At 52.6% G+C, this 136199-nt stretch overlaps 6 protein-coding genes across 7 annotated transcripts; 3 read left to right on the top strand and 3 right to left on the bottom strand.

The window, feature by feature from the left end:
* Positions 1–8846: 8846 nt before the first annotated feature.
* On the bottom strand, positions 8847–60972 carry LSP1 (lymphocyte specific protein 1). 2 transcript variants are annotated; one of them, XM_050898240.1, is made up of 11 exons: positions 60893–60972; positions 34360–34512; positions 30850–30939; positions 27500–27695; positions 26400–26525; positions 23134–23177; positions 22875–22956; positions 22374–22514; positions 21477–21557; positions 20463–20577; positions 8847–10540 (listed from the first exon to the last, which is right to left on the bottom strand). In XM_050898240.1, the coding sequence occupies exons 1-10, from the start codon at positions 60970–60972 to the stop codon at positions 20488–20490; spliced, it is 1083 nt and encodes a 360-aa protein (XP_050754197.1). In that variant the 3' UTR covers positions 8847–10540; positions 20463–20487. The 2 variants fall into 2 exon arrangements, with proteins under 2 accessions (XP_050754197.1, XP_050754198.1); XM_050898241.1 differs by lacking the exon at positions 60893–60972 and adding an exon at positions 47882–47959 and having other exon boundaries at positions 8848–10540.
* Positions 60973–61842: 870 nt separating this feature from the next.
* TNNI2 (troponin I2, fast skeletal type) lies at positions 61843–63649 on the bottom strand. Its single transcript, XM_050897855.1, has 5 exons — positions 63611–63649; positions 63211–63339; positions 62713–62802; positions 62402–62578; positions 61843–62088 (listed from the first exon to the last, which is right to left on the bottom strand). The coding sequence occupies exons 2-5, from the start codon at positions 63331–63333 to the stop codon at positions 61990–61992; spliced, it is 489 nt and encodes a 162-aa protein (XP_050753812.1). The 5' UTR covers positions 63334–63339; positions 63611–63649; the 3' UTR covers positions 61843–61989.
* A 14349-nt stretch (positions 63650–77998) lies between these two features.
* SYT8 (synaptotagmin 8) lies at positions 77999–84394 on the bottom strand. Its single transcript, XM_050897027.1, is given in 12 exon segments — positions 77999–78561; positions 78655–78788; positions 79224–79341; positions 79537–79704; positions 79921–80088; positions 80334–80429; positions 80575–80732; positions 81098–81232; positions 81952–82117; positions 82120–82241; positions 82910–82971; positions 84297–84394. Coding segments are annotated over 12 exon segments (1659 nt in total). The 3' UTR covers positions 77999–78327.
* An 805-nt stretch (positions 84395–85199) lies between these two features.
* Positions 85200–92729, top strand: LOC127016889 (cytosolic 5'-nucleotidase 1A-like). Its single transcript, XM_050897693.1, has 7 exons — positions 85200–85254; positions 87010–87068; positions 87800–87967; positions 88347–88476; positions 89029–89151; positions 90257–90435; positions 90989–92729. Exons 2-7 carry the CDS (start codon positions 87024–87026, stop codon positions 91289–91291), a joined length of 948 nt encoding a protein of 315 aa, XP_050753650.1. The 5' UTR covers positions 85200–85254; positions 87010–87023; the 3' UTR covers positions 91292–92729.
* A 7972-nt stretch (positions 92730–100701) lies between these two features.
* CTSD (cathepsin D) lies at positions 100702–117818 on the top strand. Its single transcript, XM_050897265.1, has 9 exons — positions 100702–100904; positions 101399–101555; positions 103894–104017; positions 105652–105770; positions 110346–110545; positions 111697–111819; positions 113018–113162; positions 114158–114256; positions 114940–117818. The coding sequence occupies exons 1-9, from the start codon at positions 100843–100845 to the stop codon at positions 115099–115101; spliced, it is 1191 nt and encodes a 396-aa protein (XP_050753222.1). The 5' UTR covers positions 100702–100842; the 3' UTR covers positions 115102–117818.
* Positions 117819–122219: 4401 nt separating this feature from the next.
* Positions 122220–132699, top strand: IFITM10 (interferon induced transmembrane protein 10). The gene is given in 4 exon segments (XM_050898342.1): positions 122220–122245; positions 123209–123297; positions 123300–123622; positions 132550–132699. Coding segments are annotated over 4 exon segments (588 nt in total).
* The last annotated feature ends 3500 nt before the right edge of the window (positions 132700–136199 follow it).

Genomic DNA, 136199 nt, shown 5'->3' on the forward strand with positions numbered 1-136199 from the left:
TCAATCAGTTAAAAAGAAGGCATGTGTTTGCAAGTGCGTGTGAAGCCTGGGCTTACACCAGGACAGTTCTCAGCAGATGTGAGGCTGAACGCTCCCATGGTCCCATCTGGCCCATTTGCTGCCAGTCGGTTGGCAGGAGCAACATGAGCATCTTGCAGGGTTGCACAGCCTCCGCCAGAGCGGTGCTGCTTGTGCACCAGCGGCAGGGAAGCGCTCCACATCACTCAAATTTCCCTCAAGCATCTTGACAAACGTGACGTTGATGCAGGTTATGGGAGGGACAGGTAACCAGATGTTTCTACCTGCTGCAGCTCTATTTTCAAATAGATGAGATGCAAGCATTGCTGCCTGCAGCATCCCCTTAGTTCCTGTACACACACGCCTGCGCTCAGCTCGGTTCCTGATCTGGACATGTTGGGCAACTGCTCCAGACAATGTCCATCTTTACATTATGCATCATGTTCATGCTCCGTCTTGCCCATCGCCACCCCCTGCGAGCATGGTCCTTCTGCTTAGTACTGTCCCAAAGGATGTCTGTGCATCCTACGGGCTGCCTCTGTCAGAACGCTCATGTCTGTGTCTTGCATCTTGTTTCCAGTCCCAGCATGACCCGGTTCCCTCTTCCCACAGGACTGAGGGGATCTGATCCATCCCTCTGGAAAGAGGGCTTATCTGATGCACACATCCTTCATTTGCTCTGCTGTCATCTGCTTCACAACCGAGGCTCATTCCCCACAGCCCATTTTATGTTTGCCCTTTTTCCCTTTCTGGGTCTCTCTATTCGCTTTGGCACATAACTATAATCCTCTCCAATATTTTTTTCATGCCTTAGCCGCATACCCTGTGCTTTTCACACATACACTATATCTAGTCCTTATTTCACCTCTTGATGCCATCGCACGGCAGTTTCATTCACAGCCTGTGACATTTTCATCATCAGCTTTGCCTCTCTTTACTGTAGATTGTCCTGCTCTAGGATACGTATTTTGTGCTGTCTTGACATCATGTCTTCTCCCTGCATCAGCAGCAAGGTGTCCTTGGACTCACCTTTGAGCTGCTGCTGCACAGCCACGCCAATCTAGAGAGCAAGCAAACCACCAACAACTACCTCATGCTCCCTACTGATCGCATGGACCAGACGAGGGAGAGATGATCCTGGCTGTGGCCGCATTTCTACCAAAAGCTATCAGATTTTGTTAGGCAAGGGTGCAGTGAGCACCTGTCTTTGGAGAAGCCCTTCTCACCAGCTGCCAGGTTAGGAGACAGGACCAAGTCCAGAGAGCGCATGTGTGCAGGTCACAGACACGAACCAGCGTCTCAAACTGCATTAAGTCCATCCACCTGCTGACCTCAAGCCAGAGCCTGGCATGCTTTTACAATGACAGCATCTCCGCCTGGGAGAGGATACAGCAAACCAGTGTTCCTCCTTGAGTAGGAACTAGAGGCTGGGGCAGAGATCTAGGGAAGCTTCCACTAGGTTACCTACCCCAATATCGCATTTCTTTTTGGTAGGTAGGAGCACCCAGACTGGTTATTTGAGATGGGCCACAGGAATATACGGCATAGCAGGGCCACTTGCAGGGGAGCTGTAATCAGCCCTTCTCATCTTTTCTGGCTGTTGGCTGACCTATTGCAGCAGCCAGTGCACTCGGGGGGAGATGCCTTTAAATACAGTGCGCACACATTAGCCCTGATAATTTTACAAATTGCATAAAGATGGGTACTTTGGCCAAATGCTTGTCTTTTTTTTTTATACCCTCACCCTGCACGCTCATTGCACACCAGTCAGTGGGCAGCATTTCCATGGATCACTGCCTCCTACGGCTGGATGACACTCAGCCAGCAAACTGAAAAAGCACTGGAAAAGTGCATCTGAAAACCTCTACAGCCCTGGAAGTCTGAAATCCTACTTGCAGCTTCACGTTCATTAAAGACTACAGAGTTTGTAAACAAAATCAGCTACATCCTTCCCATAAAACAGGTGCTCTTTCACAACCCAGGAGAGATCTAACTCCTGAAATGAAACAATATCTATCCCTTATTTACCAACTACTGACCAACACTGAGCAAACTGATCTAATACCGAAGTGGATCCTGCTTTGGCCGGCAAGTTGGGCCAGAGGACCTCCTGAGGTCCTTCCTCACTCAAACTTGCCCATGACTCTGCACTTACACCTTTGTGCTACAGCTACAGAGGAACTTTCACTAACACCTTCTGTCATCCGAAAATAGTTCAGTTATCCGAAGTGAATTTATTTGCAAGGAAAATATATTTTCAGTTGTTCTGTCATTCACAGTCTGAACGTTTCTTTTATTCCCCCCACGCCCCAAGTCATATTTGAATGCTTTCAAAACAACATCTTTTGATTTTTTTGCATGATACAGCTATTCTGGTTTTGGCGTGTTTGGCCACTTATACAGACACAGGCACTAAAACCCTTGAAGTTATCCAGGAAAACGTGTTGATTAAGCCAACTGGGGAAGGGTGGGGATGTGTTTTTCTGCTTTGTGACACACAATTACAAACGTTTTACCATGTTTCAGGGCAGGTGGGAAATGGGAATCACAAAAGCCATTTGGGAAGGAAAAGTAAATTCTTATCCAGTTCCCCCCCTTTCTTCTCTTTATCCCACCACAGAGAAAGGGATTCTGCAGTGGTGTTTAATCAGCAGTTCAAGGTTAGAGTAGATGCCCTACATTCACTCAAACACTCTTTCCAACTTAATTGAAGTAGCTGCCAATAAAAAGGCAGATCAGGTAGTGACTAAGTAAGTACGCTCAGAAAGGACAGCATAGATATATAATTAATTATTTTCTGTTCCTGGGTAAAATCCAATGACCTGTTTTATGCAGCCAGTCAAGCAGAGATCAGAATAGCTTTAAACTTTACAATCAGCTCCTCTAAGTACCAGCAGACTGCTGCCATTTTACTGGCGATGATGAGATCCTGAGGAATCTGAAACACAACTCAAATGGGCCAAGCAAAGACCATGCTTCCTCCCTGGCTGCCGCTTGGCATTTGGGCTCAGGATCTCGGTCCTCCGTTTGTCTCTCCCTTCCCCAGCTAGAAGAGACCTGGTGCAGTGCTTGCCATGCACAGCGATGCACGTCTTGCAGCAGCCGCTCAGATACAGGGGACAGCAAGTATTCGCCAGGCTGTGGGTTCACCTACCTGAATCCTGGACGGTGGCTGAGGAACCTCAGGGTGTCAACACCTTCTCCTGATGGTGGCTTCATGACATCTCAAAGGTTCAGGAGCATAAAAAGGAGAATAAAGGGCAACAAACAAGCTTTCTCTTATTAATGACCAAATTACCTACGTACACCTCCATACACCTTCCTGATACTGCTGTTCTCCTCCTTGCATCTGGAGGGAGGGAGTCAATCAACACTTTCGTGGAGGACTCCAGTGTGTCATCCCTTCTAAGAAACTCGGTCAGTAGAAGAATCTGCCCCCATCTGATCCCCTCTTAGCCTGTAAGAGCAGAAACTCTACATCTTTGCATAAGAAATAGGGAGGGATCTGAACACCTGCTTCAGCATCAGATGCAAACATAAGCCAGCCTTGTGTGTCATTCATACAGTGCATGCTGCAAATACACTCATTAGGCTGGTGTGGTTTTGGTGTTGACAGTGGCAGAACAGGGTACAATGTGTCCTTGGGCATTTTTAAATTCTGTTGAAATTTTCTTATTCATAATGGGCTTTTTTCTCCGTTTCCAGTTGGGTTGGCTCTGGCTGTTATTGTCTGTTTTTTTTCCCAGTAACATTTTCAGTGTTGGAGACACACAAAGTCACTAGCACTCCTAAAAGACAATGGCAGTTTTGAGATGCTGAAGTCATCCATCAAAGGGGAATTAATTGCATTAAGGTATTTGCATGAAGGATTGAGCACCTATCCCCCAATCCTTCCACAGGTCGGCGCTGCTCTAAGGAGCAGCTGAGAGGGAGAGAGCAAATGGAGAGCTCACCTCTGACACCAACCCAAAAATACCAGCATCTGCATCCCTTCCATGAGAACTGGCCTCATCAGATGGGCCACAACTCTCATGGATGCGAGAAATGCTTTGCTACCTTGATCCACGACAGAGTAATTCAAAATCGGATTAGAGATACATTAGTGCACAGGGTCAATGAGCAACAAGGCTTAGCAGGGTGGTACTGGAGAAGAAGCAAGAATTCGCCTTCAGAGTTGGCTTTCTGGCGTAGCTCACCAGCATTTCAAAAGCCAGATGGAACAGACCAAGCTTAACCCAGGTGTAAAGCTGCTTTGTAGACCTCCAAAGAAACTGCTCTCGCATGTCCCCATCTCCCTGTGGCCCCCATCTCCCTGTGAGCACATTTAACCTACCAGCTGCCTTGGCACCCACACTAAAAGGCTCCTGAAAGACTGTGAAAAAGCAAAGCTCAAACTGGGATGACAGCTGGAAAAGGGGATGAAACGCCCTGGGGCCAAGAGCCAGTAAATAACTGCACAGTGTTTGGGCAGCTCACATGTTCGGCCAGGGCAAAGGCACATATTGGTGCCATCCTTACCAGCTCACTTTAGCAGTCTCAGCCCTGATCTTCAAGTCAAACTGCACACAAACCCCCAACCAAAACTGACCAAACCAATCAACTCCAAACCCCCTCTGCTCCCAGCACAGCATTTTCCACGTTTGCACCCTCTGCATACAGCATGTCCCTCGCCAGGAACAAGCAGAGACAGAGACAGAATTTGAGCTCTTCCTCTCCGGGGATAGTAACAATCAAAGCACAGCTCCAAATTTGCATTCTGCAACCCTGACTTTTGCAAAACAGTAAATTTGACCAGCAAACTTGAAAAGCTTCCAACTGGTTTCATTGCCTGGAGCTACTCTGCTAGAATATCTGTCCTGGCAACATCACCATCATCTGCCCTTCACCTCTCCAGTACTTTAGATGCCGAACTTTGCAGGGCCAAAGTTGGGAGCATGCAATGGTGTTACTCGATAGCCCTTCTTCACGCTAATTTTAGCTGATGGCACTTTTCACGCTTTCAAAAAGAAAACACTTTATTTATTTTTGAGAAACCTCTTGTACTTACTGGTTACTGTAAATACTCTTTTCCATCTGATGTTTTGAACTTACCTACAGGGCTCTAAAAATCACAAGAAAACAGCACCCGAAATGATCTCAAAGGAACAATGACCTGTTAATTTTGCAAACCGAACCGAGTAACATGATGCACCCAATAAGCAAGTGATTGCAGATGGAAACAAATTACACATCAGTAAGTACTGAATTTCATCTTTCTTCAGTTAATATTGATTCCTGATTTTTGTGGTAGACTGTTGCTCCATCACTCAGCTGTTTGCTTTGGGAGATGTACTTGCTCCATCTGCTTTAGACATCTAAGGCACAATCCCTGTGGGATTCAGGAGATCCTCCTTGAACACCCTAGATCTAGGCTAGATGTCTCTCTGAAGATAAGGGATCAGGCTGGACCATTCGAGACATAGCCTGGGTCTCATCCTCAGGCTCTTTACACCTAAATGGATGAGACAGTCAGACAGTGAGGACGAAGACTGAGCAGCAGGATGGGAGCCAGGACCAATGCCTGGAGCTGCTGTTTTGGGCTGTCCCCAGAGGAGGTGAGTGAGGCAGGAGACCAGCCAAGGTGCTCACAGCAACCACCCACAGCCTCTCCACAACCTTGGGGAACGACTACCTACCCAACCAAGCACCTCTGATTCAGTAATTACACTGGCAATTTGCTGCTTTCATGCTTTAAAGTGCTTGCTCATATAAATCCCAATGATATTTTCCCCTTACTTTGCTTCAACCTCCCCCTCGTTCTTCCCATCACCCTCAAGAGCCCCAAGCCCATGACACTTTTCTCTATTTATTTGAAGGATGAAGAGTGCATGTGTTTAGCGTGGCTAAACCACTATTACTTAGAGTTATCATGAAGAGATTAAGCACCTTTCTGAAATTTGTGATCTAAATGAAATTGTTCCACTGCAACCAAAATCCTCAGGGGACCCAGTGCAAAATCACAGGGAAATCGCCTGTGGTCTGTCTCATTATCAGGATCCTTGTAACAGGTCCATTGTTTCTGAAGCAAATGCTAGCTCCAATTGCACTTCTTGTCACTGTCAGATCCGTTCGTTACCTGCTTCAAAAAAAAAAAAAAAAAAAAATATCACACACAGCATTAAGGTAAGTGTGTTGAGCTGGCAAGAGTTACCAGTAGATCAACCTCAGAGCCTTGTTCAGCAGCCTATCAGCTGCCACCTCATTATTTATAGCCACCCCGCTCTTTGAGTTTATTTATTTTCCTTCCCTAAGGTGGTGGTGGCAGGAGGGGAAGCTCTGACATTCAGGTCCAGGTGTCTTGGAGTCTGACCTTTCCTTCAAAGAGCAGAAACTGCAGACACATTTCAAGGAACAAAGTCATTTGGAAACTCTAGACTCTGGTGTCCACCACCTCACTGGAGGCCCCGTGCAGAGCTGCAAGCGAGGGTTGAGCAGAGATCTGTTAATCTTTAATCTTTAATCTGTTAAAGCCAACACATATATGTAAGGATGGTCATAAAAATGAACCTATAATTATTTTATACCTGGAAAGATAATCAGGTGAAGTCTAGCCGCAGTCTTGAGGCAGAACAAGTGCTATATAAAGACATAACATTCAAAACAGACTTCGGTTTTCCATCAGCTAAGCTTTCCCCAAGTTTAAACAATGCTGTTTTATGGCCTGCAGGAAACAGGCATTGCAATGGTCGTGGACCATGTTTTTTAATCCCATCTCGCATATGCTCATGTAGAATCATCTGTTAAAGCTTGTTCAGAAAAAAGCAGCCCTGAAGCCTACTACAGAAAGACAAGCAGCACATTCTAGTATTACTGTAGCCCCCACAGATTTATTTAAGAGTAGATGCTGCACAAAAGGACGTTCCCCTTCTGCATAATCTAAACAGACAGGATGAGGAAAGAAGAAATTGGAGAGAAGCAACACCTTGAGGTGTGCCTCAAGGTCAGAGCACTGAGAGCCCACATAGGGGTTCTGGCCCCTCTCTTTGGGCACCATTGACCTGCAAAGGGGATAGTAATTTGGGATAGCATGGCAGCATGGGGAACACAGGCAGCCAACAGATAGAGGGACCAGGAAAGCATCGCTTTTCTCCACCAGGCTTTGAGAGTAAGCTTAATCCTGTAAGAAAGACTCACTCAATGCCTCAGTTTGTCCTTGTTATGCTCAAAATGCAAGTCACAGGAAAAGATAGAGCTAAGGTCTTATAACGAAAGCCTCAGAGATGCCAATGCTGCAAAAAATACAATATTGTGAAAAATGCATGTAGGAAGGATATGGAGCAGTCAGCTACTGAATAAGACCAGACCAGTAACTGCTATAGAGAGGCACAGCCTGCTCTCCTTTACTCACGTGAGCAGGATGAGTCCCCAGGAGCACTCTTCACATCCCTAGGAGAGTGGAGGTCCCAGCGACATGCAGAGATGCACAGGAGAGCTGGAAGCAAGCTGGCTTTGCAAAGGTTGCAGCATAACTTCACCACCACACGCAGTGGTTTCTCCACTGCAAATTCACCTGCAGGAGCTTTTCATTTTAGCGAGAGATGAGCAGAAGCACTTCACAGATGCCACATTTTCTTCTGAAGTGAGCAATGAAATCAGCCACAACGCCCTGTGCTTGCTGCTGAGGGGAGAAATGAGCCTTCATCGCCTCTTAGCATTGTCCAAGATACACATCTAGAGTATCTGGGTTGCAGCATCCCTTTTCTGGGGAGGGGTCTTTCACCATTCTGGTAACCCCACTGCCACTCCCACCACCATGTGTGCACCATGTTACTTTGGGAGGAGAAATGGCACATCATAAAGTTAATTTAATTGTGGAAAAATTTCCCCTGGCAGATGTAGGTACCTCATAAAGAGCTACACGCATCTGCTCCAAGCCAGGTCTTTCCCTGGTTCCTCACCACCACTAGGGTGCTCTAGTCTCCCTGGAGAGTTTCCACGTAACCTGCTCACTTCTGTGCTGTGACCAGAACCTGAATTACAGCAGTTGTTTCTGTTGAAACCACATCTAGGTCCATGTGGGCTTTAAGTGGGGAAAATATGCCCTGCAAATTAACTCTCCTTAGAGAAGGAATCTCACATAAGCAGCCTTTGGGGTCTTTTCTGTGCTCTCCAGGCTGGCAGGGCACAGGAGCAGTAACAGGAGAAGTTTCTGGCCATCCTTTCCACCAGCCAACTGCAGAACAGAGTTGAAACAAATTGGTGCAACCAGTTTGCATGCATGCAAGGGCACAGCAGCACTGCTTTCACCTCAAGCCAGAACATCTCTATACACCCCATTGCTACTGCTCTGGCCTCACTTGAAAATCCCAGCATGACAGAGGAAGGGCTGAAGGGAGGAAGATGGGGCCAGATGGTGTCCATGCTCCCCAGTGCTCTCTGAGGAACACAGACTCCTTGAATTCCTACCTCCAGGAGGAGCTGAAGCAGAGGATGCTGAAGCACAAGGGTACCAATAAGCAGAAAGATGACAGCAAGAAGTGATATCTGAGAACTTTTCTTCCTAACACTTTAGGAAAGCATAGGTAAGGATAGCACAAACTATTTGCTGTCTCTACACCATAGAAATGTTATTACTTGGAAGGTCACCTCCATAAAAACATTTTTCATTAGATGGTTCCAGATAGGGTAGTCAGCTCATTAGAGTGCTTGGTTCCTGTACAGACAGCTAGATTGACTTCATCTAAGCCATATAAGCAGTCTATAGAGGATTTTTTTTTTTATAGCTGACATTGACAGTGATTTTGGTTGAAGCCTGTGATGTTGCTCAGATCTATTAGTTGGGGAGCTAAGCTCTGTGCTTCTCCTGACTGATCACTCCATGGGAAGTCTTCTGTATGCTGCTCCATCTCTCACCCAAACACCGCTCATTCCCATTTTACAGTCAATTACCCCCAATAACAATGAAGAATGCAGCAAGATGACAAGGATGTCCTAAATGGGGCAGGCACACAGAAAGCCCCTTTCCTGCATGCATCAAGCTCCTTTTCTTCTTGTCACTCAGCCTGATGTTTCTTCTCCTCCACTTTCTGCTCAAGCGGAGAGTTGCAAGGTCTTGGAAAACAGCTTTGCTGCAGGAACTCCTACATCAACAAAATCCTCAGAGCTGCCATCGTTACGTCTTCCTCAAATTTTATTAAATGCTTACAAAAAAAAAAATCAAGACGCAGTAAATTTAAGCAGAAAGCACACTGATGCAGCAGGAGAGAGAAGCTGTCCTCCCTTCCAGGATAGCAGAAACAGGTTGCAAAATTATGTTGACATGGGAAGAGGGTAGGAATAAGACTTTAAAGAGGGGATGGGGGACATGCTAACACCATGAAGTATGAAGATGTGGGAGAGTTCAGAAACAGCCCTGGGAGCTGATTTACAGATCTTGGGCCCAAGGCCAGAGTGCCACTTTTTAGGGGCTCAGTTTCCCATGTTCACAGCAAGACCTGACCTCCCCCAACAACTCACTAGGATGCCCTTTCACCAAGGCAGCTTCCAGCATAAGAGCAGCAGCCATTTCCCGGATATTCTGTCCACCTCCAGGAGCATAGCAGGCAGGTTATCAACATGCCCACCACCTCTGACATTCAGAAGTGTTTCAATCACTGGCACTGAAGCCCACAGGTTAGAGAACAAGCAAATCCCTTTTTCAGAGAAGGGAGATAAATACCAGTGGTCAGCACTCCTCACCTGGGAAAGGAGACCTCCAATCCATGTTAGACAGGAAGAGGAAGGCAGCAGCTATTTGAAACAAAGCTGCTATTGCCACTGTCAAAACGGAAAAGTGTCAGCAACATTTTGGCATGGGTATGTAACTGTGATTAAAGGATGATCTGGGAACTAAAGAAAAAAATGGGACTAAGTTGAATATGATTTGATGTGCACAGAGAGACCAGTAGATGGAAGTCCCTCAAAGCAGATGTTGTAGAGGGACAGAGGCTGCATTGTAAACAGGGGAAGACTTTACCCACAGCTGGCACCAATAGGGTGACAAGTGGTCCTTGCAGTCTCCTCACACTCGGGATCTGCCCATTGCCCTCCTTTCAAACACCGATTCTTTTACCAGGTTTCTCTTGAGCTCCCTCTCTCCCACCACCCAGCCACCAAGAGCCACAAAAGTAGAAATTCTTCATCACGTAGCAAAAGCCCTGCCAGCTCAGCAGGGCAGCAGATCCCTCTCTTCCAACACTTGAAAGAAGAGAGGGAGAGAGGGAGCAGAGCCACAGCCTCCCATCTCCATAGCAGAGCCAGATTAAAAAAAAAAAAGCCGAAGAGTCACATAGAAGGTTAAAACAGGGATGGGTTTTGCCAGCTGATCTAGTTCCTTTTATCCAACCGGAGGCAGCATGGGGTATTGCTCACACCCCGAGAGGAGTCAGGCTGTACCAAAGCAGACTGACATCAGGCAGAAGAGGAGAAACATCCTTCAATTATCTTCTGTGGAGCAGAGGAAATAGTGGCATTGAGGGTTGCATCGAGCCAGGACCAAGCTCAGCTGCAAGACAAGAAAACAAGTTTATGCATACTGTTTGGCCTGCCATGAGTGATATCCTGGGCTGTACAGAGGCTGCATCTTGTCTAGCAATTACAGGTGTTTTTTTTCCCCCCACCCATTTCCACAAAGCCCTGTGAATCAGCCCATAAAGCTTCAGCACTGCAGGACACTCAACCATGCTACATGCCCATGGCAGAGTAGATGCCGAGGGCTGCACACCCAGCAGAGATCATGGCTGCCTAGGCAGAGGGAAGGATGTGCTCCTGCCCAGCCATCTCCTCTCAAGAAGGAGGAGGAGATTAGCAGGTTTCCTTCCAAACCTGAGAAAGCCACTAAAGTGGAGAGCGTGTTCCTACAGCCCCTGGCAGCCGCAGCTCTCCGCTTGGGACCATCTGCAGCGGTATCAGGTTCCTGCAGCTCTCGATCTGCTCCACACGTGACAGCTGGTGCAGCCAAGGGACTCCAGTGCACAAATGACTTTTCCATCGTGTGATAAATGACTCCTCCATGCTGACACTCTCCCCATCATTCCCGGTTTGGAGTTGATTGCAGATGGAGCAGAGTTCAGGAGAACAGTTGGGGTCCAAGAGTGGATGACCTCCCCTCCACCCACGGGCACTCAACCAGCAGCAGGGAAACTTAACACTTTGAAAGCCCCTTGACAGCTTCTAGCTCAATTTCCTTCCAGCTTATCACAAACCCACCCAAGTTTCTCAGGCAGTATTTTCCCCGTTGTCCTTGGATTTTCAGCTCTGGCCTTTCAATTGGCAATAAAGCCAGTCCGTCTGTCCCTTTGCTTTTGCTTCATTATGCGGCAAGGGGGAAGACACTCACAAGTCTTGCTTGTTGCAGAATTTCTCCCGAGCACACAAAGCTCTGAAGGAGACTCAAACAAAGCCAAGCATGACAGGGAAGGCAAACAAATTAAGAGCCGATTTCCTTTTGCTGTCTCTCAGCATCTCTCTGCCTCACTAGTCAAACACACAGACTCCGGCAGTCACGTGCCATGGAAGTTATCACCCACAAGGTCTCCAAGACCCACAGCACAGCAGGTTTCAAGCCAGATGGGATGCTGAGAAAGTAGCAAGAGTGATTTTAAGAGCACAGACTATTGTAAGAGATCACAAATCTTGAGGTTATAGGGCACAAAGCAGCCTCTAACTTCGGGAACAAATGGAAAGTTTTCCTGGTGCATGCAGATTACATCTAAACTTCGCACTCCAAAACCCCCCCGGCCCTCCTCAGTAGCATCTAGCCATTTGCAGCAAATCCCAGGCAAGATGCTTCTCTGACCCCTGTGGGAAGCTGTATTTTTCTGGGGTGCAGTAGTCCATAGGACAAGGAAAACACTCAAAGAGCTGCTCAGTAGTTGGGAAGTTCACTGCCCTGCCTCTTTTGTATTCCCAACACAAGCTGAAGCAGGTCAACCTTATAATTCTGGTTTACCAGTGCTGCTAGACCACAGCTCATCTTGTAGTACAGGCTGTCCATGGGACCACATTAAACAGGAGCAGATTAAATCATTCCACAATCAATCCTAACATCAGATGCATGTACTAGCTCACCTTGCAGCAGATAAAAATCACACAAGCCATTACCAATTCCTATACAAACAGAAGCAGAGTAGTGTTGCACAAAAGCAAGTATGCACTTCTCCAACTGAGGCTTTTTGGCTTTCTGACCCAGAAGAATCTAGAATATCCACAAGGCTGGGGAAGGAGAGCAGGTATATGATGAAGGAATGGGCTCTCAGCCTTTTTTCGGGCCGGTGCAGACTTAATTCTAAGAGTAGCTCTTGGAACAGGCCAGTCCTAATCCCAGCCTTGTGCCTAAGGCATGAAGCTGATAAGCCACTGGGAATGCCCAACAGTTGTCACCCCCAGCTGGCACAAATCCCCTCTGAGCCCCCTCGCCGAAACAGCAGGAGGTTTCTCATGCCTGCAGCCAAAATAAAATCATAGAATAGTTTGGGTTGGAAGGGACCTTTAAAGGTCATCTACTCCAACCTCCTCTGCAATGAGCAGGGACATCTTCAACTAGAGCAAGTTGCTCAGAGCCCTGTCCAACCTGACCTTGAATGTTTCCAGGGGTGGGGCATCTACCACCTCTCTGGGCAACCTCTTCCAGTGTTTCACCACCCTCATGGTAAAAGATTTCTTCCTTATATCTAGTCTAAATCTACCCTCTTTTAGTTTAAAACCATTATCCCTTGTCCTATCACAACAGGTGCTCCTAAAAAGTCTGTCCCCATCTTTCTTATAAGCCCCCTTTAAGTATTGAAAGGTTGCAGTAAGGTCTCCCCAGAGCCTTTTCTTCTCCAGGCTGAACAACCCCAACTCTCTCAGCCTTTCCTCATAGGAGAGGCATTCCATCCCTCTGATCATTTTTGTGGCCCTCCTCTGGACCCACTCCAACAGGTCCATGTCTTTCCTGTACTAAGGAAATCAGCTGGTAGCAGTGCACCACTTGCTAGACACTGCCCAGACCCTGCCCACCACAGCCTCTGCTCTAGAGGACAGCTTGTCCACCGTGGTGAGGGCTTGACCTTGAAGGCTTTGTGCCCTACATGCCACCTCTTCAGTACTTTCCTTTGCTGCTGCATTTTTCTTTTAAAAAAAAAAAGTCATCCTTCTTCCCTCCATCCACAAACAGTTTTGGCAGATACACCACCTGCTTGCTCGGTACAGATCAGCTTCCCAGCCCCGTGCTGACAGCAGCAGTGCAAGCCCAAAGGCAACACCAGGCACTCAAGCACAAATAGCTGTTCTGCACTTTTGAGAGTTTTATTCAGAGTAGTTTTCCCACACAGTAGGTATCATGCTACACACCCACACTAACCAGAGCAGGTTGGGAGCCACCAGGAACCAAGCAGAGCACATGCAATAGCCCCTCTGGGCAACCCTGACATCACCCCACCTCCTCTTCCTTGTTTCAGGATGCTCAGTTGCATCCAGCACTGGGGATTAAGGGGCTCAGTGATTTATGCCTCATTTCATAGCAAAACCCAGAAACTCCATGCTGAGTGAGAGCCAGGGTAGAGTCAGATTTCTTTCTGGGGCTGCCAAAGAGTCACTGCAGGTTGGAGGCTGAGTGTTTGGTGTTCCCCAGCCTTGCTCAGGAAGAGAAAGAGGACAACTGAGACTAGTTTTGTCTTTCTATCCCCTACATAGACCCTTAGCTCCACTGTGCAGGAAATCTGACCAGTGCTCACTAGAAAGAGGAGGAGATGGTGGTGAGTTAGTGACAGAGAGCAGAAAAAGCAGCCATGCATACCCCCAGGAGCAGCACAGTGTTGGCCAAAGGGGGTCCAGCTGCAATTGCCATTGGGGATAAGACCTGACCCAGACCACAACCCATTTCTGTTTCACTGAAGAATGAGCGATACAGGCAGGACAGTGGCAATGCTCCTGAAGGGAAAGAGAAAACTAGATTATATCTTAAATTGAGTGCAGAAGGAGAAGGTTGCCACTGTGCTTGACACAGCAAGGGAAGACCAGTCAGAGTTAGTGTTGTGACAAAGCACTTTCTCACCAGATAAACGCAGCTTTTTTTAAAGTCCTGCATTTTACAGGGATGTCTTTCTGCCAGCTGAAATCAATCAAGGCCAGTGTTGACTGACTCAAATGACACATGTAGTTTATGGCTGTTCTGTTGTACATAACATTGTATCAGAGTATTAATAACTGGAATTTGGAAAGCCATGAAACATTCCCGATTTGTGCCTCTGGATATTGTTTCAAAGCTTCAAAATTTCAGACCCGCTCTGTTTCTCTTGACATTTCCTTCCAAATCCCGTTAGGACTTGCCAAGACATGAACGTCTGGGGTCCCAAGGAGCTCTCACTGGATTTTGCACTAACGCCAGGAGCAGGAGGGCTCCAGGTTTGGCAATACAGCTTCCCCCCAGTACGTCTCTTGCCCTGCCACACCACCCTCAAGACTGGCTGAGGCTACCTTAGGAGACTAAGGAAACCAAGACTGATGCTCTTCTCCTGCAATACTAACTCCATACTCATAGCTTTTGGAGAGAGGAAGAGGAGACTTTATGTATGAATATTTCAGAGTTTAGCCCAGGGCTAAGCCCACACTAACTCTAAGCTTTGTATTTTCTTACAGGAGATGACAATGCTAATAACAGTATCATCCTCCATCCAGCCCACTCCCATCCACCACCACCTTTCTCCCCCTCCCACCCTACCAAAGCCCGGGAAGGACAACCTGCGGCTCCAGCGGCTGCTGAAGAAGGCAGCCAAGAAGAACGCTGTCCTAGCTTCGGAGCAAGCCAAGTCCTTTCGGTCCAGCCTCTCACCCGTGAACGAGGCCAGCCCCGACCTAGAGCACAATGAGAGCACTCCCCCAGCAGAGACCCCCGAAACCACAGCACCCCCCTCCACCAGCCTCCCAACCCGCCTCTCCATCAAGCCCGTCATCCATCGCGTCCCCTCCCCTTTCCGAAAGAGCAAGCCTTTCACGCTGAAGGTCACCGAGCAGAGGCGCATTGCTGAACACCTCGTGCTCACAACCTCCCCAGCCATGCCCCTGCTACACAAGCCAGGAGCTCCTGAGACTCCACAGCAGCCTGAAGGCATGGACACCCACCTTCCCTCTCCACACGACCCTTCGATATCTGTTTTCCCCCAGCCTCCTCCTTCCAGTGCACCCAGTAAAGAAAGGGCACCAGAGGTTACTTATGTCACCAAGGTGCACACTTATTTCCATAGCGTCAAGCCACCTGTGGCTAAGACACCCACATCAAATCAGACCCAGGGAACCGTCAGCCATGAAGGCAAAAGGCCTTCTTCTCCAGCACCTGAAACGAGCCGCTCTGAACCATCTCCAGGGCAGACACCCACCCCGCTTGATGACAGCAAGGCCACGGCTCCTGCACTGGAGCCTCCCCTCCTTTCTGCTGCAGAGGCAGAGCCTCCTAATCAAGCTCCCAAGCCTGCTCCTACTGAAGAGTCCATCAAGGCCTCTTCACCCAAGCCCAGGCCCTCTGATGCCCACACTGATAAGCCCATGACCCATGGAAGTGACACCGAAATACCTGGATCAGAGAGAGCTCCTGAATTACCCAAGCAAGATGGCGACATCCTAAAACCATTGACACCCAGCACTCCCTGGAGGCAAGCACACTCAGCGACAGCAACCCCAGCACAAGCTGACAGTACCGGGGCCAATTCCACAGACACCAAGGCAGAACATGTCATTCAACCTCAGTTGACCCCGAGCTTACCAAGCACCAGCCCTCCCCCAAAGCTGAGCCAGCACTATCGTCAGTAGAAGAAGCAAGACCTCCTGGAGCCAATGCTGGTGGCTGGCATCGCCTCAGGAAGCACTTGATGGTGCAGCCAGAAGCACCCAGCTTCCCAGAGTCCGAGCCGGAAAAGCTGGGACAGGAGGAAGGGAGCAAGGAGAAGGACAGCTCTCAAGCAATCATCAGTCAAGACAGCAGGCCGTTTAAATCAAGGGCCACAAGGATGTGGGATGCTATTTTATACCAGATGACAGTCAACAAGGAGAGGAAGCAGCAAGCAGAAGAGAAGAAGCAGCAGAAGGAAGAAAGCTTGCTTTTTCCCCACCGCTTACCCATCCTTCTACATAAGCCACGCTTCGACGCCCGGAAACTGAAGGAACTGGCTGCCAAACCCATGACAAAGATCACCACTGTGTTCGAGGTGAGCCGGTTTAGACCTAAAGTGGCTGAGGAGCACACCAAGAGCTTTAACAGAATGGCATCAGGATGGTCAGTCAACTGAAGCCAGGCTGCTCCACCAGGCCCACATCTCTGGAGGTTCCTACAGGGCACCAAGCAAGAGAGCACCTATGACTAGGTTTACTGCCCAGAGCCAAGTGTAAGGAAAAAATAAAATTAAATAAAACCCCTCCAAGCCAGCAGCCTCATGCTGTGGGTTTAAGGGCTACTGTCCATATGTATATAAGCTTAAATGGATAACATACCACATCCACAGGTCATAAGCCAGGAAAACAAACATGCACTTGTTTTAAAAAGAGCCAACAACAAGCACTGTATGCGGTAACAGAGAAGAGAGGGGAGGCACACAGTGAAGAGGACAAATTGCCTGTAGGAAAAGCCCAGTTTAGAGGAGGATGATAGAATCTGAATTTATTTTGTTGTGTTTATTTAAGACCAAGATAAATCCTAGAAACAGAAGCAGTTGTAGATAAGACAACATGAAGGAATCTGGGTTGCTCCACATCTCCTCTAGGGAGTCTTAGAAACTGACTCAAAGAAGGTACGCATCATCTCTTTAGCTTCTCCACTGCAAGTGCACCCCACACCCATTTGCTGAGAACAAGGTGGAAACTCATCCTTTCACCCAAGGCACAGACAAGGGACAGCATAAGATATCCATCCTGCTCTCACGTAGCAGTTCCCCTGCCTAAAAAAATGGGCATCATCATTTGATGTCCTTCTAGGTCAGTCTACTAAATCGTAGTGCACAGAAGACTAACTTTGTTGCAGTAATCAAGTTCTGTTATGTATTTTACCATGCTTTTTTAAGTACAGGTGGGGGCTGGTGTTTTCACGATAACCACCAAGAGCCTGCTTCAGCATGTGGGTATCCAACTCTGTGTATTTAACAAGGTGCTGTTTTCTGAGGGGTTCTGCTAACCACACGTAGTCTCATTTTCAGGGGAAACATCATGATAGTTGCATACCTACTGGTGCCTGATGTCCTGAAAAAAGGATACTTAAAACAAAAGCCCCAACTCTGTCCATCCACAAAGACAACTGTGCTTTCCAGCATTACAGTCACCCTTTGCATCTCCATCACCACCAGGCTTATGAGCATGAAAGCTGGAGATCAGCTATTTCTGTTTCACAAGGGACTTTGTCATATGCTGGGATGTTCCTACACAGCTAATATAGGATTGCTATGTTTAGTCCAAATAGGAAACTCGATACACAGCTCTTTACATTCTCTTCATGTGCAGAGGATATGGAGCTGACCAAAATTTCCCCAAGCCAAACTGCGAACAGACTTAGAAACAAAACCAAGAGCCTCTTTTGCTTTTTTCAAGTCTTCCAGTTTTGTGATGATGCTATAAAGAAGAGCTCAGTTATCATCAAACCTTCACTGAAGTTTTCACTTTGCTGATCTTATCCTCTCTGTTTTGTAACCCCTACCCTATTCTAAGGAAAAAAAAAAAAAAAAAAAAAGAGAAGGAAGAATAACCCAAGTATCTAAATTTTGGATTTCTCCAACCCCCCAGTTTTCCAAGAAAAAGCTGAAAAGATAGGTTGGAAATGCACCAGTAATCACGAGAGGATCCCAGGTAAGCCTCTGCAGGATAATTCAACATGGTGCAAGAGAAGGCTATAGAGAAAGATCCACGCAGCAACACAAAATCAAAAATCAAAGAGTGCAGCGTAAAACATGTAGAATGCCTAATGCAGATAAAGATGACCTTACCACACAACGATGAAATGGCACTTTACTGTAGCACAGCTAGATGGATGCCTGTGCACAAGAGTCTGCATTCACAAGGTCCAAAGCATTAGCGTAAAGCAGAACAGCCAATATTGATTACACTTGGGAGACTAAGTGAGTCTGGCCAGAGAAGATGGTTTCAGAAGCAATTGTGCTTTAAACCACTTTGTCCTGCAGCGAGGACAACCACCCAGAACAAACCAGTGACTCTCACATAAGGCTTACGTTTTGCATCTGCTGGGCTTCCCACCAGGCTGCATCCACAACCCAGCCCCACTGCACAGGGACGAAGGATGGAAAATTGCCGGTGGGGAGAGCTATTCCTGCAGTGGGAAGCACAGGAAGGAAGGTCTGGCTGCATGGTTTAGCCCTTTTGCCCCAAGAATGAAGGGCAGAGGCATAGAGCAGACATGGCAAGTCCTGCAGAGACAGACCCTGGCATGAGAGCATCACAGAGGAGATATCAGGTGTGTGGAGGCAAGATTTCCACCAGCAGCTCTGCGTTGGGAGCCATTGGAGCGTGTCCCAGCCTGAGCTGCCATGCTGAGCAAGTGAAGGGGAATGCCGCTGGGCACAGAGTTTGGTTGTTTTTCCATGTCAAACAGCCTCAGGCAGTTGCCAGGAGCCCAAATGGCCACTTGCAGAAAACCTCTTGCTCCACAGCCTGCTCAGAGGTCCTGCAGCTCAGGAAGGGAGGGGAGGAGGAAAAACTGTACCTGTGCTCAAGCAACTAGAAAGCTGATAAGGTGGTGTTGAGCAAGTGACATGGGGATGAGCCAGAAGGGTTTGGGAGCAAAAAGGCAACCATGAAGGGATCCGGCAATAGGGAAAAAGGATGAACATAGTTCAGGGGGGGTGGAGAGGAGCTGGGGAGCAGGGACCTCACAGCACACAAAACAGACAGCTAAAAACCCAAGAGAAACAAGCCAAGATCCTTCAGCTATCACAGTCATTTTGCTATTCACAGTCAAAACACCTTACTTGTGAATGAGCCCATAGGGCCACAGTGTTGTGCCATGGCTATTTGGAGTACTGGGTGGATCCTAGAGGACATCTCGTGACAGTCACTGGCTTTTCAAGAAAGGATGCTGGAAAAAGACCAGAGCTGAGGGTACTTTCCTTTGAGCTGCTTGCAGAAGCTCAGGTAGGGCAAACAAAACCTGCTGACAACCTAGCAAAACCTGTTTGCTATAAAGAATTGAAGCTTAGTAGGATCCCACCTCGTGCACCAAAACAGACTTCAGAAAAAAAAGAAGAGGACTGATCAAAGAGAAGACCTTAAAATAGGTTTCTGAAAGCCACAGGCAGAGAAGCAAGTTGAGGATACAAGTCCTGTGGGCTCCTCCTCCTTTACATCTAAAAACATAGCTTTGGGCAGGCTTAGGTTTGTACTGCTGCCCATCTCAAAGTGGCATTCAAGAGAGCTTCTCTTCTAAATGGGCACCACAAAAGGAAAAAAACCCAAACAAAACAATATGGTGCACTCAGAAGCCAGCTCCTTGAGGGAAAGGAAAAAAAAAAAAAAAAAGGAACACAACCCCCAGAAGAATTCAGAAACAAAAGGTGTTTTGTAGCAGCCAGAGCTATTTATAAGCTTGGCTATGAAATAAAGCTTCTTTTTTATAGTAGGAAAAAAGAGAATGAGCTTGTTTTCACCCCCGACAGCTTCCTCTCCTCTCACTGTGCCAGATGCTGCCCAGTTGGATCCAACCAGTTATCACCTCCCTCTACGCCATTCCTCCTTCTTGTCACAACTCTCTACTATCATCCACTCAAGATAACACCAGGATATCTATTAACATAAATACAATACAAGCATGAGATCCAAAGACCGTTTCAAGAGGGCACAGAGACAGCAACCCAGCTCTACCTTCCCCCTTGCTGCGCATCAGAGGATGGTCCTTTCTGCTCTGTTGGTCTACCCAGCACAGCAGATGTTCATGTCCTCCCCACTACAGCCCTATTATGGACTGGTTCCAAGAGGTCACTGAAATCAGCAAAAGTTTTTCTCCTGATTAATTCAGTAAATCTGGGAACTAGACCCCAGAAGCATCTGAATTTCAGGAGTACATCAGCCCCTATGCTCAGCCAGAATGACCTCCAGCTATCTACTTCTTGCAACGTAAGAGAGCATAAGAAAAAACAGTAGATAGAGACTGTTCCTTTGAACTAGCAAAGGCAAATGCATCTTCACCCAAACAGCAGTAGCTAAGGGGCTTACTCTGCAGATTAAACTAACAGAGGTATCCAGCTTCCTAGCAGCATCAGAAAGTCAGAGACCAAAACAAACCCCTACTGAGTACCCACTCCCTTCCAGCTCAGACGTTTACCCAGAAGCAAGGCTCCAGCTGTTACCATACAGTACCTTCCAACTCACGCAAAGTGTGGCTGGCAGAAATAACCCCAATGTCCTGCCAGAACAGCGCCAGGAGTTTGTTACACAGTGCAAGGTCATACCCCACCTACCTGGTTAATGAGTTCTCCAGGCACGCTATTGCTCTGCAGCATCATCTATCAACACCTTCTTGTACTGGCCATGGCCTGTTGCAACAAATTTATACTTTTTGCCAGAAGGAGTGGACTGAACAGGAGAGAAAGAAGAGAGACAAAAGTCAGCATTTTTCTCCCTCAAATAGGCAGTCAAGATCAAATAACTGAAGCCAGAGGAGCATGTGATACAGTTCTCTCTAATCCCAGAGGGCGTGGAGTCACCCTACTCTGTACTCCCTTCTTGCCCCTTCCACGTAAACTCTGCACAGACCAACCACCACTTTGTATAAGCGTAAGGCAACACAGCAAGCACAGGATGTGTAATAGGAAAGGGAAGATGCAATGCCAGACATCGCGAGGGAGGGCTCATCTAAGAGCCCAGACCCCCCAAGCCAGGGTTGGTTTCACCCATGGCAAGAGCCAGTTTCATTTACCACATACTGGCAGCAGTACTGACCCAGAACAGACAAGATACTTTGATCTTCCTCTCCCAGCCTGGGCAGTTCAAGCAGCAGCTGCTTGCCGCATTTTAACAGGCATTCCCACAAACGTACCAGTACGCACAAAATCCCAGATCCATCTGCAAGTGTTGATACTGTCTTAGGTCCAGTTCCACTTAATTTTGCATGTTTTCTTTACTCTCAAGATTAAAAAGCATAACAAGAGCAAAGTAACTCACATTTGCAGTTCAATTTGAGCCTAGAAGGCTGGGGCTCCCAACTCATGGGCTGAGAACAACATGCTATTCAAGAGACCCTTCAGTATTACTGGTTATAAAATGATTTTTTGCCCCCATTTTTACTAGGGCTGAAGCAATAGCAGGTCACTGTCAGGAAGAGCTCTTAGGTAAGCAGTTGCATTGATAGATACAGGCAGCCTTTGTCCCTACAGAACATCACCATCTTCTCAATACTTCCAACCCAGCCAAGAGCTCTTTTCTTTTTCCACAGCAGAGCAAGTGCTTTCATACTCATACAGATCCTAACTCACCTTGATATTGGTCTCGGTTTTGGGATTGCCCTTCTGTTCCCAAAGGCTTCGTTTACTCACGATGTCTCCAGCCACGATATCCTGAGAAGATGAAGTTCTCATTACCCTTCACTGCTAACACTGCTGAACATGCCTTTGTTCATGTCCCTTTCAAACCCAAACATCTGACCTCCTTTTTTATTTATAATATCACATCATCTGACCTATGACAGCTGCAGCTAAAACCCATAACTATGAAAACTTCTTCCTATTTCCAGTATATCCTATGTTTTCCTCTCTCTCACTCTCTTCAACAAGAGCCTGGATCACAGATCCAAGATGTTTATTTTCTTAAGTTCATTAACTATTTAAGACATGTTAACATCAAGGCCTTTTTTATGTGGAAGGAATTTTGCTCACATAAACACAGATTTGAAACCAATGTGTTACAGAATCAGCCTCACTCACAGTGACCAGAAAGTGAAATTATTAAGAGAGCAATACATAATACTCTTTGCATTTTCCAAGTTTACAAGATTTATCATCTTGGTACTAGACGCAACTTTGTGCTCAACAACTGGAACTCAGTCCTAACCCCTGCAGGAGACATACATATTCTCCCCACCAGCTGATTTTACTCCCATTTCAAACCAGAGCCTCAACCAGCATCACAAAGGCTTTCCTAGCTGTACCACCAAGGAACAATTTGGGACCCTAGCACAGACGAAGCAAAGCTCCAAGGTACAAGGCCTTGCATCCTGATGAAGGAGGTTGGATCTCTAATAAAGATGCCTTTAGAGCCAATGGTCACCACCAATGAGCTGTACCAACAGGCTAATGCAAGCATAATGCATGTTGTGCCCAGAGGCCAGCCCCTCTCTCCCTGCACAGGCAAGGCAAGTCCTGCAAATGCCGTACCTTACAGGGTGGGGACTTCACGGCAGACTGAGCTGCAACCTCTCCAGTCTCCCAGAGGCTTTTCGTGCTGGCTACCATCATGCTCGTGGTGGGAAGGTCAAGAGAGGGCTGTCGGACAGATTTTGGAGCCTTTGTGGATGTCTGGAAAATAAATGGAGAAAGATCACCATCAGGGAGTTTGTGCTTTTTTTTCCCCTCTAATTGGAGGTCCTCAAGGATGAGGGGTTGTAAAAGGAGACTTGTAGGGTCTTGCTAGTTCCTGCCAGATGCTCTTACCCTTTAAGTAGGGAACACGAGGAAACAAGGATGGGACAGCTCGCTAAAGAAACCTACTTTATGCTGGGGAGGGAGATAGAGACAGGAGAAAGGGTTGCTCCCATCCAAGGGGAGACGATTCAGTTGTCACCTCCCAGATGGTAAGACTGAGAGGTACAGTGGGAGAGCAATGCCCGAAGAGGGCTCCCTGGAGTGTGGGGCCAGAGAGACAACACAGCAGCCCACCTCAATAGCCTGAGTGTACTGCTCCAGCCTGTCATCAATCTTCGACACAGGGAGGGGAGGCTGAGTCTTCTTTATGCTGTTACTGGAAAGCAGAGGAGAGAAGAGGATTAAGGTGATCCCCCACTGCCTCAAGCAGAAGGGAGGACTTTGAGGGCCACAGGAAGCCTGTCACTCCTGCCCCTCCCCACAGCAGGGCCCTCCAGCATCCTCCATTTGCAGGAAGGGACCTGCTTTACCCCAAGGTCAACCCTAGAAATACCTTTTCTTTATTGAGCGGTTCAGTGACTCTGTTCTGTCCGTGATCTAAAGTGGGAGAGAGAAGACAAAAATATTACTTTTGTCCATGGACCTCAGATGGATGTAGGTCACCTCAGCTGACCATAATTCAACCATTTCTCTTCCCTGATCCCTCACACAGATTTTGGTTAGAAATGCCTGCCTCACTCCCATGTTCCCACACTGGTCAGGGAGACAGCGAGCATCCCCTTTCCTTCTCCTTTCCAAGGCAGGTGAGCAGAATCCCAACCAAAAGCACCAGTGCACAGTAGCAGCCCAACCAGTTTCAGGGGCATACCAACAATGTGCAGCTTGACTAACAGCTGAAACAGCAACCAAGACCATTTTCTCTACTCCCTCTGTTCAAGGACTAGGTGTCTCTCAGACACTTGGTTTCCTAGCCAGACACAACAAAGTGGCAAGTGTGGAAAGACAAGGGGGAAAACTAAAGGCACTGCCAGCCATGTCTGCAGAAGAGGAGCCAAGCATGAGAGCAGCACAGGCATGAGTTACATGGACTTTTCCACACCAGAGTAGCACACAGACAGGGCAAGTCGGCACATGGAGCCACCTGCAAGGCAGCCCTTCAGGTCAAGCTATTAGGAAAGAGTTTTGCATAAAAGGCTCCTGTGCAAGAACTCTTTGGCCAAGACAGGAAGGCAAACAAACACTTCACAACCACTGAATAAAGGAAAGCTGAAATGTTGCTAAACCTTACAGCTCTTTTGTGCCCCAGAAAACAAGAATACAGAGAGAAAAATCACTTTCAAGTCAAAGGGGAGGCTCTTTCTTAACACCAGCTCGTACAGAGCCAAGGAGCAGCAACCAAGTAACAAGGAGCCTTCTCACCCTGTATAACTGCTGCCTGTGCCATGGGAAACATCACCTACCAAGTTAGCAGATAAAAAGCAGTGCTAAGTGCTCATTTTAAGATGCATTCAGGATGCCAGTGCTATATTTTAGCTAAGCAGAAGACAAGAAAGTGTCACAGAGAGGACACATTTAACAGCTGTGCCCAAGAGCACAAGGCCCATTAGAGAAGAGCACAACCATGAAACAGTGCAACCCTGGCTAATAGAGGTGCACTAGGGAGAGTCACTCTGCAGGGTCCCAACACAGCAGCATGACAGATATCCCATCAGCCAGCTTTTTCTGCTGGGCAGGCTGTCTGCCTGCTGCCAGCTCGCTCCTTTTCTCAGTGCTGCAGGAATTGATGCTTGCCTCTGAGCCGTGACTTAAGAGATTGGGTTGCTCATCCTTCTGGGACACTGATGGGCAGACTGGCACCTCATGGGGCATAACAGCACCTGAAAGGGGAATCTGGTAGATCCCTGCCTATGTCTCAGCTTCTCAACCACAAGTAGATAAGATATCAATAGGAAAAAACCTTGCCAACCCTGCCAGAGAGATGCTGTGCAGGTGCAAGCCACCCACAGGTGCTTCCAAAAGGTCAGAAATGAACATCAAGTTAAATACAGAGGGGCCTAGAAAAGGCTGTAGGTGACAGTAGATCTCAGCATGACAGTCTAGGTGGGAACAAACTTTCCCTAAGCTATTTGAAGACCACCTCCCCCTGCCCAGCAGGGCAGTTCCTTGCAGCGAGAGTCATGTGTTTCTCTGGTCCAAAGCACTTTCTGAAGGCCAGAAGAAACCACAGTTGCTCGCTCAGCCAACCTCAAACCTCAGAGCTCACAAGCAGCCTGGGACAAAACAGGGCTGGTACAAGGCTTCCCCCCTGCCACCACACGTCTGTTTCAGCCCCCAGGCCACACTGGCCCTCTGAACCCCAAACACCCCATCACACTGCAACCCAACATGTGCCTGCTCCAGACCTGTACCTGGCCTCCACCAGCCACAGCTGGCAGGGGAGCTCACCGCCCACTACAGATGCTCTCATCTTTCCACTACAAGCAGTGTTTCTGCTGAGCAATCCTGTGCCAAAACACCTTCTTGGTGGTCAATGTGTTCAATTCTTAGCATTCACACAAAGCCCTGCTAGCTGGGGTGTAAAGATCCTCCTTCCTTTGGAAAGATCCCAAGCTCATATTTTTCCTCAACAGCTTTACATTCTGCTTTGTGTATTGGTGAGCTCTGACATCACCATTATAAAACACAGAGACTGTATTTCTAAACCTTTCCCTGGGCTAATCCGAGCAGCAGCAGTTAAGCTCAGGTCAGGAAGCTATGTGTGTTTTGGGGTTGTAATGACAAAAGTTTCAGCACATAAAACGTGCTGGAAGCGTTTCCCACATTTCCCCACCAGTCCCACTTCAGGGATGTGCTTTGGCCGCCCCCACCCCACTTTTCAAACCTAACATTAGCACATGGCCTGCATCCAAACCCACCATTTCTCCTCTCTTTTTATTTGACTTTAAAAAGGCTTCTCCATAAAGAACAAGAATCTGATGGTTGTAGATGATGAAACCTTCCTCTTACGATCTATTTGCTCTTGCAAGAGGAAGTGCTCCTACAATCCTCCCCGTCCAGGAAATATTGACTAAGAAGCAAATAGCACAGATCTAAATGCAAAAAAGCAAAGATAATACCAACAGCAGATTAACAGGCTACCCAGGCTCCTCACCATTTCCCTCACTGCTATAATCAACAAGCTTAGGGCTTACGAAGACAATAAGCCATTCACTACAGAAATCACTTATCTGTATCTATTGTATTTAAAAGCACATGCACAAAACTGAGGATTTGTAGTAAATGCAACAGAAGTCATGAGATGCAATTCAGGTGGTGTTAAAAAAGGAAGTTTTGCAAGAGCATCAACGCAGACAGATGTGATTGGGAAGGACATGATGCTTTAGAGATCAGGAATCCCAGTTTGTTTAAAAAAACTTAAGTCACACTTTCTGATTTTATTCTACGTAAGATAGGGAAATTCCAGTGCTTCAAGTTTTTGGGGAAGGGCAATTTCATTTTCTGACTAAGTTCATGTGTAGTCTTTGACCAAATTCACTACAATATTCCCTGGAGTCCTCAATGAACTTTAGACTTTTACGGTGATTGGCAAAGTATACACAGCGACAGTTACAGCCTCCAACAGCTCAAGTAGGCAAAGCAGGAGCAGAGGAGGTTGACAACCAAGGAAGATGAGGGAAACAGATCAAGTGATTTGTCCCAGCCTGTAGCAGGATTCACACCCTACGTTACTGCAAGCCCTGGATCATCTTTCCTCATCATTAGTTAGGTGCTCTATTGCAATAGTTGCCATGCCTCCAGAGGGGCCCCAGGAACACAAACCTTCATGGAGCACACTGCAGTGTGGTCAGAGCATAGCTCCTCCTCTTCCAGGCTGGCAGGGCTTGGGGCCTTCTGGCGTTTTTCTGGTGTTTCTTCTTCTTCTTCATTTCTCCTTCTCTTCTTTTCCTGAGTGCAGAAAATGAACAAGCCAGGAAGTGAGCTGGTCAAACTGCTTGCTATGCAACAAAAGTGATTTTTCCCGTCTCCCAGGCTTCCTGCTTTACACTAAACAAACATGTGAGCACAGAAACTTTGAGTTCACATAATCTAATTTTGAAACATCCAGGAAGAAGCTCGTGTGTCATTTGCAGGGGGGGAATCAGAGAAATTTTGCAGGTTCAGGGTTCCAAAATGATATGGAAAGGGGCCCTTGCATCAGTTAATAAAGATTTCTTACCACTATTGAGATAGGAAGATGCGAATTTCTCATTTAGAGGCCACAAGGAGAGCAGCTGCCTTTAGAATAAAGGGCTAGAAAGAGTCACACACACAGTTCAAATGCAAAAAGCATACTAGTTTCAGCAAGTCAAAATCCATTTGCAGCAAAAGATATTTGAAGCTCAGCCACCCTAATGGACTTGCACACCACTCAAGTTCCAGCTTTGTCTCTCTTGTTAACCAGGAATTACGCCTCATCAGAAGAGCAAAGAAAGAAAACCTCAGCTGGGAGCAATGCAAGATTTAGAGATACATCAAGACAAAGTGCTCCAAAGGTGCGATAAAGGCTGGGGAGAGAAAAACAAGCAGTAAAATTCAGATTTGAGTTCTCCTGAAGTGCTACTCACTGCCTACAAAAATTACAGGAGAAATAGTAGCACTTTCCTTCTCACTATTACAGGGACATGACTAAACCACCACAAACTCTGGGAGCAAACACATCACCCTCACAAGAGGGCAGAGGCTGCCTGCCATGACCCCAAGAAGGCACACAGGCCAGAGTGGCACCAGCCCCAGGTTTTGCCATGAAAGCATGTCTACATGGGCTCAACACTCAGCAGTGTAAGCAGCAATGGTGAGCTGAGTTCTTGGAGAGCAGCATCCAGCCCCAGCTCTCCCACCAGCCCTGTGGAGAGGAGAAAGTCAGCTCCTCCTGATCCCACCTCTTGCTCGGCTCTCTCCTCTTCCTCCTGCTCTTGGACCTGTTCTTCCTCCTGGCACAGCCTCTCTTCCTCCCCGATAACCACATTCTGCTCCCGGATCTCCTCCGGGCTTTCCCGATTCAGCTGGATCTGCTCCAGTTTGACTTCAGCTTCGCTCACACCACCGTCCTCTTCTTCATACGACTGTTGTGGAGACCTAGAGGTGGGGGAGAGAGGTCAAAGAAGCAAAACATGTTGTTATGAGCCTACAGACACCATCAGGTGCCTCAGACCTCTAGAAATCCAATTTTATCACTCCCCCAATCTTACAACTTGCTGTGTGTTTTACGCCAGGGCTCACAGCCACTTCATGGTCCCATCCAGTTCCGGTGCCCAGATGCAACAGCAGTCACATCACACTCCCACATTTTGAATGTCCAAGACGCAGCTCAACTAAGAGTTGTGGCAGAGCTGAAGGTATCTGCACCTTTCCAGCCTCACCATGGGCAAGACCCGCAGGAAAACAGAGATCAGACCTCTGCTCAGACCCCAGGCAGAGAAGACACTACCACCATGATGTGGTGCTGGCTCAATTCTCTGCTCGGCTGCAGCCAAAATCCCAGATGAACCAGCGTGCTCTGTGGTCCTGGTGCACAAACACAGATCTGATGCTGCCCCCATGGTTCCCAGCATCAATTCAACATGAAGCACCAAACACAGCCTTCCTCTGCCTAAACTCATCTTCCATGTTAACAGAGCCTCTTGCTGGAATAGGATCCAACCAACAACACATGAACATGCTTCCCAAGATTCACCTTTTCCCTAGCTGAAGCTAAACTGCAGGGGAAAGCTGCACAGCCACTCACGTGGGGGTTTTTTTGTTTGCAAGGCACAGTGCTTCACAAGCCCACTGGAATAAATTACACCTCTACTCATGTCACTCATGTCATAGCCCAGCAAAACCAAGGAGTCCCAAAGCAGCCAGGGTCACCCCTTGGCTTAGGTTTAAAAAACCACAACAGGGTTTGTACAAGAGGATTCCTCCAGGTCTCTGAGGCTGCAGAGAGGAGACCCAGGAGTATGTTTAAGCAATCAGCTTTGCAAAAGCAGAGCAGCCCATGCCTTTGGGCACAGTCAGTGGGAGCACGTAACCCCAGAGCTCTCACTGCCTCACAGCTGTGCACCAAGATGTTATTGCCATCTTACTTTCCCTGGCCAGAGAATAGCTTTCTCCTCCCATCCATTTCTTAGAAAAATCACCCGGCTTGTGACAGCAAGGCTAGAGAGCTGGCTAGCAGGCAGCTGCCAAAGTGCAAGGCTGACTCACCACTTCTGCCTCACCAGCCAGCATCAAAACATGAAAAAAAGTTCAAGCAAGACTTTTCCACCCACCTCTCTGCTGCGGGGAAGGTAGCTCACAGGACAGCCACTGTCCAGCCCTCCTCACTGACCACATGGGGAAAAAAGCTGATACATGCATATGCTGGCTCACTTGGCTTGCTACTAATCATGCTCCCACGACAGCGCAGTTACCACAGCAAATGGGCTCTGAAGGCCCAGCTGACTAGTTTCTCTTAACCAGAATGCCAGCAATGCCTCCAGCTAAAGTGCATGCTCATATTAAAAATTAAGGCCAGCAGATATGATGCAGTCTATAGGATGCCTTTTGCACCACAGCAATTTTGTATGAGAGGCAGCTAGTCTGACACACCCTCCTGCATGTAGCTGATATAGCATAGATCTCCCCCCACAAAACGGGGAACGAGAACCAAAAAGAAAATGTGCCTTAGCACCAAGGCCCTCAGGGGATGCACAAGCTGTTTTAGCTCCATCCAATGGAGAGCAACTGTCTCCATCCCCTCATTCATAGCCGCCACCTAAGTGTCCTTCACATGAAAAAACAGGGTTTGCTCCATATTCAGTTAAGCAGGAGAGAGGGGATTGGGAAACCCCGGCCACAGCATTGCTTGTCCCAGCATGGAGCATCCCAGCGAGACACACAGCCTACCTATGCTCACACCACACTCCAAGCTTGTCCTTCGGGTGAGGCAGGTGAGCAAGGGCAAAGCTGCTGAAGGAACTTTATAGGGTACAACCACCTGCTAGGAAGCAAGCCCAGCTTTTGCAAAAAAACCACTCCCAGCAAGCCCACAGGGTCTGAGCCCCTTCAGCTGCCCCTCCCAGCCAGCCTCTAGCCAAAAGCCTCCTCACCTACAGCTGCTGCCTTTGAAGCACCACCCCTCTCTGATGGGCTTCACCTGCCATGGATGCCACCTCCCCTGCTCAGCACCCTCCTGCCCCGCTACAGAATAAACACAAGCATCACATAAAAACCCAAGGAGCAATTTCTGGAGAGGATAACGCAACCCTTCCAGCTAATTCTCTTTTGAAAGCCAAGGAGGGAACAGCAGCAGCCTTTCTCTCCAGACAAGTTCTTTGCAAGGGGGGCAGAAAAAGAGGCAGCATGCCGAAAAGCAGATGGGGCTGACTTTTGATTGCTCCCACAGATGTTATAATCAATGCCGCGGTGAGGTGCTTGAGCAATGCTTGTGGGGTCAGGGCTCCAAAGGTACAGCTTGCAGAGTGGTTTAGCTACAGTGTTTGGAAAAAAGTAAGGAAGAGGCAAGCTCTATTTATTTGTTCAGCAGTAAATATTAATCTTAGGCATTTTTTCAGTCTCAAGGGTAAAGAAGAGGCTGTGTCATCACAGGGGCAAAATTCCCTATAAAATCAAGCTGCCGAGAGAGCTGAGTCACAGAGTTCACATGCAGGTAGATGGTGTCCAAGGGAAGCGGTTAAGGCAAGAGTTTAGTTCAGCTCAGCAAGGGGAGAGTGATGGGAGATGCGGACTAAACAGCTGGCACACAAGCACCTCTCAGGGCTCTTTGCTGCCTGTTTTCCCCCGCTGAAAGAGGAGTCAAGCACAAGGTGGGCTGGGGCCATAACACCCACTATGCTGACATGAGCCAGGAAGCAGCAATAACTTAGAACAGCTTTTTAGGCTGGCCTGGATTATGTTAGAGGCCATTTCAGCCCCTGCAGCAGCTCAGGTGGCTTAAATCCGCTGTTGTCACTCCTCCAAACCCAGGCGTCCTGGCAGGCTGCCATTGCTTGGAGTGCAAAGCTCAATCCAAACATCCCCAAAGCCTGGGGCAGTCCCTGAGCCTGCTCCTCCCCACTAGCCCAGATGGCAGGCAGAGAGCATCCGTCCCAGCGGTGTGGGGCCCATCCTGCCCTGCTGATGCTCCAGCCTCTGGCCTTGTTCTTATGCATGCTAGGCTTGACCTGGGCTTGGTCACCCCTCCTCGGGGACTGTCCTTTTTCTGGACACGTTGGTTCCCCTCCCCTTGGTCCAGCTGTGTCCTACCCACCTCTGTTTGCGCTGCTCGAGCTTCTGGGACCAGTCACTGAACCCCTCATCCTCCTCCAGCTCCGAAGTCCCAGACGGCTTAAAGTCATAGCTGAAACACAGCAAGAATGAAAATTAGGATGAGAGAGATGCAAAAAAAACCAGACCTGGCCCGAAAGAGCCGCAGCCTGATACTGTCCTTCTATCCCTCCAGTTATTGCATCTTCCTTCCTCTGGCTGCTCCCAAATCCCACTTGAAGCCTTATCTTCCGTTACAGGAAAAACACCTTTGCCACGTGCTTAGGAGCGCCCTTGTACAAAGGGGGTCTCTCAGGGCACCACTGCAAGATGGAGAGGAAGAAGGAGCAGCTCTGTGTCTCCAGCAGGAGCACCCCACCGCCTGCCTGGTCTCTGGGGTCGCACACAAGCGAGCAAAAGACAAGCAGCACATCAAAACCAAAAAGTCCATGGTCGTCTTCTGTACTGGAGCTGGCCCTACCTTGTTTGAACCAGAGGTGTTTCAAACTCACTTGCTGCTTGTCCTACGCTTGTACGCAGCCCCATAGAAAAGATATCGGCAGGAGCTGGCCTAAACTGATCACTGGATGAGGAAGGCAAGAAGGCCCAAAGATGAGGACACTGGCTCAAGTTCTGGGTTGGATCCTCATGTTCCCCTACAGCTTTGAGCCAGTCACATGCACTTGCATGACTCTGGCTCCCTGCTGGTGAATACCCTAACGCTGTACAGAGCCACAGCCCTCCCGGAGCGCACAGCTGCCGGCACCAGATGCGGGCTGGCCGTGCACAGGGATTGTTGAGCTTTTCCTATTTCTTTCCTTGCGTTCGCAAGGAGACTCGTCTTCCGGCCGGGGGTTCTGGGTGAACAGCCACGTTGCAAGCATTGGCCTGAGGAGGTGGCTTCACAGATGTTTTTGGGATGCAGGGCGGTCATGTCACCTGGGAATGGGAATTAGGATGTGGGACTCGCAGATTAGTTTAAAACTCAGAGGTTCAAAGTATGTAATAAACGTGGGTGAGTCTTTTCTTTGCCTTTCTGGACTCTTAGGAGGTGTCAGGAGATGCTTACCCTCCTCCGTGACCCCGGTGGCTTGAAATATGGGGCATTTCTCTGAGATTCGGGAGTCTCACATTGAACTGACTGCAGGAGCTGAGGGTTTATGAAAAACACGTGCCCTCCCCAGGCTCACCAGGGACGGTAGCAGGGGGTGCGCACCCAAAATGGCTGCTCAGCCACAAGTTTGAGCACAGCCCAGCTTGTGCCATGCTTCAGCATCCCCTTAGACTGCCAAGCAGTGATGCCACATAGGTCTAGGACACTGCAGCCTAGGCTGGGTTATTTTCCGCTGCGTGTGTAGCAGTAGCTTGTGGATGCCCCAGGATAACACTCAGGGAATTTGATGTGGAGCCAGGACGGGACCACGGATCTGCTTGTCCCTGGTCAAGGCTTCAGGTGAGCTGCAGCATTGATGATGCCCAAGGAAGAATCGCTCTGATATTTGTGGCCCTGGCCACAAACGTGTGCTCAGGCTATCAGAAAAGCTCCCAGGGAGCAAGGGAGACCAGCCAAATGCTGTTTGAAAACTGGTCACTTCCCTGTGCCCCTCTGCAAACACAGCCCCAGGAGAAGCACCGAGCCAGCACAGCCCCATCAGCACCACATAAGCTGACATCTATCCCTCTGGCTCCCAAGGCCATGCATGTCTTTCCTGCAAACCCATCGTTTTACAGGTTATTTCTCTTTTTTTTAGTGGGGGAAAGGGAGGAGAGGAGCTTTGCTCTGTCCCTTTGGTGCAAGGAAATTCCGAGGGTAGGTTTGCACAAACAGGAGTGACATGGATGGGATGAGTCCCAGCGCAGGAAGAGCTGAGGGGAGGGGGCAGTGTTTACACAAGAGAGAGCCAAGCTTTTTGGAAGATTAATAGCCAGGGCTGACCCCAGCTGCATGAGCAAGCCCAGGTGGCTGTCAGCAGCTGCAGAAGAAACCAGGGGATGGCCAGAGAAGAAGAAACATCCTTCTGGTGAAGCCTGGTCTAGCAAGCTCAAGCATCATGGAGCAGGGAGCAAACCCCTCATTTTAGGAGTTGTTCTTGTCATTGCCCCCTTCTCAGATGCTTAAGCACTCAATTAAATTTAGGCAACACCAATGGTCCCGTGGGGTCAGCAGCGTGTCTGCCTATGCGCACGGGACTGGAACCTGCAAGCTGGGTTACTGGGGCTGCTGCATGCTGCTCTGTGCCCGAGGCTGTTCACAGCATCTCCCAGTAAAGCAGAGACCAGAGATCATGTCTGCCATTTTAAAGACCTTCATGAATTATTTTCCAGGCCCCATTTGAAGGGAGGTTTGGAAAAGCTAACGATTATTATTACTTTCCAGAGCTTCTGTTTGCTTTTAGGGCAGACTACAGTGGTTTTGTCTGCAGAATATCACCGGGTGTATTTCCACAAAAGATTTTGAAGCTTCTTTGCAAAGCTTTGAGACCAAAAAAGAAAAAAAGTTCTGAATAATTTTGAAGGTATCTAAGAAAGAACTGATCTTTGCATGGAAAAAAATAGATTTTTATAAATAGCTTTTGCTATTTTTCCAGTAAAATGAAGCTGCTGCTTCCCTCTGACTGTGATCCCAAATCCTGCCACCACTTTTCCATTGTGTTTAATATATATAGCAATAAGTTGAACACATAAATAGTGGGAAGACTGGGGTCTTTAAGACAGAGTTTGGCAACTCAGAGTGCAAACTGGTTTTTTGGCAGCCCCAATGCTGCACAGCACCTGGGCTGCTGAACCATGGACACGGTGAGGCTGTGGTGGGATGCTGGGGACATGACTGGTCATCCTATCCCTTCTCCAGGGGTTTCCTCTCTGACAGCAGATAGCTCAGCATCTCCATATATGCCTCCTGAGCTATTTCTATTTAGGACCTGCCCCATTAAAGCATCAAGTTAACTTAACCCTTAGAGCTGTGAACTGCACCAGCTCAGGAGCAGCTCCGTGCTCCCCACTGCCGGGGCCACATCCTCTGAGGGAGGAGCGGGGAGCCCACCCAGGAGAGGTGATCGCTCGCTTGGCCACCAGCACCATGATCTGCCCAGGGTTGTGCATCATATCCTCAGGGACATGTCTGTCTTCGCACGTATCAGGAACTTCCGTTAGTTTCGGCGTAGGATGATTCACAAGCTGAAATTTAACCAGGCACTGAAATCCCTGGTGATGGGGACTCCCTGCCTGAGCTCAGCCTTACCCAAGCTGTCATAGTTTAAACTCTCAGGGCAGTAAAACACCCAGCCTCCAAGCAAAAACAAGAGCAACGCAGGGATTCTGGCTTTTTCTGCCCAAACTAGAAACACACTATCTGTTAGTCTGGGCTAAATTCCCCAACCCAAACCTATTAGGGAACTTCCCCATATCCCCAAACCACCCTGAACAACAGAGACACTTGCTCAGTGGATGCTGGAGAGTTTTGCTGCAAGGAGAGAGTGTGTCGCTGAAGGATTTATCTGCGGGTATTACTTACTGGTTTTCCTGTGCTGGACCCGCGCTCTCCGAGCAGGAGACTGTGCCGTTCAAGCCCTCTTCTGCCTGGGACCTCAGCTGCTTCTCCCGCTCCCGCCGCCGCCGCTCTCTCGCTGCCTCCTCCTCGTCTTCCACACTCCACTGTGCTGTCAGCCTGCCAAGCCAGAGGGAAAACCCATCCTTAATGCCATCGGGCAGTGCCTGTGAAACCTGGCAATAACCCTCCGAGGTGCCTGGTCTCCCCCCGGCAAGCGGGGGGCTCCTGCAGAGGAGCGCTCCCACCATGAGCAGCAGTCCTCAAAGCGGCATCCCCACCTCCATCGGCACAGCTCCACAGTGGGACCAACCGATGCGCAAGGATAAGGTGGGACACATGGACTGGGAGAGGGGTGCAGGAGAGCCTTTCCCAACCCCAAGGAAGATGTTGTGCATATCCCCCTCCTCCCAGACCAGCCACCTTCCTGCGGACTGGAAGCCCACTGGGAAGCACCATTCCCTGCAAAGCAGCTTTGCACCCCAGGAAGGGTTTGTAAAGGGTCTTGCAGTGCTGCAAGAAATCCCACACCCCCATCTCAAGCTTTGGCTCAGGGAAGGCGCGATCTGCACCCTGGAAGTGAATTTCCGTAAGTGGTTGAGCTGCTCCTGCCTGACCAGGAGCAGAGGGAACAGCAGCAGAGGGCAAGCAGCTGTGTCCCGCTCTGCTCTGCCCTGCTTCCTTCCTCCCCTGCAGAGAAGAAAAGCCTGCCCTGGCTTCTCCCAGACATCTCAGCCCCTGGATAATAATGCCTCTGTCAGCAGAACGGCCTCTCACATCTCCGAGGAAGTGATAAGGCGGCTGCTGCCACATTCCTCCTCCGGTGATAAAGCCAGTCCCCGCACGGGATCAGCTCCTGCTCCACCACTGGCGGCACCAGCCAGGATGCAGGCAGAAAGGGACACACTGCCATGGCGTGGTCAGTGCTCACCCAAAGGGTGATAGCAGCTGGAGCAGGGCAGGTCTGACTTGTGGTACCTGGGGCTGATGCTGGCGCAGATGCTGGTGCAGGTGCTCCCTCACCCCACTCGCCCCTGGCTCGGCCAGGTCCAAAACAGACCATGAAGGCTGTTTCCCCTGGTGTTTGCAAGCCTATTTACAGAAATGCTCTTGTGCAAGGGACGCACACAGGAGTCAGGAGGGCGATCTCCTGCCAGCAGCAGGACCCAGCCCGACCTGCGCTTCCCCTGCTTCAGGCACACCCTGAGGACTGTAGTCCCTATAGGATGAACCTGCTCAGTAGGAGATACAGTGCAACATCAGTTCAGACTGGGGCAAAGAGCTTGTGGAAAGGAAAAGGAAAAAAAAGCAAAAATGCCTTAGTTGAGACTTGTTTCAGCCCAGTTTGAGTGAACGACGGGCAGATTTCAGCTGACCTCAGAAGTGTCACTCTGCCAGCCTGCCTGGCTTTCCCCACAGCCTGGACTATGAACCATGCAAGAGGACCTCACTTCACCAAGGGCCTCACTAAGATGCTGTTTTCATTTGAGGTTCAGGACATATTCCCCTCCTCTCCCAGCAAAGGGAAAAAAAAAAAAAAGCTGGGTTTAATTGAGACATTTTGTTCAAGAAAAATTTGGCTTTTCTAATTACACTATGAACCTTGTCAACCTTTCCAAGGGAGACTCACTTGAAGCCTATTTTACTCTGCAGCACCGGCAGGACTGTTGAGCTTAGCCCCAGCAGCATCCCTTTGTGGAGTGGTCCCACTGCCACGCTGGCAGGAAGCTGGGGGTGACCCCGCATCCCTGCCCTCCCAAACTCCCACATTCCCAAAGGCAGCAGAGCTGGGATGCAGAGCCAGAGACAGGTCGCCCATCCCTGCTGAGCCCACAGGGGAGCAGGGAATGAAGCAGATCCCGGGACTAGGCCAAGAGACTGCTCTGCCGCCGTGTAATTACTGCCTGCCTTATTTTGGGTGGGGTCTTTTTGCAGCAGCGAATTCAGCCACCCTTTCCCCTTCTCCCCCCTCATCAACCCTTGCCACCTTGCTCTCCATGGGGAACAAAGTGGACCCGGACCAGGGCCTGGGCTCCCCTCCTCCCTTCTGTACTCGTCCCACACTCCTATTTATTGTTTTCCCCCAGGTTCCCATAGAAACCCTTGTCTGTGGGCCTGGCAGGAAGCCACCGTGTTGTTGTGTTTTTTTTAATATATAAATGAAGTCATTCATTAAACTCTGCCATGATCTCCCTCCCTTGTGCGACAGCTCCAGATAGTCTCCGATTCGGAAAGGCTCTTAACCCCCTCTCGCCCATATTGCCCCAGTTACAAGAAGCAAGGTCCATGTTTATGCCAGAACAAATTAGATTTTTATTTAATTCCTTCGCCACCTCCTCCAGCTCCTTGGGAAGCTGCTGCAGAGGCAGCGCTGCACCAACCCCCTGGCTTGGCCAGGGTGCCCAGGGGAGCCCTGAGGGGGCTCCCCTCCGAACCACACGAGCTTTCTGCGGTGTGAGAGCAACATTGGTTGGCAGCCCTCTCCCTTTCCCAGTTGGATGTGAGTAACTCTCTCCCCATGACCTCACCGGCTCGCTATTCTGTCCCTGCATCATCCGAATGGGCTGAGGACAGAGCCGGGGGCGACCGTTTTGGGGAGAAGGATTTTTCTGCAAACGCAGGGAAATATCTTTCCCAGCTGCCTTTGCCACAGAGCAAGCCAGCCTCCAAGTTGCCCGCCGCTGTGCTGGGATGCAGCTCAGACACACTGAGCATCGTGGCGGGGCTGCAATGCTGGGAGCTCCTTGCCTGCTCCTCTCGGCAATAAGGGTTGTGGATAGAGCCCCCACCAAGCCCCCACTCACCCTGGGTTCAGAAATATCAGCACCCTCCAGCAAACACCTAAAACCAGTTTATTAGCCGATTCAGAGCTCGCTCTCATGCTCAAACAGGCTGGCAGCGGAGGAAGGTTTAATAAGCGATGCTGTGGGGTTCAGTAGTCACACCAACAAGCACAGGGAAAAGGACGATTCCTTTTTGACTGACCTAGCAGCACAAATATTTGTCTTCAGTGAAAAACAAACAAAAAAAAACCCCCAGACAAATAAGAAACTAAACCTTGCCAAAGTCCTTGCGTTTGGGTCAGCTACAAGGGTTTGTTGGACCGCAGACAGAATGTGCCATTTCAATTTAGACAAGCCCAAGTGTGAAGAGGGGGTCAGCTGTTAAATTGCCTTTCAAAGCAAAAAGGTGGAAAGATTTAATTTCCAAACAGTTCCATTTTCTAAGAAGGGGCCACAGTCTTCCATTTGCTCTAATTGCTCACAATCACATTCAGTAACTCAGCATGCTCAGCCCACAGTGATATTGCACAACCATCTTTCCCATTTCTAGAAATAATTACCCAGCGCTTCAGGATCAGGTTGATACTGCATACCTCTGCCTTCAGCTCCATCCAGCACTTTCTCAGGTCGGTCCCAGGCTGGGGAGGTTTTGGGAAGAAGCAGGCTTATAGCTGCCGGTGGGACTGAGAGCTCCCCATTTCATTTCACCCAACACAGGACGGGGAAATGGAAAGCAAGAAGACTTGAAGCTTGAAGACTTCCAAGATGAGCTACAGGGTGCTACATTCCTGCATCCAGTCACCTGCCTATATAGAGGAATTTTCATGCAAGGTGAAAGGAAATTCGCCCCCTCACGCAAACATTAGGGGGACTGGAGAAGGGAGGGAGGGAGGGAGGGTAGAGGGACCGCTTTGTTGCCCCAGCAGCCAGGAGCTACAGCAAGGCTTGCTCTGGCAAGACCTCATCACAGGGCCAGGTCGTTTCTCTTATGCGGTCCCGACATCTCTGCCAATAGCTTTTGGAGGTCTTGGTTTGGGGCAAAACACTCTTTGTGGAAGGGGCTTATCTCTTCCTGAGGAGGTGAGGAGATCCTGCAGGTCTAAGGACAGGCTGAAAGCACCTCAGTTTGGCTTTGGCCACGGACTCACAGCTTGCCAAGCGTCTGGGATGCTCAGACTTCTGCTCTGACTGGGGCCGGCTGCCCATTTCAGATCCAGCTCTTGACTTCACCTCCCTCCGGACCCCCAGCCAAGGGAGGGGTTTTATTTCCATTTGCCCTACAAAACACCTCCTCCTCCTGCAGAACAACGATACAGGCACCCGCGCTCTGGCTGCGCCATTCCACATGGCCACGAACACCCGCTCCAGACAATCCAGCGTTGCTGGAAAGGTCACGTTTCCTTTGGGCAATTCCTCACCGGCACTTGAGGAGATTATAATATTCAGGCGAGGCAAATTTCTGGCACCAGATGAGCTGTGTTTAAGGGAAATGCTGCAGACTCGCGGAGTGTTTTGCATGGCCGACGGCTCAAAGGAAGCTTTGCTGGCCCAAACCCAACCTTCAGCACTAAAGCTAATTCCAGAAAGCAAAATGAAATGCCTCCCGGAGGCTTTGGGCTTTGCAGACCTGCGCCAGAAAAACCCAGGAACCCTCTACCAGCATATTGGACATTCCTGTCTCCTGAGATGGCTGGGGTATCTGGCCAGGACAGTGTTGACTTTGGTCGCTGCCTCTGTGGGGTAGGCTGCCCCTGCAGACCCAGGGTTCATGAAGGAAGAGGTTTTGGGAACAGGGTTTAGGAGGAACCATGTGCAATCCCTGGCATGACAGCTGCTGTTTCCCAGAGGCCGTATTACCCCATCACCTGCGAAAGCAACAACGTCTACCACTGCTGAAAATATCACCTGCAAGAGATGGGGCTACATGAACTAGAGAAGAACTGGGAAGGGTAGCTCTGCATCCCCTGGCAGCCATCCCATTGGCCTCCCTGTTGAGGTTAGGGGAAGGGGAGATGCCAGAAGCCTATGCAAGGGATCTTCCCCTTCCCACGTAATCCATTGCAGCCTCCGTTGCCTTGTCACGGTGTCAGATACAATATCAGTACACAATACGGCCTAGGACTGTCAACAAGTTCATCCTGCTGCCAAGCAGAGCTGCCAGGCTTTATTTCATATTGCATTTATCAGCCATTTATAAAGGGCCCAGACATGATTGGCAAGAGTACGGAGATGTACAGCTCACCCTGTCACGTGAAATGGAAGAGGGCACCCTCAAAAGGCTACGATGGAGCATCTCCCTCACCCACTTGACCTTCCGCCAACAAATTAATCACTTATTAATCTCTTATAAACAGCATATAATGGATCTGTGTGACTGAGTCAAGTATGCTGAAATACCCAGATAATGCCTCCACTCATGTCATTAAGGACAACTGGTGTCAGGCCACCACAGAAGTCATGGCTGAGGACATTTGCATGCAATGTACAGTCATGCTGCCATGGCTTAGTTTCTCTCCATCCCTGCAAATCACATATGCCCTGGCTCAAAGCAGCGTCCCAGGGGATGCCTCACACCACAGGCACCAGTGTTAGGCATCCGAGTTCAGCATCTCAGCCCTTTCCAAAGATCCCTCTAAGACCCAGGTTTACCTCCACCTATCAGACACCTTCAGAAACGTGTCCCTAAGCCCAAGGGCTTGTCCAAGGTCACCATGAAGCCAGGAAGATGTAGGGAACAGAGTGGAGGTCCAGCTGGCATCCTGACCCCCTGATTAATGCTCTGCCAAGAGGCTGCTGCTGAACACCAGTGACCACAGCTGTGCTCCCTGACACCAGGGGACATGGGCTGACAAAGTGTCTATGGTATGGCCATCACTGAGTCAGACAACAAGCAACAGTTACACTTCTTGATGGACGGGCTTCTGTGGCTTAGGAGTAATGCGGCTTGATAGCAAAGACTACAACTGGGTAATCATCCCATTGGATAAGGAAGGAGGTGTGGATAGTGGTATGATACAGGGAGACTGGGAAAAAAAATAAAATCAAAAATTATTATGTCACAGCCGGGAGTTTATTTCAGCCTAGTCTCGGGGGAGATGGTTATCCTAGCTCTGAAAGATCAGCTTGTCAGTCAAAGGCAGCCAGAGATGCTGCACAAGCCTCTCCCTCCCATACATTCATGTAATTCCTTAGCTGCATTGCTGTGTTCAGAGTCCAGGCTGCAGAGTTTGAACAAGAAGGGAGGCAGGGGGGCGAGGAAAAAAATGCGTATATATGCTTCACCCTCAGCCTTTTTCTCATACCAAGCTTCCCCACCCCACCTGTAACTGCACAGTCGCAGTCACGTCTCCCTGTTTCTCCTATAAATCACAGCTCGCCTTCAAGATGCGAACAGCAGGGTAGAGCCACTTCACACCCAGGGGCGGCTGCAGAGCCTATCCCCACCAACCCGCTGGAGCTGAGGGGTGTGGAAAGGCATCACACATCGGGCGATAAGGACACACCAAGGCGTCTGAACAGAATATGATACGGCCCAAACTTTCATCAAGCAGAAATGGAACGAAAACCACATGCAGCACGGCATAGACCTACCTCCCCCTTAAAAATAAAAGCACCTCTTCTTTTTTAAATGAATCTTGGGTTTTCTCCACAAAAGCACATCTCATTTCCACCCAAAGAAGGATGTGCAGATGTGCAGCCATGCATCCATACGTGTCAGGTATAAAACTCTGCCTGGTTTAGCCTTCATTAAACTCCCTGCAAAGACTGACCTGTCACTGTGGCATGACAGGCAGGGAAAGGCTCAAGCTGGTAATTTACCACTTCCACAAGAAAAACGAGAGACATTTGAGAAAGCTGGTGGCGAATGGCAGGAGCAGACCTCGGAGGAGGGATGCGGGCAGGGCTGGTCTTTCATCACGAGCCTCGTCTGTCCCCTCCTGCCTCTCGCAGGACAGCGGCTCCAGAAAGGCACAAGGGATGGTCCACACTTCCAGATGCCATGGGTGATGCACAGCCCACTCGTAGAGGCACAAGGCAGCCCATGGGAACGACTGCTTCTTTTTATTATTATTATTGGTTTTAATCATGGCAGACAGAATCCCAACGAATCCCTTACAAGATGATGGATTGCACCCCCAGGACTGTGGGTCCTTAGCACACAGATATGCTGGTGCAGTAATGTATTAACATCACTGGTCAGGAATTTGGCAGGGGGGAGGAAAGGGCTGGAGTTCGAGCCCTCCCAGCGCTCCACAGTATTCAGTAGGTGTGAGAAATCGGTGTTGCATATGACCTCGAACTGCGGCCCTTTCTCACGGTCTCTCCATCTCAGCCCTAAGGTCCAAGAAATAGGAGTTTTTTCTAAAGAGCAGGAAGTCTGGGCTCTGTTTTTGCAAGGGAGAAGCATGCCAGAGGAGAAAATAGACTTGTCAGAGAGGTTCGGACTGCCTTACCCAGCTTTTGTATTTTATTTTTCCCCTCTCTGAGGGAAGCAAGCCTCCATAGCCTCCCTGCCTTGGCTACAATCAGCCAGCATCCTTCTTGATATACTCATGCTGGAAAACAAGTCTGAGCCTAGGGAGGTGAGCAATAGCCTTACCCCTGCTTCAAGCTGGGATTAAGAGTGAGATTCGTACCATGCGTGCTGCTTTTTATAGCACCGCTGTCTTGGCCGTGAGTCCTTCATTCTGCAGCCCTTGGGGCGACACGGTCCTCCCCAACCCCTGCAGCCCCCAGCAGCAGGAGGGAGTTTGCTACCCAAGCACTGGCAGGAGGCAGCAGGGAGGCCGTGGGAACATGCTGCTCCACTCCCTGGGAGAGTTGAGGCTCTCTTCGTTTATGGCCATCGCTGATGAGTTGCACTGCAACAGGAACTGGAGTCAGCAGCAATCCCTCAGTCACTGCTGCACTAAGGCAGCATGTCTTCATGAGAAAAAACAGTCTTTGTCCCTAAATACTGATTGCAACTCCTGTGCTTAAGGGCATGGCCACCCCAGCCATGGGACAGATGCACTTGGCAGCCCTGGTTGCCCTGTGCCTCTCTGCCTACCATAGAGCTGAGGGATGGTGCTGCTGATATTTGGTGCCCGTTTTAGCATTCTCCATCAAAAGAGTTAAGTCATACAAATGGTGGGAGAAGGGAAAAAAGAGAGTCTGGAAGCTGAAAATGTGTTCTTACACACCACCCTAGCTGCAAAGCCTCAGACATCAGCATCCCCATCCAGTGCCCTTTCCAGCTGAACCATGCTCAGATACACGTGGTCGTCCTTCTCCACCCCACCAGAGGATGCGGATAACCTGCAGCTGCAGCCCCAAGGGGCTCAGACGCTCACTACAGCTCCCCAAAATTTCCACGGGCTCAAGTTCAGGCCCTAAATATCCAATTGCTTGAGAGCAGGTAGAAGTCTGCTTTTAGCCTTACTTGTCTCAAACAAAAACCATCAGCTGGCTTCTGGGAAAAGTCAATGGTAGGTGGAGTACTTCTGAAGAAACAAGCCCCAGGGCTGGGAAAATCTGGGAATGGATCCACAGGGTACTCAGAGGGGACGGATGAGCTGCTGCAACTGGAGAGAGAAGGATGAGCTGCCCTCCTTGGAGTGAAAGCAGAGGGTGGGCATCCCACAAGGCACCCAGGGAGGGGGTACGCACCACACACTGTCTTGGCCCCTTACCCCTACCCTGCCCCATGACTCAGCTGGGCTGCAAAGCCTCCTGGCTTGCAAAATGCAGTGACATCGCTCTGCAAGCAGCTGGCACCATCAAAGCCACGCTGGGATGCGGAAAGCCCCTGGCCATGCCCCGCTGGCGCCAGGCGATCAGTCTGGCCCAAAGGACTCTCCCAGCCGCTCCTCCCCACCAGCAGCATCTGGTTGCCTCTCCCTTCCCATCCACCCTCCACTCATGGGGTTCGCAAAGGTCCCCATCAGCTCTGCCCTGGCCCCAGCAATGGGATGCAGAGGGATAAAAAAAAAGGCCACTAATAAAAACATCAAAATAGGGAGGATTCAGGAAGGGGAGCACTATGGTAGGTAAGCCCTGCAGGGACCATAGGCTCCTCGTGAAAGGCTGAGGCAGCATTGCAAAGTATGAATTGCACTGATGAAAGCCCTGTGTCTCCCACTGTCCCCATGCCAGCATCCCTCCCTCCTCTCCCCACACAGCAGCTCTGCTTCCTGAACATTCATTTTCCCCGTCGCCCCCTAAAGAGCTGCCCCACTTCTTCACAGCAAGCTTTCCTTGCTCCCCATACCTATCCACAAACCAGAGAAGTGGAGTAAAGACATGCTGCAATAGCCCCCAGAGGCAGTAGCTACCTCCCAGGCAACAAACTGTGCCCAGACCATGTCCTGGCATCAACCACCCCCCAAAAAAATGTGCTCCCCCTTCAAAGCACCATCCAGGCCTGCCAAGTGCTTCAAGTTCCTTGTTCCCAGCTCAGCACTCGGGAGGTCAAGACAGAAATACTGGAGTAGCATCTTCCCTGCTGAGACACATCCTGGCAAGCTCCAGGAAACATCACATGCAGGCGGAAAGGAAGGCACCCTGCAGAGGTGGGCAAAGCCCCCAGATCCCCATCAAACTAAATATTACACTCATGACATACACCAAAATTCAAGGATTTCAGGGAATTTTAAAGCTACCCCTAATGCTGGGGGACTGAGCATCACCAGGGCATTGCTCAACAATGCAGCAGCACATTGCAGGGAGAAAGAAGGGAGCATGCAGCTGCCTTGTGGGCACCAGGACCACGAGTGCTGGTGTCGGCTGGAGGCAGAAAGCATCTCATCATGTATGGTGGGCCAAAACACAGGGGCGTGCAAGGATGATTTCAGATCTCACGGCTTGGCTTCCCATGTTAATGACTCCACAGAAGATAAAGAAGCAAAAGTCCCATCCTATGGAGGAAATAATTAGGTTTATCACCCGATCTAATTTTCTGACTTGTTTTCTTCCCCCGAGCTTTTTCATCCTCAAGATTTAGTCCCCCTTCCCCACAGCATTATTTGCACTTCAGACTCTACAGCATTGCAAAGACATGTAATTATAGACACTCATTTATTTGTTGCCTGTGCAGCAGCCATGCTTTGGACCCCCTGTTCTGGGCCAGGTCCCCCATTGTGCTAGGAAGCATACAAGCAGTGTGCAAGAAAACTGTCCTTCCCCCCAAGAACAGATCACAGCTCACTTCCTAATGGCACCTGAGATTCACCCACATGCTGGATAAAAACCAAACCAGCTGAGACGAGAGTAGTAGTGCTTCTAATGCACATCCATCTGTATCCGTGCTTCACCCCAGGGTTGCACACCCCAGCCAGGCACCGACAGCCCAGCTGCGGGGATGCGACTGCAGCAAGCCACCGCAGCACTTAGTGGGAGCGGTGTCAACCAAGAGGCCCGATAATCCAGTTTCAAGGAGCAGCACAGCTGATTTACAGAGAGGCTGATTTGTAGGTTAATTAAACAGCCATATTCTTTTGTGAAACACTCGAGTCTCAATAAACAGAGGGAGAGTAAAATTCCAGTAGGAGCAGATAACAAACTGAATGAATCGACGTGACAGGCACTGGGTCCCTATCTTATTTATAGGAATTCATTAGAAGGATAAGGAAAAATAGACTGCGATAACAGGATAAAGCGGCTCATGTTTGGAGAGGACTTTAAAAAATACAAAGTCTTGTGGGCGTGTGAGGGATCACCGCTGTTAACGTGCTACAAAGGGAGAAATCTTTCCCCAGGAATAACCTGATAGAGAGACTATGCCTGAGGAGGGGAGTGCCTGGGCACAAGGGGCAAAGGAGGGGAGGGAGATAACCCTGCAATTGCCCATTCTTCCCCATGCCTTTCCCAGGTAATTACTCAACCACTCATGGTCTGTGGTGCAAGGCATAACCCTGGGCTCTTGTCAGCCTCCAACCTTTCAGATGTAAATGGCACGCTCCTGCCTGTACCTTCTGCAAAACCAGTGAGAAACAAGGAGGGCTAATTTTTCCAGCCCACCTCCAGGCTGGGAAGGGGTGAAGGATGTTTCCCAGTGTGCTGACTCGGCACTTCAGCCTGCGGTGCCTCCGACATGGCCCACTGCTTTCAAGCACACCAACCCACCTTGAAGTCTGGCGTGCGCTAAACCTGTCAGCACGGTCAGTGGAAAAGCCATTTCATGCAAATTTGGCTTCTGGGACTGATGTTTGGGTGATGGCAGCCAGGCACTCCTGCTCCACACACAGGCATGGGCCACTTTGTCTGAAATGCTGGGGTTTTGTCTCAAGTATAAGGCTGGATGCTTAAGCATTGGGACTCAGCTCTTCAACCCAAAATCCACAAGACTTTTACACTGGTTTCAGCTCAGGATCTCTTAACCCAGCTGTAGGACAGCCTGGCAAGCACCTCCCTTGGCTGAGCAATGCTCAGAGAAGGTAATTCCCTGGTTATCCCTGCTGACGCTCTGCAGCAGGAGCAGCCAGGTAAATCTTGGCATCACACCGAAATCTCTGGTGCTCGTGAATATGACTCTGAGCAGCCATTTTCGCTCTTGTGCTCCAGGTCACCGATGTACTCGGGCACATCAGAAGAACCTAGGACCTACGCAGTGTAACTGCTCTGCCTGCGGTCACCTTGGGACAGATAAAAGCAGAGCACGGCAGTCTTGACAGCAATATATCTTCAAGCCAGGAGCCTCAAGCCATTTACTGACTGAAGGTGCTTGTGCCTGCATCCGAGGTGGCAGGGCTTGCAGAGCCAGCCCCACAGCTGGTCTTAGGAGGAAAACTGCTCTGGGAGAAAATACAACTGCAAAACAGGCTGTGCTGTGCATGGAGCAGATCCTGCCTATTCTGCTGTTGACTCCTGTGAGCATTAGTGGGGTTATTTGGGTGTAAACCATGGATGAAATCCCTCACACATCTTCACACCCCAGCTCCCTCCTTGTCTGTAAGCAGGACTGGAAAACACAGCCACAAAGCCAAACCTCAGCCAGATTAAGCGTAATAACCCCACTCAGGACAAATGTCATCCCAGAGTTCATCTGATAAAAGCCCTATGAGTCTCTAGGGCACCAAAAGTCCCTTATCCACAGCAGGAGGAACTTGGAGACACCATTAAGGACAGGAAAACACCCCTGTCTTGGGCTCTGCCGCGGACAGCTCTTTGGACACCCCTTTTCTGTGTATGAGGCACATGTGCTTCCCCTCACTCCCCTTCATCTGCCACCCTGCAAAATAAGTTGCCACCCAGCTGTAAGCAGGTGATTCCCACCCCAGTTCATTTGCCTGGCCCTCCTCAGTACCAGCTGGCTACAAATCCAAGCCCATCCCTGACTGCTGCACACCCACGCAGAGGTTTCCATACCCCTCGCGAGCCCCTGACCAAGCCCTGTTCTGAAACAGGATGTGTAACCGAGATCCCAGTCCCTCTGGGCTGAGACCAGGGAAAGAGTGCAATGGGCCAAACAGGGGATGAACAGAGAGGAGTCAACTCCTCCTGCCCACTTTCCATCCTGGGGGCCCCTGCAACCAGTGGGAGCTTTTCTGCCGATTCCCCTGGGTCCCGAACGGGCCCCGGGAGAAGGCGGGAGGGACTGGATGGCTGTAGGAGCCAGTTTCCCTTCCAAGGCAAGAAACTCATTTGAGAGGTGAGGTTTAGAGGCTGCATTACCAGCCAGGGAAATCCCAAATTGACTGGAAAATACATGTCCAAATAACCCCCACCTTGACATCTTCCACCCCCCAGCTGGAGACCAGCAGGCACTGGTGAGCACAAGGGAGCCAAGAGGTGCCCAAGACGCAGAATGGGAGTCCAGCACTCCCTAATTCCATCTCTCACCCATCCAGCTGCTCAATTAAATATAAAGAGGCTAGGAGTGCCTCTCTTCTGCCCAGTCAGAGCCATCAGCATAGCACAACACCATCACCCAGACGAGGATCCCAGAGATCCACAGAGGAAAGCAGCATTTCCAGCCCCCAGGGAAGAGCAGAGTGACTGCATAGAAGGGAATCCCAGCGCCAGCAGACAATGTAGCTGTCCTCCCCGGCTCAGCCCCGGCTGACAAACGGGAATAAACCCAACTGAACCGTCCACCTCCCTGCCCTGGCAATTATACTCTGAGAGAAAGGTTCAAAGCACTATTGCAATTAATTAAATCAAGAGAGCAATGTCAGCTTGCAGCCCTGGGAGGATCTGGCCCTTTACAGATCTCTGAATTGAAAATGCACATCACAGCATGCACGACATACATTTCGTACCAAAAAAAAAAAAAAAAAAAATCCTTTTTCTAGGCAGAAGCCTTCAGTGCTCAGGGGACACAAAAAGACACATACTGAGACATCCCTTGCACGGGGGGGGGGGGGGGGGGGGGGGGGGGGGGGGCGGAGAATCAGCCGGCTCAGGTGAGTGTCACAGTACAGTTGTGCTCAGTTATTTCAGTTGTGTGCTCCTGGAAAACCCATCAGTAAGTTAAAATCTGCTTTTCTCATATTGCTTTTGGGGAGGAGGGGGGGTATCTATTTTCCTTCCTTCCAACGCATCGCGTCTGCTGGAGAACCGGGGTGATGAAGAAATTCAGCTGATTTAAAGGGACACGAAGATGGTCGATCCGGAATACATTTCCTTTCTTCCCCCGGTAGCCCCACCGCGACCCGCGGGCAGAGGCGCGCCCCTGCGGGCAGCAGCCAGCCGGAGCCGGGTCCCCCCGCGGGCAGGTGGGCTCTCACCTGATGAGGTTCTGCAGGCCCTGCTTGCTGGAGTTCCTCCTCAGGATCGCGCTGGTCATGGTGGCCACGGCTGAGTGGCGGGCAGGGTCCCGGCTGCCGCCCCCTTCCCCAGCGCCGCAGGCAGCTGCCCGCCCGCCTGCCCGCCCGGCGCTGCGCGCTCCCGCGTCCCCCCTCTCCGCCTTCAGGAAGTTCTGCAGCTGGTTTCCTTTTGTTTCTGCTAGCCCCCCCTGCTCCACACCCCCGGCTTGTCTCCTCCACCTCCTCCTCCTCTTCTGCCTCGTGGAAGTGTCACGGGAGAATCTCTCGGAGCGCAGCCGGCGGCGGGTCCCGCAGCACAAAGCCCGGCGCTCCGCGCTCCCCAGTCCCCAGCGAGGGGGGCTTCTCCCTCGCCGCCCTCTGCTTTAACTCTCTTTTCTCCCTCCTTCATCTTCTCCAGCCCCCTCCTCCTTCCCTTATTCAATCCCTCCCTCCCATGTTTTCCCCCCCTCTTTTTTTTTTTTTCTCCACCTTTACCACTGCTTTCCTGATTACACAAAGCAACTTGGGAGCAGAAATCCAGGTTGGCAACTTGCGCTCAGAGGGTTGTAAATCACTCCTGGTCCATTCACAGCAGGATTCTTCCGCGAAGGGCTCACCTCCAAACGGTCCCCGAATGCCCGGAGGCGAACCAAGAGCCAGATGAATGCAAGAGGGGCTTTGTGCTGGGAAACACCGCACCAGAGAAAAATGTTCTCCTGGGACGGAGATAGCAGCTGGATTTTGGGGAAGCCACTGGGCTGCAGCTCCAGGCAGGCAAGCAGCACGCACTCTGCTTCTGCTCTCAAACCACCCCTTCACCTGCTCAAGTGACCGAGTCTCCCGTGCCTCAGTTTCCCCAGCCATCAAATTGGGCAAGAGCAAAAAAATCTGGCTTGCCTCCATGAAACACTGATATTTCAGGAGATTAAAGAAGTGCGTGAGTGTTTGATGAAGGACTAACAACATTATCACCTGCTAAAACAAAATGCCCATCTGCCATGCATTCAGATGGTTGCTCTTCATGCTACCTCATCATGGGAGCAGTCTTGGAAAAAAAAAACAGTCTTTTTTTCCCTAATCTGCATCTCCTGGTCCCCGTGTGCTTTTTGGGGGGAAGAGATCTTCTGCTATACCAAACCAACAGGTGCCTGGACTTGTACCTGGCAAGTTCCAGCCCTACTTGCACGTCATGGTGCTCATGGCATGGCCTGCCCATGTTCCCCTATGGTAAGTGGGAATATTCCTCTGGCTGTCTCTGAGATGGGAGCAGTTATGATGGGACCACCCTGTTTAGGCCCTCACCTTCCTTCTGCTTTCAGTCCCTCTCATCTCATTTACATGTTTCCTTTCAATCACTTCTGCAGAAGCGTTTCTTGCTGCCTGGTAAGCTGAAATAGGGAAGTTGCCCATGAAATACACCCAGAAATCTCAATAAAAAGGAAGTGCATTAAAGCCAGATCAGAAGGAAGTGCCTGCCCTCCTTCCCACTGTCTCTTCATTTCAAAACAGCTTATTTTTTTCTGCAGGTATTTACTAAGCGTCCCCTAAGTGATCAGGAACAACAAAAACCACGAAGCACAGACATTGACGCTGGCCTCACTCTGTGGGCTGCTCAGATGCTGTCACACTGGATTTTTTTCTTTCTAAATTTGGTGAGAAGATGCAAGAGATCCACCACAAAAGGTCTCTGTTGCTGAAAAAGAGCCTGTCCCAGCCCTGCAAGTACTTACAGGAGTAATTAGGTTTAAGCATGTGAACACTCCTACTGACTTACCGCAATTGCCCACAGAGTTGAAATGAAGTATGCACCTACAGGGTTTTCTCTTTAGAGAGAATCAGCCCAAACCTGCCAGCAACTCCCATGGTCCAAGCCAGCCAAGGATGCAAGATGGAGGAGCCCTGGCAGGCAGAGATATAGCTAGCAGCCATGGGCCAGCAACAACTCGGGGCTGAATGAAATCACAGCAGCACTGTTATTTCAGGCAGAGATGCCAGGCGATCCACAGGGAGCTGAGGAGGGGCAAGGAGGAATGCAGCCACTGTCACCAGGAGAAAGCAGGAGCTTACTGGGTGTGGGGAGAGGAAGAGACGATGGCACACCACTACCTACCAGAGGCAAGATCCTCCATATAAATGGGCAGAGGGAAGAGCTGTTGATTCCCCCAGCAAGAGAGCCTTGCCTCCACACCCAGGTTTGTCTCCTGGAGGATGCCAGCGTGAGCTCCTCATCTTGCAAGCACTTGGCAGACTTCCACCCCAAGCCCAGGACTGACTGCCTCTCAGAGATGGGGGCCTTCAATGAACAGGGCTGACGAAAACCATGCTTGGATAATGAAATCCAGGACCAGAGAGAGAGATCATGACATTAGCTCTTACTCAGCTTAGGTCTAAGGTGCTAAGATCGTTTGGAAACATCAGAAGTGAAGCAGTAAGGAAAGGGGTCCCTACATTGCAACAGGCAGCAGGCTGAGCTCTGCATTGCTCCCAGGGAGAGAAATTCCCGGTACTGAACTCCGCCTAGAAAAAGCTCCTGTCTTCACAAGGTGGCTGTGCTACTTGACCCCTGGGGAAGGTTTCCTGCCCTTCTTCCTGGCTTTCATCTTTGAGAAAGATAACAGATATGACAAGAAAACTCCAGGACCACAGGGAGAGGAGAGCAGAGCAGGACCCTCTTTAAAAACTCACAGCTTGCAAGAAGGAAGGGAACTGTGCACTAAGTGACACATGGACAGAGTCACTATCCTCATCTCTGTGGGGCAGGGAGCATTTAAACCCACTATTAAAAAGCACAAAGGCTGGGCCTAAGGGACCATGGAGAAAGAGCAGTGCAGCAGAAATCCCACACCATCACCCCGCAGAACAGAGGCACCTTCTGTCCCCTCTCCTCCCTCGCTTGCTTGCTGCCGAGCCCAGGTGCATCAGTCTGAGTCATACCATGTATCCAAGAACAGTAAGGTCAGCATCAGTCCCATAGCTGCTCGTATCCTTTCACAGAAACAAACCTCCTGGTCCCACCAGGAAGTGGGTAGGAGTACAGCGGACACAGGAACAAAAACAAAGAATTAATTCATCTGTTATTTTTTGGCACAGTTTAAGCTAGGAGAACCACCATAAATCTGCAGCAAAACCGCACCACACTACAGGAGCAGGGATGCCTGGAGCACCCAGAAACACGCTGCAGGGCACCGGAGAGCTTCCCAGAGCTCTTCCCAGCAGCAGGGAAAGCAGAGAAGGTGAGAAGCCAGGAGGGAGCAAGTCTGTCTCCATTGCTGCAGGAAGGAGGGCGGGAGTCCCAGAGAGATAGGGCTGCACAAGTTCCCGTTAATTACACAATCACTCTGCTATGTAGGACTAGTTGCAAAATCAGTTGGAGGCTAACACATGGTCTAGGAAAAAGAAACAAAAAGAAAAAGACTCTAGTCCTGCTAGCAAAGAAATGCAGCCCAAACAATTTTCTCCGATATTGCTGGGATGCAAAGCACTGTCAGCATAAGACCCAACGTACAGTTGCTTCAAGGGCCAGTCCTTTATATGTGCCATCAGCTGCCAGCATGGTTTCTAGAGGTCTATGCCTGCATGTCAGTGGTGGGATCCCACCCAGAGAAGATGTTCTTACAGGAACAGCCTCACCTCTTCAGCAAGGACTAAGCAGCTCTATCTCAGCCAGAGACCCTGCACTTCCACCAGCAGCCCCCCTAGGACGGTGGAGTAGATGGGGTCTCTCTGTTTTGCCTTTTAAGCGATGCATCCTTCCCTCTGCCATCCCAAACCTCTCTCCCTATCCTGACACCTCCCCAAACTCTCTTCACCATGCACATGCAACCCCCACTTTGAAACCAGCCTGGCAGACATCAGCACTTGCCCAGCCCCCTGGGAGCCCCAGTTCAGTGAAAGGGGCACACCGGTTGGTAAGTCAGCTGTGTCGATAGCGTGGTTTACACATTAGCCTGATGGATAGGGTTTGCCCACCTCAACTTCATCCCCAATTCCCAGTTAGCTCAGTCCAGCTTACTCTGCCAGCACTCACTTTTGGGCAGCCAAATACAGAGGCCAAAACAGGCAGCCAGAGATAATCCCAAGGAAACAGGGTGTCTAGCAGCCAAAAGCAGCACATTGTCTCCTTCACACCACAACAGCTCGTTACAAGCTCCAGAAGTGTGCTGTCAGGAGGGCACGGCATCTCCTCTGTGCAATTAGCTCAGGGTGCAGAGGAAGGAGTCCAGTCCCAGTGATGCTCCCCAGCAAGCCATCCTCTGCCCTGGCCATGAGTCAGGAGAGGACGTTCCCAAGCCAATGTGTGACCCCGTGGGTGTTCAGGGAGGGGGTGCTGTAGGCAGGAGCTGTCTTGACTCAGAGCTTTTGCCTGGCCCACACACTCAGAGGAGCACCATGAAGAACATGTATAATTGTGGGCTGGGTCCAAAGAGTCAACAAACACCGTATCATACTAAGTCTTGGCTTGGGATTAATGATGACTTTCTTCCTATGACATCCAAAGAGGCAGAAATGAGAGCGAGAGGAAGCTGGGTCTAGAAGGAGCATCCCTCTTCCTCTACCCCACTGCTACCCCTCACCCTCACGCAGAATGGAGGAGGGACCCTCCCTGTGGGGCACTTTATGGGTGCATCCATAAACCTAAAATCCCAAGAGTTTGCTTCATCTGCCAGTGAGAGGGGAAGACACAAGCTTACAAGCCTTGTAAGAGAAGATGCTTTTGCTCCAGGGGTGATAAAAATGAGGACAAAGGATGAGGGGACCAAGGGAGAAGGAACCCCAAGGAACATCTAAAAGCTGGATTTAAAAAAGGGGGAGGAGGGAAGCAAAGAGAGGTGGTGTAAGCATTAACCGGGCAGCCCAGCATGGTTAAAGGAGATCAGAGCCCCTGTTGCGCTAGATGCTGTGCAAACAGGGAGAGATACCACCTGAGCCGCTACTGTGAGCTACCATCCGGGTTTTACAGACCAGGGCCAGAGCCAAGTGATTCAGCCAAGCCCTGGAGGAGTGCAGCTGGTCCAGCACGTCGAGCCAGCATGGTTACTGCAGCTGCACCATATCTATATATTAGGTTAAATCAACAAAGCCATTGGGAAAGAGACAGGAAGACAAAACAATGGCTGCAGATAAGACGCTCCCAGCCCACGCAGGAGGGTCATTACAGGACAAGAGGAGAACTATTGGAGACCAGCTCCATCTTTTTGGGATGCCTCTCCATCACAGGGCTGAGAAGCAGGACAAAGGACTCCAGCCAGGATGAATAAGCCATAGGCAACTGCTGCCAAGAGGTTGTCCCCCCACTGGCAGACAGCGTAAGAAGTGTCTAAAAAAGGCCTTCTTACAGCATCACATTGCCTGGTCACTAGTCTTTGCTCACTGAGGTTTGGAAAGCTGCTGAATGAATTTGAACTTTGAATGTCCATTTAAAATAAATAGGGTGGCCTTTGCTTTGGCTAAGTGGATTAGATGGACACTGGGCAGGTGAAGATACCTTCAGACATCTCCCATGTTTAGCGTAAGAGGGGTGCAACCTGTAATAGAGGCACCACCTTCTTTCACCAAGTGGCATCTGCATGATGTGTTTAAGCATAACCCAAAACCAAACAACACATTTTGTTGATAGTCTTGTAGGATAGTACTGCTGTGTGAGTACAGCCCTGTGCCCAAGCCATGCTGCTCAGCTGACCAGCACAGCTTTCAAGAAGTGAAATACAGCTTCTGCCCGATATAAACTTATTAGCTCATCTGCAGCTGGCTTGAGGCTCTGATGTAGCACCGCATTGTGCAACACAAGCAGTTTTAGCAACCATTAATCCCTGCCTCACATTGCCAGGCTGGTTACTCCAGCTGGGGTCAGGGTAGACTAACGGATAAGAAGGAACCCCCAAGCATCATCTGACAGTTCCTGCTTCCAAGCTATACCCTCACTTCAAGCTGCACCTTGTCCTGGGGAAAGGCATGTAATCTCAGCTTGCCAATATCCACCCATGTCTCCTTCACGAGCTAGGCAAAAGATGGGAGCTGTTAAGAAAGGGCAGTATCATTATGTATCCAAAATGCCTGAAGACCAACGTGTGCCTCCGTCAAGGGGGAGGATAGTCATTAATGCTCCAAAGTGAGGCCCAGCGAACAGTTAAGATGACCCTTTCTGCACAACAGACAGCTAAGCCTGTATGCAGGAAGATGGCAACTGGAGTGGAGAAGCAGCAGCAGAGACAAATGCCACCCCAAGGAAGGAGAAGCCCCACCAGAGCAGGGGTGCACAGCCTGTATATCACATTAGTCTGTCCTTCAAGACATCTCAACTCAGACACACTGCTGTCAGCTCCTGTTACGTGAAGCTAAGTGACAACTGCAAGGAGGCACTTATTTTAAAAGGAAATAATTATTGCCATCAATTTTATTGGGGGAGAACTTTGCCCCTCCCAAACAGCTGGCAGTCATGATTGTTTGGGGTCTGTCAATAGTTCGGGGTTTGTCGATGCTAATGGCTCCGGAGCAAGCTTTCACTGGAAAGGAAACTGCTTTTGCAGCAGAAAAGCACATGCATGCACAAGCACAGAAGAAGAGATCATATTTTCCAAACTGTCTGGCAAGGGCTTGATAAAAGGCATTGCACGTACTGTCTATTTAGCTGCAGCAAGCAACAGATACCTAGAACTGGGAGAGGGGCTTCTTGGTAATGCAGAATTAATCCCTAGCAAAGGATCTATTTTCAAAATGAGCATGTAAGCAAAAGAACCAAAGACCTCCAGCTGATGCAAACTGGCACAGCTTTATGGCAGACAGTGGGATGGTGCTGATGTACACTAGCAAAAGCATTTGGGCCTACACGTCTGTGCAATAGCAAGAGAAATCCAAATAAACTGAGCTCCAAATGAACCGAGTCTTGCACATCTCAGACCAGTTGCTCTCAGGTGGCTCCAAGTTTTTAGACCACTGGGTGCAAGTCACCAATCAAGCTAATAATAGAAGCCCACTGACTGCCATTTCCATTCATTAATAAGTCCAGCTGGGTTTGCTCATATATTTTCCTCTTTACCCATGTATTCCCTGGACAGTTATCAGACACACCAGGCTGGTATGAACCACCACTGCTCCTTTGAGATAGGGTGAACCCAAGTAGCTCCTGGGTTTAACACTCACCCCATATGACTCAAGATGGAGCTGTCAGCATCAGTTCTGCTGCTAGCCGCAGCAGCCCATCCCAGGAGTGACTTGTTTAAAGCAGCAAATAACAGAAGATATTTCATCCTGCCTTGCTGCAAATTCTCCTGCAGAGGATGGGGGCTGCTAGCCTCCCTGCTCAGGCGTTGCACGAGCAGCGGTGGAGCCCCCAGAAAGCTGCTGCAGACCTGCCCGTGAAAAAGACAACTCTGAGTGCCGAAACCTGGGATTAAGACACTCCAGCAGCTGCCTCACACATCTGGTGTGTGTTAGGATGGATACACTGGCAAGGAAAACACACACGGGCTCCAAGCAGGGCTGGTTAACCCATTCATGACTGAGCCTCTGTGGAGCACCCGGACAGGCTGAGGACTGCAAGATACCTGGCCAAGCCTCAGGAGAGCTCGGCTCAAATCTCAGCAGTGGCCTGTGCTTCCTAGGTGATATCAGGGGAAATCAGGGAGCAATTCAGGTGCCTAAACATAGGTGTCCAGTGCCACTGAGGATGCCTTAGGTTACCTAAGACACCTGCCAAGGCCTGGCAGATGTCACATGGGTCCAATAGGAAACCACCTCTTCTGGGTACCCAATCCACAGTGGGCAAGTCCTATGTTTAGGGCATCTCTTCCCCTTCCTAAACATCTCAACCTCAGCTGTCTGGCCTTGCAGTAGAGATAACCTGTCCTCTTTGTTCTGAGGCAGTAGGCCGTTGGGATAGCCACAGAGCACTCACCACGGTGACACCCTGACCTTGGTTGGGCACCAGAGGTGCTGGTCTAGTACCGATCATACTGCAGTCATGCCATGCAGGACAGCTGCCTTCCCAGCATGCGCAGCACCTCTAGGGCATATTTTTGACCCATATACCAGATGACCATGATCCAGAGCACAACCTAGGTAAAGAGGCCCCTGAGTCCCTATCATACAAATACACCCCTGTGTCTTCCTTTCATTGATGTACATCCTCAAGGTTTCTCCTTACAAAGGCCTTGAGGAGAAATGAAAACCCATTCCCCATGCATTTGGCATCAAAGGATGCCAAAGCACCTCCTCAGTGAGCCCAAAGACTCAGCCTGATGAGGAGCTTGTTGGACTCCTATTAAGGGAACAGGAACTGTAGCTACAGGGGGTTAAAGCTGCTGCACAAGCTGGGTGTTGCCTTGGGCAGAGCAGAGCCCTCCCTCACTGATGCTGGGCGAGCAGGCACTGTCCTTCCCAGACAGGTTCACGTAGCTGGACTGTACCAGGAGGGCTGCACATGGAGAATGAAGTGAGAGCAGCAAATCCTTGTGGCGTTTCCTCTGAGCCCCTGAGGACCACAGCAGGTTTGCACTGTCAGTCAGAGCCAGATTACACTCCCAGGAGCCTGGCAGCCACCAATCCCCCCTGGAGCATGGGTAACAACTTTCTTTGGGCCAGGACTCCCACCCCCGCAAAGAAAAAGCTCTTCCCAAGGAAAACGCAGCAGCACCGACAAGGCCTCGGAGCACCTCCTGGCCAGACAGTCTGCCCAGATGCAAGTCAGTGTCCCGACAGAGGCAGCAGCCAGGCTGGATGAGTGCCTAGCTGAGAGCAAGCCCAGCTCTGGGGAGAGCACTGAGGCAGCAAGGAGCTCACTCAGCTGCCATGCAGACCCCACAGCCAGGCGTGTGGGTCACAGGGGTGATGGATGCAAAGCGGGGATGCAGGCAGAGCATTGGCCAGGGCTGGGTTAGCAGGGTCAGAGCAGAGGGGCCCAGGATCCCCAGGGCATGCCGAGGTTAACCGCTTCACTGCTATGGAGCCAGCCGTGATACCTTCTACCCTTCCAGTTACTGCTAGGAAAGGGCTTTCAGATTTTGGGAAAGGCCTGAAACCCTCTGAAGAAGCAGACCATACAAAGCCCACATGTCCAGGGAGGATGCCCAGACCAGGGGGGTGGAAGAAAATCCCTCTTTCCTCCCACCTTCCCAAACCAGCCCTCCACACACCTCACACATCTCTAGGCTGAACTCAGCCATGCCCATGGAGCAGCACTCATCCTGTTTCAGCCGCAGCAAACCTGAGAAAGCCCACGCAGCTTAACCCGTGTGGGCAGCACAGCTGCAAACAGACCTGGAGCTGCCCCAAGGCCAGGACCCCATCCTGTCCCAAAGTGCCATCACATCCCCTGACAGCAGCTCTCCCTTGGGGAAATTTCCACCCTGGTGGATGCCTGCCTGCTCCATGCAAGCAGTAAAGCCCTGACATGCCCCAAAACTCTGCCTGGACATCTCCGCTTTCCTCGTTGCTGCAGGTTTATCGGTGTTGTTGGACAAATCAGGCCAAGCAGAGCTCGCCCCCTCGTGGGGTGCAGCCAAGGGATGCCTGGGACCTCCCCCCAGCCAGAGGGGTTGGGTGCCCCAGGGGTGCAGGCTGGGCCGTGCCTCTGCCCCCGCTTCCTCCAGAGGAGCAGGAGCCCCAGCATCACCTCAGCCAGCAGAAGTGCTTTTTCACCCCACCCCAGCAATGCTGGTCTGGCAAAACCTCCTCCTAGCAGTCCCCAAGATGGTCCCCGGGACAGCCAGCCCAGCCTTCCCCACAGCCAGGTCTCTCCAAAATCCAGGGGCAAGGGATTCCCACAGCTTCAGAGCCAGACTTCACCCCAAGAGTTTTAAAACAGCCAGCCCTGCAGCCAGCAGAGAGTCTTCTGTGGCTTAAAAAAAGTAAAATTCAAATAAAGGCTGCTGGGCAATCCCCTACTTTAACACACACACCTACAAACCCATAGCTTTACACTGCAAAATAAGCTCAGAGGCAAGGCAGGCCAGGCTTTTTTTTTTTTTTTTCCCAAGGAGAAAGGGGCAGTGAAGGCACCTGATACCTCCCTATAATTAGAGACAGTTCTTTATCACTAATGCAACTGCCAGAGCACCTATATCCAATTTGGAAACACTAAAGTATTGCCCAGCTTCATTAAATGATCCATCTGGCCCTCCTTTGTTCATTTCCCTACTATTTTTCCACTTTAATGAGCCCAGCTGGGTCAAACTGACCAGTTACTCCTGAGCAGGGATCAGCCATCCCTCCATCCCCCAAGGAATCCGGTGCGTCAAGGGATCCAAAGACTCTCCACATATCAGTTTTCCCAGACAACCTCCTTCCAACCATGGGTATACTTAGCAACAGCAGTCATCCTAGCAAGGACCCTCGAGACTCCTCTAAGGATCTGGAGAATTCAAGACAGCTGGGGATAGACATGGCAAAGAAAAACCTGGGGCTTGCTAGTGCAGCAGAGCCTCTCCCCAGGCGGTGACCATACATGGGCTGCCAAGGGCTCCCTGCAGCTCATGGGGTGAGAAGCCCCAGAAGGAAGGAGATGGGGGAATTTGGGAGAAGCCAATATCTCATCTCAGACCCCATAGACAAGAGAAACTTGCCTCATGAGCCATGCTGCTGCTCAGGTGCAAATATCCTGCAGAGCACAGCCCAAGCTGTAGGGATGTGCACAGCCATGGGTGTAGCAACTACGGTCACGGCTACCTGAAGCCTCCAGAGCTTTATGGAGACTGCCCTGAGTAACAGACCCAATACATATTGGGTTATCTAGCCCTGGTGTAAGGCAGGCTTCCCCCACACCTTGAGCTCCCAACATCCCACCAAGGCAGGAGGGCTGGCTCCTTCATCCTGCACCATGTTGTCCCATCAGGGCAGGACAACCCAAGCAGCCACCTCCCCAGAGCCCCCCCCAGCTTCTCACTTCTTTTGGGAAGGCTTCACATCAGGCTCACACCACAGTGATTTCCTATATAGCAATTCCAGTTCGTGGAAGAGAGCATAACACCAGTTTGGTTTAGGGGGTGTTACGCTGGCTTCAGCAAGACTTTGCAAACGTGTCCCCATTTGTATGGGGAAACAGATTAAGCTCTGTCCAAGTTAGGATTTCTAGGACATTTTCTAATGCAAGCTCCTCTTCTCTATACACTGAGCACAGTTAAATAGATAAGGTTCGTTTAAGCACACCCAGCACCTTTTTTCTCCCCATATCTCCTCACTGTGCATTTACACCAGGGAGCCTTGGGATTTACTTTCCTGGCAGCTCCATCACAAGACTGACTCCTCACACCTCCAGCACACTTTAAGCTGTCTTAGGAGCACTGTCTTGACTCCATCTATACACAGGTCAGCTTGAAGAGAGCTTTGTCCTCAAGTAGAGGAGATCAGAGAGCTGAGCTAGCCACAGGGTGAGAAAAGGTAGCCCCAAACAGCAAGTAAACACTTCCTTCCTCCATTTTGGGAGTGGAAATCACCAGAGCCTAGCAAGCGTTTAAGTAGTGCAAGTAAAAGCAGGAGAAGTTTAAAGCTGCACGTGAAACTATTACACAAATTGGGAGTGAAAGTTATTCTCCGTATTTTAAAAACAATAAGGAAGTTGGTTTTGCTCGCTACTTTTACCATCAAGTTTCATATTTCATTAAAATTCTAAAATGCAGCTAGGGAGGAAAGGGTGCGCCACCCTACCATCAGTATTCACATACACACTTTTTAAACATGTTTCTAAAGGCTGTAAGAGTTGGAGTGCTACAGAACAGACCCCACCAGACAGCCTCTTATTTAGCTGAAACTCCAGCGGGAAACAGTGAAGGGAACAAGCTGACCCTGCCTTACCAGCAGCCCCCGCCACTGGCCCTGGCTGCACCGACATACCTGCGCCTGCCGCAGCAAGAGGGGAGCGGGAAGGCTCAATTGCCTTGGGCCACCCCCAGCATCTGCTCCTTCCTCCTGCAAGGTGAGCTGAGCCTGCAGCAGAGGCATGGCCAGGCTGGAGCAATGCTGGGAATCACATAGATCACACTGAAAAACCCCCACGCTCCCCCAGCACCCAAGGCTTCCCCTTTGTTTCAGTAGAGAGTCTTGCACAGAACGTTCCAGCACCTTTTGAAGCTTCTAGTCAAGTCTTCAGCCAAGGCTAATTGCTGTCAGATGTCAGCCAAAACACTTACTGCAACCGTTAGTGACAGGAGATGACACACCTTTCTCCTCTCATTGCCACTCAAGGTGGGGGGGGGGCTTCCTATCAACATTAACTGTGCTGGCTTTCAGAAGCCTTGGGGAGAAATGCTAATGCAAGCTTTGAAGCTGGAGGCAAAAAATCAGGCAACCCCCCAAGCTCCCTGGGTGCTCAGCCTGAATGCAGTCCAAATCTGAGTACTTCTGGGTGATATACCTCGGCCAAGCTTATCTCTGTCTCCCTCTACCACAGACAGATGTGGTCTCTGCTACCGATTTTTCTTCTTTTAACCCCCATGGAAAGCTGTCTGCATTGGAGGGAACAGACCCCAAATTTTACAATCTCTGCTGATAAAGCAACAAAGCAGACCAGAGGCACAGGGAGATGTATAACCTCACAGCAACTAGCCTGAAACATTGCCAGGTTAATTCGGTTAGAGACATAGGGGACACAGCAAGAAATCAGATGTGCCCAGCGATTGCTGCAAGGAGAGGAGGCAGCTGATCTCCACCCACTGGTCATAAAGATGGGGCTGATTTCAGCTGTGGAGCAGGTCCAGGTTGCCAGACCCCTCACTGAGCTTGCCTGCTGCTGAAGCTGCGGTTCCCCACTTGATCAAGCCCCTCCCAAGGACCTTGAGGTTCGAAGGAGATGAGACCTAAAGGAAGTCTAAGTTTCTCCCTAGCTGGAGGAGCTTGTCAAAAGCCTGCCGGAGCATCTGACCCATTTCAGCCTCATGGGTCATCATTGTTTTGGCCACGCATCCTCCTTTCCCACCCTCACCTCCCCAATTTCGCAGCCTCCCAGTTTCCCGGGACTGGAAGGCAGCTGTGGTGCTGGGGTACCGCGTCCCCGGGCCTCACCTCTCGCTCTCCCCAGGGAATTCATCTCCCACTTGGTTCGCACCTTCCGCACCCTTCTGGCACCCCTCTGAGTCTGACATCTTCTCCCCTGGCCAGCACGGTGGCCCCGCAGACAGCTCTGGTGCGAGGGTGCCACCGCTGTTTCGCTTTTCCTGTGCTCAGCAGAAGTGAGCTGTGCCGGAAACTTCATGGGCTGAGGGTTTGGGGGGATGGGAGAGGGGAAGGGGAAGGCAAATTTGGGGGTTTTTTGGTTTTTTAAAACTGTTGGGACTATTTTAAGGTGCCGGCAGCTCAAAATCGGGAAGTGCTGGGCTAATCCAAAAGGAAAGTGGGGGGCACGGACATCCCCATCATGGCAGGGAGAAGAGTGACCCACCACTCCCCCAGCTGCCCATGCCACTTTGTGGACAGCCAGCATCTCTAAACCGCAGCACCCTACAGTACGCCGGTACCAGGATGCTGCTGCAGGAGCTGCTGAGGTTGTCCTGACTTTGCACCTCTCAAAGCCTACTGCAGCTGAAGGGTCTGCTTCTGCCCTGCAGCTGTCACCCCTCACCTCCCTTCCCAGCTCTGCTCCTTCCCCACAGCTTCCTGCTGTTGCCACTGTGGGTGGAGGTTCTCCAACACCTCCTGGGGCTTGGACTCTTGTCTCTTTGTCTCTTTGTCACTGGGGAAGAACATGGCCAGCAGCTGGTGGTACAGCCTGGTGGGAGGATGCCAGCAGAGCATGGTGGCACAGCCTCACTCTTTCCTCCCCGCAACAAGGGGGATGAGCATCCCCAGCTTCGGAGGGGGACCAACAGCAGAGAGGTCCCCCATCCCCATCCCTGCAGCACAGCCCCTGCCAAAGCCTCCCCATCCCCACCAGGACCCCCACGGCAGGGGCAGACCGTGCTGGCACCATGGCACAAGTCAGGGTCCAGCCCCCCCAGGCAGGCAACACCCGCCTCTCCCGCCAAAGCTTTATTTACACTGCTGCTGCCAGGACGCAGCTCTTCACAAAACCAGTGAGAAATGGCACCCAGTCAGTGCCCTTGAGCCCGAGGGGGACGGCGGGGACAGGAGGGAGCAGACAATGGGTGTGGAGAGGCAGGTACTTAGGACTCGCCAGCCTCGAACATCTTCTTCCTGCCCTCCATGCCTGACTTCTCCTCGATGTTCTTCCTCCAGTCACCGACATCGCGGAGGTCTTTCTCCTGGGGGAGAGATGGGTACGTGGGTGCGAGCAGTGTCCCCTGGGGTGAGAATCCACCTAGGCAGGGCCCTTCACCTGTCCACCCATGGAAAACCCCGTGTCAGCTAGAGGAACCCAATTCCACCCATGCTGTACATCTTTTTGGGCTGCACCCTCCTTTTTCAACATCATTGGTGCCAGAGGAGGAAATGTTGAGCAGGAAGAACATTACGGAGAAAGGCTCATGCTCAACCCTGTCTATCACACAGAGAGGTGTGAGTCCTGAAAAACGGGGGCCAGCTCCTGTATGGGCACAGGGGAGAGGGAAGGAGTACCTTCTCGGTGTCCTCCTTCTTGACTTGCTTCAGATTGGCTCGGAGGTCCATGCAGACCTTGTGCTTGGAGCCCAGCAGGGCCCGCAGCATTGCATCAGCGGACATGCGCACCCTGCGCAGGGGCGGCCTCTTGAACTTGCCCCGCAGGTCAAAGAGCTTCTGGCTCAAGTCTTCCAGCTGCGAGGGGATGAAATGAGGGGGGGCAGAGAGAGAGCGGGGCGTGGGTTTCATGAGACAGACCCAAGTGGTGCAGGGAGGCATGAAGGATGGGCTGAAGACTCCCCTGAAGGATGGCTCAGGGGGAAACTCACCTCCTTGATAGTCTTCTGTAGCTTCACCTCTGTGTCATACCTCTCCTCATCCACTGACTCTATCTTGGCATGAAGCTTTTTGCACAGCTCCTGGGAGGAAAAGCAGAGAGGGATGTTGACTGCTAGGACCCACACACATGATTCCTCTCTCCTGACCACTCTAGCTCTGAAAGACCTCAATCCAGAAGACCAGATGGGGTCAAGACCAGATGGCGAAGGGTGGCTTGCAGGCCAGCTCCTCATCTCCATGCTACTGGCTTCATGCAAATGCTGCCTCAACACATCGTTAGAAACGCAGCTTTCCTGCCAGCCAGACCAGGTTTTTTTGCAGAGAGACCCCAGCTGCCTCTCAAGTCAGTTCCACATCCAGCCAGCTCCAGGGCACTCACAGGTGAGAAGGGGGTCAAGATGGGAAGGCCAATCTAGATCCACCAGGCTGACTGATGGAGACAAATCCTTTCTGCTCCGGCACAGTGAGAGGGTTAAAGAAGTCTTTACCTGAAGTTCCTGCATGGATCCTGGGAGCGACAGAGGAGGGCAATGCTCTGCCAGGTAGTTTTGTTTTTCCACTTCTTTAGCAGCTGCTTCTCTTTCTATTTCGGTGGCAGCGAGCTGGAGCATAGCACTCTGGAAGGCAGCAGGAGGATGGTCAGCACAGGGTGGAGGCAAGGGAGGGAGAGCCCTGACGGAGAGGCAGCTTGGGGAGCTCCCCATCAATACCAGCGTCTCCAAGCAAGGGATACTGGTGGGGACCCAGTAAGGAGTGGGGTGGGGGCCCCCCACATTGTGTATATCATGGCCTCTTCCAGGAAGAGGAGAGTGCCAAGAGCTGGCTGGCTTGGGATGGGAGATGGGATGGTCGGGACACACCTTACCCAGCCCCAGCAGTGCCACGTACCTTCAGGTGCTGCCGACGGGCAGTGGCTGCCCTCCTTTTTTTCTGCAAGTGGGAGGAACAACAGAAAAGCAGGTTATCGGACGCCCATTCCCCTTTCTGTTCCCCTTCCCCATGCAACCCCGCAGTCTGCCAGGGACCTGCAGTCCTGCCAGGGAGCTGGCTCCAGCTGGGATGGATAGCTTGACACACGGTTGGTCCCCAAACCAGTGGCACTCAAAGAAGAGGCTCCCTGCTGAACCCAGCTCTGCCAACCTCAGGTAGCTAAAACCTACGAAGTGCCTCAGGAAAAGATAATGAGGGTGACAAACTTGAAGATATGCATGTAAAGTACAACTTCAAACTTGGCTTCTTGGGACTTTTAGCCTTTTCTGTAATTTCCTCTTCACTCAGACATGTGTTTTGCTTTGCACTCAAGCTAACGGCCCCGATGCCCCTGGGCTCTCAGGAGCTGTGGGATGTCTTTCTGAGCGGTCCATAGCACACCTGGTGAGAAGGACAACCAGGCAGGTGAAAACATGAAGGCTGTGTAATTTCTTGGAGCTGAAAAGACCCAGCGCAGGTGACACTGAAGGGGGTTTATCACAGCTGGAGGACAGACACGACTACAGGGTCTGCAGGCCTGGAGGCTGCTCTGGCCAGGAGAGGTGGGGGGCCACGAGGCTGCGGCTGCAAGACGCAAGCCAGCTCCCTCTTCCCTGGAATGCCAGGTGAGAAATAATTTGGGGAGCCTGGAAGACCAAGCCTGCCCTTCTGTACCCGTGATGTGCTGGAACAGCAGCAACAGGTCTCCTATTTATAAAAGAAGCTACAACTTTGATGTGCCGCTGCATTGCAGCTGTTTCCTCAGCATTTTGCCCAGAAGGCTGAGCAAGGCTGAGTGTGGCTGGTGCAGGGGAAATGCACCCTGACATCTGATATGCTGTGGTGGGGGAGCAGAAAGCAGCATTTGGGTGTGAGTCTGTGCTGCATAGAGGAGGAAGTGGATAAGGATCTGCAGAGCAAAATGTAACAAAATCTGACATGTTTTGCATATGCAAATGGTGCTAACGCCCTCCTGACAGGGCTGGAGGGCTCTGCCGAGAAAAGGCATCCAGCTCAGAGATGCAGTGCACCATTAACCGGCAGGATTTTGCTCATATGAATCCAGGCAGGGGCCACAACAGAGCAGATCCCTTGAGCACTGTTAGCCCAGGGCTTGTTCTCCATCTGAAAACTGGTACCTTGGCAAAGAGTGCTCTCCCAGCCTTTTCTGGGGGCACTGGGTTTGATGGGGAATAAAAGCACCTGTTGGACATCAGCACCATATTGTGGAGTTTCTATGTGTCCCTGAAATCCTCTTTTCTCTCAGTGAGGACAAGGTTGAACTTGTGGTGTTTTGGACATATGGGGAGATGCCAAGCAGAGATGAAGGATGGAGCAACTTGCTAAGAGGAGACACGGAGTGACAAAGCCACACACAACCCTCCCACACTTTCCCCTGCGTTTCCCCAGTCACCCCCAGGCTTCAAGCCCAGCCCTGCTCTGGCTCTGCCAGAAGCCAGGGAGAACTTGCTAAGGATGCAACCTCCACCCTGCTCACACTCCCCTGGATCCAGGTCTCCCTGGATTGCCTTTGAGAAGCGATTTGGGCAGTGGGCAAAAAATGAGGGGCTAGGTGTGGGGAAGGACGAGACGATGCTAGGCCAAGGGCTGGGTGGTGGATTGGTGATGGAGGAGAGGCAGCTCTGGACCACTGCCTTCCCAGCACCATCTCGTGGCCGAACTGGGGAAGCAGGAAAGGAGGGAAAAAAGCACATAATTCCAAGCCAGGAGACAGAAATGACCTTCAAAAGGTATTTTTCTTCTCCTTCCCATCTTTACCAGGAGGAGTCAGCAAGAAAGCCTTGCCATGAACCATTCTTCCCCTCCCACCCAGCAGCTGCTTTTCCTAAGGAGGAACGGTGAAGCCAGGACTGATGCCACGAGCATCACTAAAGAAAAAACCCCAGCAAGACACACTTACCTCGTCACTGTTCAGGAAGAGCAGATGGACAAGGAAGGGAACAAAGAGAAAGTGGAAAGGGGAGAAAAAGGTAGTTAGCATCCTAATTGGAAACAAGCAGAGGAATCTTAACAAGCATAAAAAGTTGGTGGTTGAACAAAAGTTTTAAATGCCAACAACATATTAGAGACAGAAAAATGGGAACTTACTCAGCCATCTTGCTTTAGATGGTTGTGAGCCTGCAATGAAAACCAAGAAAAAAGGTTCACAATTATTCGTGCTGGTGGTGACTTTCTTGGGTTTAAAAACAAAGCAAGATTCCACTAGAAAAAAAAAAAGAGGAACAGGTTTGCTCTTATTTCCCAACTTCTCCAAATTTTCATCATATAGGGAACTAGGCTGCAGTTTGTGTACAAGAGCCAAACACGTGCCTACTCACAGCCACACAAACCTCAGCATCAGGGAACTTCTGGACCAGAACAAATGGTGCTGGGCCAGAACAAGGGAGATTTGTGACAGTAATTCCTGCAGGTATGTCTCTTGTTTGACCCCCAGGAAACCATTTTATGCAATGAAGGAAGAAGAGGAAAAAGCTATTTTCAGTTTACTACTTCATTTTGCCATGCCGTCTTGCCCCACTTCATGAACAAGAAATACCGCAAAGCCTGCGGAGGGTTGGCAGTGACCCCGGGTGGCAAGGAAGGACTTCAGAGGATGCTGCTGCCAGTATATACACCCATTGCATGGCACAGGGGAGCCTGTTGCAACAACCTCAGCACAGATGATGTAGAACGGGGTTGAAAGTTGAGTTGGTAAAGGCACAAAGAGTTTCCCCAGACAAATCCTTGCATTTCCTTTAAGTGGAAGTTTTACAGGTACAACGCAGCATATTAGGGAAGAGCTGGAAGAGCACCTTTGTTTTGCTCTAAATTATTTCCCCATAAATACAATTTTACTTTTCTAGCAGAGCAATATCTCCTGCTTGTATCTCCTAATGGAAGGATGCAGGAGTGTCAGCCAAGCTCAAACTAAGCTAGTCCTTTGCAGAGCAGGCAAGCCCCCGAAACACAGCCATCTGCAGACCTGGGAGGCTCTGTCAGGAGGTGAAGTGTTAACGGGGGCTCATGCCTGAGGGAGGAGGCACAGCTTGCAGGGCCAAGGAAACTTTATCCTGGAAAATGTGCAGGCCCATCACATTACTTTAGGGAGGAGGGGGGAAAAGTGCTTCTAAAAATGGTCAGGGAGCTGCAGAAGGAGCTGCAGCTGTCTCCTCGGACGGCAGCCTTTCCCCAGTGCCAGCCCCCGTGACTGAGGGAGGTCGGGGCGATGCAAAGCAAAAGCCACCGCAGGTGGCTGGGCTACAGCTGAGGGACAGGGCGGCTGAGGAACGCCAGCTATTTTTACTTACATCCCTGCCCCATGCACGCACGCACCCACTTCAGCAGCAGCGATACTGAAGAAGCGAGGGGACAACGCCAGGCTGTGGCTCGCTGCCTGCAACATGGGCTTTAAATCACCTGTTCGGGGGAAGGCGGGGGGGCATAGTAAATTTGGATGTCAGTCCCTGTCCGAGGGTGTTTTTGGGGAAGAAGGCACTGCAAGGACCGGGTTGGGAGCTGGAGGAAGGGGTGTAAGTAGGGAGCATCACCGAGTTACCGCAGGCAAGCATCCTGCATCCTATGGCCCTGGGGAGGTCAGCGTTAGGGAGCCTGCGGCTCCGCTTGCCCTCACCACTCAAGCCAGAGAGCAGAACCAACAAAGGGAGGGGAAGGCATGAAACCAAAGAGAAAGAAGGTCACTGGAATAGACAGAGGGAGACTTTCCGATGCACAGAACCCCTCCTACAGGCAAAGGATGGAGAAGGTTTTATTAGCACCCCCGTTTCTCCCAGCAGGTTACCCCCACCTGGTATTTATCTCCCCAAAACTCAGGTGAGTGAATCTGCTCCCCCGTCACCCCCTAAGAGCAAGCTGGGTCATTAAAAGACATGCAAAATGGCTCACCCAAGTCTGGAGGAGAAAATCAGAGAGTCCCACTGGCCGGACAGGACAGACTGGCGAGCTGCAGGCAGCTGGCTGAGTAAGGAGGTATAAAAGGGCTTCTCGGGTGGCTCAGCAGAAAATCCACCTTCTCTTTAAGGGCATGGAGACCTTCTCAGACCAATGATGTGCAAGAGCCCCTTGTGCACCTCCCTTGGCTGGGGCAGGCCAGGCAGGCAGCCCGGGAGGAAAGGGCAGCCACCAGGGACAGAGGGGTGGGGAGGGGGAGGACATCTTCTACCCATGGGATGGGCAAGCAGAGCCACCCCAGAGAAGCCAGGGAGGTGCTTTTCCTTGGGAGTGCCGAGGAGGGAGCCTTCCTCTCCCTCTTCCTCCCACCAACCAGCCACACCAGATATGCTTCAAGGTTGTGGGGGCCCTGGGCTCCCTGCACACAGCCATCCATCTGCAAGGCCTCTAATAAAATTTCCCCTTGGAGACACGGAGTGGCTTATCCATGGACAAGGGCATGGCTCCATTTGCCTCCAAGGGCTTTGGTGCAGCTCTGCCCTTCAGGAGTGAAGAGGGGAAAAAGGCTGCACCCCACAATCCACTGCTGATAGCATATGCGAGAGCAATCCCTGAGTGAGCCATCCGTCACTAGCATGCTCTTTTAACCTCATTTACCATAAGGAAAACATTTGCAGCTCCTCCCCGTGTGAAATATTTCAATACAACTAAGGTTTTTTAAAAAACAAACCTGTGGAGCTGCTGCGGGCAGCCCCAAGGCTCACTGCAGCACAGGGGCGGGGGAGATGCAACAGAGTATGGGGGAGCAGCCCCACGCTACCAGCAAGAAAGGTAATCCCCCCTGTGGGATGACCCAGACCCGTATCTCCGTGGGTCGAAGGAGAGGCAGGTGGAAATGTAGCTGGAAATATTCACCAGCCCCGGGTCACAGCACATGTAGTGCGTGTGTGTAGGGGATCCCATGGAGACAGGAGCCCAAACAGCTCCTGCCCTCCTCCCCAAGCCCAGGCACTCCCTCCCCTTTTAGCCAGGGTTTTTTAGGCTGATTCAGACACGGCCCTGACAATATTTTCCAGGCACCTCTCAGACATTACATAGATAGCGGCAAATCCACTGCTGCAGGCTTCCTGTTTCACCACCTTCAGTATCGTGCAAGTAATGCTGCAGATGCCGGTGAAGGAAGAGCAAATTCTTGAGACAGGGCTGGTGTCTTGCAGGGGTTTGCCCCCGTAGCAGGTGGAGGAGGGAGAAACCCCTAGTATGGGCAAGGCTGGATCCACTCAGGATTTGTCCCTCTGAAATGTCAAGAGGTAGATGGTTTGGGTAGTGAACATCTCGGTGTCAATGTATGCTGGCCTGTAGATCTGAGCTACCCCCGTACACATCCACCGTGAGACTCTCAAAGTGCACAGCGAAGATGCAGTTCAGCAGAGGTTTTGGCTGGTTTTGCCTCATCTGGGCTCCCATGCAACAGCTGTGGGTCAGCACCTAGTGAAGGAGCTGGGCTTGGGAAGACCTGTAACAAGGATCAGCCCAATCCAGCCCTCCTCCCCACCCACCTCCTGCACATCCATGTCCCCCAGATGGTGAGCTCTAATGGAGACAGGGGTCTTCCTCTCCAGACAGACCTAGAAAACACAGAGATTCCTCCAGGGAACCACCATGTGTTGGAAGGACTAGGCTGATGGATCCAGGCAAGCTGTTCCTCATGGCCATCTCCTACACCCTTACACCTTGCCTCCTCTTCAATATCCTACAAGCATCAAATGGACAGGCACTATGGAGTGACATGACACCATACGACATTATGTGTTATTTCCAAGGATGACACTGTTAGCAAAAAAACAAGCCTTCTGCTCAGCAGCAGTTGTGCTCATGGTAAAAGCTCAGGCGGGACTGCTGAGCAAACCAGTGTCTGACTGCCCTTTTGCTTTCCCAAAATCACATCAAGCCAAAGCAAAGCACATGGCTCCCATCCTGCCCAGGACATTCGCTCTCCCTCCAGTGTATGCCTAAAGGAGCTCCCCATGCTCTACTTCTGCCAACACCAGCCTCTAGGAACTGCTACAAAGGAAGGCCATCGCCTTTGCATCTTGTGCCAGTGCTGTCCTACATACCCCACAGCTACAGTCATTTCATTCACCCATGAGATGGAGTTAAGGCTTTTGGCTTTTCCTCTTCAGGGCCACTGCCAAACAACACAGCCACCCTGTCCGTTTAGCTCCATGCCATCTTCCTTGACATGCTTCGTGCATCCTTCGTGCTTCAGGCACGTGATGTTGACGCCCCCAGGCTGCAAGGACATCTCCAAACCCACCAGCAGGTCCTGATGATACTCCTGGATGTTCAGCAGGCACTGTGCCCTCGTGAACTCATAGGCTGCCAGCAGCCTTGTGTTGTGCTTGACCATCAGATACTGAATGACGCAAGTAGGACCTAGAGAGTAACCATCCCTGCAGTGGATGAGGACACACTTCCCTTTCTCCAGCAAGGCTTCAATGCACTCGTTGTCCCGGAAGCAGGGGTGCCTCATTTTGTGGTGATGCCCATGGAGCAGAGCCTGGATGTCAACCTTCAGGCATGACCAGTTGTGCCTGAACCCTCCCTGTTGGCAGGTGCAGGGTATGACACTCAGGCTGTGGTCGCTGGGCAGGCTGCTCATGTCGATGATGTTATCAATGCTGTTTGTACACAGTACTCGCCCGCTGTAGGCGGCGTTGAGGTTCCCCAGGTAGATGCAGTCAGTTATCTGGGCAACGATGGGTCCTGTGAAGGAGGAACACACCGGCTCCCCTGGTTTCGGACTGGTGGGCCCCTCGGGATGTGGGTTTTTCTTCCAGTCCCCCTGAGGGATTTCTTGGAGCTGCCATGGGGCAGGGGGCTGGAATCGGGCTTGGAGCCCCATGATGGCAGCGAGAAGAGGGAGAAGCAGCTGGAGAGCTTGGCCTTGGTAGGGGAGTGCGCTGGACAAGGCAGGGGAGGAGCAGGGGTGGGACTGAATCCGTGGGCACAAGAAAGGGATGCCTGCACCAGGGTCCCCATGCTGTGAGCTGCCCCTCCGCTCTCAGCCTCTTCCATCTGCAAAAAAAAAGGAAAGGACATGGCTCTCCAGCTGCACGAGCAAGGAGACATGAGCTGGCAGCTGGCTTTGCCCACAGCAGCACTTGGAGACTCTAGAGGCCCTGAAGACCTTGCGCATAACCAGCCCAAATACCCAGCCATCCTGTTCCCCTGGGACAGGCACAAACACGCCGTAAAGGCTCACCTGGACCTGCAGACCACTCTGCCAGTCCTGGGGTGCCAGCTTGCTGGAGCAGTCATCCCCTCCTGCTGATGGCACTAAGCAGAATGACCAGTGTGTCCTGTCAGGTTGCAGGGCTACGGACACCACATCCCCACCCTCCTCTTCATGCGCTTCACTTTTACTCATCACCAAGTTTGGACAAGAGCCTGTAGGAACAGAACAACTCCATGTGGACATGCACAAGTACTCACATGCAGGTGCTTTCGATATAAACACTGGCCTTGAAAAGAAACAAGGCATTTTAATGATCCCTTCCACTCCAGAGGGACACTCTTTGGTGTGGACTGCTGGAGGAGTTTGCAACTCATTACAAGCTGGAGCCAGGAGGAAGGACGGCATTTCAAACTGAAAACTCAAAGGGGTAAGGGGTAAAGACCAGCTGCAGGGAAAGGGCAAATAACAGAACACCCCTCTGGATGAAGCCCCTTCCGACCATGGTAGCACCCGGGGGCTTCAGTCTCCAGCGATGGAAAGGCTGTGTTCATAGCCAGGGTTAGGATTGCTTGGTTCCCAGCTCAGCCCCGGGCACACACTTCACTCCTCACAGGAGCTTTTCCCAATTCCACCCAGGACACTTGGACCAGAAGGTGCCTCGGACCCTACCACAGCGTGGCCCTTTCTCCACACCCCAGGACGAGTTGGCAGGCCCTCTGGAAAGCCAACACCTCTGCCCAACGCTGGTCCATGCCCAGGCCTTCAGCAGCTGATGTGTCCAGGAGGTCATCCCTCTGGCATTCCCACCGAGCCTGCCCCTGGGTAGTATTACCACAGTGACCTGACACCTGATCACAATCCTCCATGTGTCTGTGCGTTCTCAAAGCCTGCTAAAGACCAGGACATGACCCAGAACATGTCTGGGGAACAGGCTGAGACCCCTGTGTGCTCAGATGAGTATGGTTGCAACATGTCTCTGCTCTCAAAAGGTCTTTCAGGCTCTCTGCCAAAACAAAGCAGCAGCGAGAACATTGTGTCAATTAAAAAAGAAGAGTGGCCATAGAGCTCAAGAAAAAGAGTGATAAATCACAAAGCTCTTCTCTCCCCAAGGTCAGCAACTGCCCTACAAACCAGTGGCCATGTAGGGAACAATTCTCCAGAAATTATCCATTTCAAGCTCACTGGCTTTTTGCAAGTGCTGTGTGACCCCAGACACCACATTTTATAAAAAAGCTGGCAGGTGCGAAGACCCTTGGCAGCCTCACCTACCTGCACAACACTGAGAACAAGCCATGGGAGAAGACAGCTGCAAGGAGATGGGCCTCTGGATGGTCCTCTGGAGGTGCTTCGCAATCAGGCCTGGGAAGGGAGCGGATGAGCTCAGACTAGGAGAGGGCTGAGCCAGGAAAACTCAACAGCTAACCCGACTGAGCATCTTTCAAGAACATCCCCAATGCTGCTTAATTCAGAGGGTATCTGAGACATGACTTTTCCCCTATGGAGCCAGACCTGAGTTTAGCACATGCACAAAAGTCAGGGGTGGTGTGGGATGAGCGCAACCAAAGCAGAGAGACCTTCAAGAGGAGGCCTTTGCAGACGTGAACATGTCCTTTGTCACATCCAGAGTAAAGTTCCCCACCAGCTTTTTACAACACCAAGGCCAAGTGTTTTAACTGGGCTGTCTTAAGTGATAGCCTGCATGCCAAATTCAGGCTCCTATGTCTAAACTGCTCTGACTTTTATGTAAGTTAAGAGGAAAATGCTCTCCATCCAGGGCAAACCCAGATGCCAACTGGGCAGAAGTCTCCACCTGAGCCAGCCACCTCCTCCACAGCCAATGGGCTCTTTGCTGGCTCTTCCAAGGGTGCAATTTTTCTCATCCTAACTGAACGATGACTGATTCACAACTCGAAGTGCCCATTTCCCACAGAGGGCTCGTTACCCCTAGATAACTGGCTCAGACAGGGACATCTGCAATGTCCATGTTTATGAGCAGGGTGATGAAAGACCTGTTTGCAAACCTACCATCTTCCCAGACACTGCTCACAGGACTTAAAATAAGATATGGGTTGGGTTGTTTGCAGGTCAAGGCCTCATTTCAGCTCAGTTGAACTCCTATTCCTAATTGACTTTGTGCTTGTTTCTGCTCAAATTGAGCTGTAGTAAGTGCCTGCAGGGGTTTCATCACCTCTGCGTGAAGTTAGCAAGACCAGTTGAGAAATCCCCATCTTGTTGACATGCAACAAGTCATCACTGATGAGTACCCACTCACCCATAACACTGATCTTCTTTGGGGGGCATTTTTTGCCCGGCAGCATGAAAGCTGTGAAGTCCTTGAGCTGCTTCTCCCTGGCTCCATCCTGCCGAGACTTGAAATATGGAGAAATGGGAGGTTTAGGTTTTTTAGGTCTGCCCACAAAGTTCAAATGGAAGGAGCCATTGGGGAGCATCTCCACGCACCCGTTATCAGTCCTGTTCCTCTGACCAGGCTGTTTGGGGCAGGAGGCCGCTACCCCCACGAGGAAAACACTCCTCCCTTCCTGCCCATGGCAGTGAAAGGTGCACTGGGATGTAAAGTCCTAAAAATACCTCCGTGTCACCAGACTGATCCAGAAGCAAAACAAGCCCCATCTGGGGCAGGAACAGTCCCAGATGCAAGAGCCCCAGCAGCAGTCAGGACAGGGGAAAGGAGCAGGAAAAAGGGAGCAGGAAAAAAGGGGGAAAGGGTAGGAAAAAGGGGATAGGGAAAGGAGTAGGGATAAGGGTAGGGATAGGGGCAGGGCTGCTTGCCTCTCTCTAAGAAACTGAAAGTCACATCCACAGCAGACTCGGCCAGGGCAGAGGAGGAAGCAATCACCCCAAAGGCAGCAGTGCACCATCCCACAGCCCCCCTCCCGCTCTCCTCTTCCCCATCCTGCCCTGCTCCCGGCTTCAGCACAAAGCCCCTGTCCCCTCCTTCCCATGCACCCCCACTGGAGACTCCAGTACCCAGGCACAACCTCTCCCCTCCACCCCTTTCCCACTGGCGCCTGGCAGGGGGGCTCTCCCAGCACCCCTTCCCAGCACCCCCCTTTCCCACCGGAGCTTCCCAGAGGCCACTTGGCTGACAGCAGCCGTCCCTCCCACCCCATGTCGCGCAGGACCCTTCCACAAAGTTTCCCGCTGCTGCTGCAGTGCTTTACTGTAGGTGAGGGCAGGATGCCGGGGCCAGCGGGTGCTGGGAGGCCGGCGGCTGTCGCCCGTCTCCCCCCAAGCAGCCCTCTCTGGGGAGCTGGCAGTGGGGCAGCGTGCTGGGCAGCCTGGGAGATGTAGTTTTGGTGAGAAGCATGGTCCTGGGCCCCCCGAGAGCCAGCAGCACACAGTGGGGCTCTGGGGGGGGGGGGGGGGAGGCTCGCTGCAGCCCACCCCGCCTCGCCTCCCCTCCTCTGCTCCAGCCAAGGGGTACCAGCTTTCCTCCCACCCGCCTTGCAAACCTTGGCGGCAGCCAGCGACCCTTGCACGGGGCCTCCCTCCGTCGTTGCACACCACCAGCCTCCCACAGTGAACCCCAGGTTTGCGGCATGGCCAGGCAGCTGCCAGGACCCTTGCTCCTTTGCAAGAGCCTCAATCAAAAGCTACCCATCCTCTTGCTTTGCCTCTGGGTTTTGAGCTGGGAGGCATCCTCATATATTTCCACCCTTCCCCCCTCCCCGCCCCTGCAACCACAAAGGATAAAAATGTGCTTTAAAAGAAAAAGCTGCAAACCTGCATAAGACCCCACAAATCCAGGAGCTGGAGCTTTTAAAAAAGAAACCCATGCATGGCAAAGTACACGTTTTGCCCATAAAATTGCAAGACATAATGATGCTAGCTAACGAATATTTATAAAATGGGCACGCTTGCTCCTGGTGAGAAGAGCTTAGATAATCTCCAGCTCTCAAAAACTGTGAGACTAGCCAAAAAATCTGCGGCTGGAGGACAGCCAGCCCATACCCAGGCTGAATGATGACAGCCCATAATAATTTTTGTCTCACGGCAGATGACTGGTAACAAGCACGTATAAAGCTCAACCTTCTCCTGGTGCAGCTCTCCCGTTTGATTTCCTGAAGTGCAGGGACAAATATAAAAATCACTGAACAAGGGAATAATTTGCTTTGGGAGGGACTTCTGGAGGTCAGAAGTCTTGGATCTGGATGTAAATAATTGAGATTATAAATCTTAATAGCAAACACATCAATTTTCAGTACTTCTTGTCTCCTTTAACAGACCTCTGCCTGGCCCAAGCCCTGCTTTTCGCCTTGCCATCAACCTGCAAAGCTGCTAATTAAATGCAGAGGGACTGTCCCTTGCATGAAGCAGAGGAACAAACTCCCCACCCACCACCTGGGCACCTTGCACCGTGCAGACTGGCTTTGGATACCTGCTTTTGCCCCCCTTAACCCACCAGCAAAACCCCCTTTGCCCCTGTGGTGCAGGATCAGGCAAGGGCTGGCTCTTGCCTCCTGGAAAAAGCTACCTAGACATCCCCAGTATCGCCACACGGCTGCCAGCTGGCTCTGTGGCAATGGGAACAGGCTTGCACCACAGCATCACAGCTTTCTCTCCCTCTTGCACATGCGCTCCATCTCCAGAAGAAGAAATCTTGGCTGGTGAGGCTCTAACAGGGGCCACAGACCAGATGACACAGAGACCCAGCTCAGAGCACGTACCTGCCCTGCCCTCTAGATGCAGGCGTGGGAATCCAGCACAGACACAAGCTGAGGAGGAGTTGGTTTCCCCCTCCTTTAACTTCTCTTCTTGTTGCATCTTGAACCAAAGAATCCTCCTACTCTAGGCCCTCCAAGTACACGAGGAGCATTGGTCAGACAGAAGACGCTCGGACATCTGGCCTTGGTGGATGAGGGACAAGTAGCCTTGCCAAGGCCACGGGGAGGTGAAAAGGAGATGTTCGCATGCAAGATGGGGCTGTCCACCTTCCCCTGAACAGGCTCCCAAGCAGGCCGTGTTCACTTTGGGTGAAATAAGCCATGAAACGAAGCCCAGCTCCACCTGCCCTGCTTCAAACAGCTGCCAGCAGATACTAAGAGGATCCTGCCAGAGGAGGAGAGCACTTAAAGCCTTGTTGTAAGAGCACAAGGCAGATTGAGAAGGAAAAGCAATGACAGAGGAAGAAAGCAGCCTCTGCAGTGCATTAAAAACTGGAGCTGGGTGGAGATCATCCCCACCCGCTCACCTCTCCCTCTTGAGCAAACAAATCAGTTTGCTGAGTTTTACTGCACCAAGGCTTACCCCAGGCTGCCCAGAGCCAGCCCAGCCGGGCACTTGCTCCCAAGTTCCCTGGCTTCCTCCCTAAAAGCACCACGGGCTTCCCTCACCAGCTCTGCTCACCCGGAACTGCACCGGCAATTCAGGCTCTGAGCAGGGCCAAAGCTGGAGAGAGGAGTGGCAGTCACTGGTGTTGGGGGTAATGTTTCTCAAGGAGGGGATGTCCCTGCACCTTCTTCAACCATATCCATTTTGGGACTAATATGCACGTGCTTTTATGCCCGGCCCCATAAATTATGCAGTGAACCTCAAAGGCCATAACTTCAAAAAAGGGGGCTGGAAAAAGCACACGCGCACGCACACACACACAAATAAGACATGCCTGTTCCCAACACCTCCAAAAGCCCTTCTGGGTCCTGCATGTCCCTAAATCACCACAGAGCATCACCAAAACCCAACCTGGTGATGGATTTGGGACCCCAAACCCAATTCAGAGATGTTCCTTTCTGCACAGGCTGTTCCAGCCTGATTTAAGGCTGAGACTAAAGGTTAAGGCTTTAAAGCATCCCTTTACAAGTCTTTCTCAGGTGACTGATTTCCTCCTCCATCTCATTAGTGGCTACCAGCAGATGCTGTTTCCCCAGCAGAAGCCACACTCCACTTGTTACAGCCATCTTGAAACCACCTTGTCATTTCTTCCCTCCTCACAGCCACAGCAAAGCCTGGAGAATATTTATCAAGAAGCAGATGCAGCAGCTTTTTATAGTTAAGCTCAGGTCATTAATCTCTATTGAGAGTTTTCATAATCTTCCTCAACTTCACCATGTTTGTTTAACTCTTGGATGGTCAGTCCATGGAGCTCCATGTAATTGCAGATTAACTGCTTTTCAATATTAATGGCTCTTCATTAACGAGCCGGGCTCTCTCCCCTCCAGAGCCCAGGCGATAGCTATTAGTGTTGTGCCCGCAGCTCCCTGTGGTGCAAATTACTTTTGTCTTTTGGGCCGAAATTCCATTATATGAGCCCAAATCTTCTGTGTGCTATGGCTGCTTTGTAGCAGAAGTATTTTGGAGCAAGGGCGATTCCCTCCTCCAGCCCAATGCAGTGAGCTTCCTCCTGCAGATGGCTCAGGGGAGCTGCTCTCGAGCCACCCCAAAGTGCAGCGTACTCAAGATGAGTAGCGATGGTGGCACCTCTCCAATGCCCTCATCCTTCTAGGAGGGATCTTTACTTATGTAGCCTTCACCCCAAAGCCCCACGAAGCAGGGCAGGACAGGACATGTGGCCACAAAAACCTCCCGGATTACGTAAAACCTGCCCAGTAGTGATGTGAGGGCTGCAACCCAGCCTTCTTCAGGGTAGTGTGATTATGGCATGAAAGCGAGAGCCTCAGCCTGTCCACCCTGGCAGCACCTCCATGTGCCAGAGGTGCAAACCTTGCTGCACTAGTACTGTAGGACCATGCGGGGTGGATGGAGCTGACACTGTGCATCCTCATCTGCATGGTCCATGGGGATGATCGCTGGTGAGTCCCATACCCTGAGTCACATCTTGGGGTGCACGAGTCAGCACGGGCTGGGAATGGGCTAAGAGTGAAGCCATGTGGACAACCAGGGGCTGATCTTGCTGTCTCATTTAGCCTCTAGCCAGGATGCAGAGCGTGCTTATCACAGAGGCACTAAAGAGCTAGTCCTGTATCTCCAACACCTTCCTCATCAGCCTGTCCTCTTTCTCTCCTCTCAAGCCTCTTAGGGTATTTCAAGATCTTGGTCTTGTTTAAAAGCTTTCACAGGACACATAAAGCCTTCCCAAGAACTCTCCTCTTGCCGAGTTATTCACAACCAAAGAAAGAAACTGCCCACCCCAGGCTGCTGGCACATTAATCCTCTGCTTTAAAAATATCAATGGACTCAGTGTTTTTGCATGAGCTTGAAGCTCTGTGTATTTGTCCCCTCAGCCCACAAGCGGCTGGGATGAGCTGGCTCCTGCGCCCACGCCATCATCTCTAGGATCCTCTGCTCCATGTCCAGGCTTGCCCTGGGGTGCCAAGCTGCCCTGCTCCGGGTATTACACACGGCATGAGCTGCACCAGTAGCCAAATCATCTCTTGGCCAAAAAGAGCCCTCAGTCCCCTCTTTGCTGACACTGAGCTGGGACCAACACGTCTGGATGTTGCTGAGCAGAAGCCCCTCACCCCTCTGCAAGCCCTTCATCCTGCCCCCTGAGTGGAAGAGGAGACCCCCACTATCTGGGGGGCAGGGGCAGCTTGAGGTGGGACTTCAGGGCCAGGGCTTTGTCGACCACATCCGGGGGCTGCAGGCTGTGCCACTGGGCAAGGGGCCGGCGTGGGTTGGACAGTACGTCGGACCAGTGCCGCAGCTGGTTGCCCGTGGCTCGGCAGCCCAGGAAGAGTTTGCCAATGGGCTCGTTCTTGGTCACTTTGTCGTGATCCCAGACAGAGATGACAACATCCACGTTCTGGGGGAGAGGGGACACAAGAAAGAGGGTCAGTGGGAGGGTGCTCACCACAGCGGGGACCCGCTCAGCCCTGAGCACTGCACGGAAACCCACCTGGATCTGATCGAAAGGCACCTCAAAAACAAACACCTCGTTGAAGTAAGGGCTTAAGGTGTTTTTCTTCACACTTGTCTTCTTCTTCTTCCATTTCTTCCTGTTCAGGATGAGATGCACCTTGACAAAAGGATCTGAGGAGAGAGAGGACACGGCTGGCACACATGACAATTTTTGACTGAGGAGCTCAGCCACGAGACAGCTTCCCTGGGCCATTCCCAAGCAGAGCACTGCATCCCACTTGTCACTTCTCATTGTGAGCATCCACCCCTCTTCCCCTTGCCAGCCACCCTAAAGCTCACCTCCTCCTGCCTCCTGCCACAAGTTCCCCATACAATCCAGCCATGACAACTCCTCCTGGGAGATACTGCCAGCTCTGCCCAAAGCTGGAGTGTCTGTGCTGGGGAAGGCTGGGAGGTGGCCAAGGGCTGGGTATGGTGGTGGCAGCAGGAAGCAGGTCTCGGCACCAAGAGCTTTCAAGGCTTTGCAGCTCTTGGTGCCATCATTAAGGCCCTCATTAAGGCCTGGGCAGGAGTAGGGAGATCTGAGCATGAGCAGCCCCTGCTGACCTGAGAGCCCATGGGAGTCCATCCGCTTCAGCTTCTTGGCTTCCAGGATGAGCACCGTCAGCTTGCCAGTGCTGGGGACGTAGCGCAGCGAGAAGCAGATCTCGCCCAGCTGCTCTTCCTGATGGAGAGATGCCAGCGATGAGCACCGGGCAGAGGAGCCGGCTCACCTGGGGCTGGAGCACCAGGCTGGCCCCAGGTTTCCTGGGTCTCCCCCACCCTCATACTTGCCCCTAAGGGCCTGCTTCTTGGGGTGGTGGCAAGCAAAGCAACAGCGCATCCCTTCCAGCAGAGTTTCCCACCCGCCAGAACCAACCTCCACTTTACTGGCTGCCACCAGGTCACTCCACTGCTCAATGACGTGCTGCAGGTTGACGCTGGCCAGGGGCAGCTGGACCTCGCCAATGATGTCGTGCTTGGCAAAGCGGTTGAAGTCATAGATCTGCATCACCAGTGTGGATTCAGGCACCTCCGCCTGGGGTACCTGCAGAGGAGGACCTGAAAGTCCAGACTCACTCCTCGATGGCAGCCCTGCCCCACGGAATGGGGCAGCAGATGCAGTAACAGGTCTTTCTCTCTGACGCTTCCCCATCCCGGTTGCAAAGGCATCTCCCTGCCTGGAGAGGTTTTTGCCCAGGGAGCAATGCCCATGCAACGCTCTTGGCAGGACCAAAAACCATCATCAGCTATAGTTTCCTACCTGGAAAGTGAAGCTCTCATTGAAGACAGGGTTCAGGGTCTTGCGGTAAACCTTGGTCTCGTACCTCTTCTTCCTATCAGACGTTAGGTAGATGATCACATACGGATCAGATGTGCCTCCACTGTCCATGGCCTTCAGCTCGGCTGCCTGCTTCACGCCAACTTTCAGCTTAAAAGGAGTGATGCACAAGGTCACCAGCTGGAGGAAGACGGGGCCAGACGACCGGGGTGTCGGTGGGAAGCAAGCGAGTGCAACAGGGAGGACGCCTCCACGCCATGTGGGCGTGAGAGCTGGCAGGCTGCAGGCAGGGGGAGAGGTGCAAGAGAGTATAGTCCACCTCAGTGGGCAGCAAAGAGGGACCATGCAAGAGCAAATCCTTTTCCAAGCTGTGCCGCGGCCGCGAGCATCCCCACCTCCTGCGCGCGGAAGTTGTACTCCAGGGAGTACTGCAGCCTTCCTCGCCCCGTCTGCTCCGTGCCCCGCTCCAGGTCCTCCATCTCGGGCTGGACCTGCAGCAGAGAGCAGCACTACCCTCAGGACATGCTCAGCTACATCCCCAGCCATGCCGTGCTCCCACCACCCCCAGGACCAGGCAGCGCGGCAGCAAACCTCTCAGGGAGGAGGGAGGTGGGGGAGAGGGAAAGCAGGACGCACGAGGCTGGCCATGGTGGAGCTGCTGACAGCGTGCAAGCTGACTCTCTCCTTCTTCTTGGGCTTCTTCTTGCCACAGTAGCACCTGACGATGCAGATGAGGAAGAGGAGGAGGAGAATGGCCACTGCCACAGCCACGGTGATGAGCGCCCATTTGGGTACTGGTGTGATGTTCAGGGAGCAGAGATGGACAGAAGAGTTAAAACCAAGCAAAAACATATAGAGTGCCTTTAAACCCCTCCCTGGTGCTTCAGCATTAAGGAGTTGTACTTTCAAAATTGCCCCTATAATCCTGGACAGGCCCCATGCAGGGAGGCTGTAGCTGGAGACCATTCCCCAAACAGGCAGCAAGGATGCCCTGCACTCCCGGAGCGGCGTGGTACCACTCTGCAGCATCACCACCCCAATGGACCCCGCTGGAAAAAGGGATTTGGAGGGAGGGAGAAGTGGATACACAGCCTCAGAGTCCAGGAGCCCCGACAAATAACACTGCCTGAGAGAGCAGGGCAAGCGCCACCATACTCACGTGGGATCCGGCTAAGCCAGCCACCCAGGAAGCCCGGCCGAGCTGTGGTGGTGATGGCCACGGTGCTGCCGGTGAGCAGGGAGGCCGTCACTCTGCCTTTCCTGGCTGCTACCGCCATGGCTAAGCTGGGGTGACCTGGGGACGCAAGCAAAATTAACAGGGTGGGGATTTCCTTTCCAGTAGCACGTGTGCTGACAGTGGCCCAGGGCTCTAATGAGAGCAAACACAATTAAAATATAGAGCCCAGTGTAAGCATTTAGGGCTTGGCCACTTTGGCAATGAGGTGTTAAATGGAGCAGGAGGGAGCCGTGGGCAGGGAGGGCTCTGCGCCAGCTGGCCCCTCACCTACAGCCTTCTCATTTATATCCTTGCAAGCCTGCCTTCAGAAAGGGGAGGGAGCAGGGGGATGGACTGGGGAGTTTTCCTTTGTTTTTGAGAAGAGGAATCACCTGGCTGTAGGGGAAAAAAAATCAAGACCTATTTTGCCTGGCCATCTTCCCTGGCCAGGCAGCATGAGCTGAAGGGTTTGCTCAGCCCCAGGCAAGCTCCACCATTAGCTAACACCCTTTTTTGGCTATTTTCCCCCTTCTCGCAGGGCTGAGAAGCAGGAGGGTTTGCTCCTGGGCTTGCAGCAGGGCTGGTGCCTGCCTTGCAGGTGGCAGTGGTGCCACCAGGGTGGGGTCACGCTGGCTCGGAAACTTTGCGTAAGCCCGAGCCGTGCACATGGCAACGCTGACGCAGCTTAAGGGAAGGCTTCAAATTTAAAGCAGAATGGTTTTTCACTACTGCTCTCCCCATAGCAAGGCTCTTATTCTAGCATGAATGCTTCCTCATAGCCAAAACTTCCTTCTTGCCTCCTTTTGAGTGAGGAGCAGCAGCAGGAGAGGTGCGCCAGGAGCCGGGCTGCACGGTGAGTGGGTCTGCAGCCATCACCGTGCTGGCGGCACCCGGCCCTGGTGCCGTGAGGGAGGCTGGCAGTTATGTGCCTGTTTGCCTTGGCCGCCCCAGCTGCCTGCCCCACATCGAGCAGGTCCCTGCTTAAGCAGCAAATGCCACCTCACTCTGCCTGCACTCTGCCCACATTCTGCCCAACCTGCAGGGCCATGGCTTCTTGCACAGGGATCCTCCCAGGGAGAAACCACCTCTGTGCTTCCCTCCGCCGAGCCCGCGAAGCCAGCAAGAGCCTTTAATTTTTCCAACAGTGGGCTTTGCCACGTGCGGGCATAGGGCTGGAGGGACGTGGGAATTGCTGTCATCCCTGCGGCATGATGGCTGGGGCAATGAGGTGCAGGTTAAAAGTGACTTGCCCAGGGCCACTTGGGACATCTGTGCCATTGGACACCCAAGCTCCGCTCGCAGCCTCGCCACCAGCAGCTTTAATGATGGTTTCTCCTGTGCCCGCACGTGGAAATCAGTGGCCAGTGATGTGCCTGTGATATTTAGGAGGCGCCGGAATGCAGCTTCGGGCTGTGGCAGTGGGTGGACACGACAGCATGGGCGAGCAGGCACCCACCCAGCACAGAATTAGGTGTCTCAGCACTTTTTCCCTGCCAGACCCCCATGGGCTGTGTCACATTAGTCTGACATCATTGGCCCTGGTTTAAAAAAAATGTTCATCCCAGCCCCACGGGGTGACCTGAGCCGCTGTTTTGGGGACGATGGGGACAGCCCTGCTGCAGTCTGGGAGAGGCAGCGCAGCCTTGGTGGGCTCTGCAGGGAGCATTGAGCATCCCTGCTCCTGGAAAAGGGGCTGGGGAACCCCTGCTTCTCACTCCCACCCTGTGCTGACCGGGCTTCTGAAACCAGACTTACCGATGCGTCTCCTTCCCAGCCTCAGTCTCCCTTCCCCGCCACGCAAGCTCCGGGCCCAGCCACTGCATGTGGCAGGGGCATGCTGCAGGGTGAGATGGGACCCTGCCGGCTGCAGAGCTGAGGGTGCAGCAGGGATGGTGGCTGCACTGCACGACTGAAACAGGAAAGTCTGCTTTGCCAGCCCAGGAACCGGGCGGCCCCGGCAGCTCCATCGGCCCCACCTCGCCGCTGACCCAAGCAGTGCTCATGCAGGCAAAAAGCCAGGGGGGAACTCCCTGCTGGACCAGGAAGCAAAACCTGCCCTCCTGCCCATGCGAACCCGGCGGGCATTGCTGCCCAGCTCTGTGGCCCAGCAAATTCGCTTCTCCAAGTTATCCCTGCAGTGATGCTGAGCTGGACCGTGTGACTGCAGGCACTTAGCGCAAGGGGACGGACACTTGCAAGGGGACAGGTGCATGGCTGCGTCCATCCCTGGTGAGCTCTGCACTTGGGGAGCCCAGCTCGTTGGCCCACTGGGGTACGCAGTGGTTTAATGCAAGGACCCTGGAAATGCGTGCAGCAGTGGGGATGAACGGGGATGCTCTGCTCCAAACTGGCAGGGAGGACAGACAGGGCGAGGGGATAGTGCTTGGGTGGCTCCATCCCCCAGCGCCAACAGGAGCAGCACCAGGCACATGGCCAGGAGCGATTTCACTGGCATCCCTGTCACATTAAATTTATGCTTGCACACTTCTTCCCTTGCTGCCAATTCAGCAAAGTCAGCCCAAAACCTGCCTTGTCACCACGGAAGTTTGGGCAGGTGCTGGAAGCAGGGAGTGATACTGCCAGTGGCCAATGGCTGACACGGACATGGGGGGAGAGGCCCCAGAAACCAGACCCTTCCCAGCTCTGCCTGGCCACCCTGGCTCACCGGTCCTGCCAGATTTTCACATGGCCACCAAGGCATTGCCATACGAGGCACCTGGCCATGGGAGAGGTGCCAGGGCTGCCCCTCAGCCACCCAGAACATGGCCCCGCTCGCAAGTGTCCTGCACTCCTGCTGCTGAGAGAAGCATCATCTCCAGGAGCAGGAGATGCTGCAGGAATGATGCTGCAGCAAACCTCAGGGTGGGGGGAAACATAGATGCCAAAGCACTTTTGGCTTTAAACTGGCAGTCCCAGAGGATGCATAGGAGAAATGCATAAAGGAGACAGGGGGAAAAGGGAACATGCCCAGTAAAATCAGTCAGGGAAAGGAGGTTTGCATATTCATGCTAAAAGCTGAGCATATTAGTAGCCTTTTCAACAGGCTGTTTGCTAGAGACAAGCATCTCAGTGAAGCCAAGCTGCGTAGGACCCCGGTTGCAGCCCACACTTCGGGAGGAGATTTGGTGGTGCTGGTGATAACCTGGTGCCACGCAGGGAGATGGCTCCTTGGCCGTAATGCAGGTGAGTTTGGTCTCCTTTGGCAGGAGTCAGGCTGGGGACGCTGCTGCTCAGGACCATCTTCCAGCAGCAGCACAGGAACGTACCCCAGCTGGGCAAGGGAAAAGCTGCAGGATGGCAGCCTGTGCCAGCACACCCTCCCCCCCCCCCCCCCCCCCCAATCTCACTCTTGGGCAGAAAAAGAGTATTGAAATACCCTGGCAGCATGAGCCTCGCAGGACTGGGTGCCACACAGCCCACCTGGAAAAGCAAGATCCAAGCCCAAAAATCACCCCTGCTCAGGGCAGTGTGTAAGAGGCAGCTTTCCGAAAAGAAGGGAAAAGGGATCCAAAAACATTACAGTAAAATTGCAAATGTGGTAAACCCCCACTGCAACCTGCCATGCTCTGCACCAGCCTTTCTCCCTGGCCCAGCTCCCTGCATCTGCCTGCATATGCTGCAAGCCACTCATCAACAGGTACCCCTATGTTTTCGGTCAAAACCACAACCATTATGTATTCAAGGGATAGGAAATGAGAGGTCTGGAGGCACACTATAAATACCCCAGCTACAGAAATAGACATCGCTGCAGCACTTGTAGGCAGCGAGCGACGACTGAGCGCAAGCTCCAAGGCAGCCCAAAAAGCAGGACCAGGGCTGAGCCCCTTCCCAGAGCGTGGCCGTGTCCGAGGCCAGGCCTGGGCGGCCATGAGCTGCCTGTGCGGCGCCGGCTGGGAAATGCAGTCTGGCCCGGGCACGACGCCAACCTGCCCGACTGCCTACAAATCCCAGCACGCCAGGGAGCGGAGCTGCACCCCAGCCTGGCTCCTGCCTGCTTCCTGCCAGCACGGGGAGGGGGAAATATAAACGGCAGCATCTTGGGCAAAGTTTGGATGCCGCCGCTGGACAGGCTGCACCGGGGAGCAGAGGCAGCACTCGCGGTGAGTTTGGGCTTTTCTCTCTAGCAAAATCCTGGCTGTGTGCAGTGGGGTGATAGCTGCTCCATGCTACGCAGCTGTAGGATGAGCTGCAGGGACCAGCAAGCATCCGCCTGAAATGCTTTCCTGTGTGTCTGGCATTGTGTGTATGGGGGATGCTCGCAGCGGAGATGTGTGCGTGTGCACATATGCATATCTGTAGGTAAACAATACTGCATTTATTAGAGGCAGGTAGATGGAAAGGAGAAGTCAGGCTTGGTTTGCAGCACTTGGAAGAACAGAGCAGAAATTAGATGTGTTGTTCTCCCTTCAGGAAGGGCTGCTCAGCTCTGTTGCCTCCTCTCATTTATTTTTCATTTTCAGAGAAGTACTTGGCTGAAATTCTGTCAGAGGAAAGCTTCTCCCTGCTCAGCTGGGCTGGTGGTTGCCACCCTCTGCCCTGCTCTCTGGGAGGAGACCCCTTCCCAGCATGGGGTATGGGTGGAGGAAGCAGAGGGATGCTCAGCATCTCCTGGCTTTCCAGGCACCCCCCTGGCTGGGGGAGCAGCCCTGCCGGCAGGGCTCTCCACCCTGGGGGCAGTCAGGAAGTGCACATGCAAGCATTGAGCCCCCCATGGCAAAGCTCTGGCTCTTGGGGCTGCATTCTACCAGCCATGCATTTCCTACCAGCCCAGGAAACACTTTGCAGTCCCTGAATAATAAAAATGAATTAAAGAAAACTGGGGTAAAAGAAAGGTCTCCCTGGAGACCCTGACTTGCCCTTTACACTGCATGCTGGCTTTGGTCTATGCTTGCACAGCCCCCCAGCCCAGTAATCAGGTAGGGCATGAACTGGTAAATGAGGTTTTAACCCCCTTGCCATCCCCAGCACATCTGTGTAGAGCAGTCATTGCTGCCTCTGCTCTCCAGAGAAACCCTGCCACCGTACTTGTAGGAGCCGCTGGGTGGAAGTAACTCCCATGGGATCCCCCTTGCTGGGAATGTGAACAGTTCCCGTCCCACAGGCTGAATCCTAAAAGTCCACTTCTAACACTGACTAGTGCATAGAAGTGAAGTGTATAGCATGGTGGTCACAAAAACCACAGGACCTGGGTGTACAAAAATAAATGAGATTTATGATTCAGCTGCTAGGCACAGGCAGACCATGTAACGCCCCCAAGACTTTCATCTGCCAGACCTGGCTTAGCCTGCACCAAGACCTTCAGTGTAAGGGCTGGCTGGCTCGCAGGGCTGTGGAGGGGCAGACCAGCCCCATCAAGGGGGTTCCATCCTGCACCCAAGCCCTCACCAGACATCTCTACTTAGGCCTTTTACAGCTGCAAATGAGCTGCTCATGCAATGAACTGGCTTATTTGTGGATAGAAATTTGCCATTCAAGCAAAAGTATCAAGAAAGGCTGTAAGGATGTGAACTAGAAGCCTACCCATAAGATCTGACCTATTTTAGCTTTTAAAGACAGACTTACTTTTCTGGGAAAAGAGCTCCACAACTGCTTTCAGCACTTCACCCCAGAGAAAAATACTCTTCGGGGGGGGAAAAAAAGCAGTGATCTGTGGTTGAAAAGACACTTTTCCATCATATTTAATTGGAACTATTAGACCAGGTTTTCTCAGAGCAGAGCGGTTGTCAGCAGAAGCAGGTTCGTTTGGGCTGCTCCACTTGGTGGGTAGGATGTCCCCTGTCTCTTTTCCACTCTTCCCCCTATCTAGATTGGCTACATTCTAATGTATCAGTTTAATTGTGTATTTTCTCTTTGAGGCTGAAAGTTGAAGATGGCAGAGCCTGAAAGCACAGTCATAAACACTGATGTGAACCAGGTAAAAGGTTGTTCATTGCAAAACGCACATCCTGTATTTCTAAAGCAAGTTTTGAAATGCCATCGCAGGAGAGGACACACCACAACCCAGAGCTGTGGTGGCCTGAATTGCTTGTGCCTAGGTTTCAGCAAAAGTGGCCTGTTCCAGGGCTGTTGGGCACCTGGTCCCAATGAGGTCCCTGTGATTTCCACATGGGAAGAGGTTGCGGGGCTGAACCTCCAGTTGCACGGACGGTACAGGTACATTTGCTCACACAAATTTTGGAGCGGCCAGGGAGAAGCAGCAGCTTCTGTACATATATAGAGACTTTATTAGACTCTCTAGAACAGAAACAAATGAAGGGTAAAACCACCAGTACGCGCAGAGAAACCCAGCAATGCCCAGCTCAGCACAAACAGATGACCATGGCTGTGCTGTGCCATGCCCACAAACAGCAAAATTATGAAGCAATCCCCTCTGGTGTGAGCTGTCTTCAGACCATATGGCACTTACCAGACAGGTTAGGGTTTCACAACTGCCTGCCCCATCCTCGGTGGCCTGAAGATGAAGACTGGGCTTGGTACCTCTTCTCCAAAGGCCCTCTGGCATCAGGAACCGTGATGCATGGGTGATGCCTCCAATGCCCAACCCCACCACCCTGGTCAGTGGAGCCCTGTGTCCCCCTGCTCACCCCACCTCCCCAAGCTCCTTCTCTGCTGTGCCCTAACCCCTCTTTCCTCCCTGTCCTGCAGAAAGACCCCAGCGAGGCACTGGTCATTGCGGTGACCACCAGAGCCATCTTCAACCTGGAGGAGGAGCACAAGCTCTACCTGGAGAAGGGCAAGGAGGAGTACGCAAGGCACCAGCAGGCCAACCAGGACAAGCTCCTGCCACCAGGCACGGCCTTCGCCTTCATCCAGGTGAGCCCCACGCCTGGCCAGGGGCACATGCAGACACTCGCAGGATGGGGTGAAAGCTCAGCTTTCCCAGCTTTAGGTCTCAACTCCCCTCACGGAGTGCAGATATGCCTGTCCTGGCCTCTTGGCCTCATTGCAGGGCATTGAGACCTGTGCTCCTCACCAGTCCCACATATCCACCTCCTCCCTGGTGGGGTATCGGGCTCCCTGCCCTCCTGGCAATGGCTTTTGCAGGATGGTTGCTCTGTCTGGCTCTCCATAACAGGCTAGCCTTGCCATAGCTGACAGATGCAGTACAAACCACTAACCTTAACTGCAAAAGAGCCCTGGCAAAGCCATTGCAGTCATGTCCCTCCAAAAGAGTCTCATCTTCTCCTCGCAGGCAGTGCAGTATGTGAACAAGAAGATCCTGGAGAGCAATCCAGAAGAGAAGGACCTCTTCGACATCCTGGTGCTCTCCAACAACAGCCCAGAGAGTGGTGTGCGCATCATCAACAGCGCCAAGCACTACGGTAAGGGGGACCCCATCTCCAGGGGTGCCTGCTTCCCCCCAGGAGGCTGCAAAGGAGATAAGGCACCACAGTGGAGCATCAATGGCAAATACAGAGCCACGGGATACAAGGGGAAACAAGCCCAATTCCTGCCAACCCCATGCAGCTTGCCCAGGGTGCTGGAGCACACCCAGGGTACAGGCTCCTTGGCAGAGCCCGGCTCCCTTCGGCCGTGTCCTTCGCACCAGAGGGTCTGGCAGCATTTTGCACAGCCTGGGCATCCTCAGGCAGCTACTAAAGAAACAGAGGTCTTAAAACTAAATCCCAGAGTGCTGTCAGGAAGGCTCATTTAAGGGTGGGATGAAGAGAATATTTAACTGCACTCTGCAGTTTTGTAGGAGCAACAGGGCAAGAAGATGCAGCAAGAACATGAGCAAGTTCCCCACACAGCACTGGGAAATGAATTGCCCCGAGCTCTGTAGCAAAGTACGCTGAGACCTGGGGAAGGGAGGGGGGGGCTGTGAGGAGGATGTTGCCCCATAACAGACTTTGCTCACATCTGCTGACCCGAAGGCCTGGAGATCTCCAAGTTCTGCTTCGTCAGCGACAAGGACTCCACACAGTACCTGAAGTCCCACGGGGTCAAGCTCTTCCTCTCAGCTGACAGGACAGATGTCTGCAACGCCCTCCGGAGAGGTGCGTTCTCCCCTCTGTCCCACGTCCCCAAACTCACCACACTTTTCCCAAGCAGCTCAGTACCGAGAGGCAATGCCAGAGCCCATGCTCTCACAGGGGCAAGGGGGTGAACGGCACATTGATTACCAGTACAGTCCTGAACAGTTCAATCTCCTCTTCTGTCCCCACCAGTAGCCTGCAAACAGACCAGGGTTTCTCAGATGCCTTCACAAGTCACCACATGCTTTATGCATAATTCTGGCCGTAGCTCTGCCATGGGCTGGTCATTCCCTGCCTGACATTTAAGCTTTTGTAACCAAAGATGCTGCCCATGGCTGCTCCCTGGATCAATGAGAGTGCATCAGCAATTCCCAGGTCTTTGTGAGGATGCTATAGAAATTTGCTTTCTTGGTACATGCAGAGTTACCATGTGCTCAGTGATAGATGTAAGCACACGCTTGACCTGGATTGGAGGGAGTGCAGTCTCCCCAACAGCTCTAATGGGATTAATCACCTCCTTATTGATTTGCTTGGGTGTGAGCACATCAGCTGGCCAAAGTCCTTCAAGATCATGAGCAAGCCATCTGCAGCCTGGGCTTTCCTTTGCTACACAGCACATTCCTGGAGCCTCCTTGAAAAGCATCATTGCTCTGACAAGTGTCTCTCATCCAGGGGCCTGGGTCCATGGATGAGGGCAGACAGGGAGCAGCTTGTAGGAAGAGACCTGTAATTAAGCCAATTATCCCAATCAAGTGGAGGTGCCAGTCCCTATTACTCACAGCACAGAGTGCTAAATCTGGGCAGCAAAGCCAGGCTTGGCATGGTGAGCAAGCATCAGGAGGAGGGCTGCTCGTGCCTGCACAACCACCCATCATCTCTTAGCAAACCTTAGTATCTCTCCAGACATCAGTCTCTGATCAGCAGCGCTTTCTTGTCCATCCTCATCGGGGATAACACAGCCATAGAAAGGCTGGGCTGACCCCCACAGAAAGCCCCCTGGCTTGCAGACTCCAACATTGCGGTGTGGGACGGGGCCATGGCAGATGCACGGGAAGAAGCTGGCCATGCATGAGCTGCCCCCAGGAGAGGGTGTCCCTCCTGAGCCCCACCTTGCTCTGTCTCACAGGGGTCTCTGCAGCGCTCGTCTTCCAGCAGGAGGTGCAGGCCCCCAGCACCCCACTCCGCGTGGTGTTCGACGGGGATGCCGTGCTCTTCTCCGATGAGACGGACCAGGTCTTCCGGGAGCAGGGGCTGGAGGGGGCAGTGCAGTACGAGCGGGCGATGGAGGCTGTGCCCATGGGAGAGGTGAGCAAGCCACCTCACTTTCATGGGCACCCGCAGGCTCTGCACCCACCATGAGCATCTCTCCCACTAGGGCTTTGCCATGAGTAGCCAAAAAAAGCACAAATCCTTACAGATTCCCTTTGCATCCACCACTCAGTCCCTGGTGGGGGCCTGATCTGGAATCCCACTGGAGATGGATCTGGCCTGATGTCTCCTGTAAGTGAGCATCAGCTCCCAAATATCCAGGGTTGTGGTTACCCCCAACATCACCTTTTGTAGGCTGGGACCTCTCGCTGTGCAAGTCCCTGCAGGACTCAGACCCAGAGGCACTGCTCGCTGGGATGTACCTTCCTGGTCACTTTGGGATTAGGATGAGCACCACAATGCTCACCTTCCTCCCGAGCACCCCAGTGCACACCACCAGTCCCAGCATTGCCCAATCCTGCACCCCACAGGCATCCCTGTGCTCTGCAGAGCCCTGAGAAAACCTGGAAGAGGAACAAGTGACTTGTACAGGCAGACTAGATGTCTCCTTATTTCCCACCCACTCCCAAGTGTCTTGCTGTGCTTCCAGGGTCCCCTGAAGGCTTTTGCAATGCACCTTGGGAAGATGCGCAAGAAGTTCAGCCCGGAAAAATCCCCCATCCGCACCTACCTAGTGACCGCCCGCAGCGGCCGGGACATGGGCATCCGAGCCATCAAGACGCTCCGGGAATGGGGTCTGGCCATCGACGAGGCTTTCTTCATGGACGGGGCTCCCAAGGGCCCCATCCTCGCCCAGATCCAGCCCCACATTTTCTTTGATGATGGGCTTCATAACATCCAGGGGGCTCGAAATGTGGGTGTACCCTCTGCCTGGGTCCCCTCCTGCTGCTGATGGGCTGCAGGCCAGCAGTCCTCCCTCCCAGCAGCACAGGGGACTGGGCCAGTTGAAGGCAAACCTTCTGGTGGAGAGGGAAGGATTTCCTAACCTGCAGCAAGCAAACCTCAGGGAAAGGGGGCAAGAGCATTGCATGAGAGCACAGACTACCAGGCAAGTCTTGATGCTCATTTCTGCTCCTGATATGAGGTCCTTTAGGTCTTAGGATAGAGCTAAAAGATGCAACTGCTCCAGGAAGGAAGGACACCTTTGCTGTGACACTGAGTACTACCACCTACCTGCCCTGTAGGACCTGGGGACTTTTCTCTTCTGCAAAGGAATAAATGAAGCTATTGCCCCACACATGAGCTAAAAGAAGCATGAAACCAAGCACTAAAAATGCTAGCTTTAGCTGCACTCAGACAGTCTCCAGGATTTATTCCCAGGACCTCTGACCAAAGGAAGCCCTCAAGACGCTGCCCCACCAGACACACTCAGCTTGTTTTCCTGAGGAGGCTGGTGTGCTAGCAAGTCCTTCAGGCAGCTCCAGCCAAACCCAGCAGAGGAAGAAAGACTTCAAAGCTGTAAAGGACCTACAAACTTTTTAGAAATGCGTGACCAGGTTGAAGAAAGAAAGCCCAAGGTATTCCCCCTTATAGAAGAGATTAGAACACAAGTTGCCTTTCCTTAGACATGCAGGCTGCTCACAGAGTGCCCTTAGGAGACCCAGACCTGTCGGACACTCAGCTCCTGGAGCTGCAGAAGATGGGCCAGGGACAAGGCTGCAACCCAGCCCTGAGGTCCATCCAGGAGACAGAGCTGCCACATAGCTCCAATGTCTCACCAGGAGAGGGCACTGGAGATGGGTTGCCTACAGCACAAGCCATGCAGGGGCCAGGGCTGCAGACCAGCACCACAGGGGCCAGGGCAGGACTGGGTGCCCGGGCCTGAGCTTAAATGGGTCTCCAGGACCATGGGTGGCAGTCATGGGTGGGGGTCCTAGGTGCGGCTGCTCAGGGCAGATGGGGTCCGTGGGTGTGCTCAGGACCCTGCCTGGCACCAAGCCACCCTCCCGTACAGGGATGCCTCTCCTCTGGCAATTTGGACTTTGCTCCTAATCTTCCTGGGGAGCAAGCAGCCCCCCCAAGATTCATTTGCAGGTTTCTTTTCCCCAGGGCTGGATGTGAGTGGTTGCCACTAGAGGCCACTGTGCTGCCCAGGGACACAGCACCCCAAATCCCTGGAAGCTCCCTAGAACAGCCTCGTAAAAAAATACAAACTGGATGCTCAGGGCAGTGCCTGCTGGGTGACAGCACGATTATGGACGGAGGAGACAAAGATGATGGTGGCTTAGTTTTTTTAATCTCAACATAATCAGGAGGTAATTTTTTTTTAAAGGCTTCACAAGCGTCGCTCTCACCAATGCTTTTTCCCCCCCAATAAATAAATAAATAAACGAGCATCCCCATGTGAGCACTTGTCCTTCACAGCCGTGTTCAGCAGTGTGGGAGGAGGGCTGGGGTAACTCAGTGCTTCTTTACGGACATTCAGTTCTTTTATCTGGTCTTATACATGTGCATCAAGCTGGGTTAAATACACAAGAAGCCTTCAGTGGGCTTTGGATTAGGCCCCTGAACATCTTCTTGCATCCGTGTCCCCAAGCCCACTCCCACTCCTGCTACCCCGGGCTTGGGGGGTCTGCACATCTCGCCCTAGCAAGGGGAGCTGCTGGCCCTGCCACGCCACCAGCACAGGTCCTGTCCCTGCCACCATGGCCACCATGTGGGTCCAAACGCGGGGGCTGCCAGGGCAGGGCAGGGATGCTCGTGTGCAGGGCTTTGGTGGGAAGCCACCTCCAAAGACACAAAGCCCAGCAAGGTCTTGGCACTGGCAGTCTGGCCCCTGGCCCTTTTGCTCAGTCCAGATGCTGAAATTAGATGTTTCGAGGTAGCAACATCAACAACATCAGCTACTCATTGTTTGTTCATAACGCTAAGCATCCTTCAGCCTCAATTGCTGAGCAAACGTTAATTATGGGATGCTCAAAACATGCCCGGTAAGCAGGTACGGATGTTTGTCCCACTTTTATGCAGGTCAGATACCGCTGGGCTCAGTGCGGAGATCCAAGCACCCATCTCTAGCCCCACTCACCATGCACAGCCGGCTGCTTCAGTGGCAGCTGGTGGTGGGGACATGGACCCGGTGGCGGCGGCGATGGTGCTTCTGGACACCCGCTGCTGCTCCGACCCATTGCCTTTGCTGATGCCTGCATGGCACCAGCAGGAGCTTGGTCAATGCCTCGGGCCAGGGGGAATTAGCTGAGTCAAGGGTGGTGGGGACAGGCCCACGTGAGCCGTCGCAAGGCGCGAGCTGCTGAGGCAGGGGGAAGGTGCCGCGTGCCTTCCTCCAGCACTGTCAGCACAGCAGGGGATGACAGGGTGAAACGTGCCCAAAATGGGAAAAAAGGAAGGAAACTCAGGGTTTGTGGGGTTGCATCATATGGGGCCAAGTGCAGCTACTTTGGGCCATGGCTCAAAAGTGTAGCATCAAAACTGCCCTTTATTGCCCTGCTCCGAATATGGAGCATCAAAAACACCCTCCAGCAAGGACTGTTGCAGCTTCACCTCCTGCTGCAAGGGCAAATGTTGTTTCTGTCTTAGAGGTATCTGTATTAAGTTCATTAATGCTTCGGATTCTCCTCAGGTCTTGGCTTTCTGAGGCATTTTAATCTCCTTCCTTCAAGGGGTTGCTGGTGCCCAGGGACCTCCTGCTGCTGCTACAGCCTGAATGGGGTTTAGCTGCTGGGGCTGGTCACGGGATGCTTCTCTGATATCCATCTCAGGTTTTGGGGGCCAGGACAAGGCAGGAGCAGGTCACACCACCGTGCCACCCACAGGGACAGGGTCCCTTTGAGCCCTGCTGGGTTTCACACCTTTCTACTCTGGGAAAAGAAATGAACCAGTGCAAAAGGGTGCAAAGGGGGGTCCGAGGACCTGCACTCGATTCTGGCCATTGCTTTCCAGCAACCCCGCTCCGCGCCAGCCAAAGCTGCCTGGTGCCAGGGTCCCACCCAGTGCTGACCTGCCACTGCTTGGGACACCTCCAGACACCCTCCCGGTGCGGGGAGGGAAGCGGGCAATGCCCCCACTCCACTCAACCACAGGCAGGCCAGCTGCCTCCTCCGCCGAGCCCAGCCCTGCCGGCGGTGCTGAACAAGAGGCCTTTGTTTCGGGGCGGGGGGGGGTGGGGGGCAGGCGCGTGACCTCAGGGATCAGAGGCTGCAGCTGGCTGGCCCCGAGGAGTTTGCAGGAGACCTTTGCCCAGGGGCATGCCCTTAATCCCCCACTCACTGCACTAGTCAATTTAGGGTTGCATTGCTAAAAAAAAAACAACTTAGCATTATGAGAGAGAAAGCATTTTTTATGAAATGGTGGCACTGCAGGGAGGGAAGATTGGCAGGTATTTAGTTGCTAACAGACATCTGCGTTGGCAGTGTCCGAGCAGTTTGGCTTTATTGACTCCTAGCAGCAGCAGGAGAGGATGCTGGAGGCTGCAGGACCCGCGTGCAGCTGCGGTGTCCACCAGCGATGCTCCCACACCTCCCTCCACCCATAATCTATAAGCGCCTTTGGCTGCAAGCACTAGGCAAAGCATCTTTACATTTTTGACCATAACCCTAACCCTAAGCCACCCTGGTGGCAGAGCTCCTCGGGAAACACTCAGGGCTTCACAACCAGAGAGGCTGAGATGCCAAGTCCCACGCTGCAAATAATTATTAACAGGGTGTTTTGTGTGTGGAAGCTCAGAGAAAGGGTGTGCAAAGCCACAGACTGTGTTTACCGAGGTGCTTAAACGTGGGTTCAAGATCTTAACCCCAGGCAGGCATGTTGGAAAATGCTGATTGCAGCGGGCAAGTGAACCTGCAGATTAGGAGAAAGGCGACAACAAATAGGTAGGAATTAAGAGCCCTCGTAGGCATACTCATACAGCAGCAACCACCCCAGGAGGTTGGGACTGATTCACCAAATCACCAATGGAAGCTGGGTGATTGCTCCCGCTCCAAGGAAACACATTGCAATTTTAAGCCCATCCTTGGGTCACCATGGGATGTTGACCCTCGTCTGTCTGAGCCCACCCTCCTCCCAGGACCAGAAGGCTCAATTGCTTCGGTGCTTTGTCACATGGAGGAGATGTGATTGCATAAATAATGGTCTTCTTGGGGCAGCTTCGGCTGGAAATTCAAGGAAATAAATGACATCTAGTGCTAGCAAAGAAAATGAGATGGATGGCATACTTGGATGTGGCTGGAGGCACATCTCTGCATCATGCATGGAAACCCCATTGGCAAGCTGATACCCCTCTGCCCCAAGCCAGGCTCACGCAGCCCTGGGGACCACGGCAGGGATTGCTTAAGGCGGGCAACGAGGTGAGTCGGGTCCCGGTGCTCCCCATCACATCCTGGCGTGGGAGGTGATGAATCGATGCCATCGTTGCCGCTTACCACCCCATCCCGTCAGCTGCCAGTCACGCTGCCTGCTGCCAGCACCTGCTGAGGTTGTTGTTGCCCGTCCCTGGCAATTCCAGCCTGCTGCAAAATAACTTGGGTGAGGCAAACACCACAGGATCCCTGCCCCGAGGAGCGGACAGGGCTGGCAGCCAGGGTGAGGCAGGTCCTCTCCTCCCCGAGGTGGGTGCCAGGTGTGTTCCCGGCCACGGAGGAGTAAGGGCCAGGGGATGCAGAAGGACATCCGATGCCAAGCGGGGTCAGGCGCGGGCAGGTGGCATGGGGGCGGTGGGGATTTGGGCAGGGCCATGGAGCGCATGGGACACGGGGATGGGTAATGCTAAGGTTTGGCAGCAGCCTGGCGAGGCAAGGCAGTGTACAAGTAAACCCTAGTGAAGACACCAGGGCAGCTCACAGACTTAAAGACCATAAGCATTTTGCTGCATAAAGCCTTTTTTTTTTTAAATAGCTAGGGAAAGGCTGGAAGAACAGGATCTGATGGAGAAGGTCCACTGGGGTGAAAGCACCCCATGCTCAAAGGCTCCTGCAAATGGTCCTGATGGGGATGGAGCCATGCTCAGGACTCCTGCCCATCATGACACCCAGCTGTGCCACCCGGCTGCCGGTGAGCCACCCTCGCTCACCACTGGGATCAGGGTTTGCGGCATGAGAGACACCAAGGGAACAATCACCACCCAGCCTAAGCCTTTTGCAACTCCACTTAGCATCTCCCCAAAGTCACTGCAGCCCATGTTAGCAGCCAAAAAATGTTTAAGCAGGCTGCTGGCCAGCTCCGCCTCCAAACCAGCCCCAGCCAGCCGGCACCAATGGACCGGGGATTGCCACCGCCCGTGATGCCCAGGACATCTCCCCCAGCGCCTGCAGTGCTGGGACATGGTGGCCAGGGCCTGGATGAGTCCCTTTGCCATGCTCCAGGCAACCCCTCCCCTGCTCCCACGTTTCCCATCAGCTGAAGCTGCTACTTCAGGTTTGCTTTTGCAGGTGTCACCCAGATAAAGGGCGTAATTTGGGATGTGCTGGTGCCTCTGGAAAATGCACCCTCACCTTGTGAATTGTACGTCGATTTAGGAAACGGCATTGGGAGTGGGTGAGGTCCTGGCACCATGCCGGGAAAAATTTACCACCGCTTCACTCGGGGGCTCGGGACTGGTGAATCAGGCTCTGCTAATTAGCTACATCCAGAAGCTTCACGCAGGCACTGGGACCTTGAGTCAGAGTCAGAGTGTTTGCAACCAGACCTGCCTGGGCTTGTGCGCCTGTAGGCTCTGCTCGACTCAGGCTGAGGAATAATTTTCTTTTGTCCTTTAGCAACGAGCTGCAAAACCCTGAACACATTTTTCTGAATTTGAAGATGTTTGTCCTCTAGAAATCCCACCTGCAGCTTTGCATTTGACCATCTTGGCCAAAAAACAATCAGCATTTCTGAACTGAAGCTTTCCTTGCCCTTTAGGTCATTGCAGTTCAGGGCATTGGCTACCACTGTGATAAATAAATGTAAAAAAAAAACATCAAGGAGAGGGAGAAGGCAAATGCATGGCCATATGTAAGGAGAAAGAGGCCACTGTAGCTTCCCTGCCAGAGTGCTGCCAGACTGCAGATGGGGGAGCTGCTAGAGCCCCCCCAAAATTAAAGAGTTTGAAACTAAGCAGCATCAGGTCCCTGGACATGCAGCAAAGGGCAGGTGGGACACCCGGCCATCACCTGCAGAGGGGACCCCATTCTCCCCGGGGCTGGGGCTGGGGTGCTCCTCCCTGCGGGAGCTGCTGGGGCTGAGTCATTCGACCCCCCCCCCCTTGGGAATCCTCTCCGGCAGGGATCGAGGTTGCGAAAGCGTGGCCCACTCCCAGGGGCGCGTCACCCCACGCCCACGGCCGTGGTCGCAGGGGATGGTGCTCCAGCTCACCCCCTGGAGCCGGGGGGATGCAGGGGGCTGGAGAGACAGACTAGGAAGGAAAGGGGTTCATCCACCATGCCGAAAATAGGAGCGTCTCTCACACATCTTTGCCTGCTCCAGACACCTCAGCTGCCGCCCTCCGGGTCTTGCTCTGCAAACACGCAAAAATGCGTAAAAAATCCCGAGCCCAGGCTCATGTCAGTCTATCTTTTGAAGATAACACGGTGCAACTCTCACAGTCCCAGCCTATGAATACCCAGATGTGCTCCCAGCTCCTGGTTAAATATCCCCACTGCGCCTCTCAAGGCCTTGACATCAGGGCAAACATCCCACAGAGGTGCTGAGGGAGCCCAAATGCAGAAATTCTGGCTCCTTGCTGGGGCCACTGGTCCCCCAGCACAAAGGCACAGCGGTGTCGGCTCTGAAACCACTGGTGCCAAGGGCTGGAGCCGAATTAAACACTCTGGGGATAAGCCCCCTGGTCCCTTCCCATCCTGTGAGCACCCAGGAGAGGATCAGTATCGTAACAGTCCCCAACACAGCCCCGTCGTCCCTTTTTCCTAATAAACCGTTGGGAACTGACTGGGCTCACCAGCACAATGGACACGTAATTCGCTTAGAGAAGCACATCTAAAAGCAGCGACCCTCTTGTGTTGGTATGAGAGCAGCTCTGGATGCAAACACAAGCCCTGCTACCATGAAGCCCAAGCAAAGACTCATTTGCTAACAGCAAAGCTTGCCTTCAATCCCTTGGAATTAAAAAACACAGGCACAGACTGCGTCTGGACTGCTTGACCCTGCTGAAAGACTTTGCTCTGCACTACGTGATGGTACGGGGTTAGCATGGTGTGCCATCCTCACCAGCCCATCCCTGCAGACGAGCCCACTCTGTAGCCACGGGATGCTGGGAGAGACTGGCTGGACTGGAAATGCGCGTGGAGGAGCTGCCGTAGGTGCCCCAGCCCGAGGGCCGGGTGTGTGTTGCCCGGCTGGCTACATTTTCCTGACCACTTCAAAGAGGAGGAAGGAGGGCTGGTACCTCGCCAGCTCCACCATGGGCTCCAAAAGAGCCTGAAAGGGTGTAGGGGAGCCCTGGGCCTGGCATCAAGACTATCCTTTTTGTCTGCAAAGCACATTTGCAAAGGGGTTTAGGGCCCTTGGGGAGGGTGGGTTTGCTTGGGTGAGACCACGGTCGGGTTAGTTTATGTCTGACCCACTCCCACCCACGGGCACTCAGTGCCAGGGCTGCCAGTACCCAAGGGGACAAGAGGAGGATACCCCTGAGCTGGAGCCTGTGGCAGCAACGATGCCTCTGGGGTCGGGCTACAGAGGCTGGGGACCCGCCATGCCTTGGCCCCTTGGCCGAAAAGAGCCGCGTGGGGTTTTGCTGAGTCACACAGCACTGTGGGGCCGGGAGGGTGCCGGGTTTTGCTGACTCAGGGTCAGTGGCACTCGCCTTGACCACATGCCTGCAGGGGCAGGAGGGAAGCAGGGGCTGGCCGAAATAACGGGACCTGGCGGGCTCAGCCAGTGCCTCCAGCCATCGCTCTGGAAAACCTCATCCCAAGAGGTGCTGTGTCCCACGGGGAGGCAGCAGGTTTCCTGATACCCCCAGCTTGACTGAGGCATGGCAATTTGGAGAGCTAGTGGGATGAGACACAGCCCACAGCAGAAGTACGCCCTAAAAACACTCAGCACGGACCGCATCGGGGGGCGGCAGGCAAATACCTGGGGTAGTGGGATGCTGCGTAAGGCTGCAGGAGGATGGAAGAGGCTCAGGGAGGGAGGGTGGGGAGGAGATGGCGCAAGCGAGGTGCCAGCAACATGACCCAGCGATTTTCCAGAAGTTGCATGAACACGAAGGAGGCAGGCAAGAGACAGGGATGAAGCCCCGCCATGAAGCCAGGGGTCCCTCACTCCAGCAGTGCCCAGCTTGTCCCACAGGCTGCTGCTCTCCTGTCCCCAAGGCTGGGCATAAGCAGGAGCAGAAAACAAACATGCCTAGACCTCAGGACTTGGAAGAGAAAGTGTCTGTAAATCCGATTTTATTTATATTTTTTTTCCAGCTGATCTTGTGGCTTTGTAAGAGCTCGGTCAGGGCAAACTGGGCAGAGATTAGCTCCATCTGCCACCTCCCAAGCTGGTGGGGTGGCACCTCTGAGTCCTGCCGTGACACCCCACTGGTGGTAAAGAGCCTGTCCCAGTGCTCCCTGATGGGGAGCTGCATTCTGGGGGGGAGGGTGGACCTCAGGGTCTGCTGGTGGCCAGTGCCCCCCCAGGCTCTGCCCGGCACCAGCGTCATCCTCAATGGCTGTAGGTGGTGCAGTACCGCCACAGTGGCATTTCGAGTGGAGGCACATCTGTCTTGGCACCCCCCCCGGCCCCTCTCAAACAAGCTATGGTCCAGGATATGCCCATCTCCCCCAAAAACCCCCAGCCTGGAGGGATGAGTCCCCCCAAACTGGGGGTGTCCTGGGGCCAGGGAGAAGCATGGGGCTGGGGGGCTGCCACGGCCCCCCTGGCTGGGGGGTGCAGACAACCCTGTGAGCCTGGCTGCAAAATTAAACCCCACTGGTGACAGCGGGTGGGTGGCTGAGGTCTGTGAGCGGCCGTGGGCTTCTGGCAGGCTGAGCCCTCGCCATGGCAGGCTGGGGCGGGGAGCTGCGCTCAGCAGGGTTTCGGGGGGCTGCTGGCTGGGGGGTGTCCCCCCCCCACCTCCCCAGGGAAGAGAGAAAAGCCAGAAAACCTGGAAAGAACAAAAAAAAAAAACAACAAAAAGGAAGTTAAAGACACAACAAAAGCGAGCACGCGCAGCCGGCTGGGCGCCTCGTGATTTATTTAATGGCGTTTATTCCCGTTTTCCTGGAGGCTGAGTCACGGGCTGAGGCACTGGGGGTCAGGCCTGGGGACTGGGGGGGGCGTGAGGTGGCTTCCCCGGCCCCGCACCCCATGCGGGTGCCCCCGCCCCGGCCCGCCCTCACGTGACACCGCCGGTTGCAATTTTAGACTGTCAGCTGACTTGAAAAATCCCTGGAGAGGGGCCACCGCTCCTACAAAAACAGGGAACGCAGCCGGGCACAGCGGCACGGCTTCCCAGCGGCGGGACCCTACGGCCTCTGTCTCCCCCCAGCAACCACCGCCATCGCCGCCATGGGGCCCCGCGGCCTCCTCCTGCTGCTCACCCTGGCAGGGCCCTGCACGGCCCTCATTAGGTGAGTCATGGGGCGTCCCTCGGGGTCTAGCTGAGCCCCCCAGATGGGGTGGGGATGGGGGAGGACATGGGACAGGCACCCCAGGTACTGGTGCAATGGTGGCCTCCGGGCTTCTCTCACAGGCACCCCCCCCCCACGGTGCTGCTCCCCCACCATTAAAGCGGAGGGAAGAAGGGCTGGGACCTCCCCAGATGAGGGTTCAGGGCTGATGCCCTGCCCATGGAGGGGTCTTGCCGCGGCTTCCCCTATTCCCAGTGACCTTTGGCAGCCACCTGCCGCCCTCCCCCCCCACCCCCATCCTCCAGCTTTGGGAAAAGTGCCAAGTGCAGCACGGCAAGGGAGATCCAGTATGGGGTGCTGGCGGGAGTCCAAATGTTGTCCACCCCACGCTGGCGGGTCCCCTGGTTTCAGTGGAGCTGTGCCACTCCCCTCCCTGGGGCGACCCCCCCACACACACCCCCATTAACAGGTGGGCATTCACCCTCCCCTCGCAGGATCCCCCTGACCAAGTTCCCCTCCATGCGGCGGGTCCTGAATGAGGTGGGCAGCGAGATCCCGGACATGAATGCTCTCACCCAGCTCCTCAAGTTCAAGCTGGGCTTCACTGACCTGGCTGAGCCCACTCCAGAGATCCTGAAGAACTACATGGATGTGAGTAACAGCCCCCCTGCTGACCACCCTCCCACTGCAGTGGACCTCAGTGCAATGCCAGCCGGGTGGCTGTCACTTCTGGGGGTACCCATCCCAGGGGAGTGGTGGGACATGCCAGTCTCGCCGTCCCGCCACAGCCAGGAGGGAGAAGGAGGGAGAGATTCATGCACCCCCACGGCTTGGTGGGTGGTTGCCAAAAGTTGCTTCCCATCATTGCTAAACTAAAAATACTAATATAATACTAATAATTATAATAATAATAATAAACAACCCACTGCCACTTGAGCAGGTGCTTTGCAGCTTCTGTGACCTATTTCTTTTCCCCTTTGTCACTAATTAACGATTGTAAATAGGGTCCTGCTCACTTGTGGTCCTTCCTAGCATATTCTGGCCTGTTTGGGCTCCACTTTCTGCAAGACAGGGGCATAAAAAACATGCTCCACTCCTTGGGGCGTTAGGGCATAGAAGAGCGAGCACGGGGCAGGAGAAGAGGGCTCGGACTGGGCACCAGCTTGCTATGAGACTGGGGATGCAGGACCCTTCCTCTTACTATCCTTCATCTTCTGCACAGCCTTGGGAAAAGCCGCCCTGCACCTCCACCTTCTTCTTGGCAGCTTAGGGAGCAAAGGGACCTTTGTGGTGGAAGCAGCAATAAAAGGAGAAGCCAGATAAAGGACGTGAGGTTTGCCCTTGCCCAGCTGCCAGACACGTGTGGGGTTTCCTATTTCTGGGTTCCCCACCAGGTACCCTCGTGGCTCTTGTGGGGGTGGGATGTGAGCACTGACCAGCAGAACAAAGCTGGTGTCAGATATTTGGGTGTTAATTCAGGATATTCCCCCCTGATCCCCTTCCCCAGGGGCTCTTGTCACCCAGCCAGCACCGTCCTGCCAGGGCTGTGCTGGGAAGGGCTGCCGGTGTTTTAATCAGCGGTGTCGAAAGCCAGGGCACTAGCAGTTGCGCCATGGCTTGTCTCTTACGACTGCAGCTTGGGCCGCCACTCAGGGAAGGACTCCACTCCCTTGTCGCAGGGGGACCAGGCCAGGCTGCAGTGGGAGATAAGGGACCGCTGGGTCCCTCCCGGCCCAGCTGAAAATGCTCTTGCTGCTGGAAGAGCTGTTGGGATGAAAGGCACAACTTCCCCTAGACCGCCCTGTATGGTCCCCATGAGCCCCTGGGACCCCTCATAGGTCTGTGTATGTGATGTATGGGGCCCCTATACCAGGGGTTCATTTTCAAGCCCTAGCAGTAATTACAGAATCACTGCAAGCAAGTGCTGCCTCCCCGTTATGGCTAATTGCAATGGATTATTAATTACTCAGTGAGCAACCCTTGCAAACTAAGAGCACAGAAGATGAGCAGCTTTGATAATCCTGTTTTCTCCGCACCCCCCCCCCCCCCCTTAATTAAGTATACAGGGGGGTTGGAAAGGCCACAGGCCTACTTCCCTTGCTAGCAGGCTTCTCTCTAGGGCCCTGATCCAGCTGCTCTCCAAGCATGACACAGCTCTCTGCCCCTTTGGGAGGGCTGGGGAAAATTGGGTCCCTCCAGGACCTGCTGAGCATTCCCAATTCATCCTCTCCCCTCTGGATAGAGGGATGCCCTGCAAACATCTCAGCCACTCAGGTTTCTTCCAGTCCCAGCAGAGCTGCACTCACAGGGCAGAGGGGTGTCCATCGGTTACCTGCGCTACAGGGACTTCTCCCAAACTTTCAACCCACAGCCCTAAATCCCTCTCTGGTGGTGGTGCTGATGCCCTTTTCTCCCCCCAGCTCCTCCAAAGTGTTCAGACGCCCACGACTGAGCATTTGTTTATTCCTCCCCACCCCAGGGGCTCGCCAGCACACACCAAAAGCCCCAGCAGCTGTACCTCCACACGCAGCAGGCAGAGCTGCTGCTCTGCAAGCCACGGTTCCTCTGCAAATCTGCCAGCAGAGCAGCTTCCTAGCCAGTTTCAGCTTTTCAATAACACAGGTGTTTTGCTTGGCTTCCTCCCATCTTTTTTCTCTTCCCTATAGTGAACTGCATGCTAGCCTGCAGACCTTCCCCTTTCTTTTCTGCCCTGTCTCCCTGCCCCAAAAGTCCTCCCCCACAAGCACCCGTCCCACTTCTCCTTCCTGATTTATCCTTTTCACACCCGCTGTAATGACATGTGAACACCGAAGGGGAGCCTCCCTTTCAGAGGAGGAAGGCTGGGAGCCCGTTGCTGCCAAAAACAAGAGGAGGGCAGTGTCTAGATAAGAAGCTGGTCGCTTTTTCAATCCTAAGAGATGTTTTTGGTCTTTAATCCCTGCTTTTAGCCGGCTGCCTCTGCTCATGGCTCCCTTCTCCTCCTTTGCAGGCCCAGTATTACGGCGAGATCGGCATTGGGACCCCCCCACAGAAGTTCACTGTGGTCTTCGACACTGGGTCCTCCAACCTCTGGGTGCCATCTGTGCACTGTCACCTGCTGGACATCGCCTGCTGTAAGTGTCGCTGGTGCCAGCCACTGCTCAACAGCTTCTCCTTCCCTGCAAAATGCAGATCCTGGCATTGCAAGAGGAGAAACTGAGGCAGCAGCGTGAAAGGGCTTGCCAGAGGCTGATGGGCTCTTTAGGGTCAGAGCTGGAAATAGGATCCCTACCTCCCGCATCCATCCTTCATTACTCTCTTCCTGTTTTTTCCCCTTGGCGTCACCCACGCACAGCTTCAAACCTTCCCCAACAGCCTCGGCCATGCAGCCGGGGAGCAGCATCACAGGTTGTAATGTTTCTCCCCAAATTATAGACCGACGCTGCTGTTGCCCCATTGCGAAAGGCTGGTGAAAAAAAATCAGCCTCTTGCCAGATCTGATACAAACTGTCCTAGTTTCTGGTTTATTGTCGCACGGAGCATGTGCATGCATGTTTATGGATTTATAATTAACAAGAGCCAGGTAGGCACAATGAGATGAGAACGCCTTAGGGACTACAAGTTTTTTTGCTCTGTGGCATTCCTATGCAATAAAGCTCCAGAGCTGAAGGTGTCAAACCCGGCTATGGCAAAATGCCATTTAAAAGCCAACGGCTGTGCTGCTTAAGCAGGGCAGAGAAACCTGTGGAGCCAACAAATGCAACCGTGAAAGGCGGCCCACAGTGCTCATTGGGGGTAAGGAGGAAATGTGGACTTCTTGTATGGCCCTGTAGTGCCCAGAGAGGAGACGGACCTTCTTTTTGCATACGTGAAATGAGATTTAGGACACTGGTAGGGTGGTGAGGTCCAGAGCTGGTCTCTCGGGGGTTCCTGATCTGTAGCAGGGAGCTGGTTTCTCAAGGCAGTGGCGCAGGAGGTGCTGGGAGCAAAGGGCTCGTTTTATGAGTATGCAACAAGCCTAACCTCCTGCCAGACCGGGATCCAGACAGCCCAGTGGAGGAAGTCCCCATATAGCGTGTCTTGTAGGCTGGTTTGTCCTCAGCTGCTGTCTGCCCTGCTCAGCGAGTAGCCGTGGAGCCACGCTGGCCGAGCTCACCACACGCTGCTGCCCAACTCATGACTCGGGAGGAATCTGTGGAGGAGGAATCTGCCTGGCCATAAAACCAGGGATATCTTACAGTTCCCAACACTTCCAAGGGGAAAAGCAGCTTAGACCAGGGGAAAGCCCTTCTCTGCAAATAAAAGAATATTTTGAGCCCTCTCTGTGCAAAAACAATGACCATATAAAAAAATTTCCAGCCAGTCTTAGTAAAAGAAACAGATACATCCATAAAGTGTAGATGTTCATGCTCAGAGCAGGCTATATTTAAAGCCACCCTGGTTCTCCATGGCATGGGGGGGGGTACGTTTCGCTCTGCTGTCTAATGCACCCTGACACACCAGCCACGTAGCCTCTAGGCTTTTAATACCCAGTGGCCAAATCCGATTTAACAGCCAAATTGGATCTCTCCACCTAATTCCGCAGACGTTGGAAGTGCTTTGTTAAGCAGTCTGGGCTTGGCAAATGCTGGGTCAGGCCCACCTTCACATCGTTGAGTGTCCGTTTGTCCAGATGAGCCAGGTGGTGTGGGGTTAGGTATAGGGGAGCCCTAGGTATCAAGGAGCACTAATGTTGTATGTCCCCCTGTGTCCCCCTCCCTGGCTGCAGTGCTGCACCACAAGTACGATGCCTCTAAATCCAGCACCTACGTGGAGAACGGCACCGAGTTCGCCATCCACTATGGGACAGGGAGCCTCTCCGGCTACCTCAGCCAGGACACTGTCACAGTGAGTAACAACTGCCCTTGCCCTGAGCTGCCCCAGCCTGCTTTTGGCAGAGCGCTCAAAGCTGGCTGATTTCAACAGATCACCCTTCTTTAGTGTTCTACTCGTACAGAGCATGCTTCAGCGCTGTGTTGCAAAGTGCTTTGAAACGAGGTGGTGATGATGACTGAGGAAGTGAAGTGATGATGACCAAGGCAGGCAGAGAAGGTATTAATCAGCAGGTCAGCAGGCTAGGAGCATGGACCGCACGCATGGTGCCCTGCAAACACGGTCTTTGGCCATCCCTCCAACCCTCTTCCTCCTGACCCCAGAAATTTCCCAGCCCAAGCGCATGCCAGCACCACCGCACAGGCTGCTGGTGGTGCCCAGCTTGTTTATGGCCAATATACATGCAGTAGTGGACATCCACACGGGCAGCTGCCCGAACACTGGCCAGAAATGGGCTCTTCGCCGCCCCATCCTGGTCTCATGTCGAGAACCAGTGTTTATGTTTGCAAAGGCTGTGTAACACCTGCGGGGGAGTTCCCCAGCAGCGTTCAGGGCCCAGCTTGAGGTAGCCGGGTTGCTGGTTGTTGCTTCCCATTGTTTCCTTTTCAGCGAGCAAAGGCTGAGCTTTCTGTCCTGTGAGGGGTGGGCGCCATTCACAACTGCCTCCCAGGTACAGATGCTCGTGAGAGTTTGCCAGGTGCCGAACATCAGCGGCGCACGTGCTCCCAGATTACTTGGTCTCCTGGCAGGGATAAGAGCATTTGTTTGCTTTGCGAGGGGGAGACAAAGCAAAAGTTTTGAATAAGCACATAAATCTAGGGATTTGGTGTTTTCTGTGTTAGGTTCAGCTCTAAAGTACTGGCTTACCAGTTTCATCGGGATCAAAAGAAAAATATCCAAGAGGAGCCTGAAGTTGGTGGCTCATGCAAGGAGCACTCTTTAGCTTGTCCTTATAGCAGGAAAATTTCAGGATAGCCTGGAAGCACCAGCTGTTGCCTCTGCGCTGCATCCAAAGATGCCAGCAGCTCAGGCTGGGTGCAGGACCCTCTTTGGGGGAGAGGGCTTTTGATGGGCTCGGTGAACCCTGAAAATCAGTGCAGACAAGGCTGTGGGGGAGAGCCGCAGGGCCTGGCAGCAGCTTTGCACCTCTGGTTTTGCTCTCTGCCTCCTGCAGCCCACCAAGTTTCGGGACCATTTCAATTTCGTTTCATGCCATCGATTTCCTGCATCCCTCTGTTCACTTAGAAACACCCTGCCACAAAAAAAGCCACCCATCTGAGCCTTCCCGCAGCTCTCGCCCAATGAAGGCACCATGTACGTAGCATTAATGGATTCTCTTACATTAGGTTTGCAAAATACAGACAGAGCAGACGGAGGCATCTGCGTTCATCCCAGTTCATCCTTGCAGGGCAGCAAGGCAAACAGCGAACTTTATTGTCCTGTGAAAGTGTGGGCTGGTTTAGGTGCTTTCCAGAGTCAGAAGGAAAATTGCAGCTTTTTCTTTTTTTTTTGGTTTGTAATTATCACCCTAATGCCTGCTTGCTAATTAGCTCTCCACTTCCCGGCGGCTCAGAAGAAGGATTTTGTGCCTGAGCTTGTTTGGGAAGTGGGGATGGCTCTTGGCAGCCAGCACAGCTTGTAGCATTTGGTTTGTGTCTGGGCAGAAGCAGGAGAAACCTCTTGCATGGAGCCTGAGTAGTGTCACACTTGCAGCATGCAGGAGCAGGGGCGACTCAGAGGGTCAAGGACCTTCAGCTTGGACACCAAGATGCTTCCTCTGATGCACAACATCCTGTAGGCAAGTTCCCAGTCGGGAGTAGTCTGGAAATACAGACATTGAAACAGCCCTCAGGGTAATCCTCTTGGCTCCAGCCGTCCCAATGGGTGGAAGCAGCCACAGCAGCCTGTGGTAGCACTGACATCTAACCGAAAGGCGCTGGTGGGCAGGTGGTCCAGAGTCCCTCGGCCCTCAATTGTATTTGGAGAGGGTGACAACATGTCGAACATCCTCTCTCCTTCTGTGGAGGAATGATGTCCTGTAGCACTGCACACCCCAGTGCTGCTCGCTCTCCAAAGAGCCGTGGGTTCAGCCAGCCCTCTGCTGCTGAGGCATCTCATCCCTTTATCACAGCCTGACCTTGGGATGTCCTTCAAGGACAGCAGAGGAAACATCGCTGGCAGTGGGGCATGAGGTCTCTCCCAAGGCTGCAGTGCAGATACGCCATGCAGGAGATGCCCCTCCTTGCCTCTCCCCTGTGCCTCTGCAGAGGGGAGCCCTGAGCCCTGGTGCCAAACAGTGCTGCGGAGGCCCTCACCTCTAGTCTGCCTTCACCATCCGGCACTTGCCCGCTTGGCTGAGGCTGCTAACAAGGAGGCTGGGTGAGCTGCGGGTGTCAACACCTGTCTGCAAAGCGCTGGAGGGCGGCCACCACACAGGCATCCACTGGTAATGATTTTCAGTCACTCCGTGTCTGGGCGAGACCCAGCCAAGGGACAGAGATGAAGGATCTGTCACCTGCTGCCAGTGCTCTGCTGAAGATGCGCTTGGGTTTCAGTCCTGCTGAGGACCAAGCGTGGGCAGGGTCTGCTGAGACCCCACCACTGGGCAGATATCTGCCTCCCTTTTGGGATGTGCAATCAGGGCAATATTCAAACAAACCTGGCACTCAGTTTTATCAGTCCATTGCATTTTACTTTTTTTTAAGTGGAAGCTTTATTGAACTTTCTGAGCTGCTGCAGGACCAGCTGTGCTGGGTGGTGGAGTGGCGGCTTTTGTAAACCTGTGGCATACAACTGGGGCACTCGCCACGCACCGGCGAGCGGATGCGTTGCTGTGAGCTGTTTCGTCACACATCCTGCCCTGTGGCTTTTAGCTTTTGCAAGGCTCGATCGCCCTTTCCTAGCACAAGCCTCCGATACCATTAAAGCCAGCACCACCCGTCCCAGCCTTGCACTATCTAACCCTGGGGGGATATTAGTAATTTACAGGGATCGTTATCTGCCATCAGGTAGGAGAGGCCAGCTTTTCAGTCCAGCCTGGTTCGCTACAGGGCTGCTAGCTGCAGGCTGAGAGGCTGAAATTGTCCTAGCATGGATGCTAAAATTGCCCGTGGTCAGCCAGAAGCTCGAAAACCTCCTGAACTGCTAGAGCCAGGAGCCAGCCCCGTCAGCAGAGCTATCCTGCTTTCTGCAATCTCCTTCTTTTCAGGGATCTGCCCTTGTGATGCGTTTCAGCTTTCCAGCAGGGAACGCCAGTCCTTCTCATGGCTGGCAAGAGAGGTGACCTTTGCATTCATAGTGCTCCACTTGATATTTTCATGCTCTGGGCTCAACCTTGCCTTCCTGGCTGGGTTTTCTCCCCTCCCACAGAAGGTCTCTGCAGTCTGGTGGCTCTTCTGGGAGATGCAGCAATATCCTGGGGATGTTTCCTATGTAGGGGAGATCGCAGGGGTTGTTGGGAGAGGTGAGAGGGATTTGTGCTCCCAACCGGGCATGGGTGCAGCACTCAAGGAGGTAGGACACAGAGATGACTTAGAAGATGTCCAGAAAGGATGAAGTAGGTGTCCTGGTTTCGGCTGGGACAGAGTTAACTCTCTTCTCAGTAGCTGGTACAGTGCTGTGTTTTGGATTTAGTGTGAGAATGATGTTGATAACACGCTGATGTTTTAGTTGTTGCTAAGTAGCACTTATCTTAAGCCAAGGACTTTTCAGTTTCCCATGCTCTGCCAGCAAGCAGGTGTGCAAGAAGCTGGGAGGGAGCATAGCCAGGGCAGCTGACCTGAACTAGCCAAAGGGGTGTGCCATACCATGGAACGTCATGCCCATTATATATGCAGGGGGGAGTTGGCCGGGAGGCGCGGATCACAGCTCGGGAACTAACTGGGCATCGGTCAGCGGGTGGTGAGCAATTGCATTGTGCATCACTGGTTTTTTCCTTCCCCCCCCCCTTCCTTTTTTTTGTTATATTCCTTGTCATTACTATTATTATTACTATATTTCATTATTACTATCGTTAGTATTATATTTTTCTTTAGTTATTAAACTGTTCTTATCTCAACCCACGAGTTTTACTTTTTTTTTTTTCCTTTCCTCCTCCTCACCCCACTGGGAGGGGGAAGGGGGAAGCAGCTGCGTGGTGCTTAGTTGCTGACTGGGGTTAAACCACGACAGTAGGTGATAGGGGAAGGGATGTAGTGGGGACAAAGTGATATAGGGCCCTCTGTGCAAAGAGGAGGAGCTGCAAAATGGCGTGGCCAGTGCTGGGACCCAGAAAAAGGCTGAAAAGGCTGAGTGAAGTGGGCAAAGAGCAAAGGGGAGGCTCCTGCCCTTAGGTGTACACTGGGCTTTGCAGGGACGCAGGAGATGCCACGGTGCAGCCAGAGTGGCCTGTCCCCACCCCGAGGAGAGTGGCATCAGGGTATCTGGTTTCTGCAGCTGCCTACAAATGCAAGTGTGAAGCAGGCAGGAGTGTGGCAGCACATTGAGGGATGTGCTACAGCCTGTGTTCAGTGAGATCTCGTTTCCACTCTGGTCTCCTGAGTCAGTTTTCTTTACAATCTGCTTTTCCCTTCCCTCCCCATCTCCCCTCAGCTCGGTAACTTGAAAATCAAGAACCAGATCTTCGGGGAGGCCGTGAAGCAGCCAGGCATCACATTCATCGCTGCCAAGTTCGATGGCATCCTGGGCATGGCATTCCCGAGGATCTCTGTGGACAAGGTCACCCCTTTCTTTGATAACATCATGCAACAGAAGCTGATTGAGAAAAACATCTTCTCCTTCTACCTGAACAGGTAGTGTTGGGTTTGGTGGCACACCTCTCATTGCGAGGGCAATCCCAGACAGGCATTTCTCTATGTTTCCCAGTAGCACCTCTTGCCATGTGCCAGTTCATGTCCTGGCCAGCACTATTGGGGAGGTCTCAGCAAGGTCTCCTTGCTGGAGGAGTTGGGCCAAAATCTCTTCTGTTTACTGCTTTGAAGTGAGAAGAAGGGAAGTAGAAATGCAGCCATTTTACTGATAAAAAGCTGGGTAGATCTGCTACCGGATTTCTTAACTGATTAAGAGACAGAGGATGTTTCCAGAGGAAAGAGAAATAAAAATAAACAGGGTTGTGATCATGAGATTGCACGCTGCTAGTGCCGTCCCCGTTAGGGGGGTAAACACAGCCCCAGTCTGTTGCCAAAATCCGCAAGCTACGTGGCCACCACTGTATCACCTCGCAGGGAAGCGTGCCCCGCACCAGTCATCACTAATGATGGGGCTAACGCTCCCTCACCCCCCGGGAAATCCTCCTCTTCGGCTCCCAGCACCTTCCCACCCACTGCTGCTCCCCCCAGGACACCCCATCACCCTCCTGGCACCACAGGGGGGACTCTGAACTACTTCAGCCCAAAAAGTAGCATGCCGGGAGTGGGGAGGGCAGAGAGGGTTGCTGCTGGCCATTGAAGCACCAGCCCTTCTCCATCACCATATTTCTTCCCATCTGCTCGGCAGCAAGCTTTTATCTGATGGTAACCTTGAGGATTCAGCTCCGAGGCTGCTGGCTGGCACGGCTCGAGTGCAGATAACCTAACGCTGCATCAGCCATGCCCAACCCTACATGGGTGCTTGTTACAAGCTGATTATTCCAGGAGTCCTTGTGTCAGTGCTCAGTTCCCCTTTGCCGTCCCCCTTCTCTGCAGCGAGTCTGTGAGAAAGCACCAGGTGAAAAGCTGCCGGATACTTTGGCTGGGCCAAAATATTACCATCTCCCCACCCCAGCCTATCTCACAGTATCTGTCCTTATATTGACATATTACAGCATGACCTAAGTCGTCTGTCTCCAATGCTGCTAATGCTATGCTTCACCCCCAAGCACCCTGGCACGTATTTTGGGGCCACATGGAGGGGGTTGTTCTTGCCCTGCCCCTGATGCTCACGGGTCTGGGTTTTCTTTTTTTAGAGACCCCACTGCTCAGCCTGGTGGTGAGCTGCTCCTGGGAGGGACCGACCCCAAGTACTACAGTGGTGACTTCAGCTGGGTCAACGTCACGCGCAAGGCCTACTGGCAGGTCCACATGGACGCGTAAGTTCCCCCTCCACCCAACTACATGCGTGGGGATGCGTGTGCAGACAGCTCATGCCTGGGGCTAGACTAAGACCTTCCTCGAAAAGGAATCATCTCTATCCTTGCGACACATCCACACCAAACAAAAGCAGATTAAAATCCCACTCTAAGGCTGGGTCATTTGTCGCTGGAAGGGGAGGAGAGGCAGACAACAGCAGGAGATGTTCTGCAAAAACCTTTCCTCTTGTTTACGGCTTGGCCCTTGAAAACGCCTGCTGTACCCTTGCGAAGCAGGGAAAAATGCCAGTGTCCTTTGCAGGCAGGGTGAGCCCCACGGATTAAACCCCAGTTTTGCTCAACTCTCAGCGAGGCGTGAGCTGTGTGGCTCACTTGCACACAGCTCCGGAGGAGCAGGATGAGGCCCCAGGAAGCCAGCCCTTGACTGAAGGGCATGGCGCGGCAATTAGCGCGCATTGTTGGAGGCAGAGGGGAGGAGAGCAGGCTGAGCTGCCGGCCGCCAGCCCTGCAGTCTATTCTGAGCTCTTCCACGTGATGGGAACTTAAAAGCAGCCTGTGATCAGAGTGTGTCCTTTTCCCGGGTATCGCATCCCTCCCCAGCACGGGGTTTTAGTTTTCATCTTCCCCCAGTCCTGCTGCGCTGGCAAAGCGTGGCAGACCCTTCGCTGGAAGGCTTTATCTGTCCGCGCTGCTGTGAAATGTGATGCGGGTGAGGAAGCCAAGCAGCTCCTGTCTTGCCTGTTCAATGTACACGAACTCTTCCTTTACCCATGACCCTCTCAGCTGTCACACCACCCCTTTAACCCTTTGCTTTTTGCAGTAGCACAGGTCATACAAGTCCCTAATGCATTGCCCTTAACTCGCTCACGTGCCTGTTAGCTGCGGTGCTTGCTCTGGAGTGCAGGTAGCAGGCAGCGTACACAAGCAGCAGTCCAGGCTCTTTACAGAAATGCAGTAAAACTTCAAGGCACCCGCTCGATCGGGAGCAGGTGAGAGGGAGCCAGGGGGTCTGTGCACTAAGTCGGTGCTGCATCAGTATTTCTGAGCATCTGTCCTTCCTGGGCATCTGTCGCAGCCCTCCCTTGCATGCCTACATACTGCCCAGGCTCAGACATCTTCAAATCTTTGCCCGCTGCTTCCTGCAGCCTTCGCTGGGAGGCCTCTAAGGGTTCTCTTCTGTCTGGGCGTCTCTCCGCAGGGTGGACGTTGCCAACGGGCTGACTCTGTGCAAAGGGGGCTGCGAGGCCATCGTGGACACGGGAACCTCACTCATCACCGGCCCCACCAAGGAAGTGAAGGAGCTGCAAACAGCCATTGGTGCAAAGCCACTCATCAAAGGCCAGGTGAGGCCGGGCTGGGAAAGTGGGAGTCCATGGCCATCGCAGCATCTGCCCTGATACCCTGGTTTGCATCCAGATGCTTCTAGAGACCCCAATCTTCTGCTCCCTCTGCTCTCCGTTCCCAGCCTGTGCTCCTGGAAAAGCCCCTAGCATAGCAGGGACCTTTCCATCTTCTGACCCTGGGTAGTGTTCACCGCCCTGCTCATGCTCTCAGTAGAGGGCCAGGTCCCGTGAACTTTGGGAGGCTTTGGGTCACCTCTGCCAGCCATCTCTGGGAGGTGGAGGAGAAGGGGTGTGAGTTGCAGCTGAGGCCAAGGATTCACATTAATGTGAGTCCAGAGGCACTTTAATACATATATATTTAATGCAAATGACAACCCTTCCTTGCCAAGTTTTTAACTATTGTAGCTAATCTCACAAGGTCATCTCTTCTCCCTGAAATTGTGGAGGAACAGGGATTATAACAACCATCCAGGAAGGGTGCTCTGCTCTGAAACCCCTCCCAAATCACAGAGCCATGAGCACTTGTAGGACTTTTCTGCAGTGTCAGAGACTCCATGCTGCAGCAACAACTGGCTTAGACCTGCCACCCTCCCCAAGACTTGCCAGTGTTAATTAAACTGGCTTTGTCCATTCATCACACCACGAGTCCCTGTCTATGTCTCTAGGCTGTATTGAGCCACGTCTCCCCCTCCTGCGGCAGACGAAAGACTCCCAGCCCTGCCACATCAGGTGCTATGCCCTGGGGCTCAGCAGAGCCAAAAGCTGAACCCAGCATCCTTTGGCTCCATCCCTATCCCTAAAACCCTCTGGCCCCTCAGCTTGCAGCCCTGGGCAGGGAGCAGCCCGCTTACCCCAGCTCAAGCCTCTTCTGCACCCTGAGATGAGCTGGTTTTGAGGAAAACCACAGCAAAAACATGATTGTGCCCAGGAGAGACCATACCCTTTCCTGAGGGTGTGGGAGCTGCCATCTAAAGCCTTTACTGTTGCCATTTCAGTACGTGATCCCCTGTGATAAGGTGTCATCTCTGCCTGTCGTCACGCTAACGCTAGGAGGGAAGCCCTACCAGCTCACTGGAGAGCAGTATGTCTTCAAGGTACGTCCAGGCAGCTTTTGCCAGCACTATGCTTCTCCCCGAAGGCCTAACTTTTGCCTCCTCCACTCAAACCTCAACCATGAAATCCAAAACACAAGAACAGCAAAAGCAAGGCTGGAGCTGGCACTTGGGAAAAAGTCTGAAAGGTTGGGGTGACAGGGTGGTGGCACTGCTGATGGACCCAGGCAACCTCACCAAAGTCCTGGAGGAACAAGACCCCCTGTGTGATGCTCATGAGGGATAGCAGGATGGGAGAGGAAGGGCAGGCAGGCTGTTGCATCACTTTCTACAAACATTTTGCCCTTTCCTGCTGGATCCTGGTGCCATGAGGCCAGCCTTGTCATAGCAGAGGCCACCAGCCCTGCATTTAAGCCGTCAGAGTCAACTTGCAAGGACCATCTTGTGCAGAAGTTCAACAACGGCTCTAGTTCAGAGCTGCGTGGGCTGGGAGGTTTATGGGCATGTGCGGCTTTCCTTGATGCTTTGCTGTGTAAGGGCTCTGGGAGGGGGAGCTGGGTTTGGAGCCATGGGAGTGGCGGGTTGGGAGTTGCTTTTGCAAGCTGTGGATCTCAGGCTGGGAGAGGCTGAAGTGCAGCTGGCGTTGGCAGGTGTTATTGCCAAGCCTGCAAGGTTGAGGGAAGGGGAGGACCTCCTCGGATTGAAGCTCTCACTCTTCTGTCTAGGTTTCTGTACAAGGAGAGACCATCTGCCTGAGCGGCTTTTCAGGCCTGGACGTCCCACCCCCCGGGGGCCCACTCTGGATCCTGGGAGATGTCTTCATCGGTCCCTACTACACCGTCTTTGACCGTGATAACGACTCTGTTGGCTTCGCCAAATGTGCCTAAGTGCCTGACCCCCACTGCCTCTGCCACACACACACTTACACATATGCACGGGAGCCGTAGAGAAAGATTACCAGGATTAGAAACCCAGTGAGTGGAAAGGAAAAAAAAAAAGAAGAAGAAATGGAACTAGATTTCAAATTACATCGAAAATAGTCATTAGTGCCCTGCTAGCTACTTTTCCCCCTCTGTTGAGTAAGTGGTGCTGGAAAGTTGACAACTCCAGCTGGAGTAGCCCCTTGCTTTACTGCTAGGTCTTCCAGTATTTGTTTTTAAGAATGATTCTCAGAGCTGAACAAGGCCCTCTCACGTCTCCCAGCCCTGGTCTCCTTCCTGGGGGGGCAGCTCGCTGGAGCCAGCCCCCAGCGCCTCTGTTCCTGCAGAAAGGCTGTGCGGCTGCTCTTGGGTTTGGGATTCCGTGCTGGAGGAGAAGGATGGAGAAGGCTGTCCGGCATGTTATTTGCTTCTTCTTGCTTTTTCACTGATGAAATGGGGGAGCAGGAGGCAGGGGACAGTCCATCTTCATCACCCCTCCGCAACAGGTTGAGGCAGCGACCGCTAGGTCATTTCTCAACGGGTTTGTGCTGGCTTCATCCTAGGAGAGCATGTCCCGGGCTGGAGCAATAGGGGATCACGGTAGGGTGCCCAAGGGTTGAGTTTCAGAGCCCGAGGGCTCTGGTCGTGTGTTTTTGGGTAGTGATGGCACTAGTGAGAGAGCCGGAGGCATGACATCCACGTGCCTGATCTAACAGGACAGGGATTTGTACGGGGGCTCCAGCCAGTGGGACTCTTCGGGGAGTACAAATATAAAGGGGGTCAAGATAGGATTTAATAGAGGTCACTTGAATTCATGGCCATGCAGGCTCGGCTTTCTGCTGAGCAAAGTCACTTGACACAGGTTCTCTCGAGTTTGGTGAACTTCTCCCAGGTTCCGCAAACCGCAGATCTTCCCAGCTTCATCCGCAGCCAGTGAGCTGAGAATAATGTTTCCTAAAGCAACTAAGTGATCTACAAGCTGAAATCACACTGATAAAATCCGTAAGTGTTTGTCAGCCACTTAAGACCTTTTGGAAACATTATTCGCAGCATTTTGAACTGCCCAAAACTCAAGGGACAGTTGGCAGAGCCAGCAAGTCTCCTGGGCAGGAGGGTGCTGTGGCAGCTGCTGGACTTGCGTTCGCTTTCCCTGCTGCCCCGTCCCGAAACCCAACTGCCTTTAACACCCTCCTTACCTGCTTTCCACCTTACTAACGCTGGTGAGAGCTCTGTTCATGTCCACCCTGTGTTGCAGACGGAGTGAGACACAATCCTGCTTTGGAGAGGTTGTAGCTGATTTAGCTGTGTTCGCAGATCCTCCCGGAGAGCCGAGATCTGCACATATGGAGCCTCTCACTTCACTGGGCTGGCATCAGTAGGCAAACACTGGTGGAGCTGGGAGGACAATAAAGTGAGTTTTAAGCAGTACTGGAAAGCAGAAGAGAATCTGCTGAGAATCCCAGCCCGTGCTGGGAGTAAAATACTCTCTTCACTTTCCCAGTGCACTGGATCAGGTCCTGAAGTTAGGGAGTGGTGCAGGGCAAAGCTGAGGGTGGCAAGAGGACCAGATCAGCACTGGCCGTGACCCCAGACCAGACAAAACAGATGGTAAAATCCTGGCTCCCCAAAATTCACCGATAATCCTGCCAGCAGTACTGGTGGGGCCAAGGAAGTTCCCGAGAAAGGTCTTTGGGCAGTGGGTGAATAGTTGGTTATGCCTGGTGAAATGCATATACATCATCCCCAATATTGAATTCACCACAAGCATCAGAGGCACAGGTGGGGAAGAGGTCCCGAGGTGAGCTGTGGGAGAACAGTGAGTATGTAGCCTGCGGATCCCCTGTCCCCACCCGCTGCAGCTGGTCAGTTTGGCTTTACAACCATGCCTCACGCCTTGGAGCGGTCTGGCATGGGCAGTGGGGACAGGCCTGGGCACACTTGGGACACATGCATTGTCCCCTGCAAGCCCAGATGTGACAAATGCTGCTCCCAAAGCTTGCTTCTGCCTGCTCGTAATCTTCACCTGGAACCCTGCATCTGGACGTCTAAGGACATCTGTTGCAGACTGGCTAGAGAACAGTAGTGTGTTACCAAAAAAAAAAAATCATCAATAGGTACTCCAAAATCAGCAGATATTCAGCACCTCTCCGGAAAGCCCTGGTTTCACACCAGTTAAGTGCCCAGAGCTCCTCCAAATCCTGCTACATCATTTCCCAGCTGCAGGATTACTTCAGCGCGGCGAGACAGAGACAGCCTCTTGGGTACCCGTTAATCAGACCTGATGCGGGGGGGGAAGCCTGACACGGAGCTGGCAGCAGGTTTTGAATGTCTTCAGCATCAGATTTAAGCGGGGTGTGCAGCACAGCCCCAGAACAATCCATCAGGCCGCAGTTCTGCTGGACGTGCAATGCCTTATGCCGTCTGTGTTGTAGCCTCCGCGGTAACCCAATGCTGGGCTGATGTCTGTCCTCAGGCAGGCAGGACACTGCTGCCTGGGGAAAGAGCACAGCCCAAAGCGATGCCCTGAGTCACATACCTTGGGATGGGCTGGAGGAGCAGTTCATCATAGTCTTCCCTGAATGGTCCTCCTCCCCTTGTTCTTTTATTTGCATTTTTAAACCAAACTGTGACTGCGTGACTGGTTTTTTTAATCTAATTTGCTGTCAGAATTACTGTCTCATCATAGGAAATTGAAAAGAAAATACAGTATTTCCCCCCTTAACTCTGAGAGTGGTCTTTCCTTAAGCAGTTTGAGATGCCAAACTCTGTCAGTGTCCAGAGACTGTGTCTCCCTGACCTGTTGGCTCAGTATGTCTGGTTGCCCACTCGGGTGGACTCATATGTGTTTCAGAAGGGCTCTTTCCTTTCTCTCTGATAAGGAAACATGCTGGGAGCCTGTCGGGTTTGTCTTTTTCAATGTATTAAAACATAACCCAGCCTCTGCAGGGTGACATGACAGTGTCACCTGCCTGACCCAGCGCCACCAGGGCAGCAGGCACTCCCAGCATCTCTCCTAGCCTACAGCTGCCTCCTGGGACCACATCTCCCTGGCTGAGTATTACCAAGGGTAGTCCTCCAACAGGGTACTCAGGCTGTCACCTGGTCCTCTGGGCCAGCTAGAACAAGCTCCTGCTCGGCTTGGGACATAGAGTGGCCCTGTAGCGGCCAAAGTGGGACTCCAGTTTCTAAGTCCAGCCTAAAACCCACTAGGATGTGGAGTTTATGCTCCCAGAGCCCAGTGATGAAGAATATGGGGCTTTTTCAAAATATAGGAAAAATCCATCCCTCTTGCCCGGCTGTGTGATTTTTAGTTCTAGCACTGCTGTACGGGAGCTGGAGACTCCAATGCAGAATGAAGGCCCCATGTGCCAGGTGGAAGATAAGAGCTAATCCCTACTTTGAAAAAAGCATCATCTACATAAGCAAGACGGATGCAGCCAAGTCCCATCCTGTCTTCTGAGCGCAGATCTAAGCACACAGAGAGCTTAACTGATTTCCCCACTGGCACGTCCTGAGCCTCTGTTCCCTCAGGATGCCTTAATACCCCAATCAGCTGTTCTCCTACGTTAAAGAGATGGATTTAACCCAAAAGGGCTAGCTGGGTCCTGAAAACCAGTCATGCAGCCCACCGTTCCTCACTAGCCCAAGGGGAGAACAAGTCACTCGCTGCCAAATATTTATCGACAGGAATATGAGGGCGTTGTTTCTGCTGGGGGGATTGTGCCTAAGCCTTTAATCGTGCCATGAGTACTGAGCGTTACATCTCAGCGGGGACAATCACAGGCTTGATCTTGGCCAAGAGCTGGAGAAGCCAAAAGCGAGGATTGTCCATCCATGCTTTTCCAGCAGGGAGCAGAGCACACCCCACGCCATGAGCAGCCTGCACACGGCCCCACATTATCTTGCCCAGCAAATCCTCAGGTTTACACCAGCCCCCCCATTTACTGCACCATCTCTGCAGAACTCCGTGCACATGACAATTTGATAACTCACTCTTTATTAAATGTCTCCACTGATACAAAGAAGATAAAATTTGTCATTACACGTCCCCTTCAGTAGTAGGGCGCTTGGCCCTGACCCTCAGGGCTGTCTTCATGGGCCTGATCCTTCTCCAACCAACTCTGCTCTGGGCTTTGCCAAAAGCCCATTCAGACAAGGACCTGCCCAAGGAGAGGGAGGATGAGACCCTCATTTATGGAGATGACTTGCTCATCTGGTTGGCTCAGCAATTTGTTCATTTGGGAAACTATTTTTACTCATCATGAATGACTAAGTACGTTGTTTTGGGGGCTGGTGGCTTTTTATTTTTCCGCTCTTTCTTGGATTTATTTATTTTTAGGTTCCTTTGGGAGGGAAAAGAAGCAAAGTGCAGACTGAAAGCTGAGAGGACAGGAGACAGAGATCAAGGGAGAGTGGGGAGATGGGATTTACCCCTCCAAGCCTCAGGCCACCTTACTGCTTATGGGTCTTGGCAACCGACTGAGGAATTTTATAGGGGGAATAGGAAAGAGCATTCAGGAGGTTGTGGGCTTTCTCCTTTGGAAAAAAGCAGGGGCACGTCCTGCTAATGGTTTTCCGGAGAGCTTGAGTAAGATTTGAGATGGAAGACTTTCTCACGGGTCTTACAGTGCTTGATTATGCTACAGCCCACATGTCTCTAACACTATTACAGGAGAATTGCTTTGGGGCAGGAAACATCTTTCTGTTCTGTTCTGTTTGTGCCATGCTTAGCACAACGGGATGCGGGCCTTGATGCCACAGTAATACAGGCGATTATTCATACTCACCCCAGCTTTTATTTGAAAGGAAAGTGGTCCTAGATCTTATGGTTGAGGGCTTGCACACATGACCTTTAAAGACTCCCAGAAAATCAGAGGAGTGTTAAAATAATGCAGAACATTGCGGGTTTTTATTCCTTGTGTCATTTTTTTTAAGCCAGTTCCCTAATTTTGAAGGGTCATATGAATGGTTTTTGAATCGGTGATGCTGCATATATGCCATTGTGGTCCACAGTAATAAACCTCTCACCGCTCACACTTAGCATCGAGAAAGATGATGAATTACCAACCCAAAGACCCAAAAGTGCTCTGCAAACTGTAGGGTTGACCTCATACCTGGAGAAGAGAAAAAGCAACCATCCAACCTCCCTGACCTTTCAATTCTATTCACACCAGGGAATGTGCCCACCTCTGTTGATTCCACGTTCCCCTACACCACCCTACTGCCTCCTCTTGCCTCCTCCAGACCCCCTCTTTGACCTTTTTCTCTGCTCACCCTCTATCCCTGCCTGATGTCAAGAAGAGGAGCAGCCCTACCTACACAACTTTCCCCAGACAAATGAACAGCAGGCTCATCAGTAGCTCCTATGGCAGGCAGCAATCTGCATCCAAGGGGTTTTGTTGCTCCTCCTGAGCCTGCGGGAAGGATGCTCTGCATAGCTGTGCGCTACCCGGGTTTGTCCAAGCCCTCCAGAAAAGCTGATGACAGCTGGCTGTGGCTCTGCTTCTCCTGCAAACATCTTAGTCCCACAGGAACATCACTCTCATCCCAGCGCTGCTTCTGCTTCTTAGCAGCTTTTTGGAGAGGGACCTGGGTCTCGTCACAGGCAGCTGTAGCACTAATAAAACCCTCTTTACTTTGGCACGACCCAACACCACTCCAGCAGCGATAAATCCTGAACCAGAGGGCCATTTGTCCTTTTTTAACTAGCGCAGGTGCCTTCAGAGGGATTAAACCGGCCTCATAGAAACTGGACCCCCTCCAGCCTGGGAGCGCTGTGGATGCACAAGAAGTCCCCTCACATCACACCAACCCACAGGGATGAACATGGTTTGGGTGCCCCTACACAGGAGCCAAATCTGCCTGTAAACAGCCGAGTGAATTAGCATCCTTATTTCTTAGCTCAGCACTTTGTCAGTAGGCTTAAGGCATTTCCAGAGGATTTCCCTTCCCCTGCAGGTACTGCTCGCACAAATTTTTGTTTTACCCAGCCTGTTTCCAGTACTCTGGGATTTCTCTGCTCCCCTTCCCCAGCACCCCAGCCAAACTGGCTTGCTGCCTCAAGGCCACCTGCACCAAGCTGGGCTCTGCCGCTGCGGGGTGACACGGCACATCCTCATGTTCTCACCCTCCCTGTGCCACGGCTGCGTCCTCCCAAATGACCTGCAAGCTGTCCCTGCACGGCACCAGCTGCTCTCCAGCATCATGTCCCTGGGGGGATGCTACCACAGCACCTCAGAATCAGGTTTCCACACAGCTCCCAGGGCAGTTGGAAATGCGAGGCAGCAAGCATTTCCTTGATCCTGTGCCAAGCCCAGGGACGGCCAAATCCTCTCGGGCTTGTCCATCCTTCATGACACCCCCACCTCCCTGCCCTAAAGCAGCCGCATACCCTGTGCCCTGCTGCCGGGGTGCTCCCACCCCTGCCTGCACCAGGATTTGCTCAGTGCCAGCAGGATTTATCGTCCCACATGCAGGATTTATCCTCTTTCCTTTCATCCCCCACGACCTCAGCACTTTTTTCCCCACAGCACTGCATCGCCACCACCTCCCCTTGTCACGCAGTCCCAATCGTCCCCACACACCCCTGCCATGCTTGCTTTAGGTTTTTGTCCAGGCCCATGGGAACGAATACGCAACTCAGGCTGCAGCGAGTCCCCACTGCAAAGGTCTCTGTGGGTGATACTGGGGAGAGTCGGGCCGAGCATCCCCTCCAGATGGCCTGGGAAGCCTCTCGGCCGGGGCCCGGGAGATGTCCTTCTCCAGCGGGGCGCTACCAGGATGCTCCAAGCAGGAGGTGACGTCCCTGTGGGGGGACACAAGGAGAAGGGCTGGGAGACGGAGAAGCTCTCCTGCGTGGAGCATGCTTAGGGGGAGGAGGGGGGCTGCAGGTTGACCTTCCCAGCCCCTAATTCTCCCCCCTGCCCACCCCTAGCCCATGGGTGCCCCCCCGCCCTCCCCTCCTCCCGCAACTCCAGCGCCGAGGAAGCCGAGCTGGAGGCAGTGCTGAGCCGGATATGCAGCGACTCCCCGCATCCCTCCTTGTGAGTATCCCTCGCTCCTCCTGATGCCTTCGGAGGAGACGGATGGACGGACGGACGGGCAGCCAGAGGTGGACTAGTCTCTCCTATTTACAAAGCTGGGGTGGGGGGGAACCTCTTCCCACATCCCTTTCCCCATCCTCTGTCTTCATCCCCTCTTCCCCTTCCTCTTTCTCCACTTCAGCCACGATATTCTCCCCCTCAAAAAGGGGGGGTGGGGTGGGGAGCCTGCTGGCAGGTGGAAGGAATCGGGAAATGCAATCCTATCTGGAATCTCGCAGAGACCAGGACTGAGCAAAAAAAAAAAAGCCCCCAAAAAATAAAACCCCCAGGAGGAAGGGAGGGCGAGGGGCCGGGCTGCTCTGCCGCACCGGGAGACCCGCTCCGCCCGCCGCCCCGCAGCCGAGCGACCTGCTCCCATCCCGGCATGGGACAGAAAGCAGAAGGCCCCAACAGACCGACAGACAGACCGACAGACCGACAGGCGGGCGGGGAGGGCTGCGGGGGGGATGCAGCGCGGCTAGCTGGCAACTCTCCTGGAGCCCCTCCGGCTCCTCCCTAATGTTTCTTTCTGCTTTTATTTGTTTCCTTCTTTTTTTTAAATTTATTTCCCCACTAGTGACTCGGGCGCGGGTCACGCAGGACAGCGGGCGCGGGGGGGGGGGGGGGGGGGGGCGAGGGAGAGGGAGAGGGGGAGGGGTGCTGCCCGCTCCTCTGCCCGCTCCTCTGCCCCCGCTGCGGGGCCGGGGTCGGTGGCAGCTCCGCGTCGCGGCGGCGGCTTCGTGGTCCCCGGGTGTAGCGGTCCTCCCTCCTCCCCCTCCTGCCTGCCCTCCTCTCCTCCCTCTCTCCTCTGCCCACTCCCTCACTCCTCTCCCCGCTCTCTCCTCTGTCTCCTGGTCCCTCTCTCTCTCCTGCCTTCCCCCCACGTCTCCCCTTTTCTGCTCCTTCCCCCCTTTTTCTCCCCCCCCCCCCCCCCCCCCCGCCTCTCCATCCCCTCACCCTCATTTTTCACGAGGGGGCTTTCGCTTTGCCAGGGCAGAGCGCGGTGACGCCGCGGCAGCCACCACGGAGAGGACACAGGACCCCCCCCTGGGCCCGCCGTGCCCCTTCGAAAGGGTGGCCTGGACCCCAATACCCCCCAGGGTCCCCCACAGGGCTGCTTCGCCTGCATCGCCAAGCCCCCGGCTCTCCGGCAAGCTTCGCCCGTCCTGTCTCCTTCTTCTGCCGTTTACCTCATGGAGAGCAAGAGCTGCAAAGGGGACAGCCTGCGGCCAGCAGTCCCATGCAAGCACTCAGTGGAGAAGAAGACGATGACCAACCCCACCACTGTCATCGAAATCTACCCTGACACCACCGAGGTGAATGACTACTATCTCTGGTCCATCTTCAACTTCGTATACCTCAACTTCTGCTGCCTCGGCTTCATCGCCTTGGCCTATTCATTGAAAGTGAGTACTGAGCGCGAGGTGCGGGGTAAGAGGTGACCGGAGAGGGGGGAAACGTCTGGGGGTCGTGCCTGATGTAAATCACATCTTTGCCACCCAAATGACAGGTTGCCGCCTCTGGGGATGTGGATGGGGAGAGCCGAGGTGTGTTTTGGAGCCGGGGATGTTGCTTTGGGTGGGGAAGAGATGCTTTGACTTGCTCCGGTACCCTCGGAGGCTCCTCTGTATCGCGGCAGGAGGGTGACAGGCAGGCAACACAGGCCTGGCTTGGCTCATGCTGCACCTGCAGGCACTCTGGCACTCGGTCCCTTCTTTGGGATCTTGTCAGTTAGAGACCATCAGGATAGGATCCAGCAGCACTGGATGGTCGGGCAGAAGCAGTAAGAAGCAGCTGGCCAGGATCAGCTGGTGCCTGGCAAGTTGCAGGGAGGGAGAGGCTGCCAAGGTGCAGGGCAATCCTGCCTTTTTCCTTCTTGCCCTCTCCCTAATTAAAACACCAGAGCTGGTGGCCAGCTCCCCACCCCAAGCCCTATAAATCCCAAGGCAAGCCCTGGAGACCAGCCAGCATCATGGGAACGAGCCCCGGGTAGCTGAGGAGGTGGAAGAGAGTGCAGGAGGGCTTCACACAGCGTCAGGACTGGGACAAAATAGAGCTGTGTTGATGGAGAGGGCAATGGCATGGAGCACAGCCCATGATGGGGATGGGATCAGGTTACTCCCGGTAGCTGCAGGGGAGAGCAGCCTGGCAGGGACGGCACCCGGTGAACAGGCAGCCCCTCGGCAGCTGCAGGGAGAGAGGTGCCTGGGCTGCCCTCCCCTTCCCTGCCTGCCAGACGCAAAACTAACTGAATGGATGTGCAGAGAGCCCGGGGCAGCTGGGTGGCCCCGGAGAGGAGCTAGCTGATTTGATTTGGCAGGCAGCATTTAGAGGAAGGCCAGGGCACAGATGGGCTTCGTCACAGAAGCAGATCAATTAACCCCATCCAACTCCCACGAGCTGGACTGCAAGTGCCCAGCACTGCAAGGAGGCTGCTCCCGAGCCCATCAGGGTCTCTGGCAGAAAGGCTTGGGGACAAGTCCATGGACCCGTGCCCAGGGGTCGCCTAGCACTGGCACCATGGGGCCTGCCTCAGTTTCCCCTTCCCCAAGATGGGAAGTGAGCACCCATCCACCGCCCATGCAGCAGGCTTCGCTGCTGCCTGGGCGAGGCACTTTTACTTAATAGCTTAAATCATGCCGGGGCTGAGCATCACCACAAGCAGGACTGACCCAAGGGCAAATCCAGGCAGCGGCAGCCTAACACAAGTTGGGGGAGGGAGTCCCTTAACACCCCCCACTCTTTTAGCGAGCGAGGGAAGAAACTGGCTTCCTCCTTATTTTTTATGTCTTTGCTTGTCTGAATTTGCCTTTAACGATTAGTGTCTTTCCTGTGCGAGAGGCATGGTCACAGTGGGCTAAGAAAGGGTGTCACGTCACAGGGACACGGTGGTAGCTACATCAGGTATCTGGGTAGAGGTGGTCCCTCTGCTGCAGCCAGCAGCAGGGGCAGGACAGCCTGAGAATGAGGCTGACCCATCCCCAGGGGACAGGATGGAGTAGGGTCTGCCACCTACAAGGTTTTTAAAGCCTAGACCCTTCACTATCCTTGACATGAGGTGGGAGGAATGGCAAAGCCCAGAAGTAACCCAGGACCGGAGCCTTGTGCCGGGACAGAGGCGTGGGCTCAGCATCTGGCTGCAAATGTCTAGAAGACATAAACTCCAGTGTGAAAAAAAGAAGCAGTGGTGAGGGAAGGCAAATGGGCAAATTTGCTCCAAATCAGGGAAAGGAAAATAGAAAATGGCCGTCAAAAACCAGCCTGGGCTTTTGGACTGCGGAGGCGGTAGCTGATCGGATGTAACGGCGGTATCCAAACAGACGTCGAGCTGAGTGGGTAGAAATAACCCTGCTCTGGTCTTGGAGCTCCCCAGTGGCTGTGACTCTGTGGCGGGGGAAAATAGAAACAAAATGTGCCTCAGAGGCACAGGACAGAGCTACCAAGTAGCCGAAGGGATGGCGAGTGCCCTCGCGGGCTGCTGTTGGGATGCGTGGGAGGCAACAGTGATGCTGGGGCAGTAGCAGAAAGTCTGTCCTGGGGAAGACCACTGGGATGTTAAGAAAGACGGGATCCTTCCTCACTCACAGCTACTGCAGAGACCTTCACAACATCCCGGCCAGGCTGGATGTTAGGGTCATTTCTGCAGAAGCCTGTTGTTTTCATCTCTTTTACAGTCAATAAGGCTTTTCCCAGAGGTTCAGAGAAAGCAGAAGCAAGAAATGCCCTGGGGACAGATGTCCCTTTAAACAGACTTCTCTTGTTCCTCTGCAAGTAAATGTAAGGACAACTGAGCAGCAGATACTTAAGTCCCAGCCTTTCTAGGATGTCTGTGCTCTACAGAGACCGAGTAAGGTGCTGTGGGAGGGAGAGGAGGGGGACAGCACCTTCCCCTCCCTGAGCACATTCTGGGACCTCTGACGGCAGAGCTCTCAGCCAGTGGAGCACAGGTTTCCTGGCTGAAGGGCCATCAGTGTGCTGATGGCATTAAAGGGTTCCTGGGTTACAGTTTTTACATTTCCTTTGTAAACTGAAACATCTAGCAACCTCAGGAATCATCATTTTCATTATCAGAAATAGCATTTTCAATACCCTGCCATAAACGTCATCTGCTTTTGCCAGATTCATACTGTTAATAAAGCAGTAGTTTCTTTGTGCCCCAAGTCCATGAGATGTTTCATTATATATCTTAGCACACCCTAGTATTTCCACCGGTTTCAGCAGCGTAATGCCCACACTGGAAGCCAGATGTACGCTTAGGTACAGTTGAATATTACCATAAGGCTGTCTCCTTCCCCATGCCCACTTTTATTGGTTTCAGCCACAGCTGGGAAAACAGTACCTCCATGTCTGCCTGGCCTTTTGCACATGAGCTACAGCCTTCTAGATTTCTTTCTGCAGGGAAATACTATTTCATGGTGACAACCTTTTACTAAAAAATCCCCCCAAAGCACCCCAGCACCAAAGAATTTATGCTCTTATTCAAAGAAACACATGAAGTTAGGTAAGGGCAGAGACTGTGACATCCAAGCCAAGTACTCTGTGTGACAGACATCCCAGCCAAGCACTCTGAATAAGAGTGTGACGGCACGCCTTGTCTTTATTTACACCCGTAGCAGACCAGATCGTCGGCAGACACAGCTTGCTGGGCTGCAACGGAGTCGCACCAACTCACGTATCCCTCCGGGGGTTATTTCTAGCATCTCAGGCTTCTCAAGGTCAGCCTCCTGGAGCGCAAGCAAGGCGCTCGCATGTAACTGTAAGTGTGTGTTGGTGCTGGGGAAGAAGAGATAAACAGCATGACCAGGGAAGTTAGAAACCCCAAAGTAACCTTAACCCCAGCCCAGAACAGATGCGAGGATTGCTCCAACGACAACGCTTTGGATTCAGTTGGTTTTGATCAGGAGCAAATGCCGTGGCCCGATATTCGGCAGCTCCCTCCCTCCCTCTTTCCCAGCTCCAAGCGGTAATGAATGATGCATCAGTGCCTGGTGGCAGGAGATCTCGCTTCAGTCATTAGGAGGTCCGTCTCTGGAGACCGCCGGCACGAGCCAAGTCCTTCTCAGTACCCATTGCGCCATGAGGCGGTAGATCAGAGGAGCTGGGATCTGAGATGAGCCACGGTACGGATGCCTCATTGTGACTGTATAGAGACGAAGATGGCAAGAAGCCCTGCTGGCTTTTTAAGCCCCACCAGCAGCCCACGGGGTTGCTCATAGAGTTTTACTGCCCCTCAAGGCCAGTGAAATATGCAACGTGATAGCACCACAGGAGAGCTGACCTCTCCTGCCTGCTCTCTGCCCGGCTCTTAGCACGCAGCTGCGGGCATGGCTGCCTTCCCCTCTCACCACTTGTTGATCTTCCCTGTTTCGAGTAGAAGCAGACTGGCACAAATCCGTAGCTATTTATTAACCCTGAGAAGCAGAGAGGCTGTGGCACCTGACCTCTCAGGCAGGCCCTCAGCCCACTTTTCGGGAGGAGTGATGGTTTATGGAGGCGGGTGAAACGCAGGGGTGACAGCCCCGTGACACCAGTGCCAGTGTGGTGGAGGTACGTGGGCTGGAGAGCTCTTGACCAATTCACAGAGCAAATAAATCCGAGGATCCCCTCCAGAACTCTTTATGTGTAGGGACGCAGAGCTCTGCACAGAAATGGGTTTACAGACAATCAGCTGTGGGCTGCATGCTAAAAGCCAGGCTGCCTTAAATACATCCTCATTAGGCTCGTTATCAACAAAACATTTGTCTCCTCCTGCAAGCTGAGGCAGCACTTTGTACTTGCGCAGCAAGTTCCCTGCTCCCAAAAATGAGAGGGGCCAAGCCCCAGAGCAGAGAGAGGGGAGGTGGCTGCTGGGAAAGGGACCGGGAAGGAGCAGGGTGGTAGGAGCCAAGGGGAGTACTTGGAGAGGAAGCTGAAGGGAAAACCCCAAGGGGAGGAAGGGTAGGGGACGGTGGTCAGAGGGAGGACAGAAAGAGCCCTTGGGCACTGGCATGCTGGAAGCGTTGGAGGACAAGGTGAGAAGGAGATAGTGGAGGACACATTGAGCTTTAGATAGTGGAGGACAAGCTGAGCTGGAGGTGTTGGAGGACAAGGTGAGAAGGAGATAGGGGAGGACAAGCTGAGCTGGAGATGTTGGAGGACAAGCTGAGCTGGAGATGTTGGAGGACAAGGTGAGATGGAGATGGTGGAGGACAAGGTGAGCAGCAGGGAGGTGACAGGCAAGCAGGGATGGAGGGAAAGGCCACCACCACATTCCGCTAGTGGGAGAGGGGAGGAGGAAGGTTTGCACGTTAAAGCACAAAAACGGGCTGTGTTTTGGGCATGGAAGAGGAAAGGAACCATATAAGTTGCCAAGCTGGACCAGAGGTGAGCTCTGCTTTGTCCAGGGTGGGATCTCCAAAGGGGCCACCACACAGTGCTTTGGGGTGCCTGGAGAAACCCTGCAGTCAGCAGATGTAATTATCCTTACACACCAGTCATCTCAGTGCAAAGCAGGGCCAAAAATCCCCATCTAATTTTAGGCAAGGCGAGAAGGGTCAAAGTGATGATGAGAAAAGAGTCTGTGACTGAGGAAACACCACACCTGGGTCTCGGAGGGGGGGGGGGTCAGCCTTGTGACCTTGGGGACCTGTCCCTCACGATGCTTCACCTCTTCAGCTGTAGAAGGAAGCATCTTCCAGGGTTCCCAGAAGCTCATGCACCAGCTGCCAGCATATTATGGCAATGGTGGCCACAGGAGCATGAAAATAGGAAAAGCTGAGGCTGGGTTATGAGAAAGACACCGCCATCTCCTTAAGGACAAAGTGGGAAAGGAGCTGAAACACTTATCTGCTCTCCAGGAGAGCTCCTCCTCCAGAGCCCAGCTCAGACGCAGCAACAGGACATTAAAGGGAGACGTCTGGAAGCATCTGGGGGTGCAAGGCCAGGCGGGAGGAGGCAAGGTCGCCCTGGAGAGAGGCAGGAGGCCAGGGCTGCAAGTGATTTGGAAGGAGAAACGCCTTTCCATTGTGCTTGTGTGCCACAGGGGCCCTGGCACTTGTCCGGTCCTTAGAGGCTCTATTGCAATATAAACGATAATGGACAATAAGGGATGATTTGCATGAGGGTGACCACTGAAGCCATAGGGTGTATGGGGCAATAATAAAGGAGGAGAGGAAGGGGACCAAGGACTCGGCCAGGATGAGGGATCCAGGCAGCCGAGGCCAGAACATCTGGAGGAGAGCTGGGGGAGAGCTAAGGAAGGGAAAGGGCAGGGGGCTGCTGGAGACAGGGGATGCAGGCAGAGCTCCATGTGCTGCAGGGGCTGGCAGGAGCGGGTGGGTAGAACAGGCCGGAGAGGCAGGGAGAGAAGGCAGCTGGGTGCTCTTTAGCAGGAGTTGAAGGCGGCTGTCGTACCATCATTTGGGCTCAAACAGCAGGAAAGAGAAGAGATGGGAAGGACAAAAAAAGGAACTGGGAGGAAATGGTGGCACTGGGGAGAGGGCAGCCCTGGGCGCCCCTTCCTAGAGATGCTCAGCAGCAGCAGGACTGGAGCAGGGCCAAAGGGAGAGCCACGGGAAAGTCAAGGACAGGCGCTGCTGAAGCATGCTGTGGGAAAGAGCTAAAGCACCAGTCACGAGTGTGAGCTGGTGTCAGGTAGGAGAGGCTGCTGGGAGCACAGGGAGAGGGCTGGGCACGGAAATTAGGACAGCTGTGTGCCCCGGGGACAGGAGGAGCAGGAGGCGAGGAGTGGGAGAGAGCTCCTGGGGCCAAGAGGAACTGGCTCCACAAAGGCAAAGCAAGTGGCTCAGCTGTGGGAGGGTTGCAGAGCTCGGAATGCCAGCCACACCGGTCTGCTGGAGAAACCTCTGTCTGCCTGGCAAACACTGATGGCAAACACTGACTTGCCTGCAGCAGAGAGCGACCTCTCCCAGCCACGGTTGGGTTACAGTGGAGGAAGGGGCAAAAGGCATTTGCTCTGCGCAGGGTTTGCCTCCGGCAGCCCCGTCTCTGGGAAGAGGAAAGCGCATGAGAGCTTCAAAGAGCCTGCTGGGAGCAGCGGGCAGGACTTCTGGCTCAAATCCAGCGTCCCTGGGGCTCTGGCTGCAGGGACCTCTGCGCTTCTCACTGGTGGGTGAGGAGATGCCGGCTGCCCTGTGCTGCTGTGCCCAGGTGTTTTCAGGAGGATGTTAAACCTACCGAATAATTTCAAAGGTGAATCATCCCAGACACAGCTGACACAAAAAGGCATGGGGGCTCCCAGGCTGCTGGGTTGCTGCCTTCCCAGAGGTCATCTCTGCTGCTGGGAGCACCAGCCAAGCATGCCACAGAGCCACGTGCCGTTTGTGACTGTCCCCTGTCCCCACTCCCAGAAGGATGCCCTGTAGCTGCTGAGTGCTCAGAAGTGGGGTGATGAGCGGATGGCCCCGGCTCCAGCTGCAGGCTGCCAGGAGCGGGGTGCAACAGAGGCCGAGGACATGGCACCGCAGGATTTAATACGAGGAGGAAAACAGAGCTGTCACTCTTGCCTATGTGCCTGCCGGCACCGGCTCCTGTGGGCCTCATGTCAGCAGCAGCCTCCCTACCCACGGTCCAGCATTAATGAAGAGCAGGGGGTGCTTGTGCACCCCCTCACCTTGAGGTCCTCACTGGTGTAACAGAGGAGGGGACATCATTGCTTGAGGGTCTGAGATGTGGTTTTAGAGGCCCCGTGAACCAGCATGGCTCAGTGGGAACGAGGGGTTCAGCAACCCTTCCCCATATCCAGCAAGCCGCAGAAGGCTTTCAGGACAGCCTCGTGGGTAAGCACTGCAGGAGGGAGAGAGACAAAGTCACTAAGACGTGGTCTGAATCCGTTGTTGCAGAATCCTTTCGGAAAGCTCCTGGTTGATAAGCGCCTTTTAATCCTTCTAGGTAGGACTCCGGGGCTGGTTTTCGCAGCCTGCCACCGACATCTAGCGTTCAGCCGGCAGCGCCCCGGCGGGGCTCACGCTGCCGGCAGCAAAGGCAGGCCGCGAAGGACCCGCGGCCCCGCGGCCTGCAACCCTCCAGCCGCAAAGTGGGCAGCGAAGCAAGCGCTGCCACGCCGTGTCGGCCCCTGGATACCCCGCTCGGATACGGGAAAGGGAAGAGGGGTAAAGTCTCCTGGTCCTTTCATCCCACATCCTCGTGGCTCCAGCTGCCTGGGTCTGCTGCTGGGTCTGGCTGAAGGGGCAGTTTGGGCACAGGGACACATCCCTGCTAGGAAGGGATGGAGCCCAACCCCTCATCTGCTGGGCTCGAACTGCAGAGCTGCTGCTGGCGGGCAGTGCCATCAGCTGCCTGATGATGCCGTTGCTGCCTGGCAGTGCCATTGCTGCCTGCTAGTGGTATTTGCTGCCTGGTCGTGCCATGCACTGCCTGGCTGTGCCATCCTCTGCCTCGTAGTGCCATCTCTGCCTGCTAGTGGCATTGCTGCCTGGCTGTGCCATCTGCTGCTTGGCAGTGCCAACCGCTGGCTGGTAATGCCACCCCTGCCTACTAGTGGCATTGCTGCCTTGCAGTGCCATGCACTGCCTGGCAGCCTGAAGGAGGTGGGGACAGGCCAGTGACAAGGACATGCACAATCCTTACCCACTGCAGAGCTGTCCCAAAACAAGCCCATGAAAGTCCTAGCCCACAGGATAATGAAGAGAGCAGACCGCGCTGTTAGGATTGAAAACTGTCAGTGGCAGAGACACTACACGAGCCATATAAGACCTGCAAAAGGAACTCATTAACCCAGGACTGCTTAATATGCTGGAGGCTCATGTGCAGCCCTGCAGCTGCAGTAGGATGCCATGCCAGGTTTTGCCCGCTCAGCGCAGATGGAGGCACGGGGATGCACACCGAAACCGCAGCCAGACTTCTTGCTTGCAGGCCGGGTGAGCCGAAGCCCAGTGCTGCAGGGCCAGAGGGCTATGACAGAGTGGGATGGATGCTTTAGTGCCCCATGTGCATGATGGCACCTCAGTTCCCTTGTGCACCCTTGGGCTCAAAATGACACTGCCCCACTCCAGGGGCCACGAGGACCTGGTTTGCCTGGTTGCTAACAGCAACAGGTCACTCTTCCAGGTCTTTTCCACTCCCAGGGGTTTCCAGCCCACAGGTATTACAGTGCTTGGCTTCACAAGCTCAACCCATAGCAGAGCCGGGTGCAAACCTCACCTTGGGGTGTTTTACGGCACCCCAAGCATTCAAATGCAAAGAGGCAGAGCCCAGCCCTCATCTGCTGTACAGGTACCCTACAAGCGCATTGGGTTTTGTGGTGTTGCTTGAAACAAGTTATGTCTTTTATACATCTCCTGATTATTTTATTTAATTATTTTTTTTATTTCAGGTCCGGGATAAGAAACTCCTCAATGACCTAAATGGAGCAGTTGAAGATGCCAAGACAGCCCGGCTTTTTAACATCACCAGTTCAGCCCTTGCCACCTTCTGTATCATCCTTATCTTCATCTTCCTGCGATACCCCCTCACTGACTACTAGAGTGAGGCCAACAGCAGCAGCCGCCGCCAAAATGCCTCTATGCCAGAAGTGTCTGCAGTTGTTTCTTGTAGCAAGGACGCAAAAAAAAAAAAACACTCCACCTTGATCGCCAAAAGAAAAACAGCCAATTAAATACATAAATAAAAATTAAATGAGTTTGTCAGCCCAGCTGAGCATACCCGTCCTGCCCCCAAACAGTATGTGAACTGCTGTAGGAAAGGGTCTCACTCTTACATATGTACAAGGAGAAAAACAGACCAAGAAATATTTATTTTGTGGCCAACAAGCCGTGTGATAAGAGCGTGCAAAGCGCAGAGCAATGCACGCCTAGAGGCAGAGAGCTGAGCTCTGGGGAGCAGTGGGGTCCTCCCGAGCGGGAGGCATGTGCTGTGATGGATGGGGACCACAGCAGGGCTGGCTCACAACATATCAGGTGTGTTCAGACCGCCCCACCACCCCCTGACATACAGGGGTTTCTTTTCCTTCTCCTCTCTTGAATTTCATCCACTGGTTCAAACAACTCCCAACCCTGGAGAGCTGAGAGTGTTAGGAAGTTCATGCTAGGGAGCCCCAAAGCCTCCAGAGAAACCCCAAAGCATTAAAGGGCAAGTTTCTCCTCAGGATCTCCTGGCAATGCTGAGAAGGAAGGCACCTTCTGGAGAACTTGCCTAAGCCCCCTAAACTAAGTGCTACTGTATTTCTGTGAACGGTCAATAAAAGATACCTCTGATATCTGATGTTACTGGGTTAATTCCTTCCTTAGGAGGGCTGGGCTCCTGGTCCCTACAGGCTGGCAAGAGAAAATGCTAATGTCACCAGCGGCTGCTTGGGAGAGATTTAAAGCAGGAATGAGGGATGCTGCTGCAGGTCGGGGCCGCATGCAGCCGTGAAGAAGGGCGCAGATCCAGATTTAAGAGCAGAGACCTCAGCAAATCCTGTGATGGTCGATCAATGGCAAGCAGGCAAAGGCAGCCGAGCGGGCAGGTCCCTCCTCTCCTGCTAGGACCAACGTTGAAGATAGAAATAAATCGCCGCAGTCTGAACCTGCTGCTACCACTGCACATCCCAGGGTCATTACCAAGAGCCAGATTTCAGAGATGCCGCACGTTTGCTGCTGAACGAGGCAGGACCTCGGAGCCCTTCCCGATAGCTGCCTGCAGCTGCCTGCAGTGCTGCAAATCAACACGTCCTGACTTGAAAACACCACAAATGAATGGCAAGACCAGGACTAAAATACACCTTTTCAGCCCCTCTGACCCTTCATCTCATTTCATATGCTGCATCTGCCTCGTCTTTTTCCAGCTGTATGATGACCTTGTGCCAAGGAAGACTGGTTGCTGCAGACCAGCCATGGAGCCGGGACAAGGCAACAGCGTCCACCTTTGCACCCACCATGAAAGCGAAGGTGCAGCAAGAGATGGGGAATGCAGACAGGCCATCGTGGCACACTTTATCCTCTGCTGAGTGCATGGTTAAATCAACGTGCTGTCTCTGGGCTGTGCTCAGTGAGGGCTGTGCCATAGTGAGCCTTGGGGACAGACCATGAGGATGCTTCCCTGAAACTCTCATGAGATGTCTCCTCCTTCCTGCCCAGGTCTCCACACCTTAACCCCAGCCTGGGCTTCATTTATGGGGGAAGCTATGGGCAGAAGGACCTGCATTCTTACCTGCTCCCCACTCACTGGAGGGCATTTCCACACCAGACCAGATCAGGGGCCTGTTTTGCACTGAAGTTTCCGCTGGCAGTGCTGTACATGATGCCCTGGGAAGTATCTCAGCCATGAACTGCTTTATGATCACTCATCCAGAGGTCAAGACTCCTCCCAACCTCTCTTGGTTACTTCTTGCTCCCTTCCCTGAAGCGAGATCGGAGGGATCATAGCCATCGGCATTTCCACCCTAACATATCTGGGGGCTGTACCCAGTCCTTGTCCCTGGCAGAGGAAGGAGGTGGCCTGTCACGATGGCAATGCCTCCAAAGAGGGTGCAGCCAAAATAACTTGCATTGCAGCCACCCTGAGCTGGCACCTGATAATTGGAGCAAATTAAAGCCCGCTGGGATGGTGCTAGTTTAGGCAAGACCCGGACTAGTCACTCCAAAATCCTCTAAGGGTTAGGAGGAGTACAGAGGTGAGGTTGCACCACCTTTTCCCTCCCCCTGCACCTGCACTGAGCTCACACTGGCCGTTCCCAAGGTCTTGGCCTGATATCCTTCATCATCCGGCTGCCAATCATACCTCTCAAGCTTTGCAGCCCAAACACAAGCCCAGCAGGATGGGGTCAGGGGATAACTCACGCAGGGTGACCCCGCTTGCAGTGCCGGGGACTCAAAGCTGCAGGCTTCGGTCACTGTGGGACCAACGTGTCTGGCACCTCTCGCAATAACAAGTGCGTTTCTCTCTGTGAGCTAGGACTCGTTGGAGCCATGTTGCAAGTGCTTTTGCACTCGGACACCCCCCAACTCTGCAAAATCTTGCGGGGATGGTGCCGCTGTCCCCATCTCCCATGCCACGCAGGAGAGAGCCACCCTGCTTGGCATGCAGGCGCGGGGCTGCTCAGATAAAGGCAGAGCTGACACAAAATTGGAAGTGACCCAAAGCCAGCCTTTCCTACATTTAACAAGTGTGACAAATGAGTTACCATCATCCTTCCCCTGACAGACTGTCTTATCTGCAGGAAAATGGATGCTGGTTTAATGAACCAGGGGGAATATTGAACTGACTCTGCAACATTTTTGCATGCATAAACCATCAGGGATGGAGAGGGTGGGCTATTATTAGTAACCACCATATTTATTATTTGTTGCCCACATTGTAGGAAGTGTCAATGCTGAAATTGCTGTGCTGCAGCAGGTCGGAGGTCCACCCAGACCTGCCTCGGACAAGAACAGGGTAGTGGAGGAAGATGCAGTAACCCCATGGCTGGAGGATGGGAGGATCCACCCCAGGCAGATGCTCAGCTCCACCACAGCCCTCACCTTGGCTCCACCTGCGGCTCTGGGCTGGGAGCAGCAAAGCCCCTGCGCTCTCCGCTCCTCTCTCTTAGTGCCCCCCCATTCATTATAATGGAGCCCCTCCAAACTCATGGCAGTAGGAAAGCACCCCCCAAATGGGGAAAATGAGGGGGAGACATAGATTTCCAAGCTTGCTTAGGAAAAAATAAGTCATTTATTCATGCAGAGGTCTTCCAAGTGCAGCAGCATCAAGGTGCTTAGCATTCATTTCATCTTGCCAGTGTCAGGGAACCCCAAATTGAGACGGCAAAACTGTGTCCCCATATACTGGCAGGCAGGTACCTCCCAGATTGCACCAACTGTGCTGTTAAGTGAAAGAAAGATCTTTTTTTCATTTTGAGGGAACAAGGGAAAGAAAAGCAGCAGCCAAATCCGACAGGTCCTCTAATTGTTTTGGGTTTTTTTAATTTTGCAAGAAAATTCTGGAAGTTCAGGTTTTGCCAAGGCTGACACCCGATGCAGCAGAAGGCAGGCTTTCGAGGGTTGC

Source organism: Gymnogyps californianus, chromosome 5 (assembly GCF_018139145.2).
Source record: "Gymnogyps californianus isolate 813 chromosome 5, ASM1813914v2, whole genome shotgun sequence".
NCBI lineage: Eukaryota > Metazoa > Chordata > Aves > Accipitriformes > Cathartidae > Gymnogyps > Gymnogyps californianus.

Excerpts from the sequence above, each read along its gene's own strand:
- LSP1 (XM_050898240.1), bottom strand. The coding sequence starts at position 60,972 with ATGTCAGACTCAGAGGGGTGCCAGAAGGGTGCGGAAGGTGCGAACCAA. Across the intron at positions 34,513-60,892 it reads TTCCCTGGGGAGAGCGAGAG|GCTGACAGCACAGTGGAGTG; the intron begins GTGAGGCCCGGG and ends CTGGCTTGGCAG. Across the intron at positions 20,578-21,476 it reads AAACCGAGACCAATATCAAG|TCCACTCCTTCTGGCAAAAA; the intron begins GTGAGTTAGGAT and ends TCTCCTGTTCAG.
- TNNI2 (XM_050897855.1), bottom strand. The coding sequence starts at position 63,333 with ATGCTCCAGCTCGCTGCCACCGAAATAGAAAGAGAAGCAGCTGCTAAA. Across the intron at positions 62,803-63,210 it reads GATCCATGCAGGAACTTCAG|GAGCTGTGCAAAAAGCTTCA; the intron begins GTAAAGACTTCT and ends TTTTCCTCCCAG. Across the intron at positions 62,089-62,401 it reads AGAAGGAGGACACCGAGAAG|GAGAAAGACCTCCGCGATGT; the intron begins GTACTCCTTCCC and ends TCTCTCCCCCAG.
- LOC127016889 (XM_050897693.1), top strand. The coding sequence starts at position 87,024 with ATGGCAGAGCCTGAAAGCACAGTCATAAACACTGATGTGAACCAG. Across the intron at positions 87,069-87,799 it reads TAAACACTGATGTGAACCAG|AAAGACCCCAGCGAGGCACT; the intron begins GTAAAAGGTTGT and ends CCTGTCCTGCAG. Across the intron at positions 88,477-89,028 it reads CAACAGCGCCAAGCACTACG|GCCTGGAGATCTCCAAGTTC; the intron begins GTAAGGGGGACC and ends GCTGACCCGAAG.
- CTSD (XM_050897265.1), top strand. The coding sequence starts at position 100,843 with ATGGGGCCCCGCGGCCTCCTCCTGCTGCTCACCCTGGCAGGGCCCTGC. Across the intron at positions 104,018-105,651 it reads CCTGCTGGACATCGCCTGCT|TGCTGCACCACAAGTACGAT; the intron begins GTAAGTGTCGCT and ends CCCTGGCTGCAG. Across the intron at positions 111,820-113,017 it reads TGGCAGGTCCACATGGACGC|GGTGGACGTTGCCAACGGGC; the intron begins GTAAGTTCCCCC and ends GTCTCTCCGCAG.